Source organism: Pseudonaja textilis, chromosome 4, assembly GCF_049901715.1.
Source record: "Pseudonaja textilis isolate UNSWEBS1 chromosome 4, rPseTex1.2, whole genome shotgun sequence".
NCBI classification, from domain to species: Eukaryota; Metazoa; Chordata; class Lepidosauria; order Squamata; family Elapidae; genus Pseudonaja; species Pseudonaja textilis.
Genome location: NC_141993.1, coordinates 15,406,471 through 15,542,626, shown reverse-complemented (window position 1 = coordinate 15,542,626; position 136,156 = coordinate 15,406,471). Strand labels below are relative to the sequence as shown.

The following is a 136,156-nucleotide window of genomic DNA, read 5'->3' as shown; positions in this document are numbered from 1 at the left end:
AAACTACAAGGACTGAAAGAAAACGACCAGTTTTGCTCCAGTTTCTAGTAAATAAGAGTAGAGTTAGAAATATAAGAATTCATCTCCTCAGATTGCATAGCCTGAGAACAACCAGGTTCAGAACGAGTCCTGGAGTGATGCGAAACTCTGGTGTGTAAAGTGTACATTCTGTCCAAAGTTACTGTGAACCAAGCAAGCAACTACAATTAGATCTATAACTCAGTGCGCTCATGCTCTGAAAACTCAGCCCTTGTTTGATCACCGCTCCAGAATCAGAAGTAGCCTTTCAATACATTGGTTTTATGTGTTTTACACTCAGTTATGTCTTGAACAGTGTGAATCATATATATCTACAGGAGTGGGATTCTACAGGTTCGCACCTATTCGCTAGACCCAGTTGTTATCATTCTAAGCAATTCAGAGAACCGGTTGTTAGAAGAAATTACTGGCCTAATCCTGTAAGGAAGGCAGGAAGGAAACATTCTGGTGTTGCTTACAGAAACTGCCTCTCCGTTAACCCATATTACATTCTTGGCAGGACTAGATTTCCTGTCTCAGGAACATCTCTGGAGTTTTTTTCCTCCTTTGCTGGTACTTTGCTTGTGTGGAGTGACCGTTCAAAGTTACAATGGCACTGAAGAAAGTGACTTATGACCATTTTTCACACTTACGACTGTTGCAGCATCCCCACAGTCATGAGAGGCCAGGTGAGGAGATGCGCGCCTTGATGTGAGTGATGTTGAGTTGGCTACACCCAGCCAGTCACATGACCTCCAAGCCATGCCCACCAACTGAGCCACGCCCACAGAACCGGTTGTTAAAAAATTTGAATCCCACCCCTGTATATCTACATATCTCTCTATATAAAAATATTATTAGAACAGAATTCTGGCCTTTGGGATGTCTCTGATTGTCTCCTTCCACCACAAGGGCCCCTTGTCAGCATTTTCTCTATGCGTCTTTCAATAATTGAAGTGTACATACAGTAAGAGATTTAGGTTCGTGATGATTTCAGCTATACTGTATATAATGAAGGCTTAGCAAAATGAGGTTGCCTTAATAACATAGTGAGTTGGTGCCAAAAGGCACAGTAATCACTATTGAAGTTTTTTTTTCTCCTGTAAGTTCACTGTTCTCTAGGGAGATTGTCTGGAATGGCATAGGGCAGTGGTGGCTAACCTTTTTCAGCTCCCGTGCCGAAAATTGCATGCCACCACCCAGAAGGCAATGCACGCGGGCCTCTCCATGCCCCCTGCACATGCACACATGACCCTGTTTCAAATGATGTCTCTGCGCATGTGTGTGCGATCCCCGCACACCCTGCATCTCTGCGCATGTGTGTGAGACCCCCCCATGCCCCCTGCACATGCATGCGTGACCCCCTTGCTCGTCACACCCCCTGCACATGCACATGCAATCTCCCATGCACCCTGCATCTCTGCACATGCACCTGTGACCCCCCATGCTCATTGCACATCTCTGTGCATGCACGCGAGACCCTCATACACGCCCTGCGTGTCTCTGCGAATGCGCGCCTGTCTCTCATGCCCCCCCCATCCCCCCGTGCACGTGCGCCTGATACCCAACAATCAGCTGTCGGGAGGGCGGCATGCAGGCAAGCCAAGTGGGGTTCTTCCGGGCTACCTCTCACGTGCCAGCAGCGGTGGCTCTGTGTGCCACGTCTGGCCAGCGTGCCCCTGGTTTGCCATCATGAGAGTAGGCAGGGGGTTGGGCTAGACTAGAAGACCTCCAGGGTCTCTTCCAACTTTGTTATTCTGGGATGTGTGGTTTGGAGTGGTAAAAGTATCTCTGTTTCAAATGATGCTGGCTTATAAGTGAATTATTCACGGACGTGGAGGGGACGTTTGAGAGACTCTTTTTTTTTAAAAAAAGAATTGATATAGCTACTACCACTCTATAAAGCCTTAGTAAGGCCACACCTAGAGTACTGCATCCAGTTTTGGTCACCACACTATAAAAAAGATGGTGAGACTCTGGAAAAAGTTCAGAGAAGAGCCACCAGGATGATTAGGGGACTGGAGACTAAAACATGTGAAGAACGGTTGCAGGAATTGGGCCTGGCTAGTCTAGTGAAGAGAAGGACCAGGGGAGACATGATAGCCATCTTCCAATATTTGAGGGGCTGCCACAGAGAGGAGGAGGGGGTCAAGCTATTTTCTAAAGTACCTGTAGGCCAGACAAGGAATAATGGATGGAAACTGAACAAGGAGAGAACAAGGAGATGACCTATAAGGTCCCTTCCAACTCTGATTATCTGTTGTCTGTTAATTGTGCCATTGCCAAATTTACCAAGTTTCTTTTTTAATTAATTTTTAAACAATTTTTATATACAGTAATCCATTTCAACCATGTGTCGACCAGGTACATATTTCGTGTGCTTACAGTTTATAATTAATACTTTCCTGATCAGCATAACAATAATTACATTTGCATATAAGTAATATCCAGTACATCTATTTTTAACAATCTTATCTTATTGTTTTATGTATTCATCTCATCCATTTTGTTTTATTTTCTAACAATTGATAAAATAAATCCCATACCATATAATATTCAGATTCTTCTTTTTCTTTAATTACCAATGTTAATTATTCATTTCTGCACATTTAAATATTTTCTCAATTACTTTTCCCTGTATCTTGTTGTGAGTGATCTTGTCGTTTTTCCAATTTTGAGCAAATACAATTCTAGCAGCTGTTAATACATGTATGATTAAATATGTTTTTTCTTTACTGTAACCTTCAAGGTACCATTCCTAATAAAAATATTTCAGGTTTCAAATCATTTTTCCAACCATGTGCGTATTTTTGTCCAACATCTTTTAGCTTCTATACAAGACCACCACATATGGTAGTATGTTCCCAGTGTTTGATGACACTTCCAGCATTTGGTTGATTTATCTTGCAACATTTTCGCTAGTTTTTCTGGTGCTAAGTGCCATCTATAAAGGTTTTCTTTATATGCTATCGATATTGTTTATTTATAGTTTCTGAACCATAATTTCTGCCATTCGCCAAATTTACCAAGTTTTTAAATAAGATTTCCCAGCCTACTCTGAGCAAAAAAAAAAAAAAAGAGAGAGAGAGAGAAATCAGCTTTAGTGATTGATCTGGTAGCTTTCTAAAAACATTTGCCTGGCATTGATGTATGTAGAAAAGGTAAGTGCAGCTGACCTTGGGATAGGGTGCCAAGGGAGGCCTGTCATCTCCTTGAGACTTCTGATGGCTTTATGACCTCATCCCTCCCTGCAGACTAAAGTGACAGTTATTGTCAGTTATCCGAGGGAAGATGCTTTCCAAGAGTTAAGCTGATCTTCAGAGGGGCTCCTGAACTTCCCTCTTTTTGTAACACATTTTTAGGGAGGGGGTAAGTGAGGGTGAGGATCAAGATCAGGATAAGGGGGACGGTCAGAGTGATGGAGAAGAAAGGACAAAGAGAGGGGAGAGGACAGGGGGGATGGGAAGGGAGAATAGGAAGGAAAAGGGAGAGAAAAGCAGAAGAAAGGGGAGGGGTGGAAAGGGGAGGAGGTGGAGGGAAAGCAAAGGGGAGTTGGGGAGGGGTATGGGAAGGGAAAGGGGAGGTGGAAAGAGGTGTAAGTGGATAGGAGGGGGAGATAGACCATGAGAGGGTCAGGGAGAGGAAGGGAGGCAGAAAGGAGAGTGAAGGGAGGGGAAAAGGGAGCGGGGGGGGGAAGGGGAGGAAAAAGGGAGAAAGGGAGGGAGAGGGAGAGGGAGAGAAGAGAAGGGAAAGGACAGAAGAGATGGCAAGGGAGACTGAGGGAAAGGGACAGGACGCCTGGGTTGGAGATAGGGAGGGAGCGGGAGGGGAAGAAGAGGGAGGGAGGGGAAAGGAGAGTGAAGGAGATGGAGTGGGGATGAAGACAGAGATGAAGGAGGAGAGTGAGAGTGGGGAAGGGGATATGAGAAGGGAGAAGAGGGAAAGAGGATATGAGGTGAGGGAGTGGGATCTGGAGAGAAGGAAAGGGAGGGGGATAAAGAAGGGAAGGGACCATGGGGTTCAGGATGAGGAGGGAGAGAAAAGGGAGGGGAAGAGAGGAGGGGGAGTGAAGGGGGAGGGGAGGGGGAGGAGAGAAGAAAGGGGTGAGTGAATGAGACAGGCGGTGAATGAATGACAGGGAGAGAGAGGGAGGGGGGAGAGGGAGGGGAGGGAGACCATGAGGGGGTTGAGGAGAAGAATGGGAGTGGAATGAATGGGGGAGGGGAGCACAGAAGGGAGGGAATTCGGAAAGGGAGGATAGCAGGGAGGGGGGAGAGGGACCAAGGGCTCAGGGAGGGAAAGAGGGAGGAAGGGACAGGGGATGAGGGAGAAGGACAGAGGACAGGGTTCAAGCTATGGCTGGCGGAGGGATGTCCAAGGACAAAACGGTGATCGAGGAAGGTGCTGGGCGCCTAAGCATCCATCTTTCCATTACTCCCTCAAGGAGATAGAAGAAAGGGAGTACCCCTCTCGAATATAGCTTGTTTGGAGAACTGCTGGTCTCGTCTTAAGGAGCTGCACCACGCATCTTTGACTTTAGCCATTCTATTGGGATGCAGAGAGCTTTGGAGCTATTATACCTTGAAACATACTACTATCATTCTCAGGTTTCAAAGAAAGTCCGTGGCCCCTCCAGGCCTGGGAGAGGTGGGCGCCAGTCCCTATTTGACAAAGGAACTGCTATCACCTGAGGGATTCTTAAGCCCCAGGAAAATAGCCGCAGTACCATCCCAAAGAAAAGTGCCTTCTTTTTACTTCATCTCAAGGGGGTGAAGATGTTATGGTAGCTTCCCCAGAGGAAGGGTTTGGGGCGTTGGGTCCTGCACAGTTCCCAAAAGGCTGAGACAGCAGATATCTCTCCTCCTCCCATTCTGCTCATTTCTGGGACATTTCTCTCAGGATCCAGAAGAGACAGGGACATGCTGCAGAGGATGCATTGGAGGCCAACATCTCTTCCACCCCATGGGTAAATATGGACGTGTTGTTTTCCATTGGGAAGGGAGCACCCCACACACACAAATTTGATTCTCATACCCTGAGCGTGCCATGCACTTTAGCCCTTGCTGGAGCCTTTCAAAATCCCGCTTCCATTTCCTTTTTCTTCCATCCTTGGACTGCTTTGTGCCCTGATTAAGCAGTCTGTGCAGGAGAGACTCTGCTGTTTACAGATCCATGATTTATAAGGCCCTTCTTCCTCTCAGGTTTTGTTTATCCAGCTTCTTGTCTAACACACATTTATTTATTTATTTGATTTGATTTTTCAATCGCTTACAAGATAATAGGTATAAGTATATACATAGTTATGAATACATGAAATGGGTACATATAAGAAAAATAAAAGAAACAATAGGACAGGGACAGTAGGCACGTTGGTGCACTTATGCATGCTCCCTACAGGCCTCTCAGGAAAGGGGTGAGGTCAATAATAGACAGTCTAAGGTTAAAGTTTTTGGGATTTGGGAAAGAAACTACAGAGACAGGTAGAGTATTCCAGACATCGACCACTCTGTTGCTGAAGTCGTATTTCCTACAATCAAGTTTGGTGCGGTTAACCTTGAGTTTGTATCTATTGTGTGCTCTTGTGTTGTTATGGTTGAAGCTGAAGTATTCATTGACAGGTAAGTCATTGCAATGTATGATTTTATATACCATACTTAGATCAGACCGAAGATGGTGTAATTCAAAGTTTTCTAGGTCTAGAATTTCAAGTCTGGTGGCATAAGGTATTCTGCAACGAGTCGAGGAGTGGAGAACTCTTCTTGTGAAATATTTCTGGATTTTCTCAACTGTATTAATATCAGATACATAATGTGGGTTCCAGACTGATGCGCTGTATTTGAGTATTGGTCTAGCAAATGTTTTGTATGGTCTAGTTAGTAGTGTGATATTACCAGAGAAAAAGCTACGTAGGATCAGGTTAACAACTCTTAATGCTTTTTGGCTATGTAGTTACAGTGGGCTCTAGCACTTAGGTCATTAGAGATGAGTACTCCAAGATCCTTGACAGAGTTTGGATCATCAACAAGGTCTTGACTATTCACCCTGTATTTTATTTTCTGATTTTTTTTTGCCAATATGGAAGACAGAGCAGTTATTTGTTGAGATTTGAAATTGCCATTTGTTTGACCATTCTGATACATAGTCAAGGTCTTTTTGAAGGGTAGCAGTATTGTCTGTGGTATTGAACAACTTTACATCATCAGCGAAAAGAACGCAGTTGCTCTTAATATGATCACAGAGGTCATTTATGTAGAGTATGAAGAGAGTTGGTCCAAGAACACTGCCTTGGGGGAGACCACTGTTGACAGGTACAGAATTTGATAGGACACTCCCAATTTTAAGCATTTGTTGTCTGTTTGACAGGAATGCTTCTATCCAGTTATGCAGGTGTCCAAAGATACCATAAGATTTTAGTTGTAGGAGTAGTTTGTCGTGTACCACTGAATCAAAGGCTTTACAGAAGTCTATGTAGATTGCGTCTATTGTTTTGCCCTGATCGAGTTGTGTAGTCCATATGTTTTTGCAGTGTAAGAGTTGCAGATTAAAGGATAATTTTTTTCTGAAACCAAATTGTTTATTGGAGAGTAGGTTGTTTGTCTCTAAGTGGAGGATAATGGATTGGTTAATAATTGATTCCATGACTTTACAGGTGACGCAGCATAAAGAGATTGGTCTGTAATTTTCAACTAGGCTGAGGTCTCCCATTTTGAAGATGGGGTGACTGTGGCTTGTGACCATAGTTTTGGCAAGGAGCTGGTCCTGAAAGATTTTTCAAAGATTCTGCTTAGAGGTTCTGCTATGGCAGTGGGTAGCTTTTTTAAGAAGTAGGCACATATTCTGTCCGGTCCAATAGATAGAGATGGTTTTAGATTATGTAGTGCTTTTTCAACATTGTTTTCTGTAAAATCGATATGTATTAGATCATTGAAGTTTTCTGTGGTTCGTGTAGGCAATACTGGGCATGATCCATTGCTGTTTACAAATACTGAGCCAAAAAATGTGTTAAAGATATTGGCTTTAATGGGGTCGTCGTTGCAGTCTTTACCATTAGGTCCTTTCAGGGGTGGGATGGACCTTGAGTCTTTTAGTTTGTTGTTTACAAAATTGTAAAAAGCATATGTATGTATGTATGTATGTATGTATGTATGTATGTATGTATGTATGTTATTCAGCTTTGTTCGGGTATTTTCCCACATCATTATAGTTGTGCTTTTAAAGTTGTAGCAACGTTTCGGCAGAATCTCATCTGCCATCATCAGGCTTCTGTATAGTGTTCGTCTGTGAGTCAGACTTTCACAGCCGTTTCTGTTTTAAATTTGGTGCTAGCCTACTGCTGTGCCAGAGCCGTAGCCAATAATCCAGAGCCCTAGCCAATGCCACCCACAAACCCAAACTATGTTTAAGATACATCGATGACACATTTGTTATTTGGCCCCATGGAAAAGAAAGCCTAAACAATTTCCTAATACACCTAAACCGCACACACCCCAAAATCAAATTCACCATGCAAACAAAAACAAACAAACAACTACCATTCCTAGATGTACTAATCTACAAAAAACCAGATGGCACACTAGGACACACCATATACCAGAAGAAAACAGACACCAGCCGCTACCTCAACACCCAATCCCACCACCACCCAGCACAAATAAACTCCGTGGCCAAAACACTAATTGCCAGAATCAAACGCCTGGCAGACAAGACACACATAAAGACTGAACTATGCACCCTGACTAAAGTACTGACAACTAACAGCTTCCACAAAAGCAAAATCATTGACCTGATCCACAAAAACACACTGAGATATAATGGAGATCTAGAAGATGAACGGACCTATGGAACAGCTGTCCTGCCCTACATAAGAGGTACTACAAACAAAATCAGTAAGATACTACACAGGCATCATATCAAGACTGCCTTCAAAACAGACAAAAAAATAGCAGCCATCCTAAGAAACCCCAAAGATAAAATTGACCTGGAAAGCCAAGGCATGTATGAAGTCCCCTGTGCATCATGCCCTGTCACATACATTGGACAGACCAATAGAAGAATAAGTACCGCCTGGGTGAACACAAAATGCAGTAAAAAAGCTGGAACACACTTCCTCACTAGTCCAACACATGAAAGCCACAGGTCACAGCATCAACTTCAATGGCACCAAAACCCTAGCCACTATAGAAAACTAGCTACAGAATTATCAGAGAAGCCATAGAGATTGAAAAAAGACCTGAAAGCATGAATAGAAGAGATGACTCCACCAGACTGTCAATTATTTGGAAGCCTGCACTCTCAAACAAAAAAATCTCCACACCACAAGCCAGCCAAACACTTGGACACAAACAGACTCCCCCTGATACCTCCAGCTCAAACACACCCCAACCAGGCACCCAGATGAAACTTATATATATAAAGTATATACACATACGTTGTAGTCTTGTATATCTTAGGATGAGCTTGCTATATGACTTGTTATCCACAGTTCTGGTCAAGCTGCAAGTCTGTGTTCTTGTCTGGAACCTCTCTTTCTTGGTTGCCCTGACATATTGATGGATTTGGTTTGATTTACATCTACAGTGGGAACTCAGGTCACGACCAAATCAGGTGATGACCAGAATTTTAATTTCTGTTTTGCTTCTGGTTGCAAACAGATCTTTGGGTGGTGACTAAGCAAACCCAAAAATTGCCGCAGCGATGTCCCCTTCAGTACCATTTTTTTGGGGGGGTTGGGGGGTTGGTCTGTGCATGCGCAGATGGTCATGCTTCCGGTCAAGACCAAATCGGGTTGCGACTGTATTCCTGGAATGGATTACATTTGCAACTTGAAGTTCCACTGCACTTTTATTTACATTTACTTTATTTGTTTTATTTATTTATTTATTTTATTTATTATACAACTTGAGGTGGCACACAAAATTCTTCCTCCTCCTTTCCACCCACTCAATGAGGTGGGTTGGGCTGAGAAAGCCTCCCCAATCTCCCCAGATGGCTTCAAATTCTCCCACATACTGTAAGGCAGGACTAAGAGCTCAGAGTGTCCCAGTTTCTAATCTAGCCCCTCAACCTAATTGTTTCGTCCTGGATTAAAAAAACAAACAGAGCTGTCTCAGAATGGTGAACAGAGGGCACATGCTTTCAAAATGCCCATCAAAAATATACAGGTAGTTCTCAAGTTACAACAGTTCATTCAGTGACTGTTCAATGTTACAGTGGCACTGAAAATAGTGGCTTCTGACCATTTTTCACACTTACAATTGTTGCATTGTCCCTCCCCAGGATCATATGATCAAAATCCAGACCCTGGGCAACTGACTCATATTCATGGCATAGTGTCCCAGGGTCATGTGATACCCTGTTGCGATGTTCAGACAAGCTAAGTCAATGACAGGGGTGAGATTCTACCGGTTTGGCCTGGTTTGGCCGAACCAGTACCTCTGAAGATCATCTGTGAGAGAATCGGTTCACTCCTACGATCAGCTGATGGGCCCACCCGTCTTCCCTGGCTCCATACTGACCTTTATTGCCTGCTTTTGAGGCTCCGCTGCATCAGCTGTTGAAGAGACAGGGAGAGTGCAGGAGTGTTGTGGTTCGCCGGCAGCAGGTGTGGAGATCTGAGGTTGGAGAGAGCGAGGACTCAGGTGAGGGGCCTGCGTGTGATGCAGGGATGGGGGCCAGAGCTATCTGAGAATGGAGTGCTGCCTTTAGAGATTGTGGAGGCTGGCAGCAGTGATGCAGAGGTCCCCGAGGAGCCTGTGCCCAGTGCGTGTGCACACAGGGCTGCTCGAAGGAAAGAGCAGCTGCAGCAGCACAGGTGAGTCGGGAGTAAGGCTGGAAGGTAATGGCCCCTCTCTGAGAAGATAAAATCCAGCTGAGAAACCAGAGTTCTTTGCAGAAGGCAAAGAAGTTTGAGACTCAAGCCTGGTGGACGTTAGAATATCTGAGTTGGTATTTGGAGAGTCTTTGATTTATTGTTTAGGAACTTCATCTGTTGTTCTTGGCAGGCTTGCAAAAACTTGGCAAGGCTCTTCCGTATCGGAGCTAATTAGTTGTAAGCAGCCTTTTATCTGTGAAGAAACAGGATTCGTAAATGAAACAGTAAACGGTTGTGCTGGTACCTTTGTCTTGTGTTTACTCTCTTGGAACCAGGTTTGGGTCAGAACAAGGAGGGCAGGAGAAGTTCAGTAGGAATGCCTCTGCGCGTGTGCAAAGCATGCGTGTGCTGCGTGTGTGCACAAAGCGCCCATGCTCATGTAAAGCAGGCCCACCAAGCCACGCCCACTGAACCGGTGGTAAACCCAGTTGAATCCCACTCCTGGTCAATGGGGAAGCCAGATTCACTGAACGACTGTGTTGCTAACTTAATTGCAGTGATACACTTAACAACCACGGCAAGAAAGGTCCTAAAATGGAGCAAAGTTCACTTAACAAGTGTCTCGTTCAGCAACAGAAATGTTGGGCTCAATTGTGATCGTAGTTCCTAAGAAGTTAATTGTCTCAGCTGCAAATTCTAAGGAATTGCTAAATCCACAACCCCCACCTGTAGTTTGCAGACAGTTCCTCTATTTGTGGGAAGCTCCTGCTTCTCCCTCTTTTGAAGTTTTACCTTCCCTTTTACAGTGAAGACCCCGTGTAAGATTGCTGCTGTTTCCCCGCTGCTTTCGGGTCGTTCTGAGCTCACCCCCCTCTATAAGAAATCTTTTCATTTTTAGAAGAAAAAAACTTAAAATGTAGACATGGCAAGGAAAATGGGCAGGTTTTAATGTTCCTCCGTTGAGCATCCGAAGTAACAACTCAGAGAATGTGAGGCACGTAGCCCTGCCGCTGAATGCGACGAAACTATTTCTGATAGTTTGGCTGACTTTTTTTTTTTTTTTTATCAGATCACATGCAGTCGGTTGCAAAATAAAACAGTTTCTTCCACTTGTTGCTAATGATTCAATCCACTCTCCACAAGTGTGCATACCATATGCTGGGGAGTGAGGAAACGATCAACTTCAAGCAGTGGTGATGCAAAAATCAGCTCTGCGTCGTTTTAGAAGGCAAACTGCAGAATACCAGAATAACTATTAACCTGAAATCAATCTTAAAGGATTTATGAGAATGGAGCTGTGCTATAGAATCTGTGTGCAAAATTTGCATTGTTACATGACTTAAATAAGCAATAGCACTTAGACTTATATACCGCTTTATAGTGCTTTGCAGCCCTCTCTAAGAGGTTTACAGAGTCAGCCTATTGCCCCCAACAATTTGGGTCCTCATTTTACCCACCTCAAAAGGATGGGAGGCTGAGTCAACCTGGAGCCTGGTGGGATTTGAACTGCCAAATTGTAGGTAGCTGGCTGTAGAAGCAGCTTGTAGTATTGCACTCTAACCACTGCACCACAGAGGCTCTAAATACCATGTGTATCACATTTATTTTTAAGACAAGCAAAAATATGCAAACAGAATATCTAAAAAAACCTGAAGATTTTAAAATTAGAATTAGAAGACATCTGCAAAATCAACAGCTCTTTTAGAAGGCCAGTTTATATAAAGTATTATATAATAAGATTGATCTTCCGGATAGATCTTCCGGATACATGATGTATCTCTATTCTTGTACTCTTGATAATTTTAGATAATGGAAATTTTCAACATTTGACAATTTCAATTATCAATATTGAGATACATAAAATCCACTTATGTAGAGCTCAATGAATCAAAAAAAAACAAAACAATTTTAACGTCCTTTTGCAAACCAGATCTTAAGAAAAGCAAAGTTAAAAATACACATTTTATCACCAATGATTTTTTTTTATTTTTCTGGAAACTGTCCTTGGCTTTGGTAAGAGCCAATAAGTGATATCTTACACACTGCCAGCAACATTAAGAGTATATGTTCATTTTATACACTGATCCCAACAGGGTGTTCAGTACAATTTTCACATTTTGAAACAAATGAATGAGGCAATTAATAATATTGGTTCTTTTTACTAGGATCTGTTGAAAGCTTTGGCAGAAGATCTTACCCTGTTTTTCTTTCAGCAGCCCTTCCCTGGGGGACGGGGGGGGGGGTTCATTTTATTTACCCAGAAGTTCTTAGTTTTGGGTAACATTGGGGACAATCCAAAACTGTCCCTCATGAATAGTATTTTTATCAATTTGGTCAGCGTCAGTTTGCTCTAATGGTTAAGGCACCAGATTAGAAAGCAGGAAACTGTGGGTTTGAATCCCGCCTTAGCCATGAAAGCCAGTTGGGTGACCTTGGGTCGGTCCCTCTCTCTATCGGCCCAGCCCACCACACAGGATTGTTGTTGTGGAGAAAATAGGAGGAGGAAGGTGTGTTGGATATGTTCATCACCTGGAGTTATTTGTAAAAATAATAAAGGTGGGATACAAATAAATAAATAAATCAAGAGTGAATGGATTTTGCATCTCTCAATATATATTTTGCATCTCTCTCTCTCTCTCTATCTATCTATCTATCTATCTATCTATATATATATGGCATTCAGCTTTGTTCAGGTATTTTCCCACATCATTATAGTTGTGCTTTTAAAGTTGTAGCAACGTTTCTACAACTTCTAAAAGCACAACTACAATGACGTGGGAAAATACCCGAACAAAGCTGAATGCCATACATGTAAGTACCATGCGAAAACTTAAGAAAACAAATCACACACACACACACATATGTGTGTGTGTGATGTATATATATATATATATATATATATATATATATATATATATATATATATATATATATATATATATATATGTATGTATGTATATATATATATATATATATATATATATATATATTCTCATTCTGAGGTTCTCGGGTATTAGTATGTGGATCTTTGGTTATTTGGGTTTTCTCTCGCGTAAGATTGGAAGTATCTAGGCACGTTTGATGAAGTCTCATTCATCATCTTCAGGCTTGTGTCTTCAGCTCTGTGCTTCTCAGAACTCTGAGAAGCACAGAGCCAAAGACACAAGCCTGAAGATGATGAATGAGACTTCATCGAAATGTTGCCTAGATACTTCCAATCTTACGCGAGAGAAAATCCAAATAACCAAACACACACACACACACACATATATGTGTGTGTGTGTGTGTGTGTGTGTGTGTGTGTATGTATATATGTATATATGTATATATGTATGTTTTCTTAAGTTTTCGCGGGTACTTACATGTATGGCATTCGGCTTTGCTCGGGTATTTTCCCACGTCATTGTAGTTGTCATCTGTTTTTCTGGAAAATAACTTGTTAGTTACTTGTTCAGTGCATATTTCTTTCCGGTCCTTTGTGGGTTAGCAGTTAATGGGATGATTTCTGTAATTGCCTTGTTTCTCATTCAGATTGCTTCATTCTGAGGCTACAATGGGTGTTAAGCATACGTGTTGCAAAGCCGTGCAATAAATAAAAACACAGCAATAGCCACTTGCAGCTTAGTTTATGCACTTTATGAGACTAAGTACATATAGAATATGGAGCTGCATTGCGACTCCTCATCTGCAGTGAGGACTTGCATCATCTCAGAAATTGCAGCTCTGTTAACTGCAGGCTACAAAGCTGGTCTCCACTATCATTTTTACTTCCAAGAATAGTTCCAAACTTGAAACGGACACTGAGATGTCTCCCCAAAATAGTCTATTTTATGATACATATACAAGTGGTCCTTGACTTACAACCATAATTGGGACCAGAATTTCCATTGCTAAGCAAGGCAACTGTTAAGTGAGTCATGCCTGATTTTATGAGGCACATCTGGGCCACATTTGTTAAGTGAATCATTGCAGTCATTAAGTGAATCCAGCTCCCCCCAGTGGCTTTGTTTGTCAGAAGCTGGCTGGGAGAAGGTCACGACGGATGATTGTGCGCCCCCTGGAATACTGCAACCACCGTAACTGCAACCGGTTGCCAAGCAACTGAATGTTGATCACGTGTCCATCGGGATGCTGGGTTGGTCATAAGTACAAGGTCTGGACATAAGTCATTTTTTTTCCAGCACCATTTTAACTTTGAACAGTCGCTAAGCAAATGGTTATAAGTCAATCACTACCTGTACATACATAGAAGGTCGTGAATGACGCCTCTAATAAATCCTTTGAAATTTGGCTCGAGAATCATGATTTAATGAGGGCGATTGCTGGAGTCCTGACAATAAGGGTTTTGTGTGCTCAATAGGTGATGGGGAGGTCACATCAGGTGAGGGTCTTGAGGTGGGTCAGGTGTGGGTCACATCCAGTGAGGGTCATTGGAAGTCAAGTGCTGGTTAGGGGGTGGGGGGGTTGCATGGGTTGGTTGGGGGTCAGTGCCACTGCTGGTTGACTATGTGGTTGATTTAAATTCTGAGGGGTTCATAGGCTGGTTGTAAGTCGATGTATCTGTTGATGGAATTGCTTGCGAAAACACGGACGCTGTTTGGAAAGATGGTTTAAGGGTGGACAGGACCACATGGCTTGGAGCTCCAAAGTGAAAAGGATGATCACTTGCTTCAAGGTGAAGGAAAAGATCAAGAAGAAAGGAGGACGGCTGAAAGTGCCTGGGTTTTATACCCTCTGTTGGGATTTGAATTTGAGCTTGTATTCTGATTGGTTGTCAGACTCCCATGGGGACGGCCATGCAGGGGCAACTCTGTAGGCTGTCCTGAGTCCCAAGCTTGGTTGAGCCTTGCTGGATGATGATGTAATGAAAGGGCTTTAGGCAATTCCTATAGTTCTACCTGGAGATCTTTGTTATGTAAAATAGGCTGGCCCAGGCCTTAATGGCCCACCCATTAACAAAGGTGGGGGTGAGCTTCTGCTTCTGAGTTTCTACTTCTCTTTTTAGGGGAAATATTCTGCCTTTTTAGTATTTCCTAGGATATTTTATTTTTCTAGGAGAGGGTTGGGTTTTAACTTCCAACAGAACCAAAGGACAAAGTTTTGGATTATAATGTACAACCCGTACTAAACTAAATGCACACACAGCTGTTAATATTTTTAAAAATAATAAGATACCATTAGTTGATTAAAAAGGATTGGGTCAGACAGTGGAAATATTAGTTACTATAGATGTGGTGTTTCTAAATGCATTTATTCCTCACTAGAAAGCTAGAAGAGCAAAATTATTTTTTTAATTATCATTTCAAAAATCCATCCAAACATTTTTTTTCCTTAGAAGAACTAGATAGGGGGGGAAGAGCATTACACTTGAAAAACAATGTTACTTCCATCTCAAAGAAAGAGCTATATGGCTAATTTTTTAGTGGGAAGATTGGAACCGGGTATGTTATATATTCAGCTTTGAAAGATGATACTTTTAAACATATTATTTAGTTATTGGAAAGATAACTTGGATTGAGCAACTCCAATTTTGGGTGACTTCCTAGATAAAGAAGTCACATACCATTGCCTTCTTCCAAAACATCTTTTCAGTTTCCCCATTTAGCCTTCAGTTCTCCCATTCAACTACTAATTTTATCCAATCCTATCTAGCTTCTGCCAAGCCCACATAAGGTCATCTAGATGAAACAAAAATAATGGCAGGACACAAAGTCAAACTGATATGAATAAATGATCAAATAGCATAACGGGAGGCTTTCTGGCGTTAGCAATTTAATGTAGTGCAACTGGGAGCATTATGACATGAACAATTTTATGCTCTTCGGATTTCTCTCTACCTTTTCACATCATTGTCTATTTAAAATTTTCAGAAAAGAAATATTTTACTATAGATAATATAGATGCAGGAATTAGTTCATATTTTTTGTTAGATTATTTGAACTAAATGGTAGCGAATATGTATGGTATTCAGCTTTGTTCGGGTATTTTCCCACGTCATTATAGTTGTGCTTTTAAATTTGTAGCAATGTTTTGGCAGAATCTCATCTGCCATCATCAGGCTTCTGTATAAATACAGAATACAATTGTATACAATGTATACAATACAATACAGAAGCCTGATGATGGCAGATGAGATTTGAAAATGAAACGTTGCCGAAACGTTGCTACAACTTTAAAAGCACAACTATAATGACGTGGGAAAATACCCGAGCAAAGCTGAATACCATACATATAAATACCCACGAAAACTTAAGAATATATATATATATTTGTTTTCTTAAGTTTGTTTTCATGTATGAATTTATAAGAAATGAATGTATTTGCTTGCCTTTTCTGCTTCTAATTCTTAATATGTTTCAGAGGAGTATGGAGAGTAAAATACCCAAAAAGAGAGAGTGGAAGAAACAGAACAAATTTAGATCTGGGGCAGTTTGTGCAAGATAAGATAAGATACCATATGCTAGAGTTCAAACTTGAGAACAGTTTTCTTATGTAAATAAAATGGAGGCATTTTGCTGCCTGCCAGTGTACTCTGGTGCACAGTAAAAAGTTTGGCTGCTATTGCACAATTCAGATGTCAGATTATTCCGTGAATCATGGGGGGAATCTAACTGTGAGGTGTTTAAGAGTTGATCCTGACTTGATGGCACATAATCAATTAATGAATGGATGATTATAAAATTCTATGTTGAAGTTTTATATGCTTTCTAAAATCAACTCTCTGAAGAAATGCACTGCTACAGAGTAATATGAAAGTAGGAAGAGTGTTCCAAAATTTTTCTGAATAGATCAACCACTAAATACTAACATAGTTCTGTTTTTAAAAATCCACAGAACGTTGCAGATTGAGCTAAAATAAATAGCACTTTATCACCAATTTTACTTTGCAACAATAAGGGTAGGAAATCCACGATTTCGTTGCTAAATATAAAAAAATCAGAATGTAATACTGATTACAATTTTTCTGCCATTTCTCTCAAACTGGAGCTTTGGCTGCCCTGTTGGCATCTGTGGCAACCTGGAGCTTTGCTAGGAATAAAACAATAGGTGGCTTCGTAAGAGCAAGAAGGGCAAAGGTTTTGTGGGAAAACCTTTTGGTGTCACCAAGTTCCCTTGAAATATTTAAAACAACAACAAAATCCTGCCTTCTAATTCCTGGGTGGCTGTTCACAAACCTTGACCTGTTATTGCACAATCCCAAAGCATATCAGCCAAAGACCGAAATAACGCCAGTAGGAGAGAGAAATGACAGAGAAGTTGCACCAAATAATGTGTTTTCCAATTATAATTTACTGCCTCGTGACAACCAACATTTATCCTTGAAGTTGCTATTAAATTACGGTTTAAGCCTTCCTCCGCCATCGTGTCCCATTTGAATATAGTTATTGTACTGGGTTAATGGGCTGGAATGCACCTCTGATGGAACAGAGGTGACAGAGGGACAGTTAAATGCTGGGTGGTGAATGCCTTCAAGGTCACCCATGATGATGAGGCGCTTCATGCAGATTTGAATGGTTGGCAAAAGCACGAGACCCAGATTCCAATAAGTGGACCTGGGTCTCTAAACATACCAGGTTATATATGTGTGTCTTTAGTTCAAAAATCAGTGGATGTGTCCTGGGGGGTTGCTGATTTTGCTTTGGCCTCTGGAGTCACTTCTGTGTTCCTGCATTTTCATCTCTTGTTATTTATTGACATTCCTCTCTGAGATTTTATCTATGCTGTCTAGAGACCTGTTATCTATGCTGACGTGGTCATCCTTTCTTCAGGTTGATTTTACTCTGAGGTGAAACAAGGCTGCCCGGTCTCGGGCCTAAGAAAGTGTGCGTGCTGTTATGGAGGTGTATTTGCTGGCCTCTAGGTCAAAGTTTCTCAACGTTGGCAATTTTTAAGATCTTTCCTCTGCGGCTGGTCTCAGTCAGTGCTGACAGGAGGCGAGAGATCCAGCCCTCGCCCACTGCTTTATGGGGTTCCGCAGGGCTCGGTTACTCCCCCCCGCTCCCGTTCAATGTTTATATGAAGCCGCTGGGTGAGATCATCTGCCACCATGGACCAAGGTATCACCAATAAACTGATGATACCTAGCTGTATGTCTTGGCCCGTGGTGAGTTAAGTGTTGCTGTGTCCTCCCTCTCGCAGTGCCTGGAGGCTGTTAGGGGCTGGATGGGGAGCAACAGGTTGAAACTAAACCCTGGCAAGACCGCGTGGCTCTGGGTTTGGGGTTCATTGGCTAAGGGAGAATTGCCATCTTTGGTCCTGGGTGGAGTGGCACTACCCCAAACAGACCCTGTGCATAATCTGGGGGGGTCCTTCAAGATTCATGACTCCTGCTCAAAAAGCAGATGACGGTTGAGGCCAAGAGGGCCTATGCACAACTGTGGGTTGTGCACCAGTTACGCCCGTTCCTGGACCAACAATCCCTACTTGCGGTCACTCATGCCTTAGTCACTTTCCATCTTGACTATTGTAACATGATCTATCATGGGGCTGTCCTTGAAGAGCATCCACAAGACTCTAGTTGGTGCAAAATGCAGTGGCCCGCAGTTTTGTGCAGCCCCCAATATGCACATGTATCACCTGTCCTGCGGGAGTTGTCAATTTGCTTCTGGGTGCAATTCAAGGTGCTGGTTGTCACCTTTAAATGTCCTTCATGGCTTGGGACCAGGCTGTATGAGGTATCGTCTCTTACTGGTCACATCAACCCGACCTATCAGAATGAGGAGGCAGGGAATGTTGCAGGTCCCATCCCTGAGGGAGATACACCTGGTGGGACCTAGAAGAAGGGCCTTCTCCATCGTGGCTCCCACCCTCTGGAACATCATTCCTCTAGAGATTAGTCTGGCCCCCACTCTGATTCTCTGCCGGAAGGCATTGAAGACCTGGTTCTGCCAGAGGTCTGGGGAACCCAGAGCTCGATGGAGCCCATTAAATGGCTTATGTAATCTGCTGTCGCTGTGGGGGAACTGGGAGCGGGGTGATTTTACTATGTTAATTTATTTGGTTTTACGAGTTTTATTGTTTTAAATTGTGGTTTTATAAGCTGCCTTGAGTCGCCATGGTGAATAGGCGGCAATACAAACCCAATAAATAAATAAAATAAAAATAAATAAAGACTTCAGAATGCCCCAGACAGTAGGAGAGATAAGAGGCGGGAGCTTCAGGAAAACAGGAGAAGTTTCTTATGAGCTTCTTATCAATGCTCCAGGCCGCTTCCTCCTCGATGACCAGGAATCTCCTCCTCATGGGAGGAATCAGATGCTCCTCAGCAGATGAGGAGATAGTAGAGGGAAGCAGTTAGGCCTTGAATCAGCCTGCTTCTTCGTCCTCTTCAGGTAAGTGGAAAAGTCACCGTACGTTTCACACACAACTATTATCATGCAAATGAAAATATTGTATTAAGAGTAAACCATGGAGAAAAACAAAGGAAAGCAGGCTGCTTTATCTAAGCCAATAGTCCTCCTCTGAGATACTCAGACACAAATGTTCACACTGAGCCTGCTGGTTAGAATGCAGTTGACCTGGCAGCTACTACTACATGGTGGTTAGAATGCAGTATTGCAGGCTGACTCTGCCCATTGCCTGGAATTCAATCCTAACCGACTCAAGGCTGACTCAGTCCTTCAAAGATCAGTAAAATGAGGACTCAGATTGTTGAGGGCAATGGGCTGACTGTAAACCTCTGAGAGAGGGCTGTAAAGAACTATGAAGTGGTATATATACCCCTAAATGCTATTGCATCTGTCTAGTATGTCGCCTTAGGATAACAAATGGAGCTTATATATTTGTAATTCCAGAAGGCTGTTGCTTTTTTTCCAAATTCTTCAGGTCTAATATTCTATCCACATAATATTCTATAGGATGGGAAAAAAAGTTAGGCTAGAGATCTGGAAGCCACAAGAAAGCATCAAACACGCAGAAAAGCAGACAAATTTTCAGTTTCAGGAGATTACATCAGAAGATCTTTATCAACAAAATGATCTCACTCACTGCTAACAGGAAAATGCTTTTATTACCCAAAACCTAGCACTGGACCAGAATAGAATTTTTCTTAAAATTGTGGGGCTGTTTGATGTTGCATTCCAGGAAAATCTGAAAGTTATCAGTCACGTAAACATATCACACCCTTTGAAAAACATTTCATACTGAGATTATAGTTTATAGCAAGAGAAATTAAACAAAGATCATGTCAGGTCTGTAGCCAAAAAGACATCATTATTCTGTTATTTTGGATATCATCTCTAACAAAGAAAGTTTGAATGGTTCTTCTGAAAACAGTGCCTAATTAAGCATTTCCTTGCCACGATGGTGATGAGACGGATCCAAAGCTAAGATTTCATCCTTTTCCCTCTTTCCATGCATTCAGCAGCTTCTGATGAGACTGACATTTAAGACGCAATTCAAAGCACATGTGTGTTTTACTCTACAGTAATGCAACAAAGGCAATTTTTTGAAATTGGAGAACACCCTTTTCATTCTGAAACAATTGAGAACTGCAGAAAAAGAAAACTGGAGGGCATGGTGCCTATCAAAGAGTAAATTGGGGCAATGATAATGATGATGACACATTTGCAATTATGGGGGAGCAATGCTTCAACATTCTTGGAAAAACAGAGGGAAATGGAATTACCAGAAGCATACCTAACGTCCAGTTTCTGTGTGGCTCATGTTGCCACACATACTGTTTGAAACAAATGTTGTAAGAGGCTCCAGAGTTGTATTTTTGATATGAGAGGTTTCAAAATCTTTGAAGCGGTTGTAAAAAGAATGTTACAAAGAAACTATTTAAGAGTACCAGAGTCAACAAAGAAAAGATATAATTAGGAGACATGTGAGACCCCACAGAACAATCCCAGGTGCTGAATTTTGCAGTCAGTTCAGTTAAAGAACATGTCAGGGAGCTCAAAAAACCACAGCACATTTTAGGATGTTGTATGATGCAGTATTCCAAAATTCTGTATTATATCTGATGATGACCTATATCAACAATGCAACTCATGAGAGGTACCACTGATTGATGAAGCTATATGGTAGATTAATGCAAGTCATGTATACATTGATACAGAAAGTGGTTTTTAGACTTATTATCAGGAATTGATGCCTATCAATTAATACTAGACAGCGGGCATTAAAGTGGGCTTTTATCTTGTATTAACTGTTATTTTAACATACAGGTTTACAATATTTGCCAGATGTCAACTTATCTGTGTTTATGTGTATTTTAAACCATCCTTGACCTGTTGGGTCAACATTTCAGAGGTATTTCATTATTAGATTCCCCAGTGCTTTCAACAATGGCAGAACTTCTAATGTACTTGAAAAGTTCTTAAATATTCAGAGAGATAATCAGAGAGGAAAGTAATCCATGTTGAACTCCGTAGAAGTCAGACATCTGACCACAGGAAATGTTTCATGCTTAGTGATAATTTTATGTCATAAAATGTTTTATAAAATTTGCCAAATATCAATTCTACAAGTCACGGGTCCTGGATTTTGGACACATTTTGTAAGTTAGCTCATTTGAGGTTCCTTGTTTGAGAAGATTTTGCTTCATGATGCACGGCTTCACCTAGTTAGAGAGTTTTCATAGTATACAGATTCCGCCACAAGCAAAACTTTTGATTTCAAATTTTGAAATTTAAAATAAGATAAATAACTTTATTCGCCTCAGCTTAAAAAAGAAAAGAATTCAGAATTGGTGTTTGCTCCACATTTAAACATTAATATTAACTGCATACCACAGTTTTGTGTTCACCCCACCATCACAGCTGAAATTTAAACCTTTTAATTGCACCTAAAAAAATGAAGTCAAAGGAAAATGGAGATTTGGTAATTTTTCTCCTTCCCTGTTCCACCCAATGGAAATGATGCATTGGATCAAACGCTTTTCTTCTTGAGAAGAATGCCACCTGTTTACAGAAAGTCAATAAAACAACTGTGCACATAGTTTACCCCAAAAATAAAAAAATCTGGGTGGAAAAATAATAAGAGAATATTAAACACTCTAAAGTCAAAAAATTGCCCCCACAGCAGATGGCATATCTGCCCTCAAATATTGATGGACCTTTCGATTGACAAGAAGTGCATGTGTTACGTCTGATAAACTATCACATTTATCTACTGAGGAATAGTGTGAGCAAACAGGAAGTGGGCAAAGAACATGCTAGGCTAGAGTCTATTTATGCTACTATGGGGAGAAACTCAATGTAAAATAGCTGTTTATTGTTTTGAGATTTACTCTACACATTTATAAGTGCAGATGAGTTTGAAAATTCTGAAACGGTCACAAAGAAACAGCATGGCGCTGATTCACTGGGAACTGTTAAGATCTGGTTAATGGGTTATATATGGAACTATTCAAATTGACTTTCTGTATAGAGCATGGATTAAGAAATGTTGATTATGTATTGTCCAGATTATAACATTAGAGTGAAAACATAGCTATTGAGGTACTGTTCACCTCCCCAGGAAAAAGTTACAGTACTATTGTTTCATCTCCCTTAATCCATAGCATGTCAGCCTCTTTGTTCTTTAGGTTCCCTAGAGAAAACATCTGCATACTCTCATAGTAGTTGAAGAATGATCTCTCTTCCAGAGATGGTCAGAGTCCCCACCACATGGTTGATGATAGTATGATAGTCATTCAAGCTACTTGAGACAAGTCTAGAGATCACAAATGGGTGAATTAGCTGACCCAAACTCCTCCCTTCTGTGAGAGAGAAAAACTATCTGTCTTTGAAAACAGAGGAAGAGGCGGGGAACTGAGAAAGAAACTGGGTTTGTTCCATCCATGAAAGCAGTCTCAAAATCATTTGACTTGCCAACTTCAAAAGCCAATACAAAAATTTATGCCACCAGATAAAGACTGAATGCACCAATTATCACATTAAACAAGAGGAAAACCTTCTATGCACCAATTCCACCAGCGCTTTTTACAATTTTGTAAACAACAAACTAAAAGACTCAAGGTCCATCCCACCCCTGATAGGACCTAATGGTAAAGACTGCAACGATGACACCATTAAAGCCAATATCTTTAACACATTCTTTGGCTTAGTATTTGTAAACAGCAATGGATCATGCCCAGTATTTCCTACAGAACCACAGAAAACTACAATGATCTAAGACATATCGATTTTACAGAAGATAATGTTGAAAAAGCACTACATAATCTAAAACCATCTCTATCTATTGGACCGGACAGAATATGTGCCTACTTCTTAAAAAAGCTACCCACTGCCATAGCCGAACCTCTAAGAATAATCTTTGAAAAATCTTTCAGGACCAGCTCCTTGCCAAAACTATGGTCACAAGCCACGGTCATCCCCATCTTCAAAAAGGGAGACCCCAGCCTAGTTGAAAATTACAGACCAATCTTTTTATGCTGTGAAGTCATGGAATCAATTATTAACCAATCCATTATCCTCTACTTAGAGACAAACAACCTACTCTTCAATAAACAATTTGGTTTCAGAAAAAAACTATCCTTTAATCTACAACTCTTACACTGCAAAAACATATGGACTACACAACTTGATCAGGGCAAAACAATAGACGCAATCTACATAGACTTCTGTAAAGCCTTTGATTCAGTAATACATGACAAACTACTAAAACTAAAATCTTATGGTATCTCTGGACAACTGCATAACGGGATAGAAGCATTCCTGTCAAATGGACAACAAATGGTCAAAATTGGGAGCATCCTATCAAATTCAGTACCTGTCAACAGTGGTGTCCCCCAAGGTAGTGTTCTAGGACCAACTCTCTTCATACTCTACATAAATGACCTCTGTGATCATATCAAGAGCAACTCTTCGCTGATGATGTAAAGCTATTCAACACCACAGACAATACTACTACCCTTCAAAAAGACCTTGACTATGTATCAGAATGGTCAAACAAATGGCAACTTCAAATCTCAGCAAATAAATGCTATGTCTTACATATTGGCAAAAAAATCAGAAAATAAAATACAGGCTGAATAGTCAAGACCTTCTTAATGATCCAAGCTCTGTAAAGGACCTTGGAATACTCATCTCTAATGATCTAAGTGCTAGAGCCCATTGTAACTACATAGCCAAAAAGGCATTAAGAGTTGTTAACCTAATCCTACGTAGCTTTTTCTCTGGTAATATCACACTACTAACTAGAACATACAAAACATTTGCTAGACCAATACTTGAATACAGCTCATCAGTCTGGAACCCACATTACGTATCTGATATTAGCACAGTTGAGAAAATCCAGAAATATTTCACAAGAAGAGTTCTCCACTCCTCTACTTGTTGCAGAATACCTTATGCCACCAGACTTGAAATTCTAGACCTAGAAAACCTTGTATTATGCCATCTTCGGTCTGATCTAAGTATGTTATATAAAATCAGACATTGCAATGACTTACATTCAGCTTCAACCATAACAACACAAGAGCACACAATAGATACAAACTCAAGGTTAATCGCACCAAACTTGATTGCAGGAAATACGACTTCAGCAACAAAGTGGTCGATGTCTGGAATACTCTACCTGACTCTGTGGTTTCTTCCCCAAACCCCAAAAACTTTAACCTTAGACTGTCTATTATTGACCTCACCCCTTTCCTAAGAGGTCTGTAGGGGGCGTGCATAAGCGCATCAACATGCCTACCATCCCTGTCCTATTGTTTCTTTTATTTTTCTTATATGTACCCATTTCATGTATTCATAACTATGTATATATTTATACCTATTATCTTGTAAGCAATTGACAAATCAAAATAAATCAATAAAATAAATTTTAGCCATCAGAAGACCACGAAGATGTTGATCGTCCATGCTGGGCTAGGAAGAGTGGAGTGGGGTGGTTAAGTCAGGAGGCTAACAGTTTGGTTGTCTTGGCCCCTGGTGGGAAGTGTTCTTTTCTTTTATTCTTGTTTAACATCTTATACATTGCCTCCAATCCCTATGTTCTCACTACTAGCACTTTGCTTTATACAACTTTGAACTCTTTATAGCAGAGCTGCCTCCACAATATAGGAGCAGATGACCACTATCTCACGGCCTGCCAGAGCCTTGAGGTCTCCTTTATATTTCTATATGTAACAACCATTTACATTATTAGTTATACAGTAATTTGAACAAATCTGTATTGTCTTCTGTTTTTGTTTGCGACTGCTAAAGATAAGAGATTTTTATATATTTTTTCTTTAAAAATATTTTTTTGTAAGATCAGTCTATTTTGCAAAAAAGAAGACATGGGGAAAATAGGTCTCCCATAATATGTTACCTTTTTTGGCAAATTGTAAAGGGAGACATAAAAAGAAATGAGATAACTTGCACAGTGCTACCTCTTGCCCTATAGCACTGAGGCAGGTGACTAGTGAAATCTGCTTCTTGTTCTTTCTCTTATAGAATCTTCCAGTCCATTTATATTAGTTAATCAAGCTTTTGTATATCCCCAGGATGTTTGCATTATGGGCTAAGAATCTATTACTCTTAACTTTAGCACATTCAGACATTATGCAATACAAGCACTTGAGCACTAATATCAATTACTTGAAGAATTGGAGTATATATCACTTCTAATGTATAGAAGAGGCTTTAAATATGTGGGAAATATTCTAACTTGAAATGTAGCTACACAATGTAAAACTCTATACTCCACTTTTCTCTCCAGTATTGGGAGGCTTTATCAATTGAGATTCCTGAGGAATTAAGGTGAGTTTTTTTCCGATCACTTTATCTCGCTTCCTCCTCCTTTAAATATCTTTCCCATGGCTAGAATTATGCAAAATGAGAACAAATGAACCTTTGTAAATTTTAGGGCACAGTGAAAAAAGAACCCAACCTATAGTTGAAGAGAACATTAAAAGAACAAATTAAGAGACAGTTTCCACTGCTGTGACAGATTAATTCGCACAAAAATGATGCCAAGAGAATTTGCCATCAAGTATGTTTATTTATGGATTCCTCTAAAAGGAGATAGAAGGACAACATATACAAAAATGACACAATTAAATTAGTGATTTGTTAACAAAAATCTAAAAAGATAAATCTAAATCTGGATCAGTGCCACACAGCCAAGTGCCTAGATTATCGTGATAGCTAGGACTGTACAAAACGTTCCCTAGTATAGGAAATAGCTGGAAAACAACACTGCAACTGGAAACTGGCCATGCAGTGGAAGGAGAAAAATATAAGGCAGGAAGGCTTGCATGTCAGAAGGGTGCAAATAATACAGAGCATCAGTTGACCACTCACTGTATATTTAAGTGTGGGAGAGCAACTACACTGGACAGTTTTCAGCCTGAAACAGGTTCCATGCTGCCTGTCACAGCAGGTATTTGCAAGAAAAGGTGTTCAATTACTACAAGAAAACTGTCAAAAGGGACACTCTCTCTTTAGACAGACATCATATTAATATTGCACATTGCCATGGAAATAAAAGAAGTTATGGGGAAGTTGAAAGCTTTGCTTTTAGCCTTTCCATTCTGGCTGGAAGAAGACCAACCATTTCTTTACTCAGTTCTAGCTCAGTTTCAATAGCTTGGACTGCATCTGGGTGCTTCTCACAATAATCTACTAGAAATGAGTAATATTCCAAGGAGGTCTGCATATTCTCCAACTGCTTTTTGCCATCTGCAGTAATCAGCTTGCCATAAAGGCGCGCAATATGGAATTTGGCCACCATTGCAGGGCGCAGCACATCTTCCTCAAGGGTCTCTGGGAAGATCTTATCCGGGTTCCTCAGTGAATCTAAGAAGAGTTCATAGAATTTCATTGCCATCTGAGCAAGTGAATTTATTTTCTTTATTGTGTGGGAGTCAAGCTCTTCTAGTTTATTGCCAATGGCCACTTTTAAATCCATCATCTCATAATAGGTATCTGCCAATTCAAACTGAAGTTGCCTACAGAGCAGCAGATAATACTGAGGATTTAAGCCTGAGTACAGTGGCTCCAGCATATCGATCCTACGCTTATGCATCTTGCAACGCCTCTCCAAATCTTCTTCAAAGAAAGCCAGCACTTTAAATAAAGCACTGTGGTCTTGGACAATTTCAATGTGATCAGTGACATACCCATCTACCTGAAAGAACTCTTTTGCTTCATTGACATAGTTCTGACCTACTAAGAAGACTTCTCTGGCTTCTTTGAAGTCTAATGAAAACACACAACTCACTTTCTCTTCCATGGCCAAAATAGAATCACACAAATCACTAGTTCCAAAGAGAACAGCCTTCTTTCTTTCTTTTTCCTTCTCATCTTCCTCTTTTTCCTGCTGGGCTTTCAGTTCCATTTGCCTGTCTGGATCCAGCTCACCAATGTTGTCCTAAAATCAGCAGAATTGATTTTTAAATAATGGCTTGAATGTCACAGAATTGATGAATTCATTCCTTATATAAGAACAGCTCTAAATTTTTGGTATGACAAAGACCACTCAAATTGTTTATCACTTCAATTGGACTAATTCCAACATTTTTTTTCTTCTCTTCCTCACAGTGAGTTTCCTATCCTTTCATTTGCAATTTGAAAGAATCTACAGCTAAGCTGTGCAACACTTCTTTATGTATTACATACTATTCTCAACTTCACTTGAATCACCGTATATTACAGCTAAAATAGATGAATTAAAACTAGAAATATATCTAAAGGAAAGTCTTATAAAGCAGTGCACTTCAGCTGACCTATTCACATCTGCCAAGATACCTGGAAATACATTTGGTAAAGCCTGACAAGTATCCATCTTGCCTGGAAAAAAACAGACCACTATGAATGAATCCTGCTTAATGCCTGCTGATTTGGTTGTGCCCCGATTCCACTTGTAGTCACGATTTGCTTCTTGTGTTGTATATACTAAATATTTAGATGACTCTTTTCCAATCTTTTAACAGAAATAATCCAAAATGCTTCTTTTATCTGACTTGGGAAACAATTCACAGAGGGAGCAGTTGTTGGCTAAGCCTGCTATCAGGAGGAGCCAGGAAAACAATCCAAGCAGTGTGAGTTAGTATGGTAATGGTTGCGTTACCATTCTGTACAAATGTAGCCAAGAAAGCATTACTTTTGTTAAGAGTGATTTGCTGCTTTAGATGCACATAGCACAGTTAAACAATCGCACAGCCCTTTAGGTTCTGCACGAGGCTCCCTTTTCAATTTCTAAGATGCGTATTTAGACACAGAAACAGCTAAGCATAATACTCCACGAAGAAACGGTGATTAATTATTAGGGTGAAAGCAAAAATAATGTAAAACATCTCTTTAAACTCAAAAATAATAGAATGGGCAAAATCTTACCATTACGCATTCGTATATTTTTCTTTTAACTGTACTCAATGCTGCCTTTTTTGTACTTACGGTTGACAGGCACACAATTAAAGAGTGTTGTTACGGAAACAGAAGCCAGAAGTGTGGCTTTTATACGTCACATTTGGAACCTAACAACCAGCTCCTATCTTTGTAGATGTGGCAGATACTTTGGGGATGAGCAATTTGTGGCTTACAAGCATCCCAGACTGGCCCATTGCCTCCCTTTCTTATTGCCCGCCTGAGAAATTAGCCTTGGAACAAGCCCCTCAAGGAAACTCATAGGATTTCCCCCCTCCCCTTTTAAAAAAACCTAACATTCACGTCTGCTCCACTGATACCTCATCCCGCAGCATACAGGCTTTTTGTAATGGCTGCTGCTGCTGCTGCGTGGGGGTGGGGAAGAGTTTTGAATGAGATGTTTGTACTATGCTTAATGGCAGGAGTAAATTAATATGCATGTAAGATATGAGAATAAGCTTCATATTTGAGAAAAACTACCCCCACCCATCCAAGCAGGAGACCCTACACCATTTCTGACAAATGGCAGTCCAATCTCTTCTTGAAGGTCTCAAGTGATGGCGCTCCCACAACTCCCGAGGGCAACTTCTGTTCCATTGGTTGATTGTTCTCACTGTCAGAAAGTTTCTCCTTATTTCCAGGTTAAATCTCTCCTTGTTCAGTTTCCATCCATTTATTCCTTGTCTGGTCTTCAGGTGCATTGGAAAATAGCTTGACCCCTTCCTCTCTGTGGCAGCCCCTCAAGTATTGGAAGACAGCTCTCCTGTCTCCCCTGGTCCTTCTCTTCACTAGACTAGCCAAGCCCAGTTCCTATAATCTTTCTTCATATGTTTTAGCCTCCAGTCCCCTAATCATCCTGGTTGCTCTTCTCTGCACTTTTTCTTGAGTCTCACCATCTTTTTTATAGTGTGGTGACCTTTGTCCTGATCCACACACTAGTACAGAACTGCTACTGAAAATTAATCTTAAAGTAATCTAGGGCTAGGATGAAATAGGCTCCCTCTCTTACTGCTCAATTTCTCTAGGAGAAATTACTCAATTTCAGTAGGAGATGTGTAAGTATTTAGGGTTATAGTTACAACAATAAACTGTAAACAGCAACAAATCACAGTTATTTGCCTATGTTCCCTTGCATACCTCAAGCAGCTTTCGGGCCCCCTGTAACAGGTTCAAACAGTATTTAATCCAACATCTCGCGATTTCAGCCTTTTTCTGTCGAAGATCTTGCTGGTCTTGTTCTGATTCATCTGATTTTAAAAATATAGCATATGTTAAGCTAGCCCCCAATTAGACCTGGAAGAGTTTCTCAAGAAAAGAACAAGTTATAACTTTACAATCCCAACTTTTATTCTTAATAGCTATACAACAGTTTTAAAGAAAGGCTGATTACGTAGCCAATTATCTGATTCTGAAGCTACTAACATTGATCAATTTCATGACACTTCCTTGGCTCTGCTAATTTCCATTTGGGAAAGGCAGGATATATAAACATAATTTAGAAGTGAAACATAGTTTTCCTAATAGGATTAAAATAATTTAAATCAATTTCTATATCAACATTCCTCCAAGTAAAAAAAATAAAAGGAGTGTATTGCAAACATAGATTATACTCACAAAAGAACCTATCAAATGTTTTCTTCCTTCCTTCTGCCTAAAGGCAAAATAACAAAGCCATTTCCCTCTTAGCATTAGCACGGCAGTAGCCTAAATCCACGTCAAAACCTTCACAATGGTATAAGCATAATGTTGAAAATGAAGTTTTATTTGGAGTACTTATAAACCAACCTTCTCAATGTACCTGAACATTTAAAATAATATAAAAATTACTAGGGATAGTCAAAAACATATACAGTATAAGTTTCCCCTCACCTCAGACATTATCCTGTTACTTAATCTCTGGGCCATGGAAGATTTCAGAGGAAATGGCCGCTACAAGAGCAGGCCTGGTGAAATTTCCTCTCACGCTGCTACTCTTCTCTCTGACCGTTTTTACTCCTACTGGCTGATGCAAGAGAAACAGTAGGGGCAAAAACATTTATAAGCTATCTGTAGAAATTCTAGTTTGGTAAAAGGAAAGAGTTATTTTTGCCTTTTTCTTTCTGAACTGAAGCCTCATTTTAATCTCACAAAAATCAACTGGATAGTGAGACTGATTGGATTACAGACAGAGACGAAGGGGAACAAAGACTGAAATCATGAAAAGAAAGCAAGGCATTTAGCATTGACACTAAGCCAAAATCAATATCACCCCAGTTGAAACTGGAATGAGGTTACTTACTGTCTTCTGCAGATGGCATCTGTCCAGCTTGGCCAATGATGACACTGGCAGCTGCTAAACAATGCCTGGATTCCATGAAACATTGCTGTAGGGAAACGATATAACGGGGCTTGTTTCTGGACCATAATACACTCCTAGATTTCATTTAAGTGTACAACTCTTAAATATTAGTGTTCTGAAGTTAGATGACCTCCTATATGGCTTAATCAAAAATGAAGAAGTATTTACACGATTGTCACCACCAACTTTTGCTACTTAGACTTAGACTTAGACTATAGTGAAAGCCAGAAACTCTAAAAAGGCATAGCAGTTTTGTCAAGTATCTTTATTATGGTCTCTGATTAGCCTTTGACCAGCCTTTACAATAAAAATATAGTAAAAAAATGGTTTAATACAACAATTAGATCCTAAGAAAGGGAAACATAATGGGAGAATAAAACAGCAGGTCTAATTGAAAAGTTTTGCACGGCTGTTTGACCTGGTAAAAAAATTGGCCACCTGACTTGTAAGTGTCCCTTAAAAATAATACACCCAATCTGCATGGCCCTCTTCTTTGGAAATCATTGGTGCAATCAAGGCATCATAGAAGGGGCACCATATGTGAACGTGGGCAACTTGCAGTCATTTTTGTCAAGGGGAGTGTATATAACAGCATACAGAATAAGAGAGTTGGAAAAGACTATTATTTCATCTCTGTCAGTAAGAATTATATCCTCTAGTTCCCTTCTCTATCTTTTGGGAGATAAAACATGCTTCCCAAATCCTAAAATTAGAGATAATTTCTGTAGCAATATTTTACTGATCTGTGCTTAAGGCTATGTGGACATAAATATGTACATTTATTTTATATCATAGTCTTAAAATAAAACTCACTACATTGATGTATATTTTAATATTTGTCAATTTAATAGTAAGCAAAAGTGCCCAAGGCTGAAGGAAACTCCTTCTCAACAAATAAAAATGAATAAAAACAGTACCAAACTTATTTTGAGATTTCATAGCTACTCTTACTGAATATGTCTAATTATTATGCATTACTGACCCAGTCTTGATCAAACGTAGGAAAACAAGTTATATAACTGAAATTATTTTGTCTATTTGCTTGACAAAATAATTTTAATAGCAATCCAGTCAACCAGGTGAGTCCATACGGAATCTAATGCCTGCCAATAAGCATCATCCTTTTAATATTTTAACAAATGAGACATACAGAAGAAAATATTGAAGTAATTACCTTGGTGAGATAATATTGAGACAAAATGGCTGCATTGAGAGCCCATTCTATTGGGTAGTAACCACTATACTCAAGCTGCCGTTTGAGAGTGGTGTGGCAATATTGTGCAGCTTTCTCAGTCATTTCCAGGTGTTGGTAGACTTGGGCCAGATAATACAGTGTATGAGTATAGACTTTCTCAAACCTGGGGAAACAATGTCTTAGTTTTAACGATATGAAATAAACTTGTTTACCAACTTCCATTTTATGTTTTAGTTCACCCACCTTTTTGATCGCTCTTGGTCTGAGAGTGTCTCTTCTGTCATGAAGTGCTCGCTGTAATCAAATGGAGGATTCCCATTCTGCAAAACACAGCATGTGCTGAAGGTAACACATATAGCAAACTTGTGCTCCCTCTGCTGGCTGCATTTGGGTACTACAGCAAAACCTGTTTAGAACTAGGAAACACTCTTAAGGAATCATTCCAAATGTATGAACAAAATCAAATAGCAGAAACTAAAGTCAATTAAATTGTTTCTCTTGAGGAGAAAAAAATATTTCAATTTATATGACTGCCTAACTCAAATTCTTGACCCTGGGCAGCTAACAACAGTTAAAGGCACCAACCAAAACACAAAGCAATTAAAAAAAATAAGAAAGATAAAAACAACACCACTGCCTCTGCTACACATCCAGATCATTGAGCTTTATTGCATAGCATATGCTGCTAGTCACATAGATTTAACATGTATTCTCTCTTCCTTATTCCAATGAGAGAACTGATTGAAAGGTAACATTTTAAAATTAAGGACAGGAAATCTAGAACCCAGAGAGATCAACATGCACATGACATTTTCTGCCCTTAATAAAAATAACTTAAAAATTGGTGTACTTAAAAGCAAAACATTAACATCAAGCATAATCTTGTTTACAAGAATTCCTTCTTGATCCTACATAGTCTGCAGGCTTAAAAAGAAGTTGGGTTGCTGCATTCCAATATTTTACAGGTAGTCCTCCACTTACAACCACAATTGAACCCAAAATTTCCATTGTTAAGTAAGACAGTTTTAAGTGAGTTTTACTCCCTTTTTTGCAAAACAAAAAAAGCATTGTAAAGCGGTATATAAATCTAAGTGCTGTTGCTCTTTTATGACCTTTCTTGAAACAGTTGTTAAGTGAATCACTGCAGTTAAGTTAGTAACAAGGTTGCAAAATGAATCTGGCTTCCCCATTCTGTCAGGTTGCAAAAGATGATCACATGCCAGGACACTGCAACCGTCATAAATATTAGTCAGTTGTCAAACATCTGAATTTTGATCACCTACTATGGGGATGCTGCATCGGTCATAAGTGTAAAAAACAATCATGCCACTTTTTTCAATGCCATTGTAACTGTGAACGGTCACTAAATGAACTGTTGTAAGTCAAGGACTACCTGTAACTGAGGAGTTGAGTAATACAATTTTTATTAAAGTACACGGCTTAATAATCCACCAAAATGAAAGGCAGGCCGAACACTTGTAAATCAAAAGATAATCAGAAAGGTCCAAATGAAATGCTTCTTTAACCTCTGCTAGGGAGCATCCAATCAGATATGATCCTGTAGAACTTGGATACACTTCTATGCAGTGGAATGACATAAAAGATAACAGCAGATCTGGTATGGAAAAGACCACTGAGTAAACTCAAGTAAAAGATGGAGCGTGGCAGAGAACCCATGAAAACTACAGTTGAAGAATTGGCTGTTATTTCTAGTTGAAAGAAAATTTGGTTACATAAGAACTGAACAATAACACAAACTAAGTGAAATATTTTCTACATTCATATGCATTCATTCACCAATTTTCTGTTATAATTCATTAAAATATGTCTGAAAATGTCTCCTGGGGTAGCTCCATATATAAATAGAGCCAAAGATGGCTATAACAATAGGTCCATTGTGCTAATGCAACAATAGAACAAAATCAACTGATTGTAATGCATGATGAGTCTGGCCCATTAGAAGGTGCTTTATAAAATCCAACAATGAAATTTGATTGTTCTTTGTAGCATTATTAGCCACACAACAATACTCTTACTATAATATTTCAGTACAACTAGTAAAACTAACAGAATTATGGCAAGATTGTTTTGGAAATGCTTTAATAGCTAAAATGTTTTAAATGTTAATACAATTTAATGTTGCACTGATGCTAATATTCTAAGCATTTTTTGCGCTGATGCTTAAATGCCAATATTTTTTGCAACTGAAACATTTGATACCTCAGCTAGATTTAGCTATCAATTTTCAAATGCATGACACGTAAGAGGAAAATCTTTTTAAATCCTTGCACGCTTTTTCTCAGAAAACTCAATCATCCGCATAGGTATCCAAGGAATACCACAAAATTATGAAGTAAACTGATTCACATATTACCTCTTTCATGTACTGATTATATAAAGCCTCTGCAGATTCCAGATAAGTCTGTGCTGTTTTAATGTCATTTCTTTCTGACCAGAGGATGCCCAGATTATTCTACAAAACATGAGGAACAAATGGGTTATTTTTTTAAATGACAAATGGCACCAAATAGATAACCTAAAACTGAAATTGCATAGGAATGATATGGGGTCATTTCAGAAGTAAATACTATATGAACTGCACTAAACAGAAATACTAGAATCATTTCAAGTACTGGAAACATTTCATGATTTATTCAGGAGCAACTCCTAGGAAACAAGTTGTAAATGTCCATTTTACCTGCTAGGAGCAGTCAAAATTATCTAAAATATTGCATTAGATTTTCTTTTCAATTCTATAATTTTAAAGAAAATATTGGGTAGCTGGACGCGTAATTTAAACAGGATGTTACTAACAATGGCTCCTATTGCTCAATGTTATTTGGCAGGAAATACCAAAATAAAGGAATTTTTAATAATGTAATGCATAAAATTCCTGACTGCCCAGAGTGATCCAATGAATAACTGAACAGGCATTCAACTCTTGACTTCAACGGCACAGGATATTCCTAAGCTGTGGATAGAAATGATGCTTGCTTCCAACAGAGCAATATGTATGGCGCCAGTCTACTGCAGACATGCTAGATAGAACTGCTGAATTTCCTTGATGACTAACACAAACACAGAATTAATGACAACAGAGACACAGAACACTCGTTCAGGGGTCCCCAAACTTGGCAACTTTAACACTTGTGGACTTCAACTCTATGCTATGCTGGCTGGAGAATTCTGGAAGTTGAAGTCCACAAGTCTTAAAGTTGCCACGTTTGGAGACTTCTGCACTAGACTGTTACCATTCCCCCACCCAACTCCATCCAATTCTTGTATTGCCTAAAATAGATATTTCTTCTGCAGGCTTCCAGTATGGAATAGGGGGGAAATCATTCTAAATGGTAACATTCTTATTCTGACTTGTGAAAGATGCGAAGGAGCCGACTCCTGTCACTGGGTCTCTCGTTAGCAAATTCCAAAGCTCTTTGAGGAATCGATCAGGTAATACTGCAGTCTGATCAAAGCTTGCAACAGATCACCAAACGGTGAAAACGATCGACCTGTCAACACTGAAACACCATCCAGATTGCAATATTCTGCCATGACCAGGCTCATACAGACTCAAGTCTTATTATTACCCAACTCTCCAAACTTTGCATCACTGTCCAGCGCAGCCTTTTGTCAAGTTTTTTTTTTTTTTAAGTCCTAGAAACTACACACACAAACACATAAGGGCCAACCCAGCGTCCTCGACATGGCACACTCCTCCGGACTTCAAAAACTCAACTCATTGGGGGAAATTCTGGAAGTTAGTCAATTCACGGAAAAGCAGCCCAAATTCCTGGATCCGAGCTGGCTGGCTAAAAGGGAAAAAGCTTGCAGAATATGACACCTTCAACCCGTCTTACTGTATATGGTAGAGGTGTCTCCAAACTTGGCAACTTTAAGACCTGTGGACTTCAACTCCCAGAATTCTCCAGCCTTCTGGAAGTTGAAGTCCACAAGTCTTAAAGTTGCCAAGTTTTGGGGGACCCCTGGTATACTGGATGCTCTGCTCCGATGACAGATGCCACCCTCCCCATCCTAGCACCCCCTTTTTTTTTCCCTTCCCAAACCAAAGGTCTTCAAACTTGGCAGCTTTAAAGACGTTTTGTGGACTTCAACTCCCAGAATCCCTGAGCTTAATATGACCGGAGGAGGAATTCTGGGAGCTGAAGTCCACAAAACGTCTTTCAAGCTGTCAAGGTTGAGGATGACCCCCTGCTCCCAAAGGAAGCAACGCCGCCGAGCTTGGTCCTATCCCCGCCTGCCTCTTGTCCCCACCACCCACCCACCACCCGTGCTGCCGACGCCTTGGCGGCCTTCCCCAGGTGCGCCGGGCGGCGCTCCCATCCGCTTCCGACGGGGGAGGCAGGCTCCCGCTGAGGGGGATAGGCGGGTAGGGGCGCCCCGCACCTGGGCCTGGATGTAGAGGGAGACGCAGTCGCGGGAGAGGCGGTGCCGCTCCAGCAGCTGCAGGCACTTGGCCAGGTGCTCCTCGCCGGCAGAGCACTCCTGGGTGTCGGTGTGGTTCACGCCCAGCTCGTATTCGACCACGGCCAGCCGCACCGCGCGTCGCCGCCGCCGCCGCTGCTGCTGCTCGCCCTCGGACGACGACGCCTCCTCCTCCTCTTCCTCGCCAGGGCCGCGGGCTACTTCGGCCTCCCCGGCGCCGAGCAGCTGCTTGAGGCCTTCGAGCAGCTCCCGCGCGCTGTACTTGGAGCGGTAGGGCTCGGTGTCCGGGTCCTTCTTGGACTCCACGTAGGAGAGGTTGAGGGCGCTGCGGAAAGTGGCGCAGAGCGAGGCCCACTCGGCCGCCGCCGCCGCCGCCATTTGCCCGCTCGGCGCTGCTTTCTCCGAGGGACGCCGCTCGCAAGCTGCTCCTCGGCGGGCGTCGCTGGACCCCTCCCCCCCTTCCTCCTCCTCCTCCTTCCCCCGCTCGGCGCTCTCTTCACTAGTCCGCATGCGCCGAGAGAGACGCAACGTTCGCTCACGCGGCTGTCTCCCCTCAGTCAAAATGGAACCTCCGCCGCGGTGAGGGTGGGGGAGGGGGAGAGGGGGTTGCTCGTGGCAACGGTCGCTGGGCAACCTCGGATTCTAACGAGAGAAGCACACCTTCGTCTCATCTACAACAGGGGTCTCCCAACCTTTAAGCCTGGAGGACTTCAACTCCCACAATTCCCCAGCCAGCAAAGCCAGGAGGCTCCAGGTTAGGACTGGGAGCAGCTGCCCGCCCTTTAGCAATGAGGTGGAGTCCACAGCTCCTTCTGATCAAGGTCACTTGGTCTCTAACCTTGGCCACTTTTAAGACTTGTGGACTTCAGCTCCCAGAATTCCTCAGCCAGCTGGCTGAGGAATTCTGGGAGCTGAAGTCCACAAGTCTTAAAAGTGGCCAAGGTTGAAGACCCCTGACTTTGAGCACGCAGACACAATGCAGGTCAGCTAGACTACTCGCGAGTAGGCAACTTCACCTCTCATGAAGGGCTGTGGGGTGGGTGGGTGTGTCCCTACTTAATTCCGCCCTGAGGACTTGAGTGTTGCTGGAACAATGTGCCCAGTTCTGCAGCCTTGTGTGCTTGTGCCACGTATCCTGATCTGTTTTGACTCCTGGACTGCTTTGTGTGTGCCTGTTGGGACTTGGTTCATGCAGGGACTCTTGCCCTGCTGAGCGTGGAATCTGGACCAGTTTGGGGGGTTTTGAATAAACAACCATAGAACTCTTGCTGTACATGGGGGAGGAGCAGCACAAGTCTGCGTATCATAAAGTGGCTGAAGTTGAAAAAAAAATGGTATAGAACAGTGTTTCTTAACAACTTGATGGACTGACTGCCAGAAATCTCACCAGCCAGTTTAGCACCATCTGATAATCTGGCATTTTAAGACTTTTGTATATGCTTTTAAGTTACTATATATCCCATTGCATAAGTCTGCCTTCCCAAACTTGCCTCCGTCACAATAGTGGACTCTCCTACTCTTCTACCTTGGTTATATCCATGTCCATATTGAGGATTTCCAAACAGGGGCAGCTTAGCATTCCATGTATGCCATCATGACCAGAGCTGGTCCAATTGTGACGTATCCAGAACACATGCTCCAAATTTTTTTTTTAAAGCTTTGTAAAACAATCTTAAATGGCAGAAAAAGATCAAGACGACAATTTATGATTTAAGGGGATTAACCTTGCAAGATCTAGTTTGTTCTTAGACTAAACTTCAACAGCTCAGTAACTAGAAAGAATTGTGCCCACAAGTTTGAATACCGTAGGACAGGGTCACCAACCTTTTGTACCTCAGGGACCACCAAACTCATAATTTTAAGTCCTGCGGACCACCAATCCTGGCCGGTGAGGGCTGTGCTGCTTTTTGCACGTTGCACCACCCGCAAATTTGCACATTACACGTGCCACCCGCTAGGGCAGAGATTTCCAGCCCCACCACAGGCCGGTCCCATATTCCAGAGCTGCAGTAGTCACAAGACTGGCCCTTTGGTCATCCCAGAGCAGCTGCTTTTCCACCCGGGTGCACCAGCCTGCCATGGACTGGAAGAGCTGCTCCAAGATGACCAAAGGGCCAGTCCTGTGACTACTGCAGTTCTGGAATAGGGGACCGACTTTCCCACCAACGTCAGCAAGCCACCCTGGGGAGGATTTCCCTCCCCTGCTGTTGGTCTTACCTTCCAGTTCCAGCTTGCATGGCTGTACTCGAGGTAAGATTTGCACTCGGCTGAAGGGTGGGCAGGCCATGTGGGAGGCGCAGCATTGTCTTCCCGCGCAGCCTGGATTAATTGCTTTTGAGGGGGGTGCTTTGGGGAGGATATTTCTCTGCGGATCACCAAAATTTTCTCCCGGCCCAGCAGTTGGCGACCACTGTCGTAGGAGACATAAATAGAGCTTGCAAGCACTTTATCTCCAAATCCACTACATGGGGAGTTCCCCTAAATTTTCTTCATTTCAGAACACTATTATGGGCAAGAAAAGAATCATTCTGTTACTGTCCTTACACTATGCACAGTATTAAAAAAGTTTACCTTACTTAAGCATATCACCCAGGGAATTAACCAAATCTACTCTAATCCAACCATTTAAGATGAAGATAATTTTAATTAGACCAGTGTTTCCTGGGTTTTTTTTTAAATGGTGAACCGCGTTCTATTACCAAAAACTTTTAAGAGGAATCGTGTGAGTCAGGGATTGGCTTTTCTGAGCAGCGTGCTATACACAATGTACTAGAAAGAGATCTGCAGGATTCCCAAATAAAGTACAAATTCTATTTAATTCTTTAAAGATCACCTGAAAAAAGTCAAAGAACATCTTTTAAAATAGTCAATATTTACCAGTAATGGAATGTATTATAGAAAAAATAAAACAACAACACAACTTCAACTTCTGCAATTTCAATTTAAGTTGAATACTGAGTGTTCTCTTTCATCCATGTTAGGGCATATGCCAAAAAATTATTGAATGCATCTTCCAGATACATAGGCTTTTGTAAAAATGTTTTTAGAATGATATTCAGTTGCCCTTTGTCCTACTTCTGTCATATGTCATTGAGGTTAATTTATTTAATATCTAACCACCTTCCAGACTCATGGCTCTGATTTAACTGAATAACAGTATTTTTAAAAAGGGAAACCAATTGAATGAATAAATCTCAGTTTGGAAATTCAATATGAAATGGTCTTCAAAAGCTTTCTTAAAAAGCAAGAAGAATGGATGACTGTGTAGATCACCATTTCATTACAAATTCTCATTGGTCTGGAAAAAAATAAAGTAAAATACAGAAAATGGGGCAGGGGGGAAAAAGCCATAGGGAGCATCCACAACATATTCTCAAACTTTCTAATGTGCTACCAACCAAAGGCTGGAGATTTACTTGTGCCCAAGATATTGGGGCACTGCAACTAATTATGATAGTGTAGCACTCCTTGTGCTTAAATAATCTTTTCAACCTGAATTTTTGCAGCCCAAATTGAATGAATGAGACACATTCAGGCTAATAATTAAAACACAAATTACCAGGCTAATAAATAAAGTGTAAATTAATTTTACTTATGGTAAAACAAGAGGTTCGAGTCCCATTTTGATAAATTAACAAATTATCAAAAAGCTTGGTTATAGCTCCGTTTCTGGCCCCTATTTCTGAATCGATCAGGCCTGTTGAAACCACCGTTTCGTCTTCCATTCCTGAAGTCCGAGCCTGAATTTCGGCCTCCCTCGCGTGCTGGTGTATTTTCAAGCTCAGGCAATTCTGTTGCTACAGAAAGTTGCCAGCGTCTTGTATCTTGCCATGTTTCCTAATTAAAAGAAAGCATGTATTATTCTATAGGAAGAGCAGAATTGACGAAGCTGACCAACGTTTACTACTAAACAGCAATTAAAAATGCTTAAACTTCGCCAGAGACACAAACGAATGATCACAAACTGCTTTTTGTACCTGAAATTCAAGACCTTTTTTGCGTTCTTTCAGAGCAATGTTTTCAGGGCATTTCAAAACTTGGTATTTAAGATAACACTGAGAAAATAGTGTAAATGAAGGTTGCTTTCCTAAGTTTGCACTCTTATAAAACAAGAATAGGAAAAGGCAATTTCTTTAACTCTTGAATAAGAAATAATCCATTCTTTAAAAAAGGACGTACAGCCACCAGCAGCACATCCTCAGCCTAAGTTTAAAATCATGAGTTTCAGAGCTTCATCGGAGTGACACAATGTGCATTATGATAATATCCTCATGAAGTTTTCATCCCTTGCTCTTTGCTCCTCCAATGCATGCCTGTGACTACAGTGTAGAGATCAGGGGTGTCAAACTTGGCCCGAGGGGCTGGCCTGGAAATAGCAAAGGCCTGGCCTGTGGTGCCTCTGGCAGCCAAAATGGGGTGTGGGGAGCCACGGGCGCCCCCTCCACCTCATTTTGGCTAGCAAGGTGCTGCAGGAGGCAACCCCGCCGGCCAGCCCGCAGAGAACTACAATGCTGATCCGGTCCTCAAAGAAATCCAGTTTGACACTCCTGGTGTCGATCAACTGACATTCCAGTTTACTCCTATCTCCTATTCAGCTGTCTAGAAAAAATATCAAAGGTTTAAACTACCTGGATGAAACTTCATCCCTGAGGTTGATAAGAGGAATTTTGTACGGCCCAGGCTTGGGAAGGCATCTCATGACCAGCAACTGCCTTGTGAAGGGCCAGACCATGTAGGACTCATCAGCCGTGGGAGGAAGATGGCAAAGGTCATCCGGGGGCAGATGGAAGGGCCACTGAAGTGCAGGGCAGTGGGGGTGCAGGACACAGTGCAGGGTGGTTAAATAGGCAGAGGGGGGAAGTAGGTGGGTGGGGGGAATTGAAGCAGAGGGACTTACGCCATGACATCATTGTAATTTCAGGAAAAATGACGTAACTGGCAAACTGCTACTTAATGGACTACATTTTCAATTGGAGGAGAACTAGGGGTACAGTATGGAACAGTGAAAGGGGTCTTGGGGATCCAAGAGTCCACTACTCGATATGCTGTATCGTCCCTTCCTCCCATTAAGATTGTATGCCACAGCCAGTGTTAATTCAATTCAATCCCAATGGCCCTATTGGTAATAAATACTTATATGCCCCCAATGGGGCAAAAAAACCAACATCAGATTCTCTCATAGGCTGAACTGGGAACTTGTGCCGCTGACTTTATACAGTATTGCTGAATCCTAATTTGCAGACCTGAGAGAGGACTTCAGTGTTAGACTTCCGTGTTAGACAGCCTTCAGGGTAAAGCTCTACATTTTAAAGGGTGCCCTTGAAAGTGACCACCGAGCTGAATTCACCTACTGATCTGGCTCAGAATGACTGCTACTGACTATGTAATTGCCTCTTAAGGTCCTCCTTATTTATGTCAAGACTTTAGCAGTTGTCTAATTTGACCGCAATCATCTCTCGATTCCACAATCGTCCCTCAATAGTCACAAGTCTTCATGCAAGAGACCCCTACTGAGGACTGCTGCCCACCCCTTCCTAATGCCAACAGGAAGAATTTATTACCAACTCAAGTGTATCCACCTCCAAATTAAATGATAGCTATCGGCCTCAGATTGCCTCTAGTCGGCCAACATCAGCTGAGCCTCCTGAGGCATTGTTGGAGAATTATAACACTCTTACCCAAGAGCTCCACCATCTAACCAATAATAACAGTGCCAGTGAGGCAACGACAGCATCACTCCAAGCCATGGTTTGACAAGGATTATGTTAATGCTGTCAAATCTCTTACTATCACTTACCAGGTTTATGTATCACCAGTGACAAAGATCAAAAACCTTGTGGCTCAGCTAAGACTGGGGAAGGCCCAGGAAGAGACCTAAATCCTTCCAGAGGCCATTAAAAACAATATGGACTTCTCTGGCCTCACTCTATACTTGCATTGACACTTATGGCTGAGTCCCCAAAGATTGGGAGGTTTGCAATTACTGATCCTATATATAAAAAGGGGGGAAAGGTGATCTTACTAAGGATAGGCTTATTAGCCTCTGCAACACAATCAGACCTTCATTCTACTGGCAGTAGGAAAACTCATAGGGACTAACTATGTTGCTGAAAACGTAAAGGAGTTTGGGCTGCCATCTTTTAAAATCCTTAAGATAAGACGTGGCCACTATATGCCTATAGCACTCAAATTATTTAAAGCCAAGACAATATAACAACTTCTTTATGGTGGCCAGCTGAGCCCTTTCCAATTATGTGATCAGAAACAGGCTTCATGAAAGTGAAGGCTCGAGTGTAGGTGACCATTCGCAATTACTGACTCAGACTATCCTTTTTACCCCTTGGCCTTTCCCTGTTAACTATGAGTGATAGAAATCCACATGGAAACAAGAACTAGCAACTAAAATTTCATTTTGGGGTTTCTCTCCAGCTCTTCTACTCAACATGACTACGGAACAATCAGACCAAAGCACTCATTAAACAGCATGACACAGACTCAGCGTATCAACTGGATCTAACCAGGATCCAAGATTTACTGCCAGTGAATCCAACAGGCAGTCTGCCTTCCCTATCTAACTAACCTCAAAATCCCCCAATCACCAAGGGCCTTTATTGGGCAAAATGACATGCCCCCATCTCACCTGTCCTTGAAGGCTGATAAAGACAGACAATGCCCCTGGGACTCTGGACCTCAAGAAGCAACAAAGCACGTGGTCTTCCACTGCCTGTGCTACAAAGACATTTATATTAACCTAATCTCACACTTGAAGCATAAATACCCAGGACATATCGGACAATTTTACACCTCCTTGCTGCTTTCAACCCTGCTACAACATATAATGTAGCCGGACTCTATGCAGCAGTGCTCCAATTTGATTGGCTGATGGGCTGTGCCATAAACTAGACTTCATGACTATCTATTAGAATGCTCTGTAATCTTATATAGTCTTCCACGTACTAATCTTTTATGCTACCCTACACCCATCTAAGGCTCTTCTTCTAGATTCTGATAGACTTTTATGTATACTTTGTTTAGTATCTTCTAATTTTTCGTCATTTTTAGACTCTGACGTAACTTCTTTGCTTCTATTCTTTTTAAATGACTGTATCCCATCCTCCTCCTTATACAGATCTTTGACAGTGATTAAGATTTGATTTGACATGAAGCGGAGGCAAGTGCAGCAGGTCAGGAGAAGCATGAGGTCCTTGCTTAATGAATGCAACCAGGACCACTAAAACGGCCAGTGCATGGTGTTTCACCTAATGACTGCATCACTTAGCAGTGAAAGTCTTTTGCAATAATGGGCTGTGAAACAAGCATACAAGTAAATAAATTTAAGATCATCTGATTATAAATGACAACTGAAAGGCATCCAATGGCATGAGCTACTCAAGATTGATTCATATTGGAAAATAAAATCTTACCTTTATTTTATTTAATTCAGCTTTTGGAATATCAAAACATACGCCCTTAACACAAGAAAGAGACAGAATATCAGTCATTGAAGAAATTCAGAACTCTTTAAGGAGCAGGATACTTGCATTAATATACATGTTTCAAGCACAGATTAGTCAAGAACACCTAATTTAATTTACTGTCCTAGTTATAATAATTGACCCACACAGGAGTCCTGAATTGTAATTTATTCATAAATTATAAGCAATCATTCAAATCCAGGTTTCTTCTATTTAAGTCCAAAACTCTCTTCTGAATAAAATTATCTAGCGATACAAATCTTCCCCAATACCGTATCAACACTATACCCCTGACTTAAGCTTTACTCATTACCAAATTAGTCAGGAAAGGAAGCAATTACTAGAAGAAAATTTTCAAGTAACACCTATAAACCGTATAGGCAGGGGAAAAAAGGTTCTTACCATTTTTCCTTTGAGAAAACACATTCTGGATATTTTGTTGTCAATGTCCTCACCCAGTTGTTCTTTCAGACCCCGCCAAGCATAACCAGTGGCATGCATTTCTACCGAGCACTTAAGTACCATGGTCACATAACCCTTTTAAAAAAAATAAATAAATCAGTGATATACATTTATGATACAGAGTGCAATTATTAGCGTATACACAAACACACAAATCACTAAAGCTATTACTGATTAAAGAATGCTGAGAGATCTAGTTAACAATTTTTTTCAGTGAGGGTGAACAATTGAAAAATGGGATAACAGCAGGCCAGTGGGCAACATAATAACCAACCAAAAGGGGAAATACATATAACATAGAAATAGCGCTGCAAGGAACTTGGGAGTCTACCCCCCCACCCCACTTGCTCAAGACAATAGACCTTATATTATCTCAGGCAAATGGTTGTCTAATTATATAATTACACATTTGGACATGACTAATGTATTAATGTATCCCTGAGTGTGTTCATCAACAGCGTTAAGGATAATAGTCAACTATTTTTAACTGACACTGGTTATACTTCATGAAACACATTTAATACTTCTTGAGAAATATTGAGCCATTTATTTGTAATATAGGAAACTCCAAGACTTAATTGTAAATTTTTTATACAATATTCATATTTATTTTTGTAATTTCTTAAAATCTCTTCGAAATATATTCAAAATCACATGTTTTAGAGGTAAGGAAGGCTTTTGGACCAAACGGAAAACATATGAAGCTTTAACTCAATATATTGCCATTCAGTTGTTTTGGTACATTCCTTGTAGTTTTTTAAAAAGTTTCTAAAGTATCATTAATAACTGATTAACTATATTATTTTACCCCATGTTTTGCAAAGAAAACATTTTTGCTCATTTTTTTAATAAATAAGGGTAATTCCATCAAGACAAGTTTACATGAGAGCTAAGCTTATATTTCAATTTCTTACCTTGTAAGACTAAATGTATTTAAATGCCTTCATTGTAGGAAATATTAAATAATTCTAGGAACGTTTACTTAACTTTGGAGATGCAATACTTTTTATTACTTTACACCAATTTACTAGTTACCAGATATACTTGGATAGATTGGAATAATCCATGCCCTGGTAGCATCCTGCCAATTGCCATCAAGGTCATCTTCCTTACTCTCCTCAGTACCCAACCATGTACTAATTTTCTATACCCAGGAAGATTGGCCAGTCAAATCCTGAAAGGTGTTGGTATTCACCTAGATCAGGGGTCTTCAAACTTGATAGCTTTAAGACATGGGGACTTCCACAATTCCTCCTCCAGTCAATATTACCTCAGGATTTCTGGGAGTTGAAGTCCACAAGTCTTAAATGTGGCAAGTTTGAAAACCCTTGACCTAGATATTCAAAAACACCAGTGGGGAAGTCACTGCCAAAGGAGAAACTGTTTATATTTTCTTAATTGAGATTAAAAACTACCTGTACCTCAGGTTACACATATTGCATTAGGAAAAATCAGGATGTGCGTAAGTAACTATTAAACTCCGTGTATTTATTACCGCATCAGAGTTGAGCAAAGAGCGCTGTTCAATAGAAGTAGCCCCTGAAATATGAGCCAGGGCTGCAGCCAGAGCTTCCACAGCCCCCTTTTCTTCTATTAGCTGTTCGGCAGATTGTCTGAAGTAGTCAATGGCAGATGGAGGAACAGAATCCAAAGATCTGAATGAAAAATTTTTTAAGAATAAGTATTTACAAAACCTCTAAAACGAACAATGAACCATTTATGAAACGTTCAAACAGAAACTAATGTACAGTGGTAGCAGCATCTATAATGCACATGTGGGGGAAAAAGGAATAGGGCTTCTGTCATAGCTGCTTATCTCATTTCAGATACTTTTAATAATTAGGATTAACATACCTGATTGCATCTTTACTGGAAGCTTTAATTATGTCTGTTGCTGTAGGAACACCTATACGTTTAAATGTAATGCCCTGAAAATAGAAGGCACAGTTTCAGTGACAAAAGTTGGTCAGAAAACTAGTCCTAAACACTTTAGTTGAAATGATAAGAAGCACTTAAAAAACTGATATGGCTTTTAAAAAAATTACAATGGAGGGAGATGCCCACAACTTCCACTAAGAAATTCAGAAATAATTACCGCTTTTTGTTCTACTTGTTTCAGCTGATAGTCTTCCCTGCGTTGATAAAAGCAGATACAAATTCCAGTCCGTCCAGCTCGGCCTGTGCGTCCAGAGCGATGAATGTAAGACTCTACATCCTTTACGAAGAAACATTCAAATGATATGCATGTTGCAGAAAAGTCAGTGTTTTACTTAAAAATATACAGAATGGTTTATTCTTTAAAATACACTATTAACGACAGCAGAAAGGTGAAATGAAGCTATCTTTGTGTAAACTATGAATTGCTTTAATAGGAAATTATTTATATTGCCATTGTGTGACATTTATAGTGAGAATTCAATGAATTTTAAGAATGTTAAAATTATTAGATTCAAAAAAAAAAATCTGCTTAGAAATAACTTGAACAGCTAGATGATATTTGAATGAACTTACACCATTATAGGTAGCATTCATAAAGAATTACAAAGTATTCATGGAGGTGCCTGGAATAATAGCCATTTTGGAATCCTTATAAAACATTTGGAATTTGGCCCACCCTCACACCCCAACATCCTGATGAGACAGGGTAGCAAATTTTAGCTAGCAGTCTAAAGGTAAAGGTAAAGGATCCCCTCGCGCATATATGGTAGTCATTTCCGACTCTCAGGGGCGGTGCTCATCTCCGTTACAAAGCCAAAGAGCAGTGCTGTCTGAAGAAGTCTCCGTGGTCATGTGGCCGGCATGACTAAACGCCAAAGGCACACGGAACACTGTTCCCTTCCCACCAAAGTGGTCCCTCTTTTTCTACTTGCAGTTTTACATGGTTTTGAACTGCTAGGTTGGCAGAAGCTGGGAAAAGTAACGGGAGCTCACTCCATTACATGGTGCTAGGGATTCAAACCGCCAAACTGCCAACCTTTCTGATCAACAAGCTCACCGTCTTAGCCACTGAGCCACCGCATCCCTTGTAGTCTAAGAGAAAGAATAAAATACTATTTTTGAAGAAATAAAAATAATTTTCCAACTTTCTCACTTCAACTGTGCTGTGTTTTCTAGCAGAAAAGGCAAAGCAACTCAAATGAGGATCCCAAGTCCTCTCTGAAGCAAGCTTTAATAATTTTTCTGTGTCACTTTAACTAAGCAACATTAAATAGCTCTTTTGGTACAAATAACCTTTCCCTCTGCCCAAAACCAGTTATTTTACCTTTGGTGGGGAACTCTGTATTACCAGATCAACCTCTGGAATATCTAAGCCACGGGCAGCCACGTTAGTTGCAACCAGTACTCCAAATGCTCCATTACGAAAGCCTTTCAAAGTGACCTCTCTCTGCTTTTGTGGAATATCACCATGTAAAGATTGTGCATCCTGCAAATATAAAAGAAATAAATCAAGAGAACTGTCCAAATAACAGGATTGATTTCCCTCAATTCAACTGAAATATCAAAATCTCTGCTTGACAAGACTATATTAGAGGGTACTCCAAATATTTTGAAGGCTAAACTTCCTCAAGACAAAAACACTGCACATCATAATACCACATCTTAGAATTAGAAAAGGCTCACCAGAAGTTCCCATATTTTCTTTCAACTAATCTCCAGGATCTTATTCATTGCAGAGCTAAGCTTCCTTTCCCTTTGACTTGCTCTCCTTTTGAACGATGCCAGCTTATTCCTCATCTGCTCGATCTCTCGTCTACTGCTACTGCTAACAGTGACAGACTACAGATCCTGACCCCTACCTCTCAAATATCTGCAAAGAATTTTACTCTAATGTCTATGGCTGCCACCACAGAACACCCTAAAAGCAATTGTATATCCACTTGATGAAATCCCCCCCAAAAACATTTAGGACATTTAGAAAATTAGAAAGTAATGGTTAGAAACATTAAGAACAACTGAGGTATATTAAAATAAAGAGGAAATAAATACAATATGGGAAACTCTCACAAACTTCATTTTGCTGGAACTCTATACATCATGTTTTGTATTCAATTATATTAGGTCACAAACTGAACAAAAACTACATATAAATGGAAATTGGGATTGGTATTAAAACTATCCTTTGGAAAAAAGATAAAGCTTCAAGGGGGAGAAATCAACTCTCAACAGCAGAAAAGTAAAGAATGTCACATAAAAATTGTGTCCAGAAACTTTTGAGGGATCAAGAGTTATTGCAGTTATCGATTGTAACTAAGTAATCTTATACTAAAAACTTAAAGAAAAAGAGAGGACCAATCAGGTTGTGAATTTGCTCGAATTGATAAAACAAATTGCTCTAATGAACATTCCATATCTGAATAAGTTCGCTCTCTTGTGTTCTATTATATTTATTATTTTTCATACTTTTGTGCCACTCTACCTGTTTTATTGAGGCATTAAGAGCCAGTTCAGTTGCATCTTTTTTTGTTTCACAAAATATTATGGTTCGTCCGTGACTCCCACTATAGACTTGAATGACATCTCCAATCGCTGCGGCTCTTTGGGACCAATGACACTCGATGGCTAAATGCTGCCAAAGCAAAGCCGTATTCATTAGCAATTAGCCAAGAGAAAAGGATGGGGGTGATACATTAAAAAAATGTGAAATTCTGGTTGCACAGCCAAGCCCGCCATCTTAACTTTCTACTAGATCCTACAGACACCCTTAGAAAGGGGTATGCCTACATGTTCATGACTTCCATCCAGATGCAGTTACAGTGTTAATCTTACATTATTATAAAAAGTTAATTTACCTCTACAGTCATAGCAGTTTTTTTAGTCTTCTTTCCAATGAGATCAACTTGCTCATATTTGGATTTCATATATTTCTTTGCTACATTGTAAACCCACGGAGGGCAAGTTGCAGAAAACAAGAGTGTCTGTGGATTATCTTCAGAATCTTAAAACAAATAAACAGCACATATAAACTTTTGGAAAATCCATATACGTGCTCATAAACGCTAGAAACCTTTATATGATAGTATCTAGAAATATACGTTCTTTGAATCTAAATGCCCTGCTTTCAGTTTGCATTGTGCCGTTTGAAAAACTCAACAGATTTTAGGTTTCAAACATTCCCCAAATGAGCAAAGTAGCACCCAACGATTTGAATTCACAATGTTTTGTACACCTCTAATCACTGCTATGTAAAATATAATCAGCAAGAGAACACATCTCAGAATAAAAAGCAAATTGATTATTTGCGTGCTGTCATTATTGCCAAATACTTCCAAAGTATTTTTGGATAGGCCAGCAAGAAAAGAAATAAGGGAATAAATTATAATGCTGTTAGTATACAGGTGGTCCTTGCTTAACAACCACTCATTCAAACTTGCAAGGTCTCTGAGTAACTGATACCGATGAGCAGTCCTCAAAAGTTCCGGCTGTTGTAGCATCCCTACCACTATTTGTGAGATTTTTCGCCAACTTCCTACAAGCAAAGTCAGCAGAGAATCAATAGGGTCGTAAATGACGACATGATGTCCTTGCTTAACAACGGCAGGGGATTCTCTTAAACACTGCAATTAGGAAGCACTAGAACAACTGTCATTAAGTAATGTGACACCCCATTTTATAACCCTGTCGCTTAGTGATTTTAATTCTACTCCTAATTGTCTTTGATAACCTGGACCCCAGGTTATTTTGATACAAGTTTTTAACTATATTCCAGTTCTTTATATTCAGGCCCCACAATATATTACAATTGGCTCCAAATTAAACTTACCATATAGTTAAATTTGACACAGAATCATTGATCGAGTGGGCCAACTGGTTTTCCTAATCCTGCACTTAATCCCTTACATATTCTCTGAGCATTAAAACCCAGGAGCAGAAGATTCCAAAATGGAACCGATGCACAGACAACATGCTTACCTTTCTTGTAAGAATTCATTAAGATTTCTTCTACTTGTTCAGCAAATCCCATATCCAACATCTGATCAACTTCATCCAAGACTACATGTTTCAATTTAGAAAGGTCCAATTTATTATTTTGGAGGTGATCTTTTATTCGACCAGGAGTCCCAACCAGGATGTCAATGCCATTTCTAATTAGATCCACTAGAAGGAATTTTAACATGTTATTTATCAAACTTAATGCTTAACTCTAAGAATTACTGTTAGGCCAATGTTCTGAAATCTGTCAGCATTACTTATGAGTTTGAACCATATATTTTTTTTAAGTCACCAAACAAGTTCCAACAGTTTTCATCTTCATGTGCTTAATGTAATACGTATTCTAAATAATGTTACAAATGTAAGAATCTAAAGCCACAATGAACATTTACTTTAAACTAAGCACCACTCTAAAGTACCTAAACGTTCCTTCAAGTATGCATAAGATTAAATTGATTTTATTTCACTTTGATATGTATGTTTTCGGCTATTTCAAATAACACATTAAAATAACATGTTACAATTTATTTACATTACATGTCCAACAAATGAGCATGATGCATTATAATAGTTTTTTTTAAGTATTATGGACCAATATAATGCACATTTAAAAAAAACAACGAAGACAGTTTTTAAAAAAGGTATTTTTAAATTGAAATGTTATATCATCAAAAAGCAACTTGTACTTTCTTACACTGTCCATTATACGCTGTTCCTCCATAGAAACAAGCCACAGTAAGTTTCTTTGTAATATCTTTGAAGTCTCTGGCAACCTGCATTGCCAATTCTCTGGTTGGAGTCAGAACTAGTACCTAATTACAAAGGAAGAATTATTTGTGAAATCTTGTACAATTATACAGCACTAAGAACAAGTTGAATCATCCTCCCCATTCTCCCAAACTTAATAAAGATGTTAAGGCAAATAGATTTGCAGCCCACATCACCATGTACTTCTTATCATATGAGTGATTTAATGTATTTTTGTCCCCCTACTCAAGTTTGTAATTTTATTGTGAGTTCATTACCTTTGGTGAACGGCCTCTTTTTCTTTCCTGTGGATCTCTATCAAGTTTTTCAATTAACGGAATGGCAAAGGAGAATGTTTTCCCTGTTCCCGTCCGAGCTTGGGCAACTACATCTTTGCCTTCAAATACTGGCTTGAAAGTCTTCACTTGTACTGGAAACAAGTAGGTGACACCACGAGCTGTGGAAGAATACTATCAGATTTTATCTAGAAAAATATATGCTTATAATTTTTTTCTCTAACAAAACTTAAAAAAAGAAAATACACGAAACTATTCTAGAGACATTGTTATTAAATACTTTACAAATTACTACACTCAAGTCACATGGAGTACATCCAAGTCCAGCATTCTACCTAAAAGCAACAACATCCACCAGATCTATGAATCAAATCTTCCTTCCTTCTTCTTCTTAGAACAATGTTTCTCAAGCTCAACAACTTTAACATGTGTGAACTTCAACTCCCAAATGTCCAGCTAATATAAAGTTGAAGTCCACAAATCAGTTGCTGAGATGGAAAAATGCCGTCCTAGAAACTTACACAGATAGTTAATCCCATAGATCATGGAATTTTTTTTTCTTTTGTCCTGAGGCTACAACTAATTGCTTAACTCCTGAACTCTAGAATGATTAAAAAATACTTGGAGACAATCTCCCTACAGAAATGCACAAGATATCTATTGTAAAAGGACGTGATACTGCTCAGGTGTTTGCACCAAGAAATTATAGCCCTTTTATCATTTTTAACCAAGCTATATATAGTTTGTATATCTACATGAAATGTTGTATGCACTTACTATTCCCCAACTTTTATCTCTGAGCTTTTTAAAAAAAACATAAAATTTATTCATGTACAGGATCTAGTAAGAACTACAGTAATATCAGAACAAGCCAAAATTTGACCCCTTACTTCCAAAATAAAAGAGAAAAAACATATTCAGTTGAAAACCAAGTTAAGTTAAGCAAGTTAAGCAAATCTTGTGCAGACAGTAACTCATCAATGAATATAGGAATATTTCAATTAAATGGATTCTCATCTACTAATATCAAATCCTCTCGTGCAGAGATCATCAGCCTACCAGAATTAGAAAATAAGTGAAAATTTGCTTCAGGCTGAAAACACTCAATGTATATACCTTTTAGAAGATCAAGGGTTGCTTTAGAGATATCAAAATTGGCAAAAGCACCTTCCTTTTGTTCTGCAGTTAATTCCTATTTTAAACAAAAATAAAAAGCAGTTATAGAAAGTATAAGATTTTAATTCCAAAAAATATTTAAAGAACTGAAAGAAAGAAAAAAGCATCTACAGTATTCAATACCCACACTTTCAAATATTCCCAAGGGGAAAAAATTAAATGCAACCATTGTTATAATTTCTTTACAGAGCAATAATGTATGCATGCATGCATGCATGCGTGTAAATAACATGGAAGTGCTAAGGATGTCAAATACAAAATGCACCAAAGATAAACATCAGAAATACAAAGAGTAGGAAAATATAAAATAACGGAGGATAAATACTAACAACTGTGTTGTGATATTTTCTGCATGGTAGCATGTACCATATGGAATATGACAAAAGAATACTGGTAATTCTAAAACGTTGCTTTCAGTTATTAATACAACAGAGATTTATTATTTCATAACTTTAGGATCTGATTACTGCTATAACATATGAACCTGCCTGTTAAGTAGCATCACTGGTCCACTGAGCTTAGTATTGAAGACTGGCAGTTCCTTAACAATGATGTGAGTTGCTGGATCAAGGGGCTCTCTGCTGATCTTCTCCGGGATGAGCTACTGTAATGTACGCTGCATGGGACTGCCCTTGATGAGCATGCAGATGCTTCACCTGGTCCAAAATGCGGGCAGTGCAGGCAGTTATGTGTGCTCCTAGAATGGCACACATTCTACTCCGCTCTGCAAGCTGCGCTGGCTGCCAATTTGTTTCTGAGTCCAATTCAAAGTGCTATTTCTGGCCTTTAAAGCCCTTCATGGCATGGGGCAGGTTATCTGAGGTATTGCATCTTACCAACTACATCTACCTGTCACATCCGATCCAGCAGGAGATGCATGCTCTGTCTCTAAGCAATTATCTGGTGGGTCTTTTCTGCCCTGACACCCCCCCGTGGAACATCATTTGCAGCCCCCGAGATGAGATTGGAACCTTCCCTGATGTTCCTCTACAGAAGTCCCTTAAAGCGTGATTATGTCAACAGGCTTAAGGGGCTCACAGAAATGGAGATTTAATGAGGTGGCTACATTGTATGCAACATCTATGCTCTCCTACCCTGTTTTTTATTTGATATTATTTATGTTTTAATTTTAGAGTATTTTTGTAATTATTTTTTACGGTTCTATGTACACCACCCAGGAAGCGTCACATTTCGGTGAGATGCACGGCAATAAATATGTCTGATTAAACAAATGCCTTGAGGTAATTTAGATAGTCTACATTTAGAGACAATTGGGACTGGCTACTTGGTTATTAAGTAAAGCATTCACTAAGTGAAACCATGAATGCACTTTACTGTAATTTCATATATGTAAGTATTAGTCATGTTACTTTTTCATTATTGTCACAATCAGTCCCTAAAATAAGGACTACCTATTAAATATCATAAGGAAGTGGCTCTATATCTTAAAATTAACATGTAGAGCCATATATTAACATATTACATACTATATTTGGAATCAGAGAATGAGATATGCAGCCCGATTCTATGTTTATTTATTCAAACTCCCAGTCTATAAAATCATGTTTTTATAATCTCAGAAATACTTAATATTCAAATAGAAATGCACACCAAGATTATACGAAGTCATCAGGATTAAGCTTTGCCCTGACATAGCTGTGAAATTTCTGATCTTCCTCCTTTATAGTATTGACATTCTAAATAAAATATATTTAGTACAGAGAATAAATTATCTTACCTGATCTTGATCACTTTCACATTCTGTATGTGAATCTTCGCAAGAATTATTCTCCTTTTTTGAGAGCTTTACCCCATTACTCATGTGAGATATTGAATTGCATTCTGAAATTGCCTCTTCATTTTTAGCAGCCATTTGTTTCTTTTTTTTAATTTTCTTTGCTTTTGGTGGCTCCAATTCCAAATCCAGTAATTCAGTCTCAGCTAATGTATGCTTTTTCCGTTTCTGCTTTTCTGCTTTATCTTTTTTATCCTTCTGTAAAAGCAAGCATATTACAGAAAAATATTTAAATTATTAGACATACTTTCTTCAAACCCCCCACAAATCATTTTCTTAACATTTCTTAACATTTATTACAATATTAGGGATATAATTTTATACAGAAGAAACTAAGCAGAACAGAAATGGTTGCCACAGACATGTTGCTACATTAGTGGAGTAGACAAGATGCGTAACATGAAAAATGTGTTTTGTTTTGGATCTGAAACAAACACATTGCAAACTGAATTACATACTAGCAAAACTCAAAGATGGTGGTTCTGGGTTTTGGCTGAGACAAAACCTATAAGAGTCTTAGGAGCATGAGCGGGGCATATTACACACCTCACCCACTTCCTTCTGATGGTCTGTGTTCTGACTTTCCCAGAACTTCCCTTTTATGCTCCTCAGTTCTTTCCATTTATTACTCCTCATGCAGCAAACCTGAATCCAAGGCATGGCATTATCTAACCGGCCCAGGCAACCTGCAACTCTTGCCTTGATCTTCCCAGGACCATCCTTTCTTTTACCACTCAACCACCATGGCTGAAATCAAGCATGGAATGCACAACTCACCCCCCCCCCCATTTTCTTTTCCCTCATCTCTGCTGTCCAAATTGTCCTGGCCGCACAAATCCTGACACACCCTGATGCTTGGGACACAGGTGCTTTGACTTCATACCTAGACCAAATCCGTCTGTATCTGCTCTATGTACAAATTATCCAGACCTGCCTTCTCGGTGCATTAACTGTTCCAAAGGTGCTTTTTTCAGGAGGCAACTGGACTTTGTTTTTTCCTTGAAGATATTTTGCTTCTCATCCAAGAATGGAACGGAAGGATTTATATTCTTTGCAGACAGCTGGTCATTTGCATCCTTTTAGAGGGTCATTTGAAGCATTTGGAGGTTTATCTGTGTCCTGAGAGTCATCTGAGTAGTGCTCTTGGTTCCTCTAGTCTGCAATTTTTCCTCTGGAAATCCATTCCTACTCCCACACCATTCAGTGACCCTGAGGACATGGATAAACCTCCAAGAGCTTCAATGACCCTCTAAAAGGATGGAAATGACCAGCTGTCTGTAAGGAATATAAATACTTCCATTCCCCACTAACCTGTCAGAGCTGAAGAAGCTTCTTGGATGAGAAGCAAACAGTCTTCAAAGAAAAAAACAAGAACGTCCAGTTGCCTCCTTGAAAAAGCATCTTTGGGACAACCATGACCTGGATGACTGAGAATCTCTACAGATTCTCTACAGACTTTGTGCATTAAATGGTAATAGTACACAAAATGGACTGGACTATTGCCCTAGACATGAAAGATGACATTTAAAGAATACGTAACCTATCAAATTTTAGAACAGCTACTTTTTACTAATTAAACAAATGGCACTCTTTTTCCTTTTTGGCATAGATTTCATAATACAGTATTTTACAAGAAGAGTTTTAATGCATAATTCAATACAATAATTAAACATGCAATGCATTTAAGTGATGCATATCAATTTATTATGTTCATTTTGGGGGTTTCTTTTTCCCCCCTTTTATTTCATTTGTTACTGTAACTAATGTTATGTTATTTAATTTTACAATATACAAGGCTGCCCAACCTAACACCAATTTGTGCACTTGTGTAAAAACATGAGAAACACACTTAAGTGTTTAAAAAAAAAAATCAAAGAAAAAATGTTTTAAATTTTAAAATGTTATTTTAATTGGCTTGTGTACATTGTTTTCTCTATTTCTTGTTAAAAATTGTAATATAATTATTAAAAATATAGGAAACAGTGATTTCTTCTGATATTTGTTTCATTGCTAAAATCAACAATAATCAATGTTTGTGTAATATGTTACCATTGTTATGCAACCGTCTGAAAATTAAAGCATTAAAATAAATCAGCAAAGATGGTTATTAAATTAAGGCTCAAAACAAGAAACCATCACAATGTTTATATTTAAATGAGACAATTACATTTCCTTCATCCCAACTGATCTTCCTTTTACCAAAACCCAGGACCTTCCAGATGTATTTTGATTCCAACTCTTGGAATCAATCACCTAACAGACACCCAAAATATGGGTATAGGAAACTTTATCCAGAGATAAAAAAAATTAGCCAGATATAAAATGTTTAAAAATGCTGAAAATGTTCAGAAAAAAACAAGTAGAAATATATAGAAATGGAAATGTTCTGAATATCCATTGTATAGGGCCTTTTACTAACACTTCGTTTTCTATCACAAAAACAAAAACTTTCATTACGATTGCCTTGATTTATATACATAAAATGATATTTAGTGCATTTATTGCCCTGCGTACTTTTTTTTTGTTTTGCATAAAATTGAAATCCTAAGACCTCTGACAAGTTGGCAAAAAGAAAAAGGAAAGAAAGACGGGTGAAATGGTGAAGTTTTAAAGGAAGCGGAGGAAGAAGGATGCGTTCCGGCCTTCCGTACTCCACGTGTTCGTACTTTTAGAACCAGGACGAAGGAAATACACAAGCTTGTAAATATGTTTACGCCACGATCAGCGCACAGATGGCACATAGGGTAAAAACGGGATGAGGAAACATTTTTGTGGGGAAGAAATAAGAGCAAGACGTCAGCCCCTCCTCGTCTTGGCCCATCCGCTATTCTTCGGGGGGCGGGAATGGAGAATCCATTTATTGTACGGGAAGAAAGCCCAGGGCGGGGGGGGGGGATGAGAGACGCAAGCCCCCACAACGGGGAAGCACCGGCCGCCCCCAGGCCCGACCCCTCCGCTTCCCCAGGCCGACACGCAGCAAGCAGGCCGCTCGGCTCCCCACGCAGCCGCGTCGTTTCCTCGCCCGCTGCCCCGCCTTCGGCTCCTCCTTCCCCGGCCGCTTGCTGCAGCCGCTGCCGCCACGAGGCTGGCCCGGCCGGCCTGGGCGTCTGCCTACTACCTTGCTCTTTTTCGGGGGGGCGGCGTCGGGCTCCATGGGGTCTCGGGCTCCAGGTCGTCGTCGCTCTGGGACTCGAAGCGGGGGCGGCGGGCATTTCCTGGGACTCTTTGCCGCGGAGGCGATGGCAGAAGCGGCTACTCGAAACCGAGGCCGGCGTGAAAGGAAAGAGCTCCGCCCCGCCGGCCCTGCGGAGGAAGAGGGGCGGCGGCGGCGGAGGAGGAGGAGCGGCAGCGGGGAAAGCGCGCGGCCGTTGCAAGGGGAGACGGCGGGCGGGGACGAAGCTGCCTCGGCGGGGCTGCAGGTGCGGCGTCACCCCCGCGGAGCAGCCAGGTCGCCCCGCATGAAAGGCAAGGCCGCCGGGGGGCCTCCCGGTTCCTGCGGCTGGAGAGACGCGGCGCTCGTGCTCCGGGAGGGCTTCCCCGTTTCCTGCCTCCGGGTTGGAGCGGGGGGCTGCTGCTTTCGGCGCGTCCGGATGGGGACGGGGGCGAGTTGCGGGAGGGTAGGAATTGGAAAACGCGAGGGGAAAGAAAGAAGAGCCAAGTCTTCCCCGCAGGCTGGAAAGCGGAGGGCTCTGCAGAATCGCTGCCAAGGTTTGCCCGGGGTCCGAGGTAGGAGAGAAGCTGGGAACCGGCTTGCCCGGGACTGGAGGCGTTTGAGAGGGGGCAGCTCGACGCTTGCGAACGGTTGTTTCTTTTTAGCACTTCCACCGGTCTGTGGAAAGGATTCGCACACCCGGCTGGGAGTCCTAAGTTACGTGGGAATGTAGGTAGGTTTTGGTTTTCCTAACAATGTGGATAAGATAGCGGCCTCTTAGGTCTATTTAAAACGGGATGCCTCCCCCGAGCTTGATGCAACCAGCTTGTCAGAGGAGCACACCAATCTCGGGGAAACACCGACAAATGGTAGATGAATGAAATAATGATAGTAAAACTACGTAGAAGCGAAACTGCGTGGAAATTGTTGGACCAATACAGGGGTCTTCAAACTTAGCTTTAAGACTTGGGGACTTCAACTCCCAGAATTCCTCCTCCAGTCATGTTAGCTCAGGAATTCTGGGAGTTGAAGTCCGCAAGTCTTAAAGCTGTCAAGTATGAAGAACTTTGCAATAGGATATGAAATGTGGGGAAACTGTCAGAACAATGGGACAGTTTCCATGCGATAAACAGAAAACAAGCTCATTGCAGATGCCTGTCTATAGTGAGAAGGGAAGGGTGGTAAAAGGTCTGAGGCAGAATGATTTAGGACTATTCTTTTAAACTTTAAAAGAACAGTCATAAATCAGTCTCAAGCATATTGTCCATTTCAAGGCGAGTTCCTTTTAAACAGTTTGTAAGAACTCCATAAAAGGAACTCACCTTGAAAAGGACAATATGCTTGATTTGGAATCTGTTCTGAAGCATCAAGTATTCTAAAGAGACTAAAGTTTTGCAAAGATCTCTACAGTCTAAAAATCCCCAGAGTTCCTGGGACAACAGTATCATGTCTGTCTGTCTCTAAGTAAGAAATAGAGAAAAATAAAAAATGTAGAATTATGCCTCCCACCTGTCTTTTTATCAAATATTATCATTTTAAACTTTTCGGTAACTTTTGTCCATTTTTAGCCTCCAAATCCTTACGGGGGTAATCCTTAACAACAGTGCGTTTAGTGAACATTCAAGATTATAATGGTACTGACTGTTGTAGCATTCCTATGGTTATGTGTTCAAAATACTTGGCAACTGACATGAAAGTCGCACATCCCAATATCATGTCAACACCTTTTGCAAAGTTCTGACAGTCAAAGTCAAATTTCAACTGTTGTTAATAACTTAACAACTGCAGTGATTTACTTAACTGTGGCAAGAAAGGTTGCAAAATGGGGCAAAACTTAACAATTGTTGAATAGCAATGGAAATTTTGGACTGAATTGTAAGTCGAGGACTACCTATAATCGTATCATTTTCAGCCTGCTAGTAAAGATGTTATGGAAGATACTCTTTTCTGGTGTGTAAAATTGTTTTATTCTTATTGTAGTTGGAATGTACTTCTATGGGGAAAGCATTAAATACAAATGTTGTTTTGTGTTTCATTTTGTGACCACTCACATATGGGTCCTGTAATGAATGCAATCCAGGGGTGGGATTCAACCGGTGTTACTACTGGTTCAGTGACTACGCTGTGCATGCGTGTAAAAAGACCTTAAGCTGTGCCGCCCAGACAGCTGAAAAGTGCTGTACGGAGCATTTGAAAAGCCTTTTTTCCTGCTTTTCCAACTTCGCATAGCCTACGTGTAGAGCAACAATTGTTTTTTTTCAGATCCTCAGAGTTCGTTGCCATGAGGTGCCATATCCAGTATGAGAGAATGAGAGCAGTAAAACCAAATTTAACACACCTGCTGCCCCTTCACACCTGAGACCTTGTAACACTAACAAGTCACATGACACCAGGGAGGGAAAATGGCTAGTTGGGCCCCATTTGGACATTATCACTTAGGGGTGTACTCACTTTTGTTGCCAGCAGTTTCTACACTAATGTGTGTTGTGTTATTTTGGTGGGACAGCACATTTACACTGTTATACAAGCTGTATACTCACTACATGTTGTCACATGAAAAGATATACTTAAATATTTACAAAATGTGAGGGGGTGTACTCACTTCTGTGATATACTGTATCTGTATTGCTGCAAATGGAACATGTGGATGAACTAAGCCACTGTGGCTATTTTCACACCATAGGCTGAATCACAAGCTACAGGGAGTCTTCGTTTAGTGACTGCCTCAGAAAGTGACAGTTCAAGAGTTACAAAGGTGACTTTACAACCATTCTTTTATTTAAGACATGGCAGGTTTATAAAGCAAAGGAAGATCATAAGCAGTCACCGTTTCACCTACTGAATGTTTTGCTTACCTATTTTCACATAAAATTATATTTTTTATTTCGGGAATATTCTTAGTCATGAACTTGCAATACTTTACCGTTAAAAATGTGATTCATCCACCATTTTACTGAAATGTCTGGAATGTGATCCAAATGAAGGGATTTATATTTTGAAGATAATTTAATAAGTGTGTTTGGCTGATTATATGAAAGACAGCCAAGAACAAGCATTGACTGAAGTTAAAAATTGTAAATTAATGAATGTACAGGAAACAAAATATGAGTATAAAAATAATGGAATAAAAACACAAATAGAATGCTGGCAAGGAATTAAATTGAAGGGAAAGTAGATAAAGATAAAACCTGTTAATGGCTAACAATTGGAACATTAAAAAAATTGAGAGCTTGATTTTGGCTGCCCAAGAGTAAAAAAATTGAATAAATGCAATTCAGACCAGAATTGAAAAATTATCAAATATTCAAAATATATATTGTATATATAATATATATAATATATAATACATAATATATATATATATATATAATATATAAGCAGAAGAAACATGGATCATACAAGTTCGTGCAAGAACATTGCACAAACTGATTGTAAACAACAACCTAACAGTTGCCAGAATGATTCACTGGAATATCTGTAAAAATTATATACCAGTACAGGTAGTCCTTAACTTACAACAGTTCATTTAGTGACTGTACAAAGTTATGTTACTGAAAAAGTCACATGATCATTGCAGCATCCTCATGGTCATGTGATCAAAATTCCAATACTTGGCAATGACACATATTTATGATGCAGTGTCCTGGGTCACGTGATCACTTTTTGGGACCTTTTGACAAGCAGTCAGTGGGGAAGCCAGATTTACTTAACAAACTTGTTACTAACTTAACTATTTTAGTGATTCACTTAACATCTGTGGCACGAAAGGTCATAAAATGGGACAAAATTCACCTGACTGTCTCTCTCAACAACAAATTTTGGGCTCAATTGTGGTTGTATGTTGAAGACTACCTGTAATGAAAAATTAGTGGGTTTAAAAATTAATTGAGAATGAGCAGATAAAAATATTGTGAAATTTCTATATGAAAAACTAATAAACGTCTTGGCTCATAACACATCAGATTTAACTGTGGCTGAAAAGAAGACTGTGGATAATTAATGTGGCAATACTAGGGGATAGTAGAATAGAAATCAAAGAATTGCGGGGGGGGATCACAAAGTATCAAGATCTCAAAATCAGAGTTGAAAAATTACAGCATAAACCAGTTGCAAGGGTCACAGTGGTTATTGACACAATGGGTGCCATACCAATCTTGGAAAATCTGTACATTGACAAAATTTCCATTTGTCAATTACAAAAGGCTATAACTGCTTGAATTTGCATGCATACTATGCCGATGCATTATAATCAGGGATGGGATTCTACCAGTTTGCACCTATTCGCTAGAACCTGTTGTTAACATTCTAAGCAGTTTGGAGAACTGGTTGTTACAAGAAATTACTGGCCTAATTCTGTAAGAAAGGCAGGAAGGAAACATTCTGGTGTTGCTTACAGAAATTGCCTCTCCATTAACCCTTATTACATTCTTGGCAGAACTAGACTTCCTGTATCTGGAACTTCTCTGGTGTTTTTCCCTCTCCTTTGCTGGTACTTTGCTTGTGTGGAGTGACCATTCAAAGTTACAATGGCACTGAAAAAAGTGACTTATGACTGTTTTTCACACTTACAACTCTTGCAGCATCCCCACAGTCACGAGAGGCCAGGTGAAGAGATGCATGCCTCAATGTGAGTGATGCTGAATTGGCCACGCCCAGCCAGTAACATGACCACCAAGCCATGTCCACTCAGTCACATGACCACCAAGCCACACCCACCAACCAAGCCACGCTCACAGAACCGGTTGTTAAAAAATTTGAATCCCACCACTGATTATAATACAACATCCTAGGTTCTTGGGAAGAACTTGGTGCCTATTAAAGGCAACATCAACTAAAGAACTGGTGGCTGTGACTTCATAATTGTAATAATAATAACCGTTCTAATAAGTATAGCTTTATTTAAAAAATGTATTTGACATAAACTAATGAATAACCACACATTTATTTTTTTCTTAGTTCTTCAAGAATGAAAGAGATAACTAACTGCCTCTGAGCTGAAGATGATTGGTGGGTTCGCTGAAGGGACAAATTGGGCACTTTCTAGGTGAATCTAAGATCTAAAATATGATTTGAGTTTCTTAAGATACATAAATCATACTTTCACAATTTCTACACACACACACACACACACACAAACACACACCTATGATTTCCTCTTTAGGGTCCTAACTAGCAAATAGTGCACAGTATTTTCTCTGCAAAGATGTTTTCAATTCTGAAAAATGTGGTGAGTCTCCTTGTTCCCCATTTTAAACATTGGGGTCAAATGATCATTCAGATGAGTAAATAAACAAACAACAATAGAAAACAAATGCAACAAGCAAAGTCAAACCACTTCATTACTGTGCCAAGAAAGCATCCCTGGAATTATTAGGATCTGAGCTTATTGTTATCAAATACAGCAGTAAAAAACAGTAAAAATGTTTATTACAAAGTATTCATACATTTTATGGAAGAAATAGCCAACATCTTACCTACATCAGCACATGTGTTAGTTTAAGACATTTACAGCAAATACATTAATAGATTTACAAACAGGCTCACAAACTTGGTTCAAAAAGGAGGAAAAAATTAAACATTCATCACTGGTGTCAACTGAAACAAGGAGTTTGGAGTAAGAGACTTTCTGCTGTGTAAAGTCTTCTCTATACCTTCTAAGTTCTTGAGGAAGCTTCTTTTCTTTAGTCCATACAAGATGTCAGAATTAGCAGATACCATACTTTGTGCTCTGGAAAGAATGGTATTTTTGAAGCAAAAGATTCACACAAAAAGTTTATCCATAGTTCATTATTCATAACAAACGTTCTTAGAAAATATCAAACAACTCCAAAACTTTTAGAAAAAATATTGGCTGTATGTAGGTTGTTCATTCAAAAATCTGTTTAAAAGTCTTACACTTTAAGGTTTCTTTATACAGTCTTATAGTCATTTAGCTTCCAGAAATGTTCAAATATATAAAGGTTATGTTTTCCATGTTTACATGCTGTTCTATAAAGTTACCCAAATCCTTGGAAAACATACTGTACATATTTTTCCAAGTATGGGGGAACATAACCCAATACGCTGTTGCACTGTAACCAGTTTATATCCATCCTGCCTGATCTGGTTAGTTTTCTGGGCCTGAAATAGCCCTTATCCAGAGCTTTGTAACTGTGAAAGGTTCATGACAAGCCAAAAGCAGCCGAAATACTTGTAAATTGCCTCTCTCGCTGCTTGTTTGCCAGTTTAAGGCATTGTAGAATCACACTCTCATCACCTGCAACTAGCCTAATCCAGGCTTGTGATGAGAGCTACAGTATATTTTGACTTATTAGACTTATTACTTTCATTTATATTCAGCTCAGTTAAGATAACCAAACATATCAAAACCACAGTAACAACAGTAAACCTTCCTGTTGGTTAACACAATGAAGAAAAAAAATGAAAATAAGAATCACGTATTGCCAGAGGAGGATCTGCATATTACCAATCCTGCATCCCAAAAGTGATTTTTTCCAAAAGCAACTGGACTTTCTGTCCACCCTGAAGATGACATGTGTGTGGCCATATTTTATTGTAGCCTTTGCCCTCTTTTTCTATTAGCATTTAGGTTTGTAGTAACTGAATTTAAAAATACTTTCAGGCTCACCATTTTCTAACTTGAAAGAGGTTTGTAAAGATAAGGGGTCAGGGTTCTGAACCGAAGAAGCGAATCATTTTCAAAGAAAACACCCAAGAAAGTCCAGTTGCTTTTTGGGGAAAAACACATTTGGGACAACCATGGCCTTGAGAAACTCATCATAGCCAGGTATTGGGGACTTTCCTGAAGGGCAAAAGGGATGTTGGTGACCTAACTTTGGGTAGAGTGCTGTTCCAAAGGAGAGACAGTAACAGAAAAGGCACGAATGCCTTGTGATCCCTGACAAAGACAATTCCTCAAGATGGGATTTGAAACATACCCTTCCTACTAGATCTTATCGGACAAGCCTGGTCAGGTGTCAAGGCAATAGGGCTTTCGACAACCAACACCTTGATTTGCAACTGAAAGACAACTGGTAATCGAAGCAGCTCTCACAGTAGTGATGTTACCTGAGCAGTTCAGTAGGCTCAGTTATAGTTTATGGACCAAGTTCAAGGGTAGGTAAAGATGAAAAAAATTAAATTCAACAATTCAATTAACATTTTTCCAGTATACATAACCTTGAAGACCATACTAATAGATGGATATGTTCAATAGAAATAGCACTCCCATGTTTGCTCTTACCTGGGAGAATCTATCCCACTATCTCCTGTTATACTCTGGTTTTCTGTGCCTTGTAAGTGGTTTTGGTTATGTTGGATTTCCCGATCTAGAGGAGCATCATTTGAGTTATCGAATGGCTGTTGTGTTCCCACAAGATTTGCCTTAATTTCCCAGTCTTTGGATGACAACATCAAGGAAGCTGTTTCCATAGCCACTTTATTTGCTGACTTCTCCCAAATTCTGTTCTCTGCTTCCTGCACCTCACTGAATTCAAGGACATGCCTTTCAGTATTATCAGTTCTCCTGCCTTGATCATAAATACCCTCATTCTCTTCATTGTTTTTAGAAGATACTTGATGGCACATACAAGTTTCTCCTTCCAAGTTCATTTTATCATATTCCTTTAAACTATCCTTTGATTTATTCTGACTAAGAAAACCACTTTCTTCATGTTGGTATGTATCAACTGTATCTGTATCATTTGGGTAGCTTTGAAAGAGATCGGCCTTTTCTTTTCCCAATACTTTCGGACTCACGTCTTCTCTAACGTTATTCCATTTTTCTGACTCCGTTCTATATCGGAGCTGATAACATTTCAATTTGGATGATTCAATTTCTTCTTCCTGGACAAGGTCACCCACTTTCTGATATTGAACTGGATCACCATAAATAAATCCCTCATACTGCGGATTCACGGACTCAAACCATTGGCTTGTGTCCTTGGTCTGCATCTCACTCTTCAAGTCCTTTTGTCTGTGTGCGGCAACAACTTTGGACTGTTTGAATTGGCAGATAATACCTGCATCAGTGGGAAGATAGCAATCTGAATGCTGACTTGGTAAACTGCACGTGTTTGTTTTATCACAGGGCGTTCGAATCGATTTTTCGGGATACTTTTTCGCTTCTTCATTTTTGAACGTAGCCTGAACGTTAGATGCCTCTTGCATCTCCACTGTATTTTGGGAGTTCGTCCCTCTTTGCAGATTACACTTACAAGTGGCTCTCTCTGCCAAGGATGTGCGCGCGCCATCTGTTCGTAAAGCTTGGCACTGCTGGTGATCTGGATGTTTCTTCTTCTCAGCTTCAGCTTCACATTTGCCGGAGAGAGAGACCTTAGCTTTACCGTCCATGGTTCTTGAGGAATCTAAAGACTGGGACCATGAACGATGCCTCTCTGATCTAACAGCCTTGGGGTTTATATCACAATTTTTCTGACTTTTATAACCTTTTGATGACTTGTTCCTTCCATTTGGAGTATCTTGAAATGGATTATTAATTTCCCTTTTACGTAAAAAGTGAGGCTCCATATCTAACGCATCATCAACCAGCTCTCTACTGCAAACCATCATTTCGCTTGCAAGATGACATAATGGATGTTCAACAGAGCTTGTCAAATTGCCATCAGCCAGTACCAATTCACTGGTTTTATACTTTCCTTGTTTTTCTTTAATATGCTGCCCCTTCCTGTGATACTTTGTGGCTTTATTCTGTTTTTTCCAACTGTGTGCTTTTGAAATATATTTGTGCTTCATTGTTAGTACTTCTGTGGAGGTTCCTTTGCTGATATACTTCTTCTGTTCTTCCATTTTCTGCATTAGTGCTGTATGTTTAGTCAAGTTGTCAACAGTCAATACTGGATTGATCCGCTTTATGATTTCATGTTCAACATCCCGTGGAATGTTCTCCAAATTATCTTCATCTCTGACCGGCCATTTCTCAGGAGGAAACTGAGCAGAAAACGTCGAGTGGGATTTCCTAGCCTTTTCTTTCTTGGAAGTGTTGCGCCAAAAGAGGCTAAGGCTAAACTTTTTAGCCTTATCTTTTCCCTTTGCGGAAAGGACCGAGTGGGTGATTCCATCAGCCAGTGATTCTGTACTTGGTTTTGGAACTGAAGATCTAGATTCACTGGAATCTTTTTGACTTTTCCCGTTTGGCTCCTGGCTAATTAATTCCTGACATTTTGTTGGTTTTACTTCCTTGTGGCCAAGGAAACAGGAACAGGATCTACAATGGGATACAACAGGCAAAGGATCTGGTGCCAGCTCTGTAGCATCTTCCATGCTTACCAAGTATGTGCAAGAAGGCTCGGGAAGGCATTTGTCTTCCAGCAAGGCCCTCTTGTTGCTCTTTGTAGTGTTATTAGAGATAAAATAGGTATTTGGGGTTACTATGAAGTATCCTTCCCCAGTATGGTATATCTTTCGCTCTTTAATTAGCATCCCAAGAGTACTGTAGAGAATATCATGGGTGGGAGTTGCAATACCTAGAATAATAAGGATAATAATTTTTATTAGAATTCATTCAACATTTAAAATATTTTTGATTCTGGCCATATTCGCCTTCACAGTAAAGTGTGAAAAAGCCCCTATGTTGATATAATCCTATGTTTTTCCCCCAGAATTAAATGTCATTGGTTTCAATAAGGTCTTCTTTATTCCTAAATACTGTACATACATTGTCTTTAGAAAATGAAAAACAAATTTGAAACCCTTAACTGCGCATAACTAAGTTTCCTAATCAAAAAGATCAAATAAAGAGTTTTAAGATGATATTATTCCCCCACTATGTGATAGGCTGTCATTCCCACTGGCCATGCTGTCTATTTGAGGATAAGAATTGTGTCACAAAGAAAATCAAGTAACAGAAGGCTGTGAACAAATTAATATCAGAAAAAGTTTGCCATTGGAAAAATGTGGTTAATCATACACTATAAGCTGTGCTTTGGCTCTGAATTCAAAAAAATACAAGTCAAAGATGCATTCACAAAGCTACAAGATTCCCCTGAACAGAGCGCATTCATAAATTGCTACCAATGATGAAATCTAGGCCTTTAGCCTACCTTTAGGCTGAAGGAGGTAACCCTCTCTGGAAGCTGATTGGGGATCTGTTAAATAACAAATTATATTTTCTGGAGGGAAAGCAGGCAGATCCTTCAACTGGAGCATAAAAATGTCTTGAGGAGGCTAGAATATAATTTCATTTATTGCAATGCAACTGTACTAATAGAACTGATCTGTAATTTATATACTGTACTAACGTTACATTTGGTATCTCACTGGAAAAAATATAAGGCTTTCTTTTTTGTACCAGCACAATTTTTCCTATAAAAATGCCTAAATACAGGTGAATATACAGTTTAAGAAGAAAACTATCTGGACAATCCAACAAGGAATAAAGATTGCTTGTTGAAGATACTGAGTTTGACTACACTGATGAAAAAGAAATGAGATATATAAAATGGAGCATCTTGACCAGAATTTTAAACAAAAAGCACTTCATATTTATTTATTTATTGAATTTATATTGCTGCCTATTCACCCATGGCAACTATTAAAAACAAATTTTCCCTTTTGGATTATACACCTTCAAACTTTTATATGGAACAATTGTATACTCGGGAGTCCAACGTGGTATAGATCAGGGGTCTCCAACCTTGGCTACTTTAAGACTTGTGGACTTCAACTCCCATAATTCCTCAGCCAGCAAAGCCACAAGTCTTAAAGTGGCTAAGGTTGGAGACCCCTGGTGTAGATTTTATCTTTAAATGCCAGTAGTAGGATGCTTTCTCCCAGTTGGACAATAGTGGGCAGCAAATACATAATAAACATTGCAATGGAAGCTTGTGATTAGTTGACCTGTTCACGGCATGTTCCATTAACTCTGAAATTCTTTTAAAAGTATCAAGCAGAAGAGCCGCAGTCCTTCACCACACAAGTTACTGGAACTGCTTTGGGGGTTAGGAAACAAAACTGGTTCGTCAATTCTAGGATTATTGAACTACAAAAATCTGAGTGGAGATGGAAGCAAACGAACTTTACTCCTTCTTGTCAGAACAAAGAGGTTCTCATTTCAAAAGATATTGGCTGTGCTCCCTGAACCATCTGCTAGTCCTGGACTTGATAATTCAGTGACCACTGGGTCAGATAACATGTTCTCTTGACTTGAATAGCTGCCCATCTCACATATATGATTCTAGGTGACTCACAACAGTTAAAACCAACAAAAAGTGGAAATAAATGCAACAAATGCACAACTGTATTAGAAACACTATTAAAACCTCAAACACAAAATGATCACAGTCACCAGGCGAGCACCAATCATACTCCCCATTCAGTACAGGTAGTCCTCGACATACAACCATTCCCTCAGTGACCGTTCAAAGTTACAACAGCACTGAAAAAGTGATTTATGATCATTTTTCATATGACCATTGCAGTACCCTCATGGTCACATGACCAAAATTGGCAACTGGCATGTATGTAGGGTAGTTGCAGTATCTTGGGGTCACGTGGTCACCTTATGCAACCTGATAAAGTCTGGGAGGAGCCAGATTTACTTACTAACTCTGTTACTAAATTAATGACTGTAGTGATTAACTACGGTGGCAAGGAAGGTTGTAAAATGAGGCAAAGCAACTGCCTTGCTTAGCAACAGAAAATTTTGGCTAAATTATGATTGGTGTCAAGGACTACCTGTACAATGATTTGCAAGCTCGTCACTGCTAACAGTTTTTCCTAAAGTCTAAAAGGGTAGGGGTCCAATCTGAATTTCAAGGGAATGATGTTCCAAAGGAAAAGAGCCCGTCGGATGACACCCCTTAATAGATGGAAATGTCATCCTTCAAGACTCCTTTCTTCCGCTATCTTTTCGGCTGCCATAGAAACGGGGGGAGGGGGTGTGAATCAATTGGGCTTTGTGGAGTGAGAAATGTGCTGGAGGTTTTAGAGAATGAACTGTATAACTTGGGGAAAACTTTATTGTTTATGCTTATTTGCTTGCTTACTTACCAAACTAGGCCAAGATCAACGGCCAGATGTCTGCATCACCACCTGAAGATGCCCCACATGATATTATACACATCTTCAATTGGATGAACCGTTTGAACTATGGTGGGTGGGAACGTTGCCATAACTTTGTGTATGTGTTTTCCATGTGTAAATCCTCAGATCTAGAATTCTTTTGATACTACCACTTGATTTCCAGAAAAGTCCCTTTTCTCTATAACAATGGAGTCTAAGAGTGTCTTTCTTGGATGTTGAATGGAGCACCATCTGACAGGAACCTATAACATGCCTCTCCTGCTGGATCTGATGGGACAGGGAGATCTAGCCAGGGAAGGATACTCCCTCAAATCTCAGTCTCATGCCACATATGGCTTTATACGTCACCTTTCAGCATCTGGAAGCACTTTGCAGTCAGTGGACCAATTTTCTTGAGTTACTGCTGGGTAGATTGCTGAGAGAGGGCCAAAAAACAGGGAGAGGAGAAGGATGTTGACATGTCTTTTGCTGGAAATGAGCAGTTCTTCCCATCACAGTGTATGCGAAGAGGCTACGCATCTCTGCATGCTCACTGATGATACAACAGTGGTGGGACTTATCTCCGCTGGGGATGAGTCTGCCTATCGAGATGAGGTAGACCGGTTGCTTTCGTGGTGTGGAGACAACAACTTGGTCCTCAACACCAATAAGACTAAGGAGCTTATAGTGGACTACAGAAGGAACAGATAAGACAACCAGTCCTTGCTTGTCAATGGAGACTGAGTGAGGCAAGTGGCCAGTTTTAAGTTTCTGGGTATTACCATAAAAGAGGACCTGACCTGGGGTGCCCACATTGCAGCACTGGTCAAAGGGGCTCAGCAGAGATTATACGACCTGAGACTTCTCAGAAAACAACTGAATGAGAAACTGCTGGTGACCTTCTACAGCTGCACCATAGAGAGCATTTTAACATACTGCACCCCTGTGTGGTTTGCCAATTGCACAGTGGCAGATAGGACAGCACTCCAGAGGGTTAACGTCATTGCCCAGAAGATCATTGGTTGCTCTCTCCCCTCTTTGGAAGAGCTTTATAGCTCCCACTGCCTTAAGAAAGTTCCAAACATTCTCAAAGATCCATCTCATCCTGGGAACCCTTTTTTTGAACTATTACCATGTGGCAGATGGTACAGAATAATAAAAACAAGGACAAATAGGCTGAAAAACAGCTTCTATCCCAGGGCAGGAGCTCTTTTGAATTCTGTTGTATAGTGCAGTGTTGGTGTAGTGTCGGGGTTTCTGGTTCAATGTGTGAAGGGTGAAGGATGTGTGTTTCTGTTTATTTTCATGGTCATGATGTGCACTGATTTTGTTGTAGAGGTGCAATGACAATAAAGTAAGCTAAACTGGATACAGACACATTATATGTATCTTGGGAAGAGCTGGTGCCACTTTGAGGTCTAAGCTCCAAAAATGTAAGACAGCTTCAGATGTGTATTTCCAGGTTTATATTATCACTCTTAGGATGACACAAAGCAAGTTAGAAGACATTGTTTTACATTTTGATATGCAAAGGGAATTAAAATGGCTTTCCCAATCCCTGGCAGAATCTAGCATTTCACTCTTCTCACTGCAGCCTAAACTGAAAGTTTATATTCAATATCCGCAACCCTCGATTTAGCCCATTACCTGGGTAGTATTTTCCCAACTGATGCAGTAAAGCTTCCTGTGTAACTGTAATATGAGCTGCATTCATATCAGATATAGCACAACACAAGACCTCTGCCAAAGGAACAAATTGAGACTGGGAAATTGGATTCATATGCACCGGAGAGACATCACCTACAATGAAGAGAGGGAGAGAAAGGGGGTGGGGGTGAAGGAGACACAAGGAAAACATTAATTTTTGTACTTTTGAATAATTTGTTGTCTCCCCCCCCAATTCATTCAAAAGCTAAGCTTTAAAGTTAGTCTGAGAAAAATCATCAGAAAATAGCTAGATATTGAATTGTGATGAATAATAAATTTTGGGGAAGAAATAAATTTCTTCCCCAAACCCCCAAAATGTTAACCTGCTTAGACTGTCTACTATTGACCTCACCCCTTTCCTAAGAGGTCTGTAGGGGGCGTGCATAAGCGCACCAATCGTGCTTACCGTCCCTGTCCTATTGTTTCTTTTATTTTTTTTAGTTTTCTTATATGTATCCATGTATTCATAGCTGCGTTTTTACTTATACCTATTATCTTGTAAGCAATTGACACATAAAAATAAATAAATAAATAAATATAATAAATCAAATATTAACAAAAACCCACAGCCAGTTCTGCAGGAGAAGACTGCAGCCGAGCACAACAACCTTTTGAAATGAGATTGTGATGACATGTCAAAATTAAACATTTGAGGAGGAATAATTGTTTACATTTTGCTGAATTGGTTAAGGGTAAGAATTGGAGTAGAGGGGTCCTTGATGCTCTTTGAGCTTGATTGTTTTCTTGCAGATGTTTCATTAGGTAATATTAGCAGTGCTGATAGGGAGTGTGGTTTGTTTATATTCTAAACCTAACATCAGACCAACAATCAAAAAGTAAACAATAGCTAATCAAGGAACTGCCAAACAAAGTAAACAGTAAACAGCCCAACCAAAGAACCACCAAGATCTCACCCACCAATACTGAGCGGGCAAATAGAATATAAATCAAGAACAAACCCCACTCCTTACTACCGCTGATGATGGTTAATGAAATGCCTGCAAGAAAACAACCAAGCTGTCATGCCCCTGATGGAGACGGACTCTGAGGAAGAGGAGGAACAGCCAACGGGGAGTGGGAGTGTGGCTCCAGAGGTGGTAGAGGAGGCTGGGAAAGGGCAGAGGCCGGCTGAGCAGTCAGAGGAGGACCCAGGCCCATCCCCTATCCATCTTAGGGCACGCAGGGAGGAGAGGATCAGGGTAAAATGTGGTCTACTCGGGAGGAGAGGGCCATGATCCCCTTCATGAGTTGCAGGTGTGAGATCTGCATAAAAGGTTGGACCTGTATGCTAGCAGGCACTGGAGACAAAATAGTGTTTTATTCCTAAACAAGGTTTATCTTGGTTGGCGTTCTTCCAATGGACTGTCCCTGCTTATCTTCCTGAAGTTGGCAATTATCTATCCTGGTCTGTCTTGGAATTTTATTCAATGCGGTTTGTTTTTTGTTTTTGCTTCGTTGTCGGCTCTTTGACTTTGAACTGTGTTTCTTTTCTTTGAAATGTTATTTTGGAAATAGTTTATTCCTCCACTGTGAACAATTAAACAGTGAAGCCAAGCTGAAGGCATTAAAGGACTTTTAGTTCTGTTTTGGGTTTTGCTATATTTCTGATATACTCTGGGTCATCACACAAGCTCAGAGAGCACTGAGAATCTCTCATTTGAACTCTGAGCTACAAATGTTTTTCTCCGGTGGTAGAAAGCCTCTTAGAGCCAAACTACTTCCAGACTACAACCTACACAGTTCTCATCATGTGAAAAATAACCCCGAACTGCATTGCCATTTTACAACTTTAAAAATGCCAATTTTTCAGTTGTGCGATTTTTTTTGATGAAAGATTTCTACAAGGGTTGAAGAGCAAGAATGGATGTGGCTTGTCATTCAGAGACATGTCACATTCACTTTCATTTTTAATTTTGCAATCAGGAAAAAAGCAGCTATCTTTAGAATGGACATACAATCCACCTTCCTTTAAGCCCCCAGAGCTATATAGGATAGGTTAGATATATAGGATAGGCTCCCATATAGGATGAAATTAGTCATGTACCGCTTCCTGGAGGGACCCAGGTAGTGGACAATCTCCTCAGGTTGTTGGGCCTACCCACTTCTATATTATATCCATGCCCCTCCTGATGGGTGAAGGTCATCTAGGAGATAACTTGCTGTTCAGTCTAAGCACTGTATCTGCTTCTTTCAGAGAGGAAGTAAAGGAAGAGATGTCTATTTGCTGAACAAATGGTTGTTAAGCAAGGACTAATGACCATTTGAAAGATAAATTCTATATAAACGTTCCAACAACATTTTTGAGGATCAAGACCTTGATAGCCCGTAGCATTAATGCCCTGTAAATAATAATCTAATGTCTATCTCAAAGATGCTTTTTCAAAAAGACAACTGGACTGTTTTTTCCTTGAGGAAGAAGGAAATCTTTCACTTCTCATCCAAGGAAGTTTTATCAGTTGTGATGGTGATGGAGGGATAGGTGCTGACCCTTGAGATTGGATGGTGCGGGGGATGGAAGGATAGGTTCTGGCAGGATGGTGGGAGGAGGAAATGGAAGGATTTTATTTCTTAGAGGTCAGAGACAGTGCTAAGGACCAGAATCTTTCCATTCTCCCCTCCCTTAATCCCGTCAGAACCTATCCTTCCATCCTGACCACCACCATCACAACTAAATGAAAAGCAAAAAGTTTTCTTCTTCTTCCTCAAGGAAAAAACAGACCAGTTGCCTTTTTTGAAAAAGTACCTTTGACCCGGATGACTTAGAACAAGGGTCTCCAACCTTGGCAATGTTAAGACTTGTGGGCTTCAACTGGGAGTGTGGTTCCAGAGGTGGTGGAGGAGGCTGGGGAAGGGCAGAGGCTGGCTGAGCAGCCAGAGGAGGACCCAGGCCCATCCCCTCTCCATCCTAGGGCATCCTGACCCCTGACTTAAAAATTCCACAGACAATCTAATGTCTATGTGTTCAATTTCTTGTAATGAATTTGAAATTCTTGGAAAGATATGACTAGGTTTGTATGATTGATGAGTCCTAATATAAGATTTGACTTGAAATTCTAAACCTAGAAAACCATGAATTACGCTGTCTTCGGTCTGATCTAAGTACAGTATATAAAATCATACATTGCAATGACTTACCTGTCAATGAATACTTCAGCTTCAACCATAACAACACAAAAGCACACAACAGATACAAACTCAAGGTAAACCACACCAAACTTGATTGCAGAAAATACGACTTCAGCAACAGAGAGGTCAATGTCTGGAATACTCTACCTGACTCTGTGGTTTCTTTCCCCAAACCCCCAAAAGTTTAACTTTAGACTGTCTACTATTGACTTCACCCCTTTCCTAAGAGGTCTGTAGGGGGCGTGCATAAGCACACCAACATGCCTACTGTCCCTGTCCTATTGTTTCTTTTATTTTTCTTATATCTACCCATTTCATGTATTCATAACTATGTATATACTCATACCTATTATCTTGTAAGCGATTGACAAATCAAATAAATAAATAAAAATAAATAAATAAAGATGAACCTTGTTATATGTTCTGCCTCCTGCTGGTCAGGAGAAGTTTTGAAAGCAGTTGCATATGTGAAAGGTTGGGTTAGACATCTGTAGTTATGGGTAACTGTTCAACTCCACATCTTTCAACTTTCATGAAAGAAATAATGTAGGCAAATACATTTATTCAAGTCCTTAGCACAGAAGTGCATGTTATTTCAGGTTTCTATTTATTCTGTATATATTTTAAAAACATCCACCTGACAGAGGGACCATTAAAGTCTCTCTTGAAATTATATGAAGCGTGCAACCTACATGTTCACTTAGAGATTGTTATAAGACCCTTTTTAAGATATGCAAGCAACATGATACAATTTGGAGTCAGAAGTTACAGCAAAGCTAATCTTCCAAAACAGCTCTGACAATTTACAGCCAAGCACTTGAAAAACAAATCTCTGAGATCGTTTTTCTTAAATCAACAAAAACAATAGTCCCTTTTGGAGAAGCTGTTAAACCATTCTTGACCTCTGTTTTACCAAGTGCTGCTCTTGTGTTTAACAGAATGCCCTCCGAGAGGTTACGGGGAATAACTTCCTCAGTGATGTTGCTAAGTTACCCTCATCAGGGATATAAATCAGGGTCGGCTTGCTTTGTATGAAAGAGAAGCCCTCCCGCACACACAGAGAACTGATTATTGTAAACAGAACTGGTTTCACGTTTACCTGGAAAGGACACCTTAAACGTTTTTATTCTTTCCATATGACTTATTTTCTCAGCGCTGTATTGTAAAAATTCCTTACAATAGGAAGTTAACAAAATATCAGAATAACAGAAGGGACCTTGGAAGTCTTCTATTAGTCGAACTCCCTGCTCAAACAGGAGACCCTATACCATTTCAAACAACACAAGAGCACACAATAGGTATAAACTCAACGTAAACCACTCCAAACTCGATTGCAGGAACTATGATTTCAGCAACAGAGTGGTCAATGTCTGGAACTCACAAGCTGGTTCTGTTGTCACCTGCTCAAACCTCCACTCCTTTACCCTCAAACTAACCTCTATTGACCTCACCCCATTCCTTTTTTTTAATATAAATTTTATTTGGGTTTTCACAAAAACATAATACAAAAAAACCATTTTTTTTTTTAGAATAGCATGATCCTGGGTTATCACTTCATACAGACACAACCTCAATTTCATATTGATCTTTGTGTTCTATTCCATATCTTATTACTATTTTAACATTTTCTCCATAATTTTTCCCCTTCCTTGGTTTTCTCAACTTTATTTTTAATTATCTCATATCTAAACTCAATTATATATCTTTTTCTAAGTTTAAATGTCTTTCCATTCCTATGAGGTCTGTAAGGGGCGTGCATAAGCGCACAATCGTGCCTACCGTCCCTGTCCTATTGTCCCCAATTATTAGTTCCTATTTTTTGTATTTAAACTTACGTTTATTCTTGTTTCTGTTACATTGTAAGCTTTTGACAAATAAAATAAATAAAATAAATAAAAATAAATAAATAAGCAGCTTTCCAGTATCTTCTTAAAAGCCTCCAGAGATGGAGCACAGGCCTGAATCTTAACAGAGCAGAACAATTTTGTCTGCCTCAAAGCCCCCTTTCTTTGCCCAGCGTCTATCACTGGAAGAAGTCATATCAGGTCTTTCCATCATTATTTACAAACCAAAATTCCAAAATGTTACTAAATCCAATCTTTTTCTCAGCAAATAATAACATGGATCAAGGGGGAGGAAATAGATTAGCCGGAACATTTCAAAATACATCATGGAAATGGAGAGCTTAATGAACAACATCAACTATTTCATGGATTCGTATCTACTCTGCAAATGTTAAGTTCTCCTATGAAGTCTCCATTTCTTACTGATATCACATAAGCAAACTCCACGTGATTTCTTTTCGGAGGGAAAAAAGGGGTTCCTTCAAAAAAAAAATCCAATATTCATGAAAAAGAAATCAGCCGGCTTTCCTTCTGAACAAATTTCAATTAGCATCTCTTCCCTACTTCAACAGTCCTATATGCTTGATTAATGTAGCATCAAAAAATTATACAGGAAGAAGTGGTGCTAAATATATACTGCTTATCATCATCTTAAGGAAGAAATGAAACACGTAACTTATCTTTAAAGCTTACCAAGAATATTTTTTTTGGCCTTGAGAAAGAGCAAACTTGTCATTCATGACAGAAACCAAATCCAAGTCCTGCTGATTGTTAAAATACTGGCGGGGGGAGAAGAGGGATTTGTTTACTGAAGCAATCCTCAACAACTTGCCAAAAATTAATGTATAATTGATGCACAAATGATTTTACCCATTTTTATACAACCCAGCTAATTGTTTGCATACACAAAACCAGCGAACATGTTTTCGGGGCATAGAGTGAAACTCAAATGTGGGAAAGTCATTTTCTTTACAGGGGTCAGATAAAAAAAACACACAGTGAACAAAAAGTCTCTAGACACACTTTACCCACATAAAGAGATGTTTTGTTCTACTCCCTGAAATTTGAGCTTTACTGGATTTAGCAGCGCCTTGAATGAGCAGATATTACATTTCTATTTTTTAATTCAAATTAAAATGTGGCATAACTCAGGTCTTCAGCGTTCTGATCAACAGATCTGTCCTACGTGGGAATTCAGTGTCACTTTTTCAAATCAAAGGTAAATACTGGTCACATTTAAGACTAAATTCTGGTGCTTCCAAAAAGACCTTTTATTATGATCAGTACCTGATTACAATTTTGTCACAGAGTTCCAATAAGAAAGTAGCGTTCTTTGGTCTTTGGCCTATTTGTAAAACCTTTTTTTTATCATTTTTTCCTCAAGATAATAAATTCAGACAGAAATATCAAAATTTCAGCTGTACAAGAGTATGCTGCCTCTTATACAAGTTCAAGAAATCACAATTTCTTCCTGCCATTGCACCCTCAAACTGTACACCTGAAGATTTTTCAAAAACAGTCTAGTGAAATAAAAGTTAAAAACACATATAATTAATCCAGATCTAAAAGAGATATCTGAAGGTTACTGGAGTCAGAGTCAACCTCATGGTAAGAATTAAAGGCATCAAAGATATCCATACTTTTGAAGACATATATTTCCAGTTCTGAACTTCCATCTTAATGGGATGTCCCTCTCCCCCAAAATGGGAGGAGGGGGAGTACTGGAGGAAAGGGAAATAAACAGGAGATAATTAAAGGATGATGAAACTGCTGCTGGGTGACCTTGGGCCAACCCTTTGCTCACCTGTAGGAAGAAGTAGGAGACCAAGGCAAACCATTTCTGAAAATGCTGCCAAGGTAACTCCAGGGACTTGTCCAGGCAGGCGCTAAGACTCAAAACTGACTTGAAGGCACACATACATATTAAAGAATCTATTATAAGTCACATTTTATATACAACATAAAGGCAAAGCTTTTCTATAAATCTTTTGCTTAGAAAGAAAATTAAACATTCGAAATCCCACTGAAATGGATGGGATTTAAATTATTTACAAGCAGCTTGTCCTAGGTAGCTACAATTAACTTATAATAAGTATCTCAGTGGATTTTAATAATTTACTGTAGTTTAGGACCATATGTAACTAACATTTTAATAACTACTACTAAGTCCCTTGTGTTCACCGAATTCGTAATTTTGAACAGCTTCTTAAATCAGAAAGCCTATTATATTACCTCCCAGTGCTCTAGCTGCTTGAGAAGTTTACATAGAAGTATAATGTTTCCTTCCAAGTCTGGCCTGGTCTAGGACTGTGATGGCAAACCTGTGGTACGCAGAGGCCTTTCTGTGGGCATGCAAACCGTCGCCCCAGCTCAGCTCCACCGTGCACGAGCACGTGCCTCCCGCCAGCCAGCTGGTCATTGGGTCTCTGCCACGCACGCGTGGGAGGAGGGGCGCATGCATGGGGTGGGTGCATGCGTGGGGGTGCATGCACATGCATGGGGGCAGGGCGTGTGTGTGGGGAACATGCACGCACTGCATTTTGGGGGTGTGCATGCACAAGCTTTGGGCACTTGGTCCTGAAAAAGTTAGCCATCACTGGTCTAGGGGCACAGATGAAAACTAAAGATTGGAATAAATATCTTTACTATCATCATTCACTACTCAGTGCAGGTAGTCATTGACATTCACAATTAGGACTGGAAATCTCATTGCTAAGGGTTGTGGTTATTAAGTGAGCTATTACAAAACCATTATCGATTTTATGACATTTTTGCCATGGTCATTAATCAGATCAGGCAGTCATTGAATGAATCCAGATTCTTGGTTTGTCAGAAGCTGCCTGGGAAGATTGCAAATAGGGATCCCTTGTAAATGCACGCCAGGTGCCAATCGTGATGTTACTGCAGGGCCGCTGTGACGATTGCAAATCAAGGAAACTGGCCATAAGTCATTTTTTTCAGTGCACTGTAACTTCAGTTGCTAATCCAGTGGTCCCCAAACTTGGCAACTTTAAGACTTGTGGACTTCAACTCCCAGTATTCTGGGAGTTGAAGTCCACAAGTCTTAAAGTTTCTATTCTGACCCAGGCTTCATCAAACGGAACTAATATCAAACTTGTTGTAAAAGCAAAACCTGTTTTATTGCAACGCTGAGAATTATTTTCATTCCCAGCCAGAACTAATTATAAATAGTTCCCCAAGATAAATACACTCCTTCCAGTACTGTGGAATGTTGCCAAAAACAGAAGTATCCAGTTAAGTATAACAGAAACCAACCGAAGTACCAGAAAAAACTAACCAGAGTACAGAGCTTCAAGGAGGACTCAGAATCTATCGAACGACTTTGCTTCCTGCAAAGTTTTCATCATCGAGGTCTGATTTTTATCCTTTAATGGACAGGCAATCACGTCCCAGCCTTACTCCCAAGTCGCTCCTTCTGTTTCAGCTGCTCTCACCTTCTATCAGTTCTGCACACACGTGCACTGGGAACAGGCTCCCCGGGGTCCTCTGCTTCGCTGGTGCCAGACTCCGAAGGCAGCACCCCACTCTCAGATGGTCCTGGCCCAGAAGTGGTATTCAACAGGTTCAGACCAGTTCTGGAGAACCGGTAGCGGAAATTTTGAGTAATTCAGAGAATCGGCAAATCCCACCTCTGACTGGAGATTTTAGTCTCCTTCCCCTGCCATGCCCACCAAGCCACACTCACAGAACTGGTAGTAAAAAAATTTGAATCCCGTTACTGTCTTGGCCCCATCCCTGAATCGGACACAGGACTCTCATCCAAGTCCTCGCCAGACTCCCTGACTGGTCCCCTTTCTTCCTCACTGTCCGATACCTCTGCAGGCTGCACCGGCTGTCAGCAAACCACAACAATTGCCAAGTTTGGAGACCTGTGCTATACAAATGGTTGTAAGTCAGTGAGTATCCTTATATCATAGCGCAGTTTATTTGAACTGATGCTTCCTTTCCCCCCCCTACATAGCTGTTGCCTGTGTTTTTTTCATCAAATCGTCAATACACTATTTGTATTTTTATTTACGTATTAGATATCCTATACATCTTTTTTTTCAAGAGTTCAATATAACATAACATTTCCTTCTCCCCTTTTTCCCTACAAGGTCAATTTGACCCTGGTCCTCCCTAGTGCTTGTCCATTATCTTGACCACACCAAAACGCTGGCTTAATTTCAGGGCTTTTAAACAAGCAATAGCTAATGATGTTTTTCTACACTAACTTATGAAAAGGACAACTTTAAATTGATCTCACTCTTGGAGTGAGGATGAGATTAAGGTAAACACCCAGGGGACTTGTCCAAAAAAGGAAATTTGTGGTATGGTTGAATACACCTGGAACAAGACAGCCTTACACAACCCTTGCTTTTAATTATTAATTTCATTTTCTGAAGCCGCACCATGCTATATGTAATTGTACTAACGTTTTTTCCCTACTCCATGGAAAACAAGCATTAATTGCTGATTTGAAATGAATGTATGCCAGGACATGTAAGATCAGCTCTTTCCTTTATTAACATATGAAGTGTCAGAGGAAGAATAAACAGATATCGTGAGAAGTATCTAGGCAGCAGGATTAATTAGGCCCTGGTTACTCCTTTGTCAAATGAAGCAAATCTTCATTAACATCAGTATAGGATTAACTCAGGGTTTAAGAAAGAGAATAATGAGGAATACTCATTCCATTTCAAAGTTAATTTCTAACCAAGGCTTTTCTCTTTTACTTCCACAGACACATATTTTTGTTTTGGAGATGTGCTTTAATTTGGTCCAAAGTGAATTTTGACCCTGTACCTTGCACCCCTCCCCTGTAGCTGCAGCCCCTTCTTTGGAGTTTGTTCGAAATTTCTGTTTATTGACAAAAAAAAAAAGTCTGCACTGATGCAGTACAATTTAGATCCTATTGTAAAACCAGATATATTTGTGTGCAAAAAAAATCACAAGCTGAGAGAAATGTAAGCAGTGGAGAGTTGCAGAATATATTTCTGAGATGTTTCAACAACCATCAAAAATAATTAAGTAATTACTTGTACCTTATTTAAAACCAAGATCAAAGTATCAAACATAGTTGGCCCTTTGTTATAACTTCAGCTAAAAATTATTTTGTTTTTAATATTTTTTTAAAAATTTCCTGGTCTTAGTTACACTTGACAGTATTGGGCATTATTACAATAATTGAATAACTTAAATTCTGAACGAACATCTCTCACCACACTTTTCATTTACTGATCTATTTAATGAATTTATACCTCAGCCATTCACCAAAGAATGATCCTCAAGGCAACTGAGTAAAATGTAAAACTAAAGTGTTCATTTTTTTTAAAGCATGCATCTTATATCACATTAAACGTTATAACATTATTTATCATGTGTGACAGCAGATAAACTGGAATTGAATCTGAGCAGAGTTTGAATTAGGAGTTTTTGATTGAGTTTATGAATATATGATAGGAACCAAATTAGATCCAACAAATTTCTGTAGAATTTCTTTTTTTTATTTAAAGAAAACCACAGGATCACTGTATATATGGCTGCATCTTCTTGAAAACAAATCCCTATCACTAACTACAATTTTGTTTGGTTTTAGTCTGCTTGATTTGGTTCACAGAATTCCGGATACAGTCATATTAATTAAAATAACTTGCTATGTAAGTGCTAAGGAAATACTGAAAGATGACGGCACATGGTGGAAAGAAAAGAAGGTTAGGTAAATTTTATCTACTTTCTTTTGCTTTTGAATTTTCCTGAGGCACCTGGCTGGCCACTGTTAGGAAAGGAAAGGAAAACTATCAAGCCAAACTCTACTTTGCAGTGGCTGCAGACATTCTCATGAAGTTGTTTCGGTAAAAGCATAGAAATGGTTTGAAGTTTTCTTCCTCCTCCATGTTTTTGCACTACCCAGTCCAACCTAAAGCACTATTATTCCTTGGAACTCACCCATTCAGATGGTTATTAGCTCTGAATCTAATGAAAGAGCTTTCAGTGTTAACAGAAAATGCATATTATGGCTGAAAAAGGTGCCTATGTTTTGACCAAAAAATAAATAAATCTAACCCTAACATCCAAGGATTCCCCGCCCCCCCATGGTTATCATTAAACTCTGGAAAGAGAGAACGGAAGAAATGATAGCAAAAGACAGCTGGGGGAGGAAAGGAGGGAGAGAGAATTGAAATGATAGACAAATAAATATGTAGATTTAAAACCATGGAGGAATGTAGAAAAGCACCATTATGAAAAAAAAATGATGACAAAAATGTGAACTTTAGTCCTTCCATTTTCAAACCTGTGCTCAATGGCCTGATGGAATAAAAAACATGGAAGACGAACCTCAAAGGAATATAAACTTCAGGTTTATTCAGTTGGGTTAAAGGTATTTGATAAAGAAACAGCTAAGGCAAGATTTACAAATGGTTTGGTGTTGAGCCCAAGCTGAGATATTTTCTTTATAAAAATATCAATTCTCTGTTGAATAGAACAAAATGATTTTTCCAATTATATACAAAAGACCCAGTTCGGTATAGTGGTGAAGGCATCAGGCTAGAAACTGGGAGACGGTTGAGTTCTACTCCCACCTTGGGAACAAAGTCAGCTGGGTGATCTTGGGGAATCTACTTTCTCTGTCCTAGAAAGGAAGCAATATTCTAAAAGCAATAATGAAAAGTTTTGCAAAAAAAAAAAAAAATCAGGGATCTGATCAAGCAGTCTCCAAGAATCAGATACAAGTAAACAGGAAAAAACCAAGACATCAAAATCCGGGATATATACATTTTCCTTCATTTACTTGCTCCATCTCATCAAAGGTTTTTATTTACTTTTTAACTGCAAAACTTGTCAAGTGACTACAGGCAAATTTCATCGGATATTCAAATTCACTCCAGAACATCACTAGTTCCATTATTTATTGGCAGAGAGAAAAAAAAGGCTACAAATATAACCTATACTAAACAATTCAGAACAAGCACCTCTTACAAGTTCAAGCTTGCATCCATTAAGCTTCTGGTTTCTTGTTTGATCAAAGCTTAATTTCAAGGCCCTCAAGAATTAAAAAGGGGTTAATTCTTAACCAGTCATTAACAAAACCCATTTCACTCCAGACCATGTAAAAAAAGGTCCTGGAAAAGAGGCTGAGAGCTACGGGTAAATGTGAGTGCAATGAAGCTTTTCTGTTGCCATGCTCCTGGCCTTCTCCTCCAGAAAGGTGGGCCTTCCATGAAGAACAATGGGCTATACCAACAATGGAATTAGTTACAGAAGTTCTGTGTACGTGTAGAAGCAGATGAGTCACTGGTAAAGAGATCTTTTAGTCAGCCCTGCTCCTTTAATCTACCCTTATCACACTCTCTGGCAATACCCCCTTCAGCCGTGTTTCTTTCTGTTTTTATAAGCTGCACAGAGTAGAGCAAGGCACCTCAATTCCAGTCGCCCCTTTGACATCCTAGTTGGCAGGAGCCAATACTCCAAGGTTTTTACTCTTATTAGAAACACGCCTTCTCTGGTCTCTAATGGACTTTCAACCTACCCCATTCCCGGTTCTTTATATAATAGTTTGCCTTTTGATTTATATATTTGTTATATTTTTTTAAACCGACCCTGTCTTATAGCAATAAACTGATGTACTTCCCCATAGTGCTTTACAGCCTTCTCTCGGTAGTTTACAAGAGTCGGCATATTGCCCACAACAACCTGGATCTTCATTTTACTGATCTCAGAAACAGGGGGTGGGATTGAAAAATCCCAGTTGCTGGGTGGGTGGGGCCATGGTGGGTGGGGCCATGGTGGGTGGGGCCATGGTGGGTGGGGCCTACTGGAACTAGCTGTTTCCGGCTTCCGGTGGAATTCCAGAGCCCGAGGGAGGCCATTTTTCACCCTCTGAAGGGTCCAGAGGCCTCTCCCAGGCCTCTGGGAGGGCGAAAACGGCCTCCCCTGGGCTCTGGAGGCCCTCTGGATGCCGGAAACAGGTCCATTTCCAAACTTCCAGAAGGCCCGTTTTTCCCGAGCCTCCGCGCGGACCCTGACTCCATCGAAAATGGGCCCCGTGGAGACTCCTGGGAGGGGAGGGACGGGGGCAGCCGGTTGGTTGAAATACCAGTTCAGCGAACCAGCTGTAACTTTAACATCCGATTTCCCCCAAACCGGTCCGAACCCGTAGAATACCACCCCTGCTCAGAAAGATGGAAAGCTGAGTCAACCGTGAGCCAGTCAGGTTTGAACTCCTGAGCACAACTAATCCCAAAAGTTCTGTTGTTAAGTGAGACAGTTGTTCAATGAATTTTGCCCCACGTTACAACCTTTCTTGCCACAGTTGTTAAGTGAGTCACTGCTTTTAAGTTAATAACACCATTGTTAAGCAAATCTGGCTTCCCCATTGACTTCACTTGTCAGAAAGTTGCAAAAGATGATCATATGACCCAGGACACTGCAACCGTCATAAATAGGAGTCAGCTGCCAAGCATCTGAATTTTGATCACATGACCATGGGGATGCTGCAACAGTCGCAAGTGTGAAAAATGGTCATAAGTAACTTTTTTCAATGCTATTGTAATTTCGAATGGTCATTAAATGAACTGTATGTCAATGATCTGTGACATGGGGGTCACGAGAAAGGCCTTGTCCAAACACAATGAACGTTGGACAGAGAAGGGATACTTTGCAGTTAAAAGATATTTTGAGGTATCTTGATATGTAGAGTTAATGAGCAAAGTGACAATTCAAACATCTAAACTACTGAATATATTATTCAAGAGGAGGTTTAATGAAGAGTCACCAATAACCCCCCAAAATATTAAAAGAAATCCGCCTTAATTTCTTTATCAGAATATGTGAGGCTCACATTTCAACTTTGAATAGAATAAGGATCTGGATAAGGAAGAATAAACACTTAATATCGATATTCATTTCCATTTCACTGAAATTAAATGTACAATTATTTTCTAATTGTGTATTTAATAACAATGTTCACTTTTTTGCCTTTAAAAATTCCGTTCATCTGTAGCAATTGAAGTCCTTGGGCTAAAATTATTTCCAGCCTGCTCCTGGCTGACTTTCACCTGAAGATTGCAAGGTTTGCTGCTCTTTTGCACCCCAGCCACCACGTTCAATGTTCCATATTATGTCAACTGAAAGCTTACTTTCCATCCCTTCGGCCCAAACGCTCTTACAGGCTGAAAGCAAAGTATAATCCTGCACTTCTTTCAACTTTCTATGTCAAATCCCACATTTCATGGTTCTTCCCATTAGTAACAGGATCTCAGGGTTTAATATGGTTCCAATAAATTTTATGGGGTCTCAGAAGAATTTGGTTTGACTATTTTGATGTCCAGATCTCTATCATACAACCTAACTTCAGTAAAAGTATACCTCCAGTCTGCAATGAAATTCAGTATGTTTCCACATCCCTATATTAATTAAAGTAGTTTAGACTTAATATCTCTATAAGTAACTGGAATCAAAAAGAGATTTATCAGCTGTAGACCAGACACTGTTTTTTTTTGTTACATCAGGGAAGCATGAAATGGCACAAAATGTGCAGAAATAACTATACTCCTAGAACAGAACTCTCCAAACTTGGCAACTTTAAGACTTGTGGTCTTGAAGACCCATCCATGTATAGTGTACATACAGTACATTATGTTTACTGCCAATTTAAATATATTTACTCCTATTTCAAGGAGCTCAAGATGCAAGATCACAACAATCTTGCAGAGCTTAAAGAAGATATTAGTGGGATGAGCAATAATCTTCTTGGCTACATCAAGATCTGAACTTGAATCAGCCCCATTCCAGCCCAACACACTGGCGATATCTGCATCATTGAGTCAACTCAAAAATATAGCAGCAAGAAATTTGTTCCACCCATTGCCATTCCCTATCCTGCTATTATTACCTGTTTCAAGTGACTGCAGTCACACAGCTTGTGATGACACATAGTCTCTCAAAATAACCCAAAACCCAAAACATACATTAAAGTCTGGTAAGGCCTTCAACTTAAGTTCACTGTTTTATTAGGCACAGTTTAAAGTCACAAAAGTAAATAATGAGGCAAAAAGAAAACCAAAACAAACCACGTTGACGAGAGTTTCGAAGCAAGCCAAGATAATTAATCATACATTCCAGGAAAATAAGGGAGGAGAGTCCATGGGAAGAACGCCAGCAAAGATAAACCTCTTTCAAAGTAAACACTAAACTTTGACTCCAGCAATTCTGACTGCGCAGTTGCAAACTCATATGCATAGCTCCCACCTGCAAGCCACAAGGAGGATCATGGTAATCTCCTCCTAAGTAGACCTTGTTTTTCCCTGATCCTCTCCTCCCTGCATGCCCTAGGATGGATAGGGGATGGGCCTGGATCCTCCTCTGCCTTTCCCCAGCCTCCTCCACCACCTCTGGAGCCACACTCCCACTCCCTGTTGCCTGTTCCTCCTCTTCCTCAGAGTCTGTCTCCACCAGGGGCTTGACACAGCTCCTCTCCAAGTGAATGGGCAACAAGGCCTGACTAACTGTTTTTTTTTTTAAAAGGGTTTTTTATTTTTATTTTAAAAACCAAATCCATTTTTCAGTTATACAGTGTGTCAACTGGGTACATATATCTTGTGCACATATTGATTTTTTGTATACATTTCTTACTAAGTTTACATTCATATTACAACCTATTCAACATTATATATCATAACAATATAATTTAATTCCTTACTTTATTTTCCAACCATTTATAAAATAAGTCCCATATCATATAATACTCCATTTCTTCTTGTTCTCTGATTGCCAATGTTAATCTTCTCATTTCTGCACATTCCAATATTTTCTTAATCACCTCCTCCTCCATTGGAACCTTTTCATTTTTCCAATTTTGAGCAAATACAATTCGAGCTGCTGTTAATATAATTAAATATGTTTTTTTCTTTACTATATGAAGGCCTAACTGGTTTTATACTGTATATCCTGAAGTTGCCCTTGGTGAATTTTGGAATGGAAGAAAAGATTAAGACCAGTACAGCTAAGCACAATTGAAGCCTGTCTCACTCATAGTTTGGGGTGAGGCAAAGACAACATTGCGGGCAAAAATGTATGTATCAGTGCCATAATTAACCTTAAACCAACTCTCCATGCTCTGTATCTTAGGTTATTTCCTCACTGTTGAAGATATAGTGCTCTCCAACCACTTTTGAGTCAATAAAAGACTACACCAATTAACCTTTGCTGGCTCCATTGCCAAACTTTATCCTACACCTATTGTCTCTGGTCCCAACTGGTCACTTAGGTCTGAGGATATGAGTGACAAAGCTTTTTTATGCACTTTGGACAGCACACTTTCACCTCTAGTGAACAGAAGTAAGTTGCCAAGGTAATGTTTATGTCATGGTTTAGACGCAAATAGAGAGACCCAACAAGAGTCGTGAATGCATTCATCACTAACTCAGACTGATTTGGGGTACTCTGGCACCTGTGATGAGACTCTTAGTTTAGAAAAAGCAAATCATAATTTCGATACAGGCAGAATGAGGAAACCATTAGTCCTAGGATGAATCCCAGGTCATCTTAGGGGAGAAGACCCAAAGGACTCAGAAAATATATAAAATCTGGAGAGTGTGCAAGAGATTTCAGGAAAACGTGGATGTCTTTCAAATTACTCCTAGTTGAAAGAGATTGTGAACTCAGAAGAAACATAAAGCCGAAATGCCTCATGCAGTAATATAGAGACCAACATTTAAAAAGTCAATTTGAAATACCTAGAAAAGGATATGGTGGAATAACTAAGATCAAGAGGGGGAAAGAATTGTGTGGGTTCAACAATTCGTGCTTGAGGCTTAGAAGGTGGTAGACAGGAAGCTCAGATAAAGGTAACAACACAGGCTTTGCTCCTCCCTTTAAGAGGGTTTCCAGGTGGGGGAAGGAGAGCCGCCATTTCAAACGGAAACCATTTTATTCTGAGCTCAGCAAACATAAGGAAACAATTTACAAGGTAAAGTCACAAAAAGGTCATATGATTCTCAAAATGGACCTGTTTTATTCCATAATAGGAATTCATACGATGCAAGGGAACCCTAAAGAAACCGGTGAGTAAGATTCTTGGCTATGTGCCATTTCATACAATTAATCCTTGAGTTATGACCATAATGGTCATGAAGGTCACAAAGCAAGATGGTCACATGATCAATCCAATTTTACGACCTTTTTGCCATGGTCATTAAGCAAGTGCTGAGATTATTGAGCGAAATCAATGGTTTGCTATGGATGCATTTTGGCTGCAAAAATGCAGCCAATACCGAGTGCTCAAACTGTGGTTGTGTGATCAAGGGTGCAACTGTGGGAACGTCAGATACAGGTGGTGGGTATCCCCCAGGTAAGTCCATCATAACTTGAAACAGTCACTAAGTGACTGGTCATAAGTTGAGGACTTTCTGTGCAGTTTAGGAGCCAAGCCCATAAGAAGTTGAAATTAAAACTCCCGCCAGAATAATCTTCACTTTGATGAACCATACTGCATTGTTCCTTTTCATTTTTGGAAACAATCCACTCTGAAGTGTGCAGTTCTCTGTAGTCCTGTTTGAACAGGAGAAGTAATAAAAACTCGTGTTCTGTTGCAGTCACATACCTTCCTCCTGAGAACATTACATTGCATGTTTAATATCAGCTCAAGAGGAGGATACCAAGAATAAAACCGGGCAGGGGTGGGTACAGGCTAACATCTGGAAACACTCTTGAACTCTCACTAAAGAACAACAGTGGGCTTTCTTTTCTCTTATAATTCTGTTATTATTAAAACATTTCCTCTGCAACTGCTAATAATTATCTCCTTGTAAATTCAGACATTTTGTGGCAGTAGTAGTATACCCCTCAGTTCTGTAGATTCAAACATAGAAATCATCATCATGTAGCTTAATTATGGGAATGCTTATTTAATCTGCATCCTGCTTTCCTTTCCAGAGAACAGATTGTTCCCTCTCTTGTATGCATGTTGTGCGTATTTCAGTCCCTGTACAAAATCTCCTTCAGGTCGGAAGGCTCTTCTTATTGTGGATAAAGAATATGGAAAGGTTAATCTGCCCATTCTTTGGGGGCAGGAAATAAGAACTGATAATGTAAGGTTTAACACAGGCGTGATCTCAATTCAAAGGATCTTGCAAGACCAGCCAAACTTCTCCATACAAAGCATCTTTCCACCCAGAGTGTGGGCCTCAGATGTTGGAGCTTGGCCATCCCAAGGTTTCTTGCCAGGTCTAAAGAGATCTGAGCTCATCAATCATTGTAATACAAAGCAGATTCCTCTTTTCTAAGTTATTTTGAGAAAGCCATCAGGAGTTCTTTAAGCTAATTGTAACGGATTATGGAGCTGCCTGTAAGAAATATTCTAAAATGGGATGGTGGCAAAGGTGTTGGATAGAGAAAAGGAGAGCTAAGTTTAAGTCCACCTCCTCCCCCACCAAGAAAGGTCACTGGGTGACCTTGAATGAGCCACTTTCTCCCAGCCAGATTGTTTCCAGATTGATATGGGAGCAAAATGGAGGTTGCATGCTGTCTTAAGTTCCCGAAAAAAAGGCAGGATATAGAACTAACACCAACTTAATTAATAGAACATATGGCAAAGAAACAAATCTTTTATTGTATATTTTTCAGGCCACCATCTACTAAGGCATTAGCTATTTAGGAGATTGTCCATTAGAAGGAAATGTTTTGTTACATCGAGCAGACAACTCAAGAGTAAAAATATTTATCTGATGTAAACAAAACCATGATCTTAGAAACTCTTTCTTGAATGATAAAACTGTTTTGCACTGCTCACTCAAGTGGCACACAAACATTTGCCCATTCTGAAGAGGAAACAGCTTTTTTTCACTGTGTGTATCTCTCCGGCAGTAACTTTAGAAGGACACACAAATAATTCAAGTGTGTTACTAAGTTACTCAGGTGACTGCTTTGTGCTTTTTTTTTGCCATGCCTCAAGCACCTGAATCCCGTTTTTGTCTCAGGAAGCAAGTTAAGCAAGATTAACCAAGATAAAAGTGTCATTTATTCTTCTTAGCTTCCCATCTTATTAAAGCATTGGTGAGAACTCTGTTTGAGTATAAATTTCTCAGCAATTGCTAAATTACTGTTCTAGCCAAACTATCTGTCATGAGTCAAACTAGAAGTCCCAAAGAAAAACTGTTGCATTCACAAGGCACACCATCAAATGATTAGGCAAAAGGAGTCTGATAACACCTTTTCTGAGGATAATTTTTTTATTAAAAGACTGTCTACAAAGAGTGCAGAGAACAGCAACAAAGATGATTTAGGGAGGTGGAGATTAAAACATATGAAGAACGGTTGGGTATACCTAGTTTAATAAAAAGAAGTAGTTTAATGAAAAGAATGATTGGGAGTGACATGATAGCAATCCTTCAATATCTAAGGCAGTGGTTGCCAACCAGTGGGCCAGGGACCACTGGTGGTCCGCAAGAAAATTTTGGTGGTCGGCAGAGAAATAGCACCCCCAAAGCACCCCCCCAAAGCGATTAATCAGTCTATGCAGGAACACAAGGCTGTGCCACCCACATGGCCTGCATCACTTGCATTGCGAATAACATGAGGTAGTGAGGGGAAGGGAGAAAGAGCGGAGAGGGGGAACTTGCCCCAATCACCCCACGCGCCTGGCCTGGCCACCGAACTGCTTCTTTCAGCTTTTTTCTTCTGCTGCTTTTGGCTGCACTCAAGGAAAGCAGCAAAAGTCTTTCTTTCTCTCCCCCAAACTTCGCCAGAAATGAGTCTTTGTGACCCTGCAAGGCATCCTGCTCCAAGAGGCTGTGCCAGTGTGACAAGACTCACAAAGACTCATTTCTGGCGAAGTTTGGGGGAGAGAAAGAAAGACTTTTGCTGCTTCTGCTGCTAACCTTGCATGAAGCCAAAAGTCTCTCTCTCTCTCTCTCTCTCTCTCTCTCTCTCCCTTAGAACGGAGCTGGAGATGGTATCCTGTCATCCCAATAAAGAATGATCGATTGGTAGGAAAACGGGGTGGGGAATTGTCCTGCAGACTATTTTGGGGATTTTCCCAGGGCTCTGGTCTGCGGGATTTAAAATTATGAGTTTGGTGGTCCCTGAGGTCCAAAAGGTTGGCAACCCCTGATCTAGGGGGCTACCACAAAGAACGGGGTGTGTGTGGGTGTGTCAAGCTATTCTCCAAAGCACCAAAAGGCAGGACAAGAAGCAATGAATGGAAGCTTATCGAAGGGGAATCCAATGTACAACTAAGGAGAAATTTCCTGACAGAAAATTAACAAATGGATCAGTTTGTCTCAAGAAGTTGTGGGTGCTCTAACCCTGAAGGTTTTTAAGAAGAGATTGGACAGCCATTTCTCTGAAATGGTATAGAATTCCATGCTTGAGCAGAAGCTTAAGACTAGAAAACCACCCAAGGGCTCTTCCAACTTTGTTATTCTGTTACTTTCATGAGCTGCAGCAAGCTCACCAGTCCTCACCACTGGTCACCATAGATTTTTTTTGGGTGAGATACATTTAAATAAAAGTAGACTTAAAAATGGAAATAGTTGAGCTACACTGGCAAAAAAAATAAATATTGATCTTGGTGGCTGCTCAGATGACCTTGGACACAAGAAATCTTTGACAATGGCAAATGCAAATTGATATGGATGGCTTTTACTGGGACTTTTAGCTAGGCACAAATGCTAGGGTCAGAATAGCAATAGTAATAGCACTTAGACTTCTATACTGCTTAATAGTGCTTTACAGCCCTCTCTGAGCAGTTTTTAGTGAGTCAGCCTATTGCTCCCAACAATCTGGGTCCTCATTTTACCCACCTCGGAAGGATGGAAGGCTGAGTCAACCTTGAGCCTGATGAGATTCGATCTGCCAAATTGCAGGCAGCTGATGGTTAGCAGAATTAGCCTGCAGTACTGCACTCTAACCATTGCACCACCGAGGCACCGAACAACGTTGTGCTTCTTGTTACAATGCAAATAAATGGCAACCTGGAGGCTGTTTAATCTGCACACAAAGTGAACCAATTGCCAGTGTTGCATCTCCACAGTTTATGGAAATTCTCAGTCATCCAGGCTATAATTATCCCAAAGATACTTTTTTTTCCAAAAAAGCAATTGGACTTTGTGTTTTTTTCTTTGAAAACATTTTGCTTCTTATCTAAGAGGCTTCCTTCCATTCCCCACCAGTCAGTTACAACTGAATAAGCTTCTTGGATGAAAAGCAAAAAATCTTCAAAGAAAAAAACCAAGAATGTCCTTTTGGGGAAATAGCATCTATGGGTCTCCACAAATACTTCTTCTCTTCTACCTTTATTCTCAATCAGTTTTTAATCGATATACTTCACTCCCCTTCAAAGAGAACTAAAATGCAGAATTAGATCTGCCATCAAATATTTTTAATGTTTTATTTAATGTTTTATTTATTTTATTTGTATAACATATAAAAATTCAATTTCCATCAAACAATGTGTTATCTGGGTACAATTGTTTTTAGGCAATCATGATCAAAATGTTTGCAATAGTATTCATCACAATAACATTAATAGTATAATAACAATAATATTTAACTTGTCTACTTTAACAAATCACCATTTTAACGTTTATCCTTTTTATGTCCCCATATTTCTAACTTCTGTTATTATTATCTAACCATTGATAAAATAGGTCCCATATCAAAAATTATTCTGTTTTTTCTTTGTCCTTAATAATAAGCATTAGTCTATCCATTTCTGCACATTCTAATATTTTCTTAATTACACTCTCATCTGTCAGGATCTCATCATACTTCCACTGTTGTGTAAATACAATTCTGGCTGCAGTTAGTACATGTACAATCAAATATATAGTCCCTTTGCCATCAAACATTTTGAAAGAAGCAACTGAATGCCCAGTTGGGGCTGCAGCTTCCTTGCAGATGCTCCCCTCCCCCACAAAAAAAATCATTTTCATTATCCTAAGTGGGAGTTTCTGAGACCAGACATAATTTCACTAAGATAAAAAAGTGCTTCATATAAGCATTTTAGATGGAAGAATGCAGGCAAAGGCAAGATCCATCTCTTATTCTCCTGGTAGGAGGCCAATCCTCTGATCATGTATTCCGGGGGTGTCAAACTCAAGGCCTGGGGACCAGATCCGGCCTGAGGGGTACTTAGATCTGGCCTGAGGGGCCATCCTGGAAACAGCAAAGGACCGGCCCACGGTGCTTCTGCCAGCCAGAACGGGCTCCCGAGCTCCATTTTCACTGGCAGAGGGTTGCAGGAGGCTGTGGCAGCCGAACATGGAGCTCGGGAGCCTGTTTTCGCTGGCAGAGCGCTTGGGCCACCACAGGTGCCCCCGACACAAGTGATGATGAGCCGGCCACACCCACCCCAGCCCCCAAGGTCAAACACAACTCTGATGCATCCCTCAATGAAATCATGTCTGATATATCCCATCATCACTTATTGCTGCCATGTTGGCTGCAGTTGATAGGTACTTGAGTTCATCTGGACAGTCACAAACAGATTTAGTATCAGTACTAAAGCATCCTGATTTAGTTTGTTCTCTCAACATGGCACTTTTCCTAAGAATTGTTTAGTAGGCTTATCGACCTGGGATTCCACCAAATTCCATGTGACAATTCTTCAAAATTCTCATCTCAAGCAAGAAACAAGATCAAGGGAAATAATCCTCAAACAATGAAGGGTTTTTTTCCACTTATGGTTTCACACGAAGGAATCACATAAACCCTACTATAGGGGGTGTCAACCTCACGACAACATATTGTCATCACGTGACATATTGTAACTTTTTCCCCCTCGCTAAAGGGGATGGGCATGGCCAGTGCGTGATGCAGACTTAGGTAGCCAATTGCAGATAGATAGATCTTTAAGTGAATCGGTGATTCCGTGAGCAACTCAATCTGCCTGCCTGCTCTTCCTGCTTTTGGGTAAAAGTTGCTCTATTTTTATAACAAAAAAATATATCAATATTTACATAAGTATTTATAATACTTACCTACAAGCCATGCCCACCAGTCACATGACCACCAAGCCATGCCCAGTCCGCAAGCCACACCCACCCAGTTACATGTCCACCAAGCCACACCCACAAATTAGGCCACACTCACAGAACCGGTTAAGAAATTTTAATCGTACCCCTGATCTGGCCCACGGGTCACGAGTTTGACACCCCTGCCCTAGTACCAAAATCTATTCAGCTACAATGACATAAAACAAACTTCCTAACCTGATGCTCTCCAATTGAGTCAGAATTCTACTCTTATAACCCAAATACACCTGGAGACTATTAAGATCTGAGGCCAACCAAAAAGATATGGCCATTTTAAATTACAGCATTTAAGGATTGCATCTCATAACTAAACAGATCTCAAAAGTGTGAATTTTCAGCTTCCCTCCTCTGAAAAGTTCCATAACGAATATCTTGCAATCCATTTTTTTAAAATCAGATCCCCAGAACTTAATTGGAAACCACTTGACTTCTTGCAAGAAATTCTTCCTGACCAATAAACAGCATGAATTGTATCTCTTGGCAGCCATACATGTAATGAGACCTCCCTTGTGGATCCAGTTGCAGGATCAAGGAAAGAGTTTTTGTTTGTACTTATCAAAAGAATTTGGCATTTGGCTTTCACTTCTGCGGAATCAAGTTTCTTACACTTTTACTCAAATGTAGGTCTTACAAAAATGCATAAGCCCCCCATTTTGTAATCTGAAGTAGATCAAGCTTTACCAACTGAAGTAAAAAATATACAATTTTAAATGGTTAAGAGCCTGGGTTTAAGATTGAGAATTATACAGAACTTATCATTTATTAAAGCAACACAGACTGCTGACATAGTTAATGTAATTGAGATTCTAATTTTATTTGCGGGTATATTTTTCTTTTCTTTTTTTTTCAGAAAAAAAAACAGATGGTTATTTATCTAAGGTCATTAGGCATCTCCGGAGGAGATAATTTACTTCAATTAAAGAGACTTTCCTCTTTTTTAATGAACAGCAGCAAGAGATTATCAGAAGCTCCAAAATCAGATCCCACTTAGCTTCCACCCCAAACAATACGAAAATCCTGCTGTCTTTTCTGCACCTCCTCATCCATGGCGCATAATTGCATGATCATAGATGTTCATCAGCCTGTGCCTCCAGAATGGATGGACCATTTCTTCAAAGTTTATGCCCTCACTACAGGTTGTCCTTGATTTATGACCACAATTGAGCCCAATATTTATGCTAAGAGAAACATTTGTTAAGTGAGTTTTGCTCCATTTTACGACCTTTCTTGTACACTTGTGAAGCGAAGAACTGCGGCTAAGCTAGTAACACGGTGGTTAAGTTCATCTGGCTTCCCCGCTGACTTTGCTTGTCAAAAAGGTCGCAAAAGGTGATCAAATGACCCTCGGACACTGCAACTGTCACAAATAGGAATCAGTCGCTGAGTACCTGAATTTTGATCACATGACCATCGGGATGCTGCAATGGTCATAAGTGTGAAAAATGGCCATAAGTCACTTTTTTCATTGCCTTTGAAAAGTCACTAAATGAACGGTTGTAAGTCGAGGACTACCTGTCCTGCATGTGTCCTAGCCCTAGAAGCTACCAATCCATTAAAAAGAATACTGCACAACTTTAGAATCCTTTAAAAGAAAAAGTAACGAAACATTATAAGAGAGAAAGATTATCTAATAAATGAAAGAGACAACTATTCATCTTTGGGACATAGGCATTGCTTTTGATGAAGAGAAGTCTAAGTATAATTATAATAATTTAAGTAAAATTTACATCAACACCTTTCTACCAGGGGTTGGATGCAAATATTTTTACTACCGGTTCTGTGGGCGTGGCTAGGTGGGTGTGGCCATGTGACTGGGTGGGCGTGGCTTCTTTTTTTGTGCAGCACCCCACGCTCTGGTGGTGGTCGTTGTTTTGCCTCTTGGGCCTCAGGGAAGCCTCCTTACTGCAAAGCAGTAAGACAGCAAGGGGGATCCTGGCATAGCTGATTGTTTGAAAAAGTAATATCGGTTCGGCTTAACAGGTAGCTGTTTTTTTTACTACTGGTTCAGCTGACCGGTGGGCCGAAGTGCAACTTCTGAAGGTTCTTGAAGAACCATCCATCCCAGTCTGATTTCATGAAGAGCTGACATTGTTAATGACACCAGTCTTTAAGCCAACAAATACATTTGTGACAAAAGTTCCTACCCAAGTCTCTGGATCAGAGGTCTCCAAACTTGGCAACTTTAAGACTTGCGGACTTCAATTCCCAACTATGAGAACTCTTCAACTATGCTGGCTGGAGAATTCTGGGAGTTGAAGTCCGCAAGTCTTAAAGTTACCAAGTTTGGGGACCCCTGCTCCAGATGCAAAATTGAACCCAGAACCACTTAAGAGTACAAACCCAAGTCTTTGTGAAAAGTTTTCTCTCACCTATAACAACTGACATCCTATTCCAGAGCCCGTTTTTTCTCTGATTAGGAGAATCTTATCTTATCTGCATTTAGGTCTCAATTTATGAGCTTGTATCCAGCTTCAATGCTATTAAACACAGACCAACCACTTCCCTGGTAAGAGTGTGTGTCATCATCATTCCTGACTGCGCAACCACCACTCTAAAGATCTCCCCTACATTTTGCACCGGCTGCCTGAGGAATTCTGGAAGAAGGCTGGGAAGGCTCTCTTGGACTAATGTTTAATAGTTTCTATATAATGGCTGCAAGCCATCTGCTAATTCTAATCAACATGAACTCATGACCGCAAAATGTTATGAGTCCAGCTTCATTCTGCATAGCTCATATATTGCTGCTGACATTGTCAACAAGTGTGCTGTACGGAAATTCAATTATTCACTTGTTTCATTAGTAAAGACCACTCCACTCCTTCCTCTTGCCAATTCAGCCGATACAGGCAGGGATGTCCAATGTTGCACAGTCAAAGGCAAAAAAAAAAAAAAAGAATTTCAGAGCGTTGGCTTATCATTCCTTAAATCAAACCTATTTTCCCAGATCGCATATACATGGAATACACAAAGTTAATTCTTGAGCCTGGTCTGAACTTCTGAAAAATTATCAGTTTTACCAGTCCTCTAGTTCTAGAGATACTTGACTGGGTAGCATTTCCCCAGTAATATCCCAGAAAACAAAATACTCTAATTTTGTTTTTAATGCTATGTATGCATTATGACAATGCCAGGTTGACCCTGATTCTTGCTAAATGCATATGGAATTAACTTCCTAGTCAATTTTGTATTGGCAGTGACTAACATCTTGGTTGTGGTTTGCCGGTAACCGGTGCAGATGGCAGCAGTATTGGACAGTGAAGACGAAAGGGAACCAGTCAGGGAGTCTGGCGAGGGCTCAAATAAGGGTCCTGCGTCCGATGCAGGGATGGAGCCAGGACCATGAGAGTGGGGTGCTGCCTTCAGAGTTTTGGGAGTCTGGCAGCAGCGAAGCAGAGGACCCCGGGGAGCCTGTTCCCACTGCGCATGTGCGAGAGCAGTTGAAGCAGAAGGGGCGACTCGGGAGTAAGGCTGGGAGGTGATGGCCCCTACCATAAGGGATAAAAGTCAGACCTCAATGATGAAGAGCTTTGCAGGAAGCAAGGCAGTTCAGTAATTTTTGAGTCCTTCGTGAACCTCTGTATTCTGGTCGGGTTTTTTCTGGGTTTTGGAGTTGGGTTATGTTAAAGCCTTAATTGGATGTCTGTTTGTTGGCAAGCATTCTACAGCACTGAAAAGCATGCTCTTATCTGGAGGAACTGGGTATAATTAGTTTTGGCTTGGAATGTAAGTAATTCCCAGCATCGCATTAAATAGGTTTTACTTTTAAATTCAGTTTGTGTTTTATTAAGTTTGACGAAGCCTGAGTCAGAACAATCCCCAAGGGCAAAGTGCCCATTAAAATGTTTTGTCCTTGGCCAATTAGAGAACCCAAAGGATTCCAAAAGGTCTTCAAAGTTTCCTATTGGCCTGGCTGCCATTTCTGTTGAAGCTCTGATCTCCCTATAGCTATTTTCTGTAAGACACAACACTCCTGACACAAGGATTCATACAACGTGAACTCGATAGATTTTTCTTTTACCAAACAAAAAGCTATAAAGTAGTAAGAACGAGAACAAGAATAATCTCACACCAGTTAGAGATCATTATCCTTAAGCAGCGGGTTGGACTAGAACAGGGGTCTCCCAACCTTGGCAACTTTAAGACTTGTGGACTTCAACTCCCAGAATTGAAGTTGGAGACCCCTGGAATAGAAAAACCTTGGGATCCCTTCCAGCCCCATTATGATCAAGTGCAAGCAGCAGCTTGTGATTTTGTCTTCTGAACTGTGTACAGGTAGCAGTAAACCATTCTTGCATGTGTCTCACTCCCAGGACTTCAAGTACCGGCCAGGCATGAACAAGAAACTGAGTACTGAACTCAGTCCCTAGAAATCTGCTGAGGTAAAACAGGCCGGTGGATTTGAGAACCATTATTCTAGACTACCCTGGATGTAAACACATGCTACCACCCGCCTCTATAGAGAGGATACATCCTGGAGAGGTTAACATGTTAGGGAATGTTCAACCAAGGCAACGCAGGCCTTGAGATTTTCAGAACTGTCTCCATATTTGGTTCTTTTGCCACAACAACCCTTTTGTATAAGAACAGAGGGTGGGGGGGACGGGGACAGGCCTATCTCTGAAATGGCTTCCCCAGAACTCCATGCATAGGGACACGACTGCCATTTCAGCAGGAATCCAGGTTTTACTTCACGTAAACTTTTAATGCTGGCTTATTTTTTTCTGTTGGTTTTATATCCCATTTGAATTAGAATTAGAATTCTTTTATTGGCCAAGTGTGATTGGACACACAAGGAATTTGTCTTGGTGCAAATGCTCTCAGTGTACATAAAAGAAAAGATACATTTGTCAAGAGTCAAGAATCATCAGGTACAATACTTAATAATACTTAATGATAGTCATAGGGTACAATAAGCAATCAAATCATACTAGGAAACAGTCCATATAAATCGTAAGGACACAAGCGACAAAGTTACAGTTTTGTTTTTACAATGATAGGTTGGCGGTTGCTTTTGATGTTTTTTTTCCTTACGGGCCGAAAATCAATGCGTGAAACATTAGCAATATCGTTTTTTTAAAAGGGGAGGATTCAGACATGGTTGTGAAGTGTAACCTGTTACCTCTGAATTAGTGTTACGAGAACCCATCTTTGTGATAAATCAGGCAATTGTGCCTGATGCCATAAGCAACTCACAAGTTAGTACAATGGTGAACCTAAGTGTTGTGATTTATTTCACACCCAGATGTGTGCCTCCCTCGGTTATCAATCAGATAGATTACTATCCTATAATCTATCTGCCTTTATAATTACATACAATTGCTGTCAGTTCTATAGCTTACCTTTTGACCATCCTTGGTTGCTAACCCTCGAAATGCAAAGTGGTTATATGGTTAATTCTATATTACCCGAACCGATCTTCATGCCTCACAAAAGTTAGCGGTCCTTAAGTGTTATTCCAACCCAAAGGCATCCTCTCCCTTCCTGCTCATCTTAGCATTTAGGGGGGGGAAGAAGGCGTGCCACCACACACAGGTGTACTTGTAAACCTCACCTGAGTTTTGAAACTCAACGAAAAACCTCCGAGCCCCTGACTCAGGGGGAAGCCTCCCTCCCAGACCCCCAAGGGGCAGCAGCGCCTGGCCCGGGCCGGCTCTTCAGCAATCCCCCTTGCCCTCTGAAAGCACCCAAAGCCGCTACTCGCCTGCGCCGGTTCAAAAGCAAAAGGCGCGCGTCCTTAGGATGGGAGGTGCGTTTTGGGGGCTTTAAAGAAAAGAGCCCCGGGGAGGGAGGGAGGGGGGCTCCACACGAAGGCAGGGCAGGGGAAGCGCGGTGGAACCCGGGTGCCCCCAAGAGCCCCGCGGGGGGAGTCTGAAGGGGCGCAGGAGAGGGCAGCGAGGCGGCGGCGGCTCCTCTCGGGCGGCTCACTCACCTACGGCTCGGATGAGGAAGCCCTTGGGGGCCCGCAGCGCCCTGCGGAGCCAGGCGTCGCGGAGGAGCTGCAGGGGCGCCGGGGGGCCTTGCAAGAGCAGCACGCCGCCCCGCAACCAGCCCTGCAGCCGCACCCGCCCCACGGCGCGCGCCAGCCCGGCGTTCCAGTAGCAGGCGGCGTTGGCGCGCCGGAACGCCTGGAAGACGGCCGCGCCGCGCGCCTCGTCCTCGCAGCAGTCCGCCTCAGCCTCCGCCTCAGCCCTGGCCGCTTCCCGGGGCCCCTGCGGGCGGCGACGCAGGACGAGAGCGAGCGAGCTGGGCGCCAGCTGCACGGAGCGGCGGGGAAGCGGCGAGGGCGACATGCTGAGGCGGCGGCGGGGCGCGTTGTGCCCGTCAGCGCCGCCGCCGCCGCCGCCGCTACCAAGGGAACCGAGTTGTTCCTGGCAAGGGGCGGGGATAAAGCTGGCCGGGCTCCAAGCGAGGGGCAGCGGCCCCGGAGCCAGAATTTCTCGCTCGCCTCGTTTCCCCCCCACCCTCGCCCTCCGAAGCACCTGGAGGAAGCGGAGGGGTGGGGAGGGCAGGCTGGCCCCGCGCGCTGCAGTGCGCTGCGCTCTGGTCTGCAAGGCGCGCCCATTGGACCCCGCGGGGCTCACGCAGCCCCTCGGGCGGCCCAGGCCCCGCCGAAGCTTCTTCCGTCGGACCCTCATCTGGACCGAGTCCTGGGCTGGTGGGGAACGAGGTTCCCCGCCGATCGGAATACAATAGGGCTGCGGTCGGGGAGCGCGCCCGACTGAACAAAAAGTTTGCCTCGCCTGAAAATCGAATGGAGCGGTTCGCCTTTAGTCGAAAGGACTTCGGCGTCTCTCTTGGAAAGCTACGTTGCTCGCCGGTAATCGGGGTAATTTTGCACTCAGTTATGACGAAGGGAAGGAGAATTACCCTTCTAGGGAATGCGCGCAGATTTTCAATTAGTTTCAGAGGCGGAAGAGGGGCATCTGCCCGTTGATCAACCATCAGACTCTCTTAAATGTATCCTGCACGAGTCAAAAAGAGGACTGTGGAAATATTTACAGACCCCTCACATCCCGGACATAAACTGTTTCAACTCCTTCCCTCAAAATGACGCTATAGGGCACTGCACACCAGAACAACTAGACACAAGGACAGTTTTTTTCCCGAATGCCATCACTCTGCTAAATAATTCCCTCAACACTGTCCAACTATTACAAAGTCTGCACTATTACTATTAACCTCATCACTCCTTATCACCCATCCCCTTCCATCTGTGACTGTATGACTGTAACTTTGTCACTTGTATCCTTACGATCTATACTGACTGCTTCCTAGTATGATTTGATTGCTTATTGTACCCTATGAGGATTATTAAGTGTTGTACCTGATTATTCTTGATTCTTGATGAATGAATCTTTTCTTTTTATGTACACTGAGAGTATTTGCACCAAGACAAATTCCTTGTGTGTCCAATCACACTTGGCCAATAAAGAAGCCCTATTCTAGTCTAGTCTAGTCTATGTCTATTTTGTTCTATTCTATTTCTATTTTATTTCTATTCTATTCTATTCTATTCTATTCTCTATTAAACGGAGGTCCCCAAACTTGGCAACTTTAAGACTTGTGGACTTCAACTCCCAGAATTCTGGGAGTTGAAGTCCACAGATCTTAGTGTCCAAATTTGGGGACCCCTGTTCTTAAAGGTGTGAAAAAGTTGCTGGCAGAATAAAAAGCAGTTCTGGAAAACTCAAGATGATCTGCAGAAAAGGTCAGAAGGGTGAAACATCTCTGAGTAGAAACGGGGGTGGGAAAGGGGGGTGAGTAAAGTATTTGTATTTATAAACAGGGAACTCTATTCCAATTCCTACTCTATCCTACTCTTTATTGCTGCCCTCCCCCACCAGGAATAGGGCAATTGTAGACGGAAGCATATCTGCAGGTACTTTGGGATCAGAATTTTTGTTGCTAAACAAAGCAGTTGTTAAGAGTATTGTGCTATGGTTGTTAAGCGAAGCGTTGTCGTTTTAAGTGACTCACACAACCCTTAAACAAATCTGCTTTCCCCCACTGATTTGCTTGTTAGAAGCCGTCTGAGAAGGTCACAAACAGTCATCCCATGATCCCAGGGCCCTGCAACCATTGTAAATACATGCCCGTTTATCAAGTGCCTGAATTTTGATCACATGACCATGGGATGCTGTTATAGTTATATGTGCAAGGACCAGTGGTGGGATTCAATTTTTTTTTACTACCCGTTCTGTGGGCGTGGCTTGGTGGGCGTGGCAGGGGAAGGATACTGTAAAATCTCCAGTCAGAGGTGGTATTTGCCGGTTCTCCGAACTACACAAAATTTCCACTACCGGTTCTCCAGAACTGGTCAGATACCTGCTGAATACCACCTCTGGCAAGGACCCATTGTAAGACACTTTTTTCAGGGTCATTGTAACTTGGAACGATCACCAAACAAATGATTGTAAGTCAAGGGCCGCCTATATACTATTTCAGCAAATTGTCTCTTCAATTCTTTGGGATCTCTCCAACAACTCTTTGTGACTCAGGGTTGTCCAGGGATAGGACCAAAAAGATCATGATAGGATGTCATGGAAGCTACAGGCTGACTTTCAGTCTTGCTGTTGCTGCTTCTGCCATGGGCTCTTTGAACTGTATATAAAATTGCTCATAAAATGCTGCTCTTAAAAGTGGTCTTAGGATGCTGGAGGTTCCTGGACCAAGACCTCCTTGGTGGCCCTTAAACTCAAAATTATTTGCCGGCTATTGAAGATACTCACAAAAATTTTAAAACAATTATACTATCTTCATTGTTTTTATTTGTTAAAATTGCAGGGTTTTTTTTTCAATTTAGATATTTTATGTTAATATTTAATGGTTTAATATTGTTATTTTTACATGATAATAAAGTAGGCTTTTCAACCAAATTCAGCCAAACAATTATTCTGGGAATGCAGCAATTTTAAATTTTAATATGGTGAATGATAATAAATATAACCCACACAAACAAAAATTCTTTTGGGGTTACAGTTGGACTCGGATGCCTACTTTATCATTATGTACTAAAGTAGAAACAGAAAGCAACAGAGCATCAAAACCACGATTAATGTTACTGCTGCAGTTTTGCCAGTAATATTTAGTTTAAAATGCAAAATTGCAAGATCTGAGATCTCTCTCTCTCTCTCTCTCTCTCTCTCTCTCTCTTGCGTGCTCTGAAAGCAGTGGGTCTACATAGCATTTCTCAACCTGTGAAAAGTGGCTGGGGAAATCTGGGGGTTCGAAGTCCACACATCTTCAAGTGGCCAAGGTTGAGAAACACTGGTCTATGGGATGTGGCTATGTCTGAAAAAAAAAAAGCTGACATAAGCAGGCTGGCAATACAAACTTCATCCCTTTGGTAGACGCCTGTGACATTGACACCAAAGGGGCGGGGCTTGCATTGTGATGCGATTTCTGCCAATCTACCTTGCCAACCTAGCACCTGAAATAACAGCAAATAAGAAACTATTTAGATGAAGTGAAGGATAAAGCAATTGGGGAAGAAATGGTAGAACTATTAAACAAAGACATTACTTGGTTGGAATTGAAATCAGCAATAGAGAACCAGAAAAACAACAAAACCGCGGGCCCAGATGGGATTCCAGGGGAGCTGTACAAAGCAATTGCAGAACAAATTGGACCTCTTAGGGTAGAAGTTTTTAATGATGCTTTATTGGCAGCCAGGATGCCAGACTCATGGAGGGGGGCATTGATTTCACTGATCCCAAAGGAGGATTCGGATCCCCGATATATAAACAATTATAGTCCGATATCACTGTTAAACACCGACTACAAAATATTTACTTCTATTATAGCAAGCAGATTAAAAAGAATGCTAAACGCGCATATACATGAAGACCAAAATGGATTTCTCCCAACCAGACAAATCAGGAACAATTTAAGAACAGTATTAGATGTCTTAGAATTTTATGAAGCTCACCCCGAAAAACAAATTGCACTTATGTTTTTAGACGCAGAGAAGGCCTTTGACAATTTAAATTGGCAATTTTTAATCCAAAAAAATTATAATATGAATCTAGGCACCACATTTGAAAATATTATAACAACTATTTATGATACACAACAAGCCAATATTTTAATAATATACCCGCCTAATAAAAATAGAAAAAGGAGTCAGACAGGGCTGCCCACTCTCACCCCTGCTCTTCATATTATCACTAAAAGCATTATTAATGCGAATTAGACAGAACCCAGATATAGAAGAATTAAAGGTTAAGAAAGAAGAATATAAGTTGCAAGCGTTTGCGGACGATATGATTTTTTTTATTGAGGAACCAATAGAAAGAGGACAAAAATTGATGAATGAATTAGAACAATATGGAGCAGTAGCAGGACTCAAAATTAATAGGAAGAAAACTAAATTAATGACTAAAAATGTAACAGAAAATAGAGTTAGAAGAAGTTATGGAAATACAAGTGACAAAGAAAGTTAAATACTTAGGAATATGGTTGACAGCACATTGTAAGACACTCAAGGAAAATAACTATGATAAATTGATGCAACAGGTAAAGAAGGATTTAGAATCATGGGGTAAGCGGCAACTTTCATTATTAGGCAGGATCGCTGCCATTAAAATGAATATTCTTCCAAAATTTCTATACCTATTTCAGACGATCCCAGTTAAATTACACAATTTTTTTTTTGAAGAACTCAACAAAATAACTGTAAAATTTATTTGGCAAGGAAAAAAACCTAGAATAAATTTAAAGGCAATGCAGGATATGAAGAGCAGGGGAGGACTGGCACTACCAAATTGGGGGTTGTATTATATTGCTGCTCTTTAGTATGATTGAAGGAATGGGTGAATTTAACTAACAAGAGAATATTATTTTTAGATGGCCATGATTTGCAGAGTGGGTGGCATGCTTTTTTATGGGATGTAGGGAAAACTAGTCAAAAATACTTCCACAGACATCTAATCAGAGACTCATTATTAACTAATTGGAAGAAAATACGGAAAAAATACTATATAAAAGTACCAATTTGGATTTCAACAATGGAGGCGATGATCCACCCAAATAATCTGTACATCACTAAAATGATTAAATATAAGGATCTATTGGATACACAAGGAAATTTGAAATCGAGGCAAGAAGACAAAAAATTGATCAGTGGGCATACCTTCAAATTCAAAGTAGATACCAACAGGACAAGAAAGAATTCGGAATCAACAACAAACCCCAGCAATTAGACAAAATTTTATTAGGATCAGGCAAAAAAATATAACAAAATTTTATAATTATTTATTAGAAGTCGAACTAGAAGAATAAATTGTAAAAGGGAACACGATTGTCTGGAGTAGGAATGTAGGACGTAGCATCACCTTAATAGAATGGGAAAAGGTCCGGGGTAGAAACAATAAGATTACAAAATCGGTAGCATATAAAGAAAATGCCTATAAAATGTTTTATAGATGGCACCTTCCCCCTTCGAGGTTAGTGAAGATGCACCCCAATATGAATCCGAATTGCTGGAAATGCAAAAAAAAAAAGAAGGAACTTTTTTCCATATGTGGTGGTCCTATACAGAAGCTCAAAAATACTGGCAGAAAATTAAAATTTGGCTGGAAGAAATGACAAAAGAGCAGATCGAATACAAACCAGTGTCCTTTTTGTTAGGGATCTTTGACAAACAAATATCAGAAAAAGCGAAATATATAATAATACACATTCTGACAGCGGCCAGATTAGCCTTTGCCCAATGTTGGAAGCAGCCTCAGGTTCCATCAGAGGAAATGATCATTCAAAAAATCTCAAGTTGTGCAGAAATGGACAAACTAAGTAGACCTAAGTACACCTCAATATACTACAATAGCTGGAACTGCTGGTACAAATGGATTGACCAAAGATAGATTTTACATTATAAGGCAAAAGAGGATAGGACAAACCCATAGCAGTGATATACAGATATATGTAAAGATTAGGTGTGTGTATATGGCATAAATTAAGGGTTATAAAAAAAAAAGATCTTACAAACTGTTGAAGATGAGAATGTTTTTAATTGTTTTCTATTTTTTCTATTTTCTTTGCCTTCTTTTCTTTCATTTGTGTGTGTGTAGTTGGTTTGTTTTAATTGTATAATTAATAAAATTTATTTTTAAAAAAAAAAATAACAGCAAAATTTGACCTTGTCTTATAACAAAGTTAGAAGGAACTTCGGAGGTCTACTAATCTAGCCCTCTGATCAAGCAAGAAGACCCTGCAATTTCAGACAAGTGGCGGTCCAGTCTTTTCTTAAAAACCTCCAGTGATGGAGCACCCACAACTTCTAAAAGGCAGGTCATTCCAGTAGTTAGTTATTCTCACTGTTAGGAAGTTTCTCCTTCTCCTTTTCTAGGTTAGTTTCCACCCATTGTTTCTTGTCTTGCCTTCTGATGCTTTGGAAAATAAGTTGACATCCCCGCGCCCTCTTTGTGGCAGCCCCTTAGATATTGGAAGACTGCTATCATGTCCCTCCTGGTCCTTCTTTTCACTGGACTCTCCCGTAACCATTCTTCCTGTTTTAATCTCCAAGTCTTTAATCATCTTAGTTGCTCTTCTCTTTCTAGAGTCTCAACATCTTTCTTACAAAGTGATGACCAATTTCATGTGTGGTCTTACTAAGTTTTATAAACCAGTACTAATACTTAACATCATCTTGAGTCTATACCTGTTTATGCAACCAAAGATTGCATTGGCTTTTTTGATTGCTGCCATGCACTTCTGGCTAGGGTTTATCTTCCACGAAGACTCTAAGATCCCTCTCACAGTTACTACTTTTGACCCATTGTACATTTGCTTTTTCTTGCCCAAGTGTAAGACCTTACTTTTCTGTACATTGAATTTCATTTTGTTGGATAGGGCCCAGCGTTCAAGTCTTGTCAAGATCCATCTGGGGTGTTGGCTATTCCTGCCAGTTTAGTGTTGTCTGCAAATTTGATTACCCTTCTGTTCCTTCATCTAAATCATTTATGAAGATGTTGAAGAGTACTGAGCCTAAAACTGAACCTTGGGGTATCCCACTGCTTATTTCCTTCCACGTATATGTAATTCCATTAATGAGTAAACATGGTAGCCAGTTACAAATCCATTTGTGGCGATGTTGCCTATCTCACATTTTCTAGCTTACCAAAAAGTAGGTTGTGGTCTCTTTGTCAAATGCCTTAAGGAAGTCCAAGCATACTATCTTGCTAGTCCGCTAATTTAGTCACAAAATTCTGCCCCCCAAAATATATTTATAGGAAATACTTTCTTACACCAATCCAAGGGACTATTCTGCCCATGACCAGATAAATATCACCAAAATGGATAATAACCTGTGAGCAATATGAAAAAGTACAATTCAATCAGCAAAACCAGGAGCTGGTTCCTGACAAAACTCAGTTCATAACTCTTCCCCCCGCAAAATTGCAGCTTAAACTAAATAGATTTAATCAGACTAACAAGCTAAAACCACAACAAAAGAGCCTGTTTGGTCTAGTTAAGGGTAGAAAGCTTGTGACTTCTAGTCCTACCTTAGCCATGAAAACCAGCTGGGAACCTTGGGCCAATCACTCCCTCAGTCCAACTTACCTCACTGGGGTTGTCTTTAGAGGGTAAATAGGATGACGCATTAGATAGGTTCACTGCTTTGAACTACTTATAAAAACAAAGTAATAATCCATAAATATTCCATTATCATTATATGAAGGAAAAGACTAGATGTAATGGATTCCAGGTGTTAACTAGAATGCCTGACAAACCTCATTAGACTTCCATTAAAAGAAGCAAACACAAAAGATGACATGATGGTTGATATTGAAGACAGAAAGTGAGAAACAGGAAAATTTGCCTAACTAAGCAATGTATCTGAGAGAATAGAAAGAGCTGCATTATATTTAGTTAATTTAAAAGTACTTAAATAGCATACATTGAAATGTATAGAAAGTATCTACTGTAGAGAAAGTATTTTAGCGAGCATCAAAGTAAGTGATGAGAATCACTTAGCACCCCAACAGTGTTTGATCTAAAAGGTTTGCAAGTCTGTAGCAAACAGAAATTTTGGTATGTCATTCTAGAAAAGGATTAGAATTTACAAGAATTTAATGCAGTCAAGTTGAGAAAAAGTACATAAAGAACAGCCTGTTTAGCCCTCTTCTATTTTTCTGCTTTTATTTTCATGCTTCTGCAAATTTCCAAATATTACTGTAGGATTATAAAACCAGAAAAGAAACAAAGTCATTAGTATCCCTCCAAGTGAGCAAAATGCTGTTAAATAGTGCAGCACTCCAGAGAGAGTGGGGAGGAGGGAGGGAGAAAAAATAAATAAATATAAACATATATATAAAATAAACTATATATATATTTGTTTGCCATTTTAGGAAACTGGTAGAATGGTACCTTTTATGTAGCTGAGGAATAATCCACTCAGGATTTGCATATATAGAAAAATCATGAGGCAAAAGTGAAAAATCAACACTTCTTTGAAATGTAGCAACCCTGCAGGGAGCAATTCCGTGGTCTTTCATGTTACTGGCTTGTCCTATTCAGTAATGCACAAAGACTGCTGGTATTTTATGTTTTTCACGCTGAGGTCTCAGCTCAACCATTTCCTCTGCAGCTCCCCCATTTCTTTAATGCATGTGCATTCTTTAGAATCTAAGCCCCCCATTTATAGTTGTCTTCTTTCAGCTGAATTACTAATTACTCTTAACCTGTTGCCATCACACCTCCTTGCATTTTTCCTCACATTTCCTCCCATGCTTCTTTTTCCATTTCTTTGAGATGCTGTAACATTATCAACGCTCTTTCCCCTTTTCCAGATAACCATTTCCTCCTACCTGTGTGATTCACAATGTCTTAAAAACTTGGAGATGTTCCCTAAAGATGTATATCAGCCTTGTAGAATGGAAATCCTCTTTTCCTCAGCATGTTTAGTCAGCATGGGTAAAAGTTCTACATGCACTGAACCAGCCCTTAGTGAAACTTGCTAGCCAACTCTTCAGTGAGAACGGAAGTTTTCTCCCAGATGAAAGTGCCTGGGGGAACATTATAGACTACCTGACTTCCCAAGGTCATCTTTCAATAGACACTCTCTATACTTTGTACAAGGTGATTGCACAAACCTTGCAACACTTTGCTGCAAGATGACACTCACAGAAACCTTCCTTGTGGGAAATGGAGAAACTGTCACATGTTTCATGTGAGCTAGAATGTCTCTTTCGATCTTTACACTGTGTTGTATCACTAATTTAAAATTTGCTTTCTGGATTAAATAGGTAATAATGTAAACATTATCAGTTTGATTGGGAATGGGAAGTGTTTATTCAAAATGCTTTCACAATCAATTGTCAATATTTGATGTCAAGGAACCCAACAGAACAATTTGAGACATTTAAGGCTTCTGCCTTTTAAGCTACCAACAACAACATGGTGTCAATCTGGCAGCTACTTAATTATAGCACCTATTTTACATCTAATTCCAAGTTTCGTATTAAGTTACTCCTTTCATACCGAGTAAACTCAAAATACTTGTGCCCAAGTATACTCTTCCATACCACATTATGTCGTTAACATAACAAAAATGCTGTGTTACAGCTTAAATTTAGATATTTCATGATGTGTGAAATGCATATAATACCTTCATTGGAAGACAGACTTAAGAAATTAACACTGGGAAGGTAAATAGCCAATTTAATGAAAGCCAATATAAAACTAGTAGCAATTTTTCCAAATAAAGCATTATACTGACATCTACTGGCCTGGTGTGTCTTAGTCAATTGTACATTCTCATAAAATTTTTAAAAGTTGCTAATATATTAATGTAGGGAATAGAACATTTCAAGGATTATAAAATATGCATAATAAACAAATATGTTTTTATATAAACCCCAATTTATCAATGTTCTATAATTTTCTTATTCTTTTCCTCAATTACTGTGCATCAAAACAGTAACAAGAACTTCCAAGAAAACTCATAATTCAAAGGGAAAAACTCTGACAAAAATTCAAGAGTGTATTTAAAAATCTTTACTGGCAAAATTAAGTAGCATGCTATGATTTATATACCCAATTTTTTAATTAAAAAAACCCTAAATAGTCTGAAATAAAACCTAAGAATGACATCTCTATAAATAATGAAAAATGTTTGCACTAAATTTTAAAAGGAAACTTTGTAATTAAATACTTGCTATTTTTCATGAAGTTGATGAACTTTATTAGCATTCAAACTATAACCAAGTTTACCCTAAAACATTTTGCAATGCAAAATTATTTTCACTCAAGGAGTGTCTAACAAACCGAGGGCTGTGAATTACAAGCAATCTTTTGAAGCAGGCTCACACATTTATAAAACTTTATACAACCTTGCTTGGACTAAAGTATTTATACTACTAAATTAAACATGCATCACTTTCATACACTCCAGTTTCATGATTTATATTACATTATGTAACATTCTTTTTTCTCCCAGCAAGCAGCATGTTTGTCATAAGTTTGCTCCGTTTTCTTTGGATGTTTGATCTTTATCTTCAGTCTTCACAGTATCCTATGGAAAGAGAAGACAGTGAATTAGTGAAAAGCTGCAATAACCCAATTAAGACAGTCTGGTTTTTCTATTCTCAGGAAATTTTGCAGAAGAGTTACAGAGAGCTTTACCTTCTTAAGAACCATGTGTATTTCATCCATAACGGTTGCCAAACCTTTGATGGTCTTAGTCAGCTGCCCTTCAAACTGTAGGTTTGTATCTTCCGAGATCTTCAGATTCTCTTGCAGCTGGCTGAGCTCTTTTTTAACCTCTTTAATTTCTGCAGAGAGGCTTTTGTTTAAATTCTCCAAACTCAATATAGTCTTTTCATCTTCATCTGGAAAAATGGAAGGATTTGTAATCTTTCAAACTGTATCTTTCTAAAACGTTAACATTATTACAGAAGGCGTAAAATACTAGGCTGATACCTTAGTCTGCAAAGGAGAGCTAGTAAGGGTTTGGTTTTTTTAGGACATGCAGTGCCTTCCAGTCAGGGTTGACTCCTGCAACTGCCTGGATTAGTCTCCACAGCTTTCTTGACAAAACTTGTTTGCCCTTGCCTCCTTCCTAGGGTTAAGAGGGAGGGACTCCAACTCAACCCAACCCAACCTTCAGTTACTTGAAATGTTTTTCATACATTCTTCTTTTAGTCCGGTGCCAATTCTTTTGGAGATATAATGCGCCTTAAGCCTTTTTGAATTCATAAAAAAAAAAAAATCACTCTCACCTGTTTTTTCTTCCAGTGACTGAAGTTTCTGTTCCATTTCACCTCGTGCTTTTTCACTCTTCTCTAATTTCTGCAAGAGACTCCCCACATCCACCATGGCCCCATTATAGACAATGAGACCGACATTTTCTTCTGATGTTTTGGATTCTTGTTTTATCGCAGGTGACGGTAGAAGTGGCCTGTTTCCTATAGGAGTTAAGAATTAGCATTATTACAATTTAATAAAACCAAGTTTTATTTCCAATAAGTGCAATAAAATGTTTTAGCCTCCAATTAATTTGGTTCTATGTGCTTGTTTTTCTTCTTACTAAAATATATATCTGTACTAAATATGTTTTTCTTACTAAAATATAAAAATATTACTGATATTTTATTTTATTATTCTTTTGTTGATACACTGATTTGTATATTAAAATGTCTGGAAGTTAAATGCCTATTCTGCACCCAAAATAAACAGAAAATCTTTATCACTATCAATAGTCCTGAGAATTTATATTGATATCCTCATTTTTCAGTTTGTTTTACAATTTTTAATATCACACTTTCTCAACATTTTTTAAAACATTAAAAATGAGTAAAATGCTAATTTTACACATAATGTCCTTTCAATTTATGAAGTTTATAAATGAACCTGAAATATGAAACTAGAAGCATAGATTATCAGCAATCAAGACAGTGATAACTATTACAAAAAATCAAAATTAGTATGCTGGAAGTATTCTAGATTTGAAATATCTTTATTAATAAAAAATATGCTACCGAGCATTTCTTCCAGTGGAGTTTCTATTTCTTCTGGATTTTCTTCATCTTTAGAAGTATCTGTCAGTTTTCTATAAAAGCAAGATTCACGAACTACTACTTTATTAAGTAGTTTCTTAACCTAAGGTTAACACAAGAAGACAGATTATTATTTTAAGTATCTAAGTCTTATTCAATAAAGATATTATAGAATAAATACAACAAGCAATTCACACAATTTTTAACTTGAAATGGCTTTATTTTTTACATGAAATATTTTTCTCATAAGATTGGTCTTCAACAAGACCACAGGTAGTGTTCTCTTAATGACCTTAATTGGGACTGGCAATTCTACCACTGAGTGAAACAGTCATTAACTGGGAAACCACATGACCACAATTCTGCTTTCAGGCTGGAAAGAGACAAGACTAGTTTCACACCTTTGACTTTTGTCTCCTAACCACTCCCCATTCCTTATGAATGCTTGAGTGCCTGCTTATTGTCTTGTACACATTGAAAACAATGTGATTGATCATGCTGTAGCCTGGGATTCATGTGCTAATCAAGCACCTTACAGTACTCTCTCTTTTTCTTCCACTCTGCTGTGTGATATGGGTGGGCAGGAAAAAAAGCAAGTGATTTCTGTGGGCAATTTCTCCTTTGTATGATCCTTTCCTGCTGCTAGAGTGATCACTTTGCTTTCAAGCATAGAAGAGCAAACAGCTTATTCTCATACAATACTTTTCTCTCCAATCAATCTGTTCAGGAGGGGTGGGACCAGTGGCCAGACATAGGGTGATGGCATACTGATTGTTATAGTGATCATATAACTGAGGGACACTGCAAAAGCCATAAATCGCTGAAAATGGGTTACAAAGCTGTTTTTTTCAACCGTCATAATGGTTGCTGATAGTCAGGAAGGAAAGATTACAACAACACACCTGAGCTCTTGAGAGGTGAAGTCCAAGTGTGTACAAGATCTCTTCCAAATCTTTTTCAAGAAGATATGCACAATGGCATTGATCAAAATAAACAAATGCCATCAAAAGATCTCGATTAATAGTTACCATCTGGGTCTTGTTTCTTTCCTAACAATACAGATTATAACCATTTTTGTGAATACATTGGTTTATAGAATCAGTTTATAATAGGAAAATTTAGTACAATATTATAATACTAACTACTATTACCGAGCTAAACAATGAAAAGCCTCCACTTATTATAGCAAAAAATTAAATCAAATTCAAGCAGGAATTGTTCTTTTATATATAACATATTACATAGCAAGGCAAGCTATTCAGAGTGTAGTTTTGGGGGAAAAACACATTTAGAAAATAATCAAAACCATCCAAATATAAATAAATCCAAAATATATTATAAAATTATTTAACTAGCAAATTAGCAGCTGGGGAAAAAAGGAGAGAAGGAACTTCTATAATCCTTTTTTTCTTTTATTTTTTTTGAGGGGACAGTCTTTCTTAAATATCCCCATAATCTTCATATTTTCATTTCGATCTTCAGTTTATTCTATGTATGTACATGTATTCCTTTCCATTTTTTGTTACTGTTTTACCAAGTAAAAAATAAAACCAGAAAAAAGTGACAGTCCAAAATGTTTTTGCAAAATGTTCAGAATTCTTCCCTACCAGCTAAAAGAAAATAGCATTAGCAATTAATCTAACTACTTTCTGAAAACAAATTATAACACTAAATATGGGACATAATTATTTGCGTGCCATTCCATGTGAATGGAAAAGTGCTTTCACTTTAAACACAAATTTTAAATTAAACAGAATTAAAGCATATCCCTTAGTGAATGAGCAACATAGGGACTTTCCATGTATGTACCAACATGAAATATCATATAAGACAATCAAGCACTCTCTTATGCATGGTGCAAATCTGACATTACTGAATCCAGATAATCAATAGTTTCCAGACACTTGTAGATTTGAGTGTTAATCAGCCAAATGGAGTAAGGCATCCTTCTCCAGAAACCTTATCCACATCCTTGAAATCTACAAGTTGCAACAAATCCAGAACAAGACCAAATGGTCACCAAAGTTACATCACTATTGCCTCCCCATACTGGAACCAAAATTGTGGATAAAGTGAATTGGAAATAGAATAATTAGAAAACCAAAGATTAAAAAAACAAAAACTAATAATGGGGTTATATCTAGCTACAATATTTTGGTAAAAGGAAGTCAATGAAACAGTATTAAACCTGACAGAGCCAAATACCTTCTAGTGATTAAGGTGCTAGCCTTGAATTAGGAAGCTGTGAGTTCTAGTCCTGTCTTAGGCATGAAAACTGTCTGGGTGACCTTGGGCCAGTCACTCTCAGCCCAACCCACCTCACAGGATTGTTGTTGTGGAGAAAATATGTCATTACCTTGAGTTATTTGTAAACAATAATAAAGATGATGTAAAAATTAAATAATAACATACCTTATCTTTAGAAGCCCTCTCTTTGCAATGTCGATTTCCCTCCCTTCTGTCATCTCGTCTATTCATTTCCTCATCATCCCTATCTATAAAAACATATAATAGTTTTTTACATACTCAAAACATTTTATGTTATCAAATATATACTTTTATTTCTTAATATTTGTTTATTGAACAAATAGCATCAGAACTAAAAGATACAAAAGGAAAACATGAAAAACTTGGATCTGTGATTTTTAAACATTTGGGAATTTACTTTGGTTAAAAAAATTAATACAGTAACAAAGAGAACAGACCCAACAATTAAGATTTGATTTTAAAATTGATCAGTCATAATTTCTTGCATATATTAAATAATTTTTCTTATTACAGTTGGCTACATAACTGCTATATTTGGTAGAAATAATGAATAAGGAAGTTTACAATGTTTCTATCCTTCTTTAAGAATATAAATTGATAGACAGTCATGTGAAAAAGGAAGTACAGCCTCCTTGAGTTCTATGGTTTTACATATCAGGACACAGTAAAAATCATCTGGTCTCTGAGTAGTTCTTAAAAGTAGGCAAATATACAACTTCAGATGAACCAACAACATGTGACCATGTCATAATTTATATTATAAAAAGAAACCCAAATGGAGAAGTCAGCAATGGCCTTAGAGAAGCAATTGTTGCTGCCCATCAATCTAGGAAAGGTTATAAGGTCATATGGTTTGTTTGGAAGGGTTGCCAGGAATGGCAGCACACCTTAGGTTTGCAAAGTTGCATCTGGACAAATCACAAGACTTCTGCAACGTTGTCCTTTGGACGGAGGAGACCAAAGTAGAAATGTTTGGCCATAATGCACGGTGCCATGTTTGGTGAAAACCAAACACAGCATATCAACATAAACACCTCATACCAACTGTCGAACACGGTGGTGAAGAGGGGTTGTTTGGGCTTAGTTTTGCAGTCACAGGATTTGGGCATCTTGCAGTCATTGAGTAGATCATGAACTCCTCTGTATATAAAAGTATTCTGGAATAAAATGTGGGGTCATCTGTTTGATAGCTAAAGCTTTACTGACACTAGGTCATGCAATAGGACAATGATCTCAAGTGCACCAGAAAATCTACAACAGAATCACAGAAAAAGAAAAGAATCAAATCATCCCAAAGGTGCTTTTTTCAATTTGACTTTTTGGTTTTTCTTTGAAGATGTTTTGCTTCTCATCCCAGAAGCTTCCTCAGTTCTGGAGCTGTGCTTTCTGCAAGGTGTTTTCTGCCCTGTGTTCCTTTACTGTTTAACACAGACACAGACTGTTGGAAGAGCTGAAGAAGCTTCTGGGATGAGAAGTGAAATGTCTTCAAAGAAAAAACAGAAAGTCCAGTTGCCTCTGGAAAAAAGCACCTTTGGGACATTACCTGGAGAATCTACATACACAAAAGAATCAAGATGTTGTAATGGCCCAGTCAAAGATCAGACCTCAACCCAACTGAAATGCTAAGGCAGGGCCTCAGGAGAGTTGTGCATAAATTCATCCCCACAAACCTCAATGAACTGAAGCAAAGTTGTAAAGAAGAGTGAGCCAAAACTCCTCAAGAAGGATTTGAGAGACTGATAAAGTCATACAGAAAACAATTACTTCAAATTAAAGGTGATTCTATAAGCTATTGAATCACAACATATACTAAGTTTTGCACATGTGGCTTCTCCATTTTGCCTTTCTTTTTTGGCAAAATAAATGATGACATGGTGTAATATGTTATGCGGTGTTGTTCTTCTAAGACTGTATTTACCTATTTTTAAGAACTGCTAAGGACCAGATGGTTTTTTTACTATGTCCTGAGGCATAAAACCATAAAATTCAAAAGCGTGTACTTTCTTTTCTACATGACTGTATACAATGATATATTTCCTTTCCGCTATTTGTTTTTAATTCTTTGTACATTGTTAAGTATTTCCAAAGATATACATATTTCTCAGCCAGATAAGGACTTTTCCCTTACAAAAGGAAAAAATATTCTACTGATACCATTTGAAAAAAACAAAAATATACTAGTTCTTTTTTATTATTTTAATTCAATGTTAAGCGAGATGGGAGTTATCACTTTTATTGTTTTTTATACAAGATTTTTATATTTATATTTGTAAATTGCCCAGAGTCACTGAGGGGGAGTTGGGCAGACATATAAATTTCCTTGAATAAATAGAAGGTTAAGCATTTTTTCCACATACAACATGCAACTATACCACAGTATTGGAAGTTCTGCTTCCTTTTAACTTAAAAAATATGTTCAACATACCATCATCTTCATCTTCTGCATCTTCAGCTTCCATTGGATCATATTCTTCCTGGTTATTGTCATCTTCCATTTCATCATCGTCCTTAGAATCATCTTTCCTTTTATCTTCCCTCTGTAAATAACCACAAAACATTAATACAATCCATGATTGGGCAAAATTATTTAAACCCCCATGGAACCAGTTAATAGCATGTAAATACGGTTCTAAAACTCTCAAACAAAGAATAATTGCATTTTCTTATATACCACTTTTAAAACTTAACATTGAGAAGGGAAATAAATTTATTTGGGAATTCCTACCAAATAAATCTGAAAATACTGTCAATATCAGCTTAAGTTCATTTTGTTAACGTGCATGAAAAAAAAAATAGTAAACACATACAAAAGAGGCAAAGTGTTTCCCCAGAAAATGACACCAACCTTTTTATCATCTCTATCATCTTTTTTATCTTTATCATCGCCAGATTTTCTTCTCTTGGGCTTAGGGTCATCGTTTTCATCATCTCGCTCTTCCCTTTTCTCTTTTTTCTCATCTTTCTTGTTTTTTTTGTCTTTTTTATCTTCCTTATCCGGAAGAGACAACAATGCTTTGTAGATTCGTACACCAAAATCCCTCTGAAGCATTTCATTGAAAAGTTCTGCAAATAATGAAACCTGAACAAAGAATATTGAAAGAACTAGTCATTACTTTTATATACTTATATAAAATATTATAGGTACTCCAAACGGCTGTTCTTTTAACAAATTACAATGACTTCAGAAAGTGATTTATGACCAGTCACAGCACCTCTGTGGTCATGTGATAACAGTTCAGATGCTTTTGTGATTTGTGACTTTTCTGACTTCTGACAAGTAGTCAATTTGGAAAGATGGGTTCGCTTAATGACAGCTTGATTAACTTAACAACCACACAATTGTTATGTGCCTAATGATTTCAGTAAAAATGTTTGTAAAATCAAGTGTGACTCGCTTAATGATTGATAGCTTAGTGACCAAAATTCCAGTCCCAACTGTGGTCATAGGGTGTGGCTAACCTGTACCACCTATTACCATACTTATAAAAAAAACCAGAACAGTCAAAATTAAACAAATATTGAACTACAGTTGTAATGAAATCTGAACTTCCTAACAGAATCCTTTTCTCTCTCTCTAAATCTGGCATCAGGAACTCTCTCATTAAAAAAACAAAACTGTAGAATAAAATTAAAAATCAAAATAAAAGAGTCCACCTTTAGATTAAAAAGAAATATTCAGCCAATGTAACGGAAGCTGGTGGAATTCAAACATCTGGATTCCTGCAATACCAAAATGAGGAAAGAGTTACCTCGAAGGAATGTTCTTTGTTATCTTCCAGTCTATAATCCAGAAGAACACTCAGGGACATAATACTGCAATCAAACTTCCCACTTTTGGCTGCCCAATTAGGATGCACAATGATTGCAGGTTCATCAGGCAAAACGTATCTTCTCTCTCGACGCTGACGTTCTACTTCTTCTAACCGTTTCCTCTCTTCTTCCTAAAGAACGGAGAAAACAATTTGAATGTTCTATAATCTCAACAACAACAAAAAAGAAAGTTTTAGCCCAACACATTACTGCATTCTCTGTGTGGATAGCCAATGCAATGTAAGCAATAAAATAAATCTGGGTGTAAATTGAAATCTTTATTTAGCCATAAAGCATTGGGACATTGAAATAGTCGTGCTGGGAGACGTGGCTCCTCCAGAATAATTCTGGGCATGTCTCTGGAGTAGAGGTTTAGGGTCCTGTCTGACAACAATTGGAAGGAAAGTGGACCCGGAGACAATCCTTGTCTGGGATGAACCTGAAGCTGTAGGATTCTGTCCCTCTGGAGATGCGTGTAGTGCCTTGCCCAATGGCTTTTTGGAAGGCTGTCAGGATGGTATGGAATGAGTGGGCTTTGAGTGGGAAAGGTTTGATACTTGATTTGCAGGTTTTTAAGCTTTGTTTTGATTTTTATGGCAAATGTGGGCAATCATTCTGACATTTTTACACTCCTGTATTTCTGGCATATTTTTAGATTGTTGCATGTTTGCTTATTGGAGTTTACCAAGATTATTCCTAGACAACATAAACTATTTGGAGTCAAGCAACAAAACAAAAGATTAACGTTTTAACATATATTATGTTAAAAAGTATGATTAATATAGACGTAGCACTAGCACTTCGATTTATATACTGCTCCATAGTGCTTTACAGCAATTTCTAAGCTGTTTAGAGTCAGCATAATATTACCAGCAAACTGGGTTCTCATTTTACTGACCTCAGGAGGATAGAAGGCTGAGTCACTCTTGAGCAGTCAGGATCAAACTCCAGACAGTGGGCAGAGTCAGCCTGGATTCTGACCACTATGCCGTCATGCACGGATTTATATTTACATTATAAATGTAAATATAAATTATAAATGTAAATATAATTGACTTGGTTCCTTTTTATGGTTTCATCATCCTTGTTGAAGATATACAAATAATTACAAGGAAACAAATATTTTTCTGCCCTGTAGATTTACCAACAGGAACTAACTGTGAGAGAGGAGCATCCACACTACAATTAAGCCCAGGTTCTGGTGAATTTTAAGAGTTCAAAGATTAAGCAAGACAGGTAAAGGCTGATTTTGACAACACTGTCCTTCTCTCACATACTTAACCATTCAACTTAATTATAAATTAACACCTTATGGATCAGCACATGAACATTAATTTACTAGCTATACCTCTTTATCGTCTTCAGACTTCCTTTCTTCTTCTTCCTCATCCTCCTTTTCAGATTTCTCCAATTCTTTCTGTTCCTCTTTTTGCTCCTCCACTTTGAGTTGTTTTGTTAGCCGAGCTATTAGCTGGGATTTCAGACCCTTTGAGCTAAGAGTCCGGCTTTCTAATTCCTTGCGTAGGTCATTCACCTAATTAATTTAAATACATAAATCAGATACGAACTTTTATACAATCAAGCACCTTGAAGAACATATCCTCATTCATTCTAAAACATAATGAAATTAAACTTTAGCAAGTAAACAAAAAATATGATAAAATTTTAAGATAGCCCCTAAAAAAAAAAAGCAAAGGTATATTTTCCAACATTTCAGAAAAATAAACAAAAACATCCTTCAATATTTTTAAGAATTATGCCTTAAATCAGGGCTTCCCAACCTTGGCAACTTTCATGCGTGGACGCTAACTCCCAGAATTCCTCAGCCACCATTGCTGGCTGGGGAATTCTAGGAGCTGAAGTTGGCACGGTAGGAAACCTTTACGTTTTCACTTCTTCCTAAGGATCTTCTGGAGCTGAGTTCAGGAGGGATAAAGGAAAGGGGCATCTCATTGCACATGGTTGTCTTAATACTGGATCTAGTCTTCACTGCACTTACCTTCATTGCTTTAGGATCAAGTTTGGACCAATGAGTAGGAGTAGATATTTCTTTAGCTTCCCCATCATCTTTTTCCTCTTCATCCTAAAAAAAAAATCAAAGAAAAACATTCTTCTTCAGGAAAGTATTAAAACAAAGATCCGTCTTTTTAAAATTCTGCAGCTGAAATGGGCAAGGTCACAACAGTTTCCTCAGATAGTCTTCTCCTAAAGTTACCATTTCAACAAAGCCACATACCACATTCTGCTATTTTAATAATGATCATAGTGCCTCTCTCATCAGCCAATAAGAGTCTCCTCTGTGAAACACAAAAGGGTGATAAAAAAACCCAACAAACAACGAACATCAGGGATACACAGACATTTCTGGTCACCACTAACCACATAGCCTGTGATTTTCCCCAAATTTCAAACCACCCAAAATATTCTCATTTCGTTAAGACTTTTTACAGAAACCAAGATGCCAACAGCCATACAGCCTGAAAAGGCTATGTAATTTCAACGTTTTGCCTATTTTCAAGTACCATTATATATATATATATATACGTACATATATATATTTTAAAGGCTAACATATTAGAAAAAACTCCAGGTTGGTTTTTTTTTTTTTTGGCTTTACACAATTCTTAACACTGAATCTCACTCAACTGGTCCCAGATTCCAGCAACTAATTCTAAGATGTCAAAGGTTTGTGAATTCAGTGCACAGTTTTAATTCCACCTGTTGCATCCGCATAATTCCATTTTAAGTTAGCACACTAGCTGAAGTTAAACAAAAAAGGATTCTACACTGCTGAAAGCTGGTTTGCCCATCATTGTTACCAGTTATGTTCCTTCTAGGTATGTTTGTGGTGTAGCATGTGATGTGCGTTTTTTGTGCCTGTGTTCCTGCGCCTGTGAGAAGCAGAAATAGAAAAAGGGATTAGCGTTCAGTGCCTGTTCTCCATCAGCCTCCTTGCGTTCACCCTGAAGTTTCTCGACCAGCTGCTGCTTGTATCCTCGGGAGAGGGTTTCCCACTCTGAGCGGGTGGGAAGGCAATGCCAAACATCCAGGAAAAATAAAACCACTGTCTCCACATGAGCTGGAACCGTACGCCCCTTGTGGGTCTCCTCAGGGCGATGGTAGCGAATCTCTGCAAAACGGTACCTGTTGCAAGGGAAGAAGCATGTTGGAAAAAAAATTCTAGAACACATTTTATAGAGCCTAGTTCACTGCAGCACATCAAGTAAAGAAACTTTGCTGCGACAACCTGAATATTTTTAAAGAAAAAAAACAAACAAAAGCCATATATTCTCTTTGGAAAACTTGAAGAACTTATTTTAAAACAGCTGCTGAAGAATGTACATTAATTGCCAAAGGGAATGAGTTGGCTATTCTATATCAAAATGCGCAGCATTGGAACTGAATTTAGGTTTAGTAGAATTATCTTTTAAATTTGGTGTCCAACTGCTTGCAAAGCATAGACAGATGATTTAACATCGAACTAGAAAATCCAACAGGAGAAGATATGGCTGCCCCAAACATCTAATTGTAACACAAGAATAATGAAATGAAGTTTCCTTGACGATCTCCTCCAGCTATGCGTGAAATGAAAAATATTTTAACATACAGGCATTGCAAAATTCACACAACAAATACATGATTTTAAAAGCTCATTTTTCAAACCTTTGGCACCAAATCACATTTGCACTGTTAACTAGGACAGCAACCTGAGTAGTTTACCTGGATAACTACTGGATCCTGATAAAGAGAGGAAGAGGCTACCTTGGATAAAATCATTTCAATTTATTCATGCTTCAAGTTCTCCAGAATATTCCAAGAATACAATACTTACCATTGTGTGCAAACACTTAAATCAATTCCTGTTAGGGCCCTGCAACACCGGATAGCAGTTTTAATCAGCACAGATGGGTCTTTCTCTGGGTCAGGTCCATCGAGTGACGGTGACCAATGTCCACCAATAGCCATGGCTTCATCTTTCCCTTTCATACCCACTAAAAACTAGACAAGAAAGTTACTTAATTAATACTTAGCTACAAGAAGAAAAATATCTCTGAACTGCGAAACAATGAAATTGAAATCCTAAAGGAGTGTTGGTTGGTTTCTCAGCATTAGCAAGTATTACTGGATTTGTAGGTTTTATAGCACAGCCCTATATGACAAATTCCATGTGAATATAATTTGGTTTTATTTTAGAGCTGATGAGACTGTAACCTATAATAAAGTAGCAGTCTTGCAAAAAAGATGAGTTCAGCTTTTGTTTTCTACAATACGTTTCAGCAATGGAATAGGTTTAAACATCATTACCCATTAATTTTGCAAGATCCCTGTATACGTTCTGCCATTGGACAGAAGCTGCAGACAAAACAGATGGAAATAGTCTAATAAAATAACTTTGTGAAAGCTAGTGCAGAGTGCAGGCTTGAAAATATTTTACATGGCTAAAAAGAAGCAAATGCTAACTTGACCAGCAATCTGGATTTAAGACACAAGAATGCAATTATGTTTCAAATGCACCCAGATAAGTCAACACAGAAATTCTACGTCCACGAGTGGAATTAAACTTCTCATCCGCCATATATTCAACATGATCGCTAGTGAGGAATGATGGAAACTAAAGCCACACCCCCAACTTGGATAAGGACTTTGTAACAAAAATGTTTTTACTAGAATTTCTTTTAACCTTTATAAGTCTAGCGGGGTGTTGAAAACCATCCCGGACTTCTTGTGAGTCTTCAGCAAGGGCACATGATTTGTGATAAAGATCTTCCATGCTTGGACTAGCCATAAGCATCACCTGTTAGAACAGCAAGATAAGTGTCATGTGAAATAAGCAATGCTACAAAACATAGTACAAAACCTGACCCCCCCAAAGATAACTGAAGAGGCATTTGGGATGTGAAAGGGGGAGGGTCTGATTTGCTTTTTTATGCCAACCCATCAACAAATGGACAAAAACTGATGCAAATCTGAGTGACCTATATGAAAAAATATTTACATACTGCATATATTTTAAAGGGGTCAATTTAAGAAACTCAACATTACTTAAATGCTTAATTTTTGGTTCAATGCTCTTTATTCAAATTACAACCTTAAAAGCATTTACACTCTACATATAAGTTTCAAAGGCCCACTAAGAGTCCATAAACAAATATAAATCAACTGTGTATTCCTATCAATTTGAAACTCAAACATTAAGTGCTCAGAATGTCAACTGCATTTCTCTTTTCTAATAAATTATGTGATGTTCAAGCAATTCTTTTTATAATCATCCTGATGCAGTTACTCTTTATTTCAGGGTCAGATAGAGAAAAAGGCTGAATCCAGACCTGCTCTAGTTCCTGAGCCCTCTATTAAAAATAAAGAACACAGGGCGTAAATGCTTCTGATAGAACTAAACTCTCCCTGGATTTGTAAAGAAGATGTGGCACCTGGGATGCCACACACACCTTTGCACTGTAAAGATGATCAGCATCTGCTGGGTCCAGAACAGCTGTGTTCTTATCCAGGGGGTCGACTTCTCTTTGCATTACATAGAAATTGCAGTAGTTTCCCAGCTGAAATGGTCTTGGCATAGGAAAGGCATCTACCCAAGTAAACTGGGCATCAAAGAAGTCACTTGGAATATATAAGTTCTGGTATCGTCGCCTCAGCTCCATCATATCACAACTAAGGCTTTAAATGATAAGAATATTTATTTTACAAATGTAAAGACATCCAAGCATATAAAAAGTTCATTCTCACCAAATATAGAGCTGAGCATAAACAGTCGGTTTGGTTTGGCTTTAGAGAAATTGTAATTTTTAAGGCTTTTTGACAGACCATATTCAGAATAGCAGCCTTTTATTATTACTTGTGTAGTCTTCATTAGCATGGACAGTTGGCTAGAATTTTAGGGGCTGTAAATAGAGCTGCAAGTCTGGAAAGGATGCTTTCTTAGATTACAGTGAATAAAAATGAAGATTCTTAGCCTCACCTATTCCATACTTCAGTCTCTTTCCATAAAGAAAAGTAAAAATGAGATGCATTAAGCAACATACCAATCCAACGAGAACTTGGAAAACTGGACTGTATAGCGAGGCACAACACGCCGGGGTCTTCGAGGGGATCTTTCTCTCTCTCTTCGAGGTGATCTCTCTCGAGAACGTTTCCTCTGGGGTGATCTTTCTCGTGACCTGCGCCTCTCACGCTCTCTCTCACGACTTAAAACAAACATGAAATACATTTTTTAAAATTTTAATCTCTGTGATATTAGGAATGCACCAAACACAGTCTATCATTTCAGCAGCAGGAATTGTCAACGAAATTTAAATAATATTCCTATACATTTCCTTTTATCAAAATATTGCTTTTATCTTTAAATAATTATCCATGAAAGAAAATTAACTGGAATTTTATAACACACCTTCTATCATCTTTTCTGTTAGCCATGGGGTCTCCTCTGTCATTCCGGCCTGAAAATCTAGGTGGTGGATCTAATCTTCGGGCTGGCTGAGGCTGTGAAACTATTCGAACAGGAGGCTGTAGCAAACCAGCTTTTTGGGGTGGGGGGTGGGAAGAAACCACAAGTTTTAAAAAACTTTTTCATAATAGTGTGTTAATAAAACAAAATTATTGGATTACTTTCTGTATTTTCAAGGCGGGAAGGTGCAGAAATACCTTCTAATAAATCAAAGCCTTCATTAAGCCAGATTTAACAAATCAGGGATGAAACAGTTTATTATGGATACACTGAATAACATACTCAGTTGTGGCTTGTAATTTGCTGCAAAGGCCAACAAGCAGGATCCAGCAATAGTTAACATAGCCATAGCACTTACTTATATGCCGCTTCATAGTGCATTACAACCCTATAAAAGCTGTTTAGAGTCAGCATATTGCCCCCAACAATCTGAGTCCTCATATGGGGATCGTTTGGAATTTTGCACATCACCCATGAGTTACATTGATAAATGCATACAAAGGGAAACAATTTGTTCTTCCCTTCTAGTGCAGGGACGTTGCTAACAGATGACCTGGGAACTTTAGAATAAACGTCTGATCCCTTCCCGGTCAGGTGGCAGTAGAGAAGTTTTCTGTTCAAGCCACCGATGCCAAAACACAAACTGATGATAACGTCTGGCCCATTTATGTTCCCGAGCAGCACATGAAAACATACTGTACCTCATATTAACCAAAAGTCCCAAGGCATGCTTCAGGGAATACCTTTCTGTTGTGGCTGCTGCAATAACGGCTGGGGTTGCGCCTGAAGCAAAGGTGTTATAGAACCGGCTGATATTTGTGCCTGCAAGAGAGGCTGGGGCTGCGCCTGGACACTGAACGCAGGTTGCTGGGCGATGGGTTGGAGCCCTGGTGGAGGAGTCTTGAGTAAAGGCTGGGTCTGAGTTTGGTTCTAGTAAGGAAAAGAAAAGAACATCATAGGGCTCAGAGGTGCCAATAACAATAGATTGGAAAGTCCGTTTTGTCAAATGGGCGGCTGTGTGAATGTGGACAAATGAATGGACAAGAGCTCAGCGTACCTGGTTTGGTAGTGTTTGAATTCGCTGTGCGTTCCATTTGAAAGGCATATTAGGATTATATGTGGCTTCTACCAAAACACGGTCTCCAACTTGAGGAGTCTTCCCTTTAACAGCGCTGCAGAATTAAAGAAGACCACAATATTGGCTTTATGCCAGCACTCTCTTCAGGTAAAACTGATTCTTAAACTAAAAAAGAAAATCTAGCTATATTTGCTGGGTGGAATAGGTTTCAGAAAAAGAGATATGGGACTAGTTGAGGATTTTAAAAACCAAACGAATTAAGTAAATAAAAAAAAAGAACACTTCTGTCCGCAACCTTTTGTTTATATCTTCTTGGAAGCATCTGGGGCATAGTTCACCACTGAAATACAATTCATTATTCATGCTGCCATCAATTATGTACAAACCAGAGATTAACCTACCTGAGTTGGAAGAACACATCTTCGTCAACAAAACCAAAATTGTCATGGAGCTTGGTAACCACCCCAGTGAAGACCCGCTGTTTCTGGGGCTGGGTCTGCTGCTGACTTGATCGTGGTGCTGGATACGAAACAGTTATCTGTGCTGCTGGTTGAGGTGTAGAGAGGCTAAGGCTTGTTGGCAATGCCACAGCTGGCTGAATAAAAAAAAAATGAAGCGGGAAGCCTTATAAGCATTCAGAGCTTGCTAAATGTTAGGAACTAACTAATATTCTGGTAACGAGTGGTACCAAGTGATGGAATGGCATCTGTCAGAAGCACAAAGAAGGCAAGATGACCATGTTAAAAAGGTGTTTCTCCCCCACCCCTTCCTATCTGTAAACCACAAGAATCTCAGGTAGGTTAACCAATGCATCAGAAATCCAACCTGCACATAAGGCAGACTTTTCCACCAAACCAACGCCAGAGGGTAGAGGGATGGTTTTGAAGAAACAGCTGTTCAGTAAGCAGGATGGGTGTATGCTGCATCCATTGATACTTCCATTTAATTTTGTAAGCAAATAAACATCTTATATGAGATATTCACTGTGTAAATTTTGTCTTAGGACAAAAGACAACCAGTATTAATAATTAACTGGAAGCTAAAAAGGAAGCTTAATCTTTGTCATCTTAAGCATCTTCCACATAAAAGCACATTCAGATTTCAAATTTTGTCCTACTATTTTATTTTGTTACTGCCAATTCAACAATATATTGTAGTAATTTTTACACTCATTCTAGTCGCCTAAATGCTTTTTCACCCAGCTTTGTAAAGAGGCACCTGTATTTTTTTAATGTATCATGTATCAAAATAATTATTTTTACCATTAAGCATTCTGTTATTTAGAAAGAGAAACAATTTGCTCTGAAAAAAATACTAATTTCATTTTTTAAACAACTTTAAAATATTTTCAAATGATGACATTGTTTGAAATTCAAAGCATACATATTTGAAGTTAATTCCATTGGATTAAAAATGTAAAACTACCAAATATATTTGATACTTTATTTTAAAATATGAACTACCCAACATAAAACTACTCATTCTTCCAAGTAACAGTGCAATGGAAAAAAAGAGAAAGCATTATATACAAAATAAAAATGGGATATAAATTTGATAAATAAATATTACCCTAGAAAAATATTTGTGTGTGTGTGTGTGACTGCAAAATCTATCATATTTACACATATTAGGCTTTATGACAAGAGAATTTTTAAAAAGCTAACTTACCTGAGTTAAAAGTGTTTGCTGAGGCTGCTGCAACTTAAAAAATAAACAAGATAATTAGTTTTTATACTGCACACTTTCTGATTCCACCCGTATTTACATACATAAAATATTGCAAAATATTACATTGCTTATGCCTGCTTTCTACCTTTGCATAGCAAACAGGTTACAAATTCCATGAAAACATGTATAACACTATTATGTTATAACATTTTAAACACTATTATGTAACTTAACATTTCCCATTTTATGTTGAATTGTTCAACCTCTTCAAGGAGAAAATTATACAAAGGAATAAGAACATCTTTCATTAAAGGATAAGAAAATGTTTCCTTTTTTGTGTTATTTAAAACATGCTCCTCCCTTTACTACCCTATATGGAAGAAATTCAATGATGCTGATAACAGCTGGTTTGCCTATAAAACTGTATATGCACCCAGACTATATTATTCACATAAAGCTATCCTTTTAGTTTTATAAAATAGATATTCCAACTATCCAAACTAATAGCAATATTTTCCAAATCTTCAATATATTTTTCTACGTTCAATATAAGCTAAATATATCTACTTCATGCATTCATTATTGAATAGTATATAAAAAGTGACTAAATCCATGACAAATGATGCTTCTTGATACAGCAAGCAATGGTGCTATATATATATTAATAAGCCTTTCGTGGGCTTAAAGGCATAAGGTAATCCTCAACTTATGACCACAATTGAGCCCTATTTTTTTGTTGCAAAGCGAAACATTAAATCAATTTTGCTCCATTTTATGACCTTTCTTGCCAGTTAGGTGAATCACTGCAGTTATTAAATTAGTAACACAGCTGTTAAGTGAATCTGGTTTGCCCACTGACTTTGCTTGTCAGAAGGTCAGAAAAGGTGACACTACAATGTCATAAATGTGAGTCAGTCGCCAAGCATCTGAATTTTGATCACATGACCATAGGGATGCTGCAACAGCCGTAAGTGTGAAAAGAGATCATAAATCACTTTTTTCAGTGACATAACTTTGAATGGGTCATTAAATGAACTGTTGTAAGCTGAGGACTACCTGTATTTAACTTTAAAAGTCTCCTTTGGGTCACACTCCTATAACTTGTCAATATAGTTTTTTGGCACCAATACAAACATGCTTTGTTTAAAATATATTTTGTGGCCTTCTGCCTAGTCCTTAAAAAAAAAGCCCAATTCAGACACAACCAAACTATAAAGAGTTACACAAACCTGCTGTTGTACGCTATAGAGGGTCTGCTGAGGTTGTGAATATTGCTGAAAAACATACAAACTGGGAATAACTAAAATATATATACACAAAAATATATTGCCACATGACAATCTCAGATAATTACATGTAAAATAAAATTAAGCTATTACTCTAGTTTAACAAAACATTGGTAATATTTTCCTAGGAACATAAAGCTGAACCGAAATACAGAAATATTTTTTCTCAAATATCACTCTAGATTCTACAACATGAATGGATATGTATGGAACTCAATTTAATAAAATGAATAGCAGTTGCCCAAAAGCATAAATATTAATTTAACTTATTCTGTTTTCATTTAGATCACATTATTCTGTTTTCATTTACATCACTTATTTGGGAAGAAGGAAATCAAATCCTTGAATATTTTTGTTTAAAGCTTGTGTATGGCTCTTGGTTTCCAAAATCACATTTCTAAATGAACCAAGTCAAATTGTGGGCTCAAACTACTTCTGGCTCAAAATAGGATCTTCAAAGCAGATTAGATGAAACTTGCAGAGTCCTATTAAATAGCAATGTGTAATATGTTTTCCCCAAATGTACAGAGGATCTCTATTGTATATGTACAGACTTAAAATGCAGTACTTCCTCCAAAATAAAAATTATCCAATTCTGCTGCTTATTCTTTGACGTTATCATGGGCTACATTGGGTGAAAGGCTGTTCCTTTTACCTGCTGTAATGCGGCAGCTGCAGCTGCAGCTTGCTGTTGCAAAACAGCTGTCTGCGTGAGCTGATAGTTCGTTGGACTCTGAGTACTGAGTCCTGCCGCCAATGCAGTTTGCTGTGTATATATTGTAGGAGATGCTCCAAGTAATGAAGGCTGTTGTACACCCAGAGCAGCTGAAAGGAAAGAGCTGAGCATTAGGAAATCCTAATTTTGATTAATGGGATTGCAAGTCAAATCCAGCACTATAGATTTTAATAGCATCATGATTTTGTAGAACAACTGATTCCTCTTTGCATTTTGAAAGGTGCAACTGCAGTTTTAAATTGAAACAAAAATATTTCCTTTCAAATAGACAGTGTTGAATATACAAAGCTGGCTAAATATGTATTTACTTAAACATGGAATGCAAATTTAATACATTAGGCCTGTTTTACATTAGAATTAATGGCCACTCTGTATAAATTCAGGTGATCACATAGAATTCAATTCTTCTTACCAATGAGTACAGTACCTTGATTAAGAAGAAAGATCTTACTTCAACAAATCACTTGCTTTCTGATGGAAATGCTACAAAAGGCCAAATAGCCTTGCCATCTTAGTTTAGGAATGCGTTTGACATTTTAAATGAGCATCACAGCAGAGAAAATTGCTCCAAAGTAATTAAATAGGCTTTCTGAAATTAGTTCCATCTTTTTATAATCTTTTTTATTCATCTACTTCATGTTAATGTGTGGCTTCCTCTCTTCTGTTGTTGCTTATCTGCATAAAATGACAGATCTTTTTCTAATTCACAAAATTCCAAAGTATTCATTAAATATTGTACTTGTGTTCACCTATGAACACCTTCTGAAATGATTCCAGAAACATTCGTACACTGTATATAATTGCCTTTTGTGCTATTTATCTCTTTGCTGAATATTGAACCTTCAAATAATTAACTGTAGGCCTTAAGAAATATAATGTAAGAAAGGCCAATCAACATCATTGGCACACAAATATTATGCTCTGTAAATAATGGTTTATATTCACCATGATCTGAACCATAAGAACATAATTAAACCCGCTGGATCAGACCAAGGCATACTTCATCCCAAAATTCGGTTTCTATCAGGGGCCAAAATGATACTTTACAACAGGTGCTTGTAAGCAGGAAATGACATATGCTTCCCCTGCTGATACATTTAGCAACCACAATTTGGTCATTAAGTGAAACAGTCACCAAGAAAAACCACAATTGTGCTTACACTCCGAGTTCAACTTTCCCTTGTTTTACAAACCTAAAAAGCTTGTAAATGAGAGGATTGACACAACCGTTACCCTCTCCTGGGAATTAGCCTGGCAGTTTATTTTTCTATTTATTAAGGAGTTTTATGTGGCTGCCCAGCTCACAGTGACTCAAGGCAGCATACAAAGACCCCCAATACAAAACTCATTACTCCTCCCATCTAGATTGTCATGATAACAATAAGCTTTGCACCGGGCAGGCATCACCATGCCTCAGGACTGCTGGTGGGAACTAAGCTTTTGCCTGAGGAAGGTGGGTCAGTTACTCAGGCAGAAAAAAATAGTCTAACCCAGGGGTGTCCAACCGTGGCAACTTTAAGCCTGGAGGACTTCAACTCCCAGAATTCCCCAGCCAGGTTACCAAGGTTGGACACCCCTGGTCTAACCCAATAAGTGAACAGCCCTCCTTAAATGCATCTGAACAGCTTCACAAATTCAGCAGTACCAGATAAAAATTCTCTGCTCTTGTTTACTCTCTTCTTCCTAAAGACTAGAACTAAGCCACCATGACTTAAATACTTGCTAAAACAAACCACAATTCAGCAAATTTAACTTGCACAGCCTTCAGACTTTAAGCAGTTCATCAAGAATATTGAATGTTGAACAGCTTGTGTTGTTATATATTTGACAAGATTCAATTGTATAACTGAGTATCACTATCTAAAATAGATATGAAGCCAAAAATAGATGTTTTATAAGATAGCTAGGCATGTTTTTGTTACATAATAAATCGAACAAAAGAGGGGGACTGTAAAAATAAAATAGGGAAAATATAACTAAAAATAGCATGTATGTTTCAGAGATTTCCTGATCAGAGAAAATCAAGAAAAAAGCAATCAGACATATTGATATAAAAGCTTACAACTGCTTCTCCACAATGTTAGTCATTCATCAGTGTAACTTATTTCCTATTCAAAATTAATATCTGCATTGTTTTCAATCCACTTAAAATGTTTTTTCAAAGCTAATCTTTTTACATTTGTTTTATTTCCATTTACTCAGACAATCAGAAAGGAATCAGTAGTAGTAATTGTTTAAGAAAGTGCAAACTGACCTGGCTGAGAAACTGCTGTAGCTGTAAACTGAGTAGCCCAGGGGGGATTCTTCTGTCCTCCAAACTGTGCCATTGTGAGAGGTAAAATTCTTCTGCCTGTTTAGTTTCTTTAAAAAAAAAAAGCCCTGACCATTAGCACTTTAACATGCAGCTAATTCCTGGATCATGGACAAAATTAGCTATGTGTGACATACATTTACATTTGATTTACATTTACATTTGATTTATATGGCTGCCAAGTATAAAGCAATTCTGGACATCTTCCAATTGTACAGAAGCAGGAAAGTAAGAAACAGAACAATGAAATAAAAAAGAAAAAAGAATAGTCACGTCCAGACAGTCCATTCAAAAATATTTTATTGTAGACAGTTTCATCTTGCACAGTGGCTAATGACAGGGGAAGCACCAAGTATTCAGGATTTTACTGTACACAGTGCCGGCAGGATAGGGACTATCTGAACCTCTGAGGGGAGGGATGATGTTCTATGGACAGCTGCCATAATAGAGAAGGTCTGTCCCCTAGGTTTTGCCAGGAAAGAAGGGACTTGAACTATACCTTCCTGCTGGATTCTCTTGGAACAAGCTGAGGCAATTGGAGATAGGCAGTCTTACAAATGATCTGGCCAGTATGTGAAGATCCTTATAGATGAAAACTATGTTTATTCTATGTCTGTGGAAATTCTGAGTCATCCACTACATAGTTGTCTCAAAGGTGCTTTTTTTCTTCAAAAGGCAACTGGATTGTTTTTACCTTGAAGAAAAAAAAAACATTTCACTTCTCATCCAAGAAGCTTCATCAGTTCAGATGGTGGGGGGAAGGGGAAAATGGAAGGAGGATAGTAACCGAATTACTCCAGATGTATTCTTCCACTGCCCTCCATCAAAACTGATGAAGCTTCTTGGGTGAAAAGTGAAAAATTTTCTTCTTAGAGGAAAAAACAGTCCAGTTGCCTTTTGAAGAAAAAAAGCACCTTTGAGACAACTGCTTGCTCTAATAAGAGAAACCATGACAAACCGGATGTCTTGAGAAAGGAAGCGATAGTAAATACTTCCTGTGAAAAATACAAATAAACTTTGGTTCTCACAAAATTTCATCTATTAGCTCTACTTATTATATACAAACACACCAAAATCTGATCAGTAACAGGTAGAGTATATATAGTCCATCTTCAGAGTGACTCATCAAGAACACTTTTCAGTTGTTCTAGTAAGAAAATGCATCTCCAGTATGATCCAGCAGCTGTGCTTACAACAGACACTGAACAAGGCAGCCAAATACATGTAACCAAGTATATGAAGCCCAAGTGATCACTTGGTGATTTGATATGTCATGCAAATCTAGAAAATTAATTCAGTCATTAAGCATCCCATATTAATCCGCCAGTACCGTCGCGGATAATAATGGTGTGGCAATTAAAGCAAATATGTCACCCAGATGGACGTAGCAAAACTTGCTAGTGCAGACAAATGACTTACAGAAGTTTCTCAACAAAAGAAAGTGGAGCTGAAAAGAAAAATAAACCAAGAAAGCAGTTGGCATTAAGGAAAGCACATCATCACACCCAGGTTATACATGAAAACACAATATCCACTGCCAGACAGTCCTACAAATAGAAGAGAAATTTAAACAAAAAACAAGCGTTCCAAAAAAAAATTCAGATCCAGAACTGGAAGTTCTCACGGCTCGTTGCGAAAAAGCTAAACGGGGCTGTCCTGGCCTAAGCAGAATAGCAAGCCTGATTCACTCAGTCCCAATTCCCCCTTTGAGTAAAAACGCGCGTGGAATCAACCCCACACAAAGAAAAGGTGCTCAATAGTGAATTTGTGGGATGCAAATGACCGCGAGAGAGAGAGAGAGTAGTAACGAAGAAGAAACTCTCCCGCTGGTTTAACCGCAAAGGTTCCGCGAAAGGGCAAAGGCGAGCCTCTTGGGGTCCCGGGTCAGAGCGGTCGGCCTCCGCCTTGCTCAGGGAAGCATCCTTAGCGGCGAGGGGAAAGAACCTCAGCCCGCCGCTTCCCCACGGCCCGTCCACAACGCGGGGCTGAGGCCTGCCGCCCCCGGAGAGCTTCTCCCCCTCTTCACCCAAGCCTGCTCTGAGGAAACACGAAGGCTCCCCCCACCTCTTCCCGAAAGGACGGCTCCCCGCTCCCGCGCAAATTAAATCGCGCCGCTCTCTTTACCTGAAAAGGGCCGAAGGCGGACACGGAGAAGCCATTTCAAACTCCTCCAGCACCCCTCAGGCGAAGAGCGACGGCGCAGGCGCAGAAAACGCGCGAGGTGCGAGGGGAGTTGGGCGAGCTCGCCGTCGCGCACAAGAGTGACGTTCCAAAGTCAGGCCGCTTTCGCCCTCGTGCACGTGCTCCGGGAGGCTGGGATTACGGGCTCCAAAACAAAGGATGGAATCGCGTGGCGCATGCGCCGAAAGAAGCGTCTTTGATTTCCTCGAGCGAACGCGAAGGGAAAAGCTGTCAATGAGGTTGCGTGGCGTATATTTTGCCGCCATCTTGTTTACGAGGCAGGTGATAAGTGTGTATTTTACTTCCGGGCAGAGGAAAAGGTGTTGCTTTTGCACAACTGCTTATCGGGCGTTTAACACTTCCAAGAACACAGGGGCTAGTTTAAGGCAATGTTGCTCAACCTGGCCAACTTGTGGCCTTCAACCCCCCAGAATTGTCAGCTGTGGAATTCTGGAAATTGAAACCCACAGATTTTAAAGCTGCTCAGGTTGTAAAAAATGCTCTAAGGAGAATCCTCCAGTGAAAATACATGCTTTTCTGCTTTTTTAATCCCTTACACAGGATTTTTGTGCTAATATTTTATGTCGCTGTTTCTGTGTAGTGTTTTCCTTTTAAAATATGGCATGGTTTTAACATTACGATTTTAACTCTGCAACTGTGATGCAAAATGGACCAAATAAATGAAACCCAAGAAAGTGAAACCTTGAATAGATACGATTATTTAGCTAGGTGACATCGTGGTTATGCTCATTAAATGATTATTAAATACTCTTCTAAACACAGATGCATTCACAATTAGAACCAATATTAAAATGTTGCTGTCAGTCTCTGTTTGATACTGTGTCTCATTTGAATAATCAGTTATCAGAAATCCTTAATTTGTCTTGTTCATAAAGTTCTAAAACTGCATTAATTCCAAGTGGAAAGTGTACAGGAAAAAAGCAACCAAGAAACATTATTATGTCATTAAAGTTAATTAAAATAATTAAGAAATATTTAAATAGAAAACCCAAAGAATTGGGAAATAAATCCTGAGAAATAGTGACTGTAGTATCTCTATTGTCATCATCTATTTCAGAAGTGCAAGGAAGGCAGCCAACATTGCGGTGAAGCAGTGCGGACGAGTGGTAGCTCCACAAAGTCCTGCCAATTTCTTCAGTCTGGAGGGGCCAAAATTCACCCTGTAGGAGTGACGAAGATGGAGAGGATGCTTCGGTGGTCACAAAGTGAGCGCAGTCTCCTCGTTTGGCCTGAAGAAAAGAAAGAAAAGAAATGGTAGATATATCTGGGACATTGGGATTTTGACAGATTGCTGAGTAAATTTCTAAATTTATTAAAATAAGGCAAAATGGGACCGCAGGGGGAAATGTACTACTGAAAGAAATATTGATGCACCAAAGTACGCAGGAAATGATGACAAGGAATCATAGGGAGATAAAAGAATTGAAACATGACGTAGTTGTGAGACCAGAAAACTATGACCAAAAGACACTATTCAGGAAGTAGAGGAGAAAATAGAAAGAACAGAAGAAAGGACAGGGGAGGGAAAATGACAAATGATACAAAGAGACAAAAAAGAAGAGATAGTAAAAGCTGAAATAGAAATGGTAAATTACACTTTAAGAGATCAAAAACTAGAAGGGGATGCACCGAAAGATCACTGAAAGTTGTATTGAGAGTTTAAAAGAGTGAAGCGGCAGAGATAGAAGAAATACTTAGATCAAACACAAACAAGACAAGAAGATATACAAGATCCCAAGGGAGGAGTATGGGAGATGTGCCAAGAAGTCAGTAAGAGTTGAGATATGAAGACAGACAAGAGATGAGGGATAAATGCAGAATACTGTTTAACACGGGGGTTGTACTATTAAGAATTAATATAAAGATAGAAACTAGAAATGGGGGAAATACTGCTTTTTTAATTTGGGAACTATTTTATTAATGGTTAAAAAAATAGCAGCAGTTAGATTTGTGGATATGTAAACAAAGATGAAGCAATTTGTATAATTGAATAATGAACATTGAATAATTAAGTAAATTGGTTATTTGGAGGCTAATGGTTATAAATGTGTTTATATGTCTTATAATGTTTGATATTAACTGATAAAATTGAACAGAGGGCTTAACACAAAAAATTTAATAAGGATAAGTGAAGATGATGGTGAATAGGTATTGAGAATAATAGTCATAATTATTGTGTGTATAAGATTTATTATCTCTACTTAATGGAGATTGTATCCAGAAAGTATACTCTATAGAAATTTTATATATAACCAAGAAAATTGTATAATAAAAAAATAATTAAAATAAAGAAGTGCATGTGGGGAAAATGTATACTCTCATCCCAAACTATTTGACTTGGATAAAGTTGTAGCTGGTGTAGTACTAAATTCTTGTAAGATGTGTTATGTAATTTATTTTTAATTTGTCAATTGCTTATAAGAAAATAGGTATAAGTAAAAATATAGTTATGAATACATAGATACATA

At 39.4% G+C, this 136,156-nt stretch overlaps 4 protein-coding genes and 1 non-coding gene across 8 annotated transcripts; all 5 read right to left on the bottom strand.

The window, feature by feature from the left end:
* Positions 1–25,745: 25,745 nt before the first annotated feature.
* KIFBP (kinesin family binding protein) lies at positions 25,746–36,639 on the bottom strand. Its single transcript, XM_026713545.2, has 7 exons — positions 36,069–36,639; positions 34,039–34,137; positions 31,908–31,984; positions 31,644–31,827; positions 30,410–30,494; positions 29,269–29,378; positions 25,746–27,136 (listed from the first exon to the last, which is right to left on the bottom strand). Exons 1-7 carry the CDS (start codon positions 36,615–36,617, stop codon positions 26,258–26,260), a joined length of 1,983 nt encoding a protein of 660 aa, XP_026569330.2. The 5' UTR covers positions 36,618–36,639; the 3' UTR covers positions 25,746–26,257.
* Positions 36,640–38,904: 2,265 nt separating this feature from the next.
* DDX21 (DExD-box helicase 21) lies at positions 38,905–57,270 on the bottom strand. The gene is made up of 15 exons (XM_026713527.2): positions 57,108–57,270; positions 53,933–54,187; positions 52,135–52,210; positions 51,001–51,179; positions 50,670–50,787; positions 49,955–50,140; positions 48,835–48,980; positions 48,462–48,611; positions 47,307–47,468; positions 46,140–46,259; positions 45,899–45,972; positions 45,540–45,699; positions 43,985–44,119; positions 43,532–43,576; positions 38,905–39,944 (listed from the first exon to the last, which is right to left on the bottom strand). The coding sequence occupies exons 1-15, from the start codon at positions 57,141–57,143 to the stop codon at positions 39,750–39,752; spliced, it is 2,037 nt and encodes a 678-aa protein (XP_026569312.2). The 5' UTR covers positions 57,144–57,270; the 3' UTR covers positions 38,905–39,749.
* A 5,279-nt stretch (positions 57,271–62,549) lies between these two features.
* Positions 62,550–100,426, bottom strand: STOX1 (storkhead box 1). Its single transcript, XM_026713507.2, has 4 exons — positions 99,803–100,426; positions 70,809–70,961; positions 64,384–66,625; positions 62,550–62,868 (listed from the first exon to the last, which is right to left on the bottom strand). The coding sequence occupies exons 1-4, from the start codon at positions 100,161–100,163 to the stop codon at positions 62,712–62,714; spliced, it is 2,913 nt and encodes a 970-aa protein (XP_026569292.1). The 5' UTR covers positions 100,164–100,426; the 3' UTR covers positions 62,550–62,711.
* An 8,714-nt stretch (positions 100,427–109,140) lies between these two features.
* CCAR1 (cell division cycle and apoptosis regulator 1) lies at positions 109,141–133,672 on the bottom strand. Of its 4 annotated transcripts, none has more exons than XM_087932304.1 (26): positions 133,611–133,672; positions 132,906–132,933; positions 131,430–131,536; positions 129,095–129,264; positions 128,383–128,427; positions 127,154–127,186; positions 125,887–126,080; positions 125,465–125,579; positions 125,151–125,337; positions 124,351–124,480; positions 123,986–124,147; positions 123,395–123,620; positions 122,629–122,742; positions 121,780–121,946; positions 120,881–121,091; positions 119,947–120,030; positions 119,296–119,481; positions 117,887–118,078; positions 116,983–117,216; positions 116,563–116,674; positions 114,282–114,364; positions 112,772–112,918; positions 111,852–111,972; positions 111,093–111,278; positions 110,497–110,702; positions 109,141–110,386 (listed from the first exon to the last, which is right to left on the bottom strand). In XM_087932304.1, the coding sequence occupies exons 3-26, from the start codon at positions 131,500–131,502 to the stop codon at positions 110,327–110,329; spliced, it is 3,438 nt and encodes a 1,145-aa protein (XP_087788430.1). In that variant the 5' UTR covers positions 131,503–131,536; positions 132,906–132,933; positions 133,611–133,672; the 3' UTR covers positions 109,141–110,326. The 4 variants fall into 4 exon arrangements, with proteins under 4 accessions (XP_087788430.1, XP_087788432.1, XP_026569288.1 ...); XM_087932306.1 differs by having other exon boundaries at positions 127,154–127,180; XM_026713503.2 differs by lacking the exon at positions 132,906–132,933.
* Positions 122,192–122,254, bottom strand: LOC113444715 (small nucleolar RNA SNORD98). The gene has a single exon (XR_003375288.1). It is a non-coding gene; the product is annotated as a small nucleolar RNA SNORD98 (small nucleolar RNA).
* Positions 133,673–136,156: the final 2,484 nt, after the last annotated feature.

Bases quoted from the DNA above. Each gene is read 5' to 3' on its own strand.
- KIFBP (XM_026713545.2), bottom strand. From the start codon at position 36,617: ATGCGGACTAGTGAAGAGAGCGCCGAGCGGGGGAAGGAGGAGGAGGAG. The intron at 31,985-34,038 runs GTAATATGTGAA...TGTGTTTTGCAG, and splicing joins ATAATCAGTACATGAAAGAG to AATGGGAATCCTCCATTTGA. The intron at 31,828-31,907 runs GTGGGTGAACTA...TTGTTTCCCCAG, and splicing joins GACCAAGAGCGATCAAAAAG to GTTTGAGAAAGTCTATACTC.
- DDX21 (XM_026713527.2), bottom strand. From the start codon at position 57,143: ATGGAGCCCGACGCCGCCCCCCCGAAAAAGAGCAAG. The intron at 48,981-49,954 runs GTAAGCATGTTG...ATTTGTTTTAAG, and splicing joins AATGAATTCTTACAAGAAAG to ATTCTGAAGATAATCCACAG. The intron at 48,612-48,834 runs GTAAATTAACTT...TTGCTTTGGCAG, and splicing joins AAACTGCTATGACTGTAGAG to CATTTAGCCATCGAGTGTCA.
- STOX1 (XM_026713507.2), bottom strand. From the start codon at position 100,163: ATGTCGCCCTCGCCGCTTCCCCGCCGCTCCGTGCAGCTGGCGCCCAGC. The intron at 66,626-70,808 runs GTAATGGGCTAA...TTATTATTCTAG, and splicing joins GTTGGGAAAATACTACCCAG to GTATTGCAACTCCCACCCAT. The intron at 62,869-64,383 runs GTAAGAGCAAAC...CATTCTTTCCAG, and splicing joins AGTGGGATAGATTCTCCCAG to AGCACAAAGTATGGTATCTG.
- CCAR1 (XM_087932304.1), bottom strand. From the start codon at position 131,502: ATGGCACAGTTTGGAGGACAGAAGAATCCCCCCTGGGCTACTCAGTTT. The intron at 126,081-127,153 runs GTAAGTTAGCTT...TTTTTTATTCAG, and splicing joins AGCAAACACTTTTAACTCAG to CCAGCTGTGGCATTGCCAAC. The intron at 111,973-112,771 runs GTGTGTTGTTGT...TGTTAACCTTAG, and splicing joins TTCACCTCTCAAGAGCTCAG to GTTAAGAAACTACTTAATAA.